Here is a 142,962-nt window from a genome sequence, read left to right as displayed (position 1 = left end):
GGCCTGGTGCATGAATTTGTGCACTGAGCAGGATCCAGCCCGCCTGTCCCCATAGGAGCCCATCAAGCCGGGTAGGCTGGGGGGTTAGGGGCTGCAGGTGGTTAGCTGACCAGCCCTGCCCCTGATCGGGGTGTTGGGAGCCCATCAGGGGCCTGCCGGCGGGGGACAGAGGACAATCTGGGCCGGGATCAGGCTTGTTGGCTGCTGCAGTATGCTTCATAGCGACTGGTCATTCTGGTCATTTAGCCGTTCAGGTCACTGGGCTTTTAGATATATAGAACATACTCTACAGTATATAGGTACCACATCTTCTTTATTGAATTATCTTTTGATGGACACTTATGTTGCTTCCATATCTGTACTATTATATGAAAGGTCGCAAGAAACACAGAGGTACATATATCCTTTTAAATTAGTGTTTTGGATTTCTTCAAGTAATCAGAAGTGAAATTGCAGGGTCATATATTAGTTCTAGTTTTAATTTTTTTGAGGGACTTCCATACTATTTTCCATAGTAGGTGCACCAATTTACAATCCTACCAACAGTGCACAAGGGTTCCTTTTTTTCCCACATCCTCACCAATACTTGTTACTTCTTGTCTTTTTGATAACAGCCATTTTGGCAGTGGGAAGCGATATATTCTGGTTCTGAATTGTACTATTTCCCCCTTGATTAGTGACGTAGAGCATCATCCAAAATTTAATTTGAAATGCTACTGAATAAGCAGCACTATATGTAAAATGGAAATACTACCATTCTTATTCCTCAAGAAATAAACTTATATTACACAAAAATATCAATTATTTTACTTGTAAATACAAGCTTTAAAAAAAAAAAAAAAAGATCCAGAGTCACTGAGAACACTTTGGAACCAGAGCCCAAAATGAGGGCTCAGCTGGGATGTTTATATTTTGCTAGTTATCTATGCATATTCCCAAAGCAGCCTCAACCCACCTTGATCCCACAAACCTTCATATCATCCTACACAACATCACCTCCTCACCATTTGTCTTTTTCTCTGTTTTACCTTTAGTTCAGAGCACGCAGCACATCCTGATTTCGCATTATGCATGTGCTGGCTGGCTTGACTCTTTCATGCAAACATGCCACCATGACAAGCTCTTTGGGTTGAGCACTGCGTTTCTAGTGCCTGGCCCATAGGAGGCGCTCGATACATGTGTGATAAAGGAGCCAGGGAATGAGTCTACAAATCTCATGAGATCCCAATCGAAACTCCAAGGAAATTCAATCAAATGATTCAAAATTCATACATACTAAAATTTAGAATATGGCCGAAACCGGTTTGGCTCAGTGGATAGAGCGTCGGCCTGCGGACTGAAAGGTCCCAGGTTCGATTCCGGTCAAGGGCATGTACCTAGGTTGTGGGCACATCCCCAATGGGAGATGTGCAGGAGGCAGCTGGTCGATGTTTCTCTCTCATCGATGTTTCTAACTCTCTATCTCTCTCCCTTCCTCTCTGTAAAAAATCAATAAAATATATTTTAAAAAAAAAAAATTTAGAATATGTGTAACTTTTGAAACTAATTTTATTTGCAGGAATTGATTCAAAACGAATTGAATAAATGTTTAGAGGTACCTATACAATGGTGATCATCATAGAATTGTTCATAAAGCAGAAAACAAAATAATTTCACATCCATTAACTACAGCCAAATGATATGATTTATGATGGAGCAGGACAAAAGATACTAGAAGGTATAATATTCCAGAAATATTTTTATTTTAATAGAATACATTATCAAAGAGTGATATAACATAAAATGGTTTATAAATATAGGTAAGTATATATTTATATATACAGTGAGCATATCTGAAAGGATACATATAAAGATATGTATAATGATTTCCAACATAGTGTGTGAATGATCACTTATTTTAAACTTTTCTCTTTTCCACCTATACCCATGAAATATTTGTGCAATAAGAAAAATCTACTTTTTTGAAAAAGAAAAAATTGTACCTAGTCCAATTGCTTTATTGTAAAGGTGAAGAAATTGGTCTCAAGATATAAATTATGGATGTATTTGAGTATTGAAGGTGGGGATAAATATGTGTATCCAGTATAATCCTCTGGAAAGGAGCACCGGGGTTGGTTTTGCCTAAAAGTGGGCAGTTGTTTTAATTTTTTTCTGAACCAAATTGTATTTATAAAAATAAATCCATGCCTACAATCAAATTGCATTGTGGCAAGACACTGGGTCAGAAGCATACACTCAACTAATTGTATCACAGAACATTAATGCAACAAAATTCAGACACACAAATATGTCAGATCTGTTCCCTTCTTCGCCCTCACACATGTTTTCTCGAGTATTCCGCTTTATTCCTTTCTCAGCATATTCTTAGGACACTCAGTTGCCTGGCGCTCTGCTGACGATTTATATTTATTTCTATTTCCACTCCATTCCATGTCATCTTGTCCATTCTTTAAGCTTCTTGCTGTGCTGTTTTCTTTATGTTTTTCTCCTCTTTTAAATCACATACTAACAGCTGAAGAAAAAGATTTATATTAATGTCATGAAAAAAGTCACAACTTCCTAATTGTTTTGGTTCTTATAGTTTTTTCTGGTTTTCATGTAGAATTTCATTGCTGGCCATTACACATATCCAGGAAAATATAAGGTATTTGTTGTGTTACCCTTAAAAAGAATATTTTGTATTTCCTGACATCATTAAACTTTTAGCTAAAACTTAAGAGTTTCCAAAATGAGAGATTTTGTACCCAAACATGTTTTCCATGAGGTCAAAGGCCATAAAAATGAGCTCATGTTAAAAATCATTTCCACTTCTGCTGTCAATCATTCAATGACTTCCGTTTGTCTCAGAATAAAAGTCTGAGTGTTCCACTGGCAAGACTGTATGTAACTGCAGGACAGAGTGGCACCTGTGAGTTCCCAGGAGCCACAACTCAGGTGTCCCTCCCAGTGTCAGGAGCCCTAGGAATTGCTACACAAGAAGGTCTGGGGAGGACCAGGGAGCCATGGACACAGGTTCTGACCAGCATGGAGAGTCCACCCTTGCCCTTGCTCAACACCTGCTTGGCCTCACCTCTCATTCTCACTGAGCTGCTCTAGGGCCCAGAACTAGGCCCTGAATTGCTCCTCAGGGTCTATTTGATATTTCTGGGCAGCCTCCTGTGGAAACACTATCTCCTCCATTAAGTTCTGCTCCTGGGGCCAGAGGGAAGGAGAGGATGCAGACACTGCCCGAGTGGGGGTGAGAGTGGGTCAGGTGACCTGTCCTGAGTCTGCACATATGGGCACTGTCTTTCCCCCTAATTCCATCCAGGCCCTTCCTGTGCTCAGAGACCGGCATTCACCTTCCTCCAGGAAGGTATCCTTGATGCCACACCCTACCCCCAGCCACCAAGTGGAGGGGTCTCCCACTTCTGTTATCAAACTCTCCCAATAAATGGAAGATGCAGGGATGGAGCCCAGGAGTGTGCTGGCCAAGGCATCTATGATTGTCACTCCTTTCTGCTGCCCCGAAGGAGGGCCCACCACTGCTCACCTTCTTCTTTTTACTAAGTGGATCTGATTCCCCTGGAAGGCAGACAGCCAAAGTCTATCAGAAAGAGACTCCTGGTGCTCACTTCGGCAGCACATAAACTAAAATTGAAACGATACAGAGAAGATTAGCATGGCACCTGCACATGGATGACACACAAATTCAAGAAACGTTCCACATTTTTATGAGAAGAAGAAATAGGGAGAGAAACCTAGCCATACAGAATTAGAATGGCAATAAATAAGTACCTATCAATAATAACCCCACATGAAAATGGATTAAATGTTCCCATCAAAAGACTCAGGGTAGCTGAATGGATACAAAAACATGACCCAACTATATGCTGTCCACAAGAGACCCACCTCAAAACAAAAGACGCACAGTGGATGAGAGTAAAGGGATAGAAATAATTTTTTCATGTAAATGGGAAAAAAATTCAGCTGAAGTAGCATTACCCATATCCAACAAAAGAGACTTTATAGAAAGCCATCACAAGAGACAAAAAAGGTCACTACATAAGAGTAAAGGTATCAATCCAATACGAGGATATAACCCTGGTAAACATATAAGCACCCAATATAGGAGCACCTACGTATATAAAAAAAATACTTCTAGAGAACTTTAACCGAGAGATCGACAACAATACAGTCATAGTAGGGGACTTTAACACATCTCTCACTTCACTGGAAAGTTGTTCCAGACAAAAACTTCATAACGAAACAGAGACTCTAAAGGACACATTGAATCAGGGGGATTTAATTGACATTTATAGAACATTTTACCCCAACGCAGGAGACTATACATTCTTCTCAGGTGCACATGAATCATTCGCAAAAATAGGCCACAAAACAATTCTCTACAAGTTCAAGGACAGTGAAATCATATCCGGCATCTTCTCAGATCACAGTGGAATGAAATTAGAAATCAACTACAGTAAAAACATCCAAAAACATTCAAACACATGAAAGCTAAATAGCATTTTATTAAACAATGAATGGGTTACCAATGAGATGAAGAAAGGAATCAAAAACTTCCTGGAAACAAATGAAAATGAACACACAACAATCCAAAATCTCTGGGACATAGTAAAAGCAGCCCTGAGAGGGAAGTTCATAGCACTACAGGCATACCTCAAAAAAAAAAAAAAAAAAGGCAAACAAGAAATATCTGCAACAAACTATTTAACCTTACAACTTAAAGAATTAGAAAGAGAACAACAAGAAAGTCCTTAAAAGTAAGTAGACGGAAGAAATAATAAAGATTAGAGCAGTAACAAATAACATAGAGACTGAAAAATAAAAAACAATGAAACCAAGAGCTGGTTTTTTGAAAAGATAAACAAAATTGAAAAACCATTAGCCAGACTCATCAAGAAAAAAAGAGAGAGGACCCAAATAAACAAATTCAGAAACAAGAGTGGAGAAGTAACCACTGACACCCACAGAAATACAACAGATTTCAAGAAAATACTATGAACAACTAAACTATATGCCAACAGCTGGGCAATGTGGGTGAAATAGACACATCCCTAGAAAAATGCAATCTCCCAAAACTGAATCAGGAAGAATCAAAAACCTGAAGAGGCCAATAACAACTGATGAAATGGAAGCAGTATTCAAAAATCTCCCACCAATCAAAAGCCCAGGTCCGGACAGCTACACAGGGGAGTTTTTCCAAACATTCAAAGAAAAACTAACACCTATACTCCTCAAAGTATTTCAGAAAATTCAAGAGGAAGGAACTCTTTTTATGAGGCCAGCATTATTCTAATTCCAAAAGCAGATAGAGACACTACAAAGAAAGAGAATTACAAGCCAATATTCCTGATGAACACAGATGCTAAAATCCTCAACAAAAAATATTAGCAAATCTCATATCTAGCAATATATTACAAAGATCATACATCATGATTAAGTGGGATTTATTGCAGGGATGCAAGGCTGGTACAATATTCACAAATTAATAAACATGATACATCACATAAACAAATTGAAAGACAAAAATCACATGATCACATCAATAGACACAGAAAAAGCATTCGACAAAATCCAACATTTTTGATAAAAACTCGCAACAAAGTGGGAATAGAGGGAGCATATCTCAACATGATAAAGGCTATATATGGCAAACCTACAGCCAACATCATACTCAATGGGCAAAAACAAAAACCATTTCCCCTAAGAACAGGAACAAGACAGGGATGCCCACTTCACCACTTCTGTTTGACATAGTACTGTGAGTGCTAGCCATAGAGATGAGACAAGAAGAAGAAATAAAAGGCATCAAAATTGGAAAAGCAGAAGTAAAACTATCATTATTTACAGATGGCATGATATTGTACATAGAAAACCCCATAGACTCCATTAAAAACATTCTAGACTTAATAAATGAATTTGGCAATGTAGCAGGATACAAAATTAACACCCAGAAATCTGGGCTTTTTTATACATCGGTAATGAACTCTCAGAAAGAGAAACTTAAAAAACAATGCCATCTACCATTGCAACAAAAAATATTAAGATACCTGGGAATAGATTTAACTAAGGAGGTAAAAGACCTGTACTCAGAGATCTACAGGACATTGAAAAAAGAGATAAAGGAAGACATAAACAAATGAAAGAACATACTGTGTTCATGGATTAGTAGAATCAACATTAAAATGTCCATACAAAGCAATCTATAGATTCAATGCAATGCCCATTAAGATATCAACGGCATATTTTACAGACCTAGAACAAACTCTCAAAATTTCATATGGAACAAAAAAAGACCCTGAATAGCCACAGCAATCCTGAGAGCGAAGAACAAAGTTGGAGGGATCACAATAGCAGATGTCAAGTGATATTACAAAGCCACTGTGCTCCAAACTGTCTGGTACCTACACAAGAACAGACATATGGACCAATGGAAATGAACAGAGAACCCAGAAATTGAACCAAGCCATTATGCTTAATTAATATTTGATAAAGGAGGCGTGAGCATACGACAGAGTCAAGATAGTCTCTCCAATAAATGGTGTTGGGAAAACTGCCCAAAAATGCCAAAAAAAAATGAAACTAGACCATCAACATACACCATACACAAAAATAAAGTCAAATGGATAAAGGACTTAAATGTAAGACAGGAAACCATAAAAATCTAAGAGGAATCCACAGGGAGCAAAATATCAGACCTACGTCAAACAATACCTTTACCAATACAGCTCCATTGGAAATGCAAACTAAGGAGAAAATAAACAAATGGGACTACATCCAAATAAAAAGCTTCTGCACAGCAAAAGAAACCATCAATAAAACAACAAGAAAGCCCACTGCATGGGAGGACATATTTGCCAATGTTATCTTCGATAAGGTTTGTTTTGTTTTGTTGTTTTGTTTTTGCAACAGAGGTCAGCTTTTATTGAATGTGTTACAAAAGCTAGTTTAGTGAAAAAGACCAAAGCCCATGTCATCATCAGACTCCTCAGATTCTTCTTTCTTTGCTTCCACTGTCTTCTCCTCAGCTTTGCAAACAAGCCTGACCAGAAAGCTTCAACATTTACACCAGCTGCTGTAATGAGGGCATTGATCTTATCCTCAGTCACCGACACTTCATCCGTGTGCAGGATCAGGGCTGAGCAGAGGCAGGCGAGCTCTGAGACTGTGGCCATCGTGAGGGTGAGTGCTTGGCCAGCGCTGCCTGGAGCGGGGTGGTCTCTGGATAAAGTGAGGGCCTCACCCCAAAGCGGCCTTAGCTTCCTCAGTAGAACCAAGCACCCTACTGGCAGCTGGGGAAAGGGGCTTTGGTAAGGGTTTAATCTCCAAAATTTACAGGGAACTCATACAACTTAAGGAAAAGAAGGTAAACAATCCAATCTAGAAACAGGCAAAGGACCTACATAGACACTTTTCCAAAGAGAAAATACAGAAGGCCAGGAGACAAAGGAAAAATGCTCAAAGTCACTAATCATCCAAGAAATTCAAATCAAAACAACAATGAGGTATCCTCTCACACCTGTCAGAATGGCTATCATCAACAAATCAATAAACGACAAGTGCTGGAGAGGATGCTGAGAAAAAGGACCCCTCTTGCACTGCTGGTGGGAGTGCAGACAGTTGCAGTCACTATGGAAACAGTATGGAATTTCCTCAAAAAATTAAAAATGGAACTCTCATTTGACCCAGTAATCCCACTTCTAGGAATATATCCCAAGACATCACAAACACCAATCCGAAGACATATATGCACCCCTATGTTCATAACAGCACCATTTACAATAGCTAACATTTGGAAACAGCCTAAGTGCCCATCAGCAGATGCGTGGATTAAAAAAACTGTGGTACATCTACACAATTCAATACAACGCTGCTGTAAAAAAGAAGGAAATCTTACCATTTGCAACAGCATGGATGGACCTGTAAAGCATTATGCTAATCGAAATAGGCCAGTCGGAGAAAGATAAATATCACATGATCTCACTCATTTGTGGAATATAATGAACAACATAAACTGATGAACAACCATAGATACAGAGATAAAAAGTATTTTAGAATATAATAGAAGTAATCCTGTTATTTGCAGCTTTTTAATATTCCCTACAACTTTTGTGATATTACACTCTGTTAATACGGCTAATATTATTATATTTAAATTGTTATTCTTGAAATATTAATGTTTATTTCATGTAACATTTTTTAAAAAGAAAAAAAAAGAGCCCCCTGGTGAGAACCAGCTCCCTATGCCCACCCTTCTCATGTTGCAGTACAACCAGGTCCCAAGAGGGGGCAGGAAACAGGGAAAGACAGGGCTCTGACCCAGGCCAGGCTCTGGGCTCCAGACAAGGGGCATATGCACCACTATGACGGGCACGTCTCCCCAGCTCCCAGGAGTAGTTGTGCTGAGATTTAGGGCTCAGTTCGGGGGCTCTCTGTTCCAAAAGGCCAATCCTGGTCACCCCAACTCAGGCCCCAGGTCACCCACTTCCAGATCATCCTCCATCCTAGTGTCCAGCATCTTCAGATCAGTCAGAAATTTTCTGAGGAAGAGAACATACTGGGCAAACAGGGTGAGGGTGGGATGAGCCCCTGTTCTCGGGTGCTCCACAGATCCTCCCCCAAAAGCCTCCCACCCTCAGCCTCCTGGCCACCCCAGGGTTCCCACGTGGAGCAGCCCAGGACTCTTAGGGCCTCCCCTCAATTGCCCCTTCCCTCACTCTCCAGGAACTCCTCCTGATCAGCTCCCAGGACCTCCTTTTGGTAAATCACAGGGTCAGTGGTCCTGGGCCAGCCCCACCCCATATCCATCCTGCACTCAGCTCCCCCAGGCCCTCCTCTTGGTCACTTCTAAGGGAGGGTTTCAGGTTCTGTGGGCACAGGAGGTGGGGCTGGAGGAGGAAGACCTCCCTCTCTTGACTTGGAGGCCTCCAGCTGGGAGGACAGAGCCCCCTCCTCTGACCCTGGAGGGCCCCCCAGGCAGGCTCACTCACCTTCTTCTGCAGCCTCTTCTTGGATCCTCGGATGTTCAACATCAGAGTGGCAAACCTGGAGGACCCCTTCATGCAAGGTAGAAGTCAGGTCATTAAGGTCATGCTCACCTCACCCCATTCCCCCCACCACCCCTGACCTCACACCCTGGCCATCTGACCCAAGTCAGCTGGTACCAGTGCCACCCGGTCTCCAACATGCTCCAATTCTGGATGCCTCCCAGCTACAAGGCTCACTTGGTGTGTGTGACCTTGGGCCTAGACCTGGCCTCCCTAAACTGTTCCCTGCTCTGGAAAGTGGGAGACCTCTACCTAGCTCACGGGTTCTCCTGAGGACTCAGTGTCATTCCTGTCATCATTGTTCTCACCCTCAGCCCTCCAGGAGGGACAGGGCAGGGAGCTCTGCACTGTCCTGTTCTGTCCCGAACTCATGACCACCCTGTGAGGCCTGTAGCACAGGATGGTCACCCCTCCATGTCACTCATGAGGAGACTGACTGGCAGCGAGTACTCTAGGGGCGCAGTGGGAAGTCTCAGGAAGCACACTCCTCTGTCTGGTCCAACCAGTAGGAACTAAAGCCAAAGGCCCTATTGTTCCCCTGTCCCATGGGAATCCCCTGAAGGGCCCATCCCTGGTGCAGGCAGGGGGAGCTCTCCTTGGAGGTGTGGAGAAGACAGAGGTGGCAGCAGGGCCTTGGCATCCTGAGAACAGGCTGAGCTGTTTTGGGAAAGAAACCACCCATTAACCTTACAGCCTGGAATAAGCTCAGGGCCAGCACAGGGAGGAGCATGGAAGCCAGAGACCCGCTCAATGTGCCAGCTCCTCACCCTCTCTTGGAACAGCCCAGCCACCACCCTGTGTGCCATGACCGGGGCCTCCTGTCCCTGAAACTGCCCACCCACCTGCCCATGCACCAAACAGATCCCTCTTCCTAGTAATCAGGACCGAGAGGGTGAACATTTTCAGAGAATCTTTAAGTGACAAAATACCAAAGCCACATCCTGTGCAGTCCCCCTTCCCTCACACCCTCCTCTCTGCAGACCTCCAAGCTCACTCTACCTTGATGAGTTGTTCCCTGCTCAGTGAGTTGTCTTCCTTACACAGTTTTTTCAATGTAACTGCGCGCCTCCTGAGAGGAGGGAAGGAGGGAAGACATGTTTAGGAAAAATAGAGGAGAGGGATGTGGGGACCACACCAGAGACGCCTGGATACCTGATAGTCAAGGCCAATGAAGCACAGAGGCCTTGTTGTTAATACTCCAGGCATCCAAGGCCACCCTCAACATGGGAATCTTAATCAGGCTGAGATGCCATAAGCAGGTGCCATCCTACATTATACTGTGCATGTGTGCCCTTCTGTAGCCAAAATGATTGATGTAATAATTGTCATGAAGCCTTCTTTGTCAATGAAGCAATAGACGGGTTACTGACCAGCTAGTCTGCTAGAGAGAGCAGCTAGGAAGGGAAAAGCCTAGAGAACTCAGACGGAGCTGAGAGGAACCCAGTGAAGAAGACATAATGCTCAGAGCTCAGGTGTGTTAACCAGCTAGAGTGTGCTGGGCAGGGGAGACAGGAGAAGCTGCTGAGCCAGAGCTCAGATATCGCTATGATGTAAAGCAGTGATTTGAGAGGCAGCATGAAGCTGCTCAGATAATGTCTGTTGGTGCAGAGACTGAGGTGGGAAAGAAATGTATGTACCAGCCGGTGTACAGCTGCCTGATTGGGGCACTGTTATGAAGGACTGTCTTGTCTGATGACTTATGGCCACTGGCTTCTGCAATAAAGACTCATTCTTATGCACCCACAACTTCTCAGGGCTTCTCCTTCTAAGGTCCAGTGTCCTAGGAGGTCCAACCCCAAGCAGAGGGGCTGAGACCCAACACCTGTAACTAGTGAGCAGAGAATAAAGGAAGAACTTGGACTAAGTTCCCAACAGTTTGTGCAGTGGACGGGATTCAAGAAAGACCTGCCCTGGGGTGGTTGTGAAGAATGTAGAATATAGGGGCTCAGAACCACTCAGAGCAGCTGTGCTCTTGCTGCTCTGACACTTGGCTTTGCTGGCAGGATCTGGGAGATGTGCGGGTTCCAGCAGGAGCCAGTGCTCCCAACACTAGGTGTCAGGACAGGACTTTGGGGGTAAGTGCCCTGTCTGGAGATCATGTTGACTCCCCACCCTTTGAGGATATGGAACCAGATCCCCAAAGAGCAGAGGGGAGCAGGAGGCTTAGGAGAAACTGAGTTTCCGAAATCCGGGCTGAGGAAAGGCGGAGATGAGCTGGCAGCCGCCCTGGTGATGGAGAGCTGCCATCTGCCTGCAGCAGGTTGCACGGAGCTTCTGGGAGCTGGTGGAGGCTTGGGAGAGACCTTCCTCAGAGAAGCAGGAGCAGGCAAAGAAGGTGGAGGGGCCAAATGCCCAAGCTGCCACCAGGCAATCCACAGAGTCCTCAGCCCCAGCAGAAGCTTTTGCCTGGAGTGAGAGCAGTTGGAGTGGGGAGCGGGAGGGGGTTAGGGTCAGACACCCAGAGCCAAGCAGCAGCAAGAGATGGGAGATAGAGCAGCGACAGTGACAAGCAGGGACAGCAGATATTTACCTGACACTGGAGCTGCCCAGCTGCTGCCCAGTTATGAGCGTTTTACAACAAGCAATACAAGACTTAGGCCTTGGGTTTGCTGGCTACAGCACTTAAACCAGCAGCCAGTGACTGCTGCTAGCCTTCCTGCAGCCCCAGGAATGGAGCAGCGAGTTCTGGATGTGTGAAAGCAGCAGATGGAGCTAGTGAAAGCTCCCTGTTTGCAGATGAGCTGAAAGGGTTCAGGACTACAGCAGCAGCTGCCGGTACCTGCTGCTGGGAGAGGAGGGGCAGATGTCCCTTCCAGTGCACCCCCGGGAGAGGCCTGGTCGCTGCTCTGCCACAAAGGGGACAGGTAGGAAGGCGGGGGCCTGATGCCCAGGTTGCAGCCTCCAGAGTGCTTTGCAATATGCAAAGATGTTTCTAGCTGCAGCCCTGGCTGTTTGGGGCTGGCAGCTTAGAGCTAAAGGGCAGCAAGAGACAAGGATGGCAAGGCCCTGTGACTGATACACAGGGGTCACAGAGGAGCGGGGAGGGAAGACACTCTCCCTGGACAGGATTTTTAGACTTGCCCAGAGGGAGGAGTCTGACTGAGGCACTGGCTGAAACCCAGTTGGGAGGACTGGAGGCTGCAGGATGAACTTGCTAATGTGGACTGCAGTTTGCTGGGCAGATGTGCGAGCCCAGTTGTGTGGGGGTTAAGCTGCCTGTGGCAGCAAACAACTCTCTCCTGTGCCAGAGTGCATTTTAGGGAGATGGGACAGACTGTTGCGGATAGAGAGGAGAAGGCCCGGGCACCGCGCACAAGCCCTGACTGTGGCTTGCCGAGAACTGTGTAATGGACTTGGCTGATGCCTGCGTCTTCATGGACAAGGCTCCAGAGAGACAAGGACATTTTTTCTTTGTGTGGGAAGGTCGACAGTGGATCTCAGTGACTTCCCTGAGATGTTTGTATAGCCCTACCATGTGTCCTGGTTGATAGCATGAGTTTTGGCCACCTGGGGCAGCCACGGTGCCAATGTTATGTTCCATTGTGTTGATGATGTTGTCCTAACCTTTGATCCTCTTGTGGACTTGAACCAAGCTGCCCGCAGTTGTTCAGACCTATGTTGGTCTTATAGAGAGTAACTGGCGAGTGTCCAGTTCCCCACTGAGTGCTTTGTTATGGCCGGTGAGTTAGCTATCCTGGAAGGGGGCCACTTGGGGTTGAGCCCCAAAAGAAGAAAAGGGTGCCTGGCTGCCAAGAAGGCAGCCAACAGGTGGGCAGAGAAGGATACCCATCAGGTCTTGGTCCCAGTTATGAAAGGAAACTGGGAGTCAATGCTCTTATTGAGGGACAGTTGGCAGCTGAGTGTGCTGCCTTGCAGGCCTGTGTGACCAAGCCCATGTCAGGGGTGGCACAAACCCCACTTTGGGAAAGTGAGGGAGGCCTATTTGGAACAGAGGGAAGCTGTGAGTACCAGCCCTCTGTCACACGGGTGACAGACCCCGTGCGGCCCTATGAGACCCTGTGACAGGATAGAGCTCATATGAAGGAGCTATTCCCCTAGTCCATCCCGAGAGGGCGTGCCAGTCCTCCCAGAGTCCCTGTGCGCTTTAGGGACAGGTCAGGTAGGGGGTCCCTATTACAGGGACAGCTGTAACTGTCCATTTGAGTACAGACGCACTGTGGTTCGATTCAGATACTGGGCAGAATAGCCCTTGGCCTTGGAATAGACAGCTGGTCCGTCTTTACAGGATGAACCGTGCGGTTACCACAATGCACAGGCACAAGCCATCACCCATGTGGGGCAGGAAATGTGAGCTCCACCGAGGGGTGGACCCCCCAGCCTAAAGGATTAGGCTGGACATGTGTATACGGAAATATCCTCAGCCTCTGTATGTGCAGGTAAAGCAACAGAGGAACTGTGCGACCCTAGCCTTCCCCCTAGGCAGTGAGGGAACAGGCAGTATAGACCTATCCATGGGCTATGACTAGGGAAGGGCCCTGAACAACCTTCTATTCCCTTAGGGAAGCAGCTAAGACTATAAGGAAGAGTCTCACCCCTTGAGCCTGACCTGACGATGCAACAGTACCTACCAGAGACAGGGAGGTAAGGCCAGGTGGGATGAAACCCGCAGTTTTGCTCTTAAGGCCAGAGTTCTAGTCATGGCATGTTACAATCTGTATTGAACTCTGTGTTCAGGTAGCTGGCAAATAGGCCCCCAGAAGGCCACCTGGTGTAAGGGGTGGAGTGTAGGGACCACACCAGAGATGTCTGGACACCTGATAGTCAAGGCCAGTGAAGCACAGTGGCCTTGTTGTTAGTACACCAGACATCCAAGGCCACCTGAACATGGGAATCTTAATCAGGCTGAGATGCCACGAGGAGGTACAATCCTACCGTATACTGCGCATATGTGCCCTTCTGAAGCCAAAAGACTGATGTAACTATTGTCATGAAGCCTTCTTTGTCTGTGAAGTAATAGACAGCTAGTCTGCTAGAGAGAGCAGCTAGGAAGGGAAAAGGCTAGAGAGCTCAGACAGAGCTGAGAGGAACCCAATAAGAAGACATAAGGCTCAGAGCCCATAGAGAGCTCAGATATAGCTGCCATGTTAACCAGCCAGAATGTGCTGGGCAGGAAGACACGAGAAGCTGCTGAGCCAGAGCTCAGATACCACTATGATGTAAGGTGGTGATTTCAAAGGCGGCTGCTCAGATAATGACTGTGGGTACAGAGACAGATGCTGCTGTGTGGGAATGAAATGTATGTACCAGGCAGTGCGTGGCTGCCTGATTGGGACAATGTTATGAAGGACTGTCTTGTCTGATGACTTATGGCCACTGGCTTCTGCAATAAAGACTCATTCTTATGCACCCACAGCTTCTCATGGCTTCTCCATCTGCACGCCATTGAGAATTAAAACGTACTCAGAGCAGCTGTGCTCTAACATCATTACATAAAAGGGTATGGTCTTTTTTTTTTTTTTAGTTTTATTCATTTCAAACGGGCCGGATTCGGCCCACGAGCCGTAGTTTGCCCACGGCTGGGCTAAGGGCAAATCCCTTTTGACAATCTCATGTTCAAACTGCCTTGGTGAGGGTTGTCACAGGGTTCCTCTGAGCAGGAAGGTCTCCCTGGGACTGGGGCAGGGCTCTCATGTTGGTCACCTGGGGCCCCTCTCCATATCTATGGAGCAGCTCTCTTTTGACCAGTTTGGTTTTCAACTGGGCATAGGGTTCTGGTGCCGGAAACACATGAAAATCTCCTATTTGGCTCAATGTCCTCTCTGACATTTGAGGAAAATGACTCCTGAAGCAGAGCTAATGGCCTGAGGTCCCAGAGAGCACTAGACACCCCGCCCACCAGCCCAGTCCCTGTCCCCAGGGTTGGTTGCCTCCCAGGAGATGAGGGGACATTGGAAGACATATGGGAGACACCTCCCCACGCCTCCTCTGATGGGAGCGGCCTACGCACCTGGAAACTTTCCCCCATGTTTTCTTCAGACGATGGACAGCCACGCTCTGCAGAGCGGCCAGGATGGCGTGCAGGGAGGAGGTGTTCTGCACTCCTGGGGAAGGGGAGACATGGGCTGTCAGGTGGAAGCTGCAGTTTAGCTTCAGTCCCCCTCGATTGACAACCCCTCCTGGTGGGACAGATGCTCAGGGTGGGCACGATTAGCAGCCAAAGACCAACTCTCAAAGCGAGGAGGATCCCAGCTCAACTCAAGGAGGGAGCCATGTAGGAAGTGAGCCTCCCACCACCGGGACCTGGGAGTCAAAGTCTGTGAGCCCCTGGCAGAGAGGACCTAGAGGCTGTGCTGGGACTCCAACCTCAGGCCTCAGTCCTCAGAGCTGACCAAGCAGCAGAGGCATTTTTCAAGGCTCTGCATAAGGAGGCTGCTGGGCCTCCCCTCACAGACCTTGGCCACCTTCATCCAGTGTTCCACCACGTTGGCCCTGTCCCGGGCCATCATGCATGGGTCCCCAAGGCAGGTGGTGATTACACAGGTGGCCACATGATTGAACTGTCTTACGGTGGCACTGACAGTGGAGGCCATGTGCTCCTTGCCGGGCTTGGCCCGCTGGGGCCAGACGGAGCCCAGGCACTGGTGGGGCAGCACCTTCTTGAACAGCTCCTGAGGAGAAAGGGGAGTGTCACCAGCCCTGCCACACCCCAGCTCAGGGTCCCCAGTCCCCTGAAGGGGTCACTGGTCAAGACTGAAGCTCAGGAAGCTGAGGATGTGCCTGAGCCTTGGAGTCCATGGGAGTCACTCTCTGTCCACCGAGGGCACCCAGCACTGGATGACCCAGGGCCCAAGACTGGAGGGGAAGGGCCAGGAGCATCTGCCTCCAGCCCATCCTCACTAACTCCAAGCTCCAGGAAGTGGCTCAAGTCTGCTCACCCCAAGGGGGCATCCTCCAGCATCTGACACCCCTCTGGTCTGAATCCCAACAAGCAATTTCAACAGTTCAACGGTCTTGCCTGCTTAGAACCTTGTCCAACTGTCAACTGTCAGATGCCACTGGGGCCCCCTTGGGGGACCTGCTCCTCTCCTGTCCTGACCACACTACACAGATGGATGAAATTGCCTTTGGGGTGAATTTCTTTTACAAAACTGGAAAGACAGTATACAAACATCGATGTAAGAACTGTTGGCTCTCTGGGTTACCATGAGGCCCACAATATGTAATTCTAGACCGTTCAAGCAATTAGACTATGGACAGGTTTAACTACTGTCACAGACTCACACCCACTGTCTCAATACTTCACATGATGTTCAGCTAATCCAAGTTTCTGGTGTTCCCTTTAAAAAGTCACCACTTGACCAGGTCCCTTAATTAGAACCCACAATCACAAGGTTAAGTGACCTCTGCCTCTAGGACAAAGGGAAACCTCTATGTATAAATTTTCCATCACCTGGCCCATAACCTTTAGAACCTGAGTGTGGCTTTGTTGCCACCGTTAGTTTCAGAATACATGTAGCTGACACCTGATTTAAGCTTGTTTCTCTTCTTTAAAAATGGTGTATTTTGTTGTTGTTTTGTTTGCTTGTTGTCACCAATCACCAGCCAGTAGTAAAGTATTTTCGTGCTGCTCAGTAATGCACCATTTTGTTTTCCTTTTTTAACTTTTAACCCCTCTTTATCCATTTTGATAAATGGAGTGGGGTGACCCCATGACTCTGCCTGCCTGCCTCATTGATGCCTAACTGCTCCGCTGCTGGCATGATCATCCCCAACTGCCCTCCCCTGCAGGGCTGAGGGGACTGGGTGACTCCAGCTGGATGAGGTGGGGCTGAGGGGAGTGGGTGCCACCATCTTGTGGCTGTGGGCGCTGCCATCCTTGTGAGGGTGTGATGGTCATTAACATATTCCCTCTTTATTAGATAGGATAGTACTCTACTATATATGCACCAGATCTTGTTTGTTAAATTGTCTACCAATGGACATTAGGTTGCTTCCACATCTGTGGTATTGTAACTAATGTTGCAATAAACACAGAGGTACACATATCCTTTTGATTAGTGTTTTGGATTTCTACAAATAACCAGAAGTGAAATTACTGGATCATATGCTAGTTCTATTTTAATTTTTGAGGAACTTCCTTACTTTTTTCCATAGTGGCTGCACCAATTTACAATCCTATCAACAGTGCACAAGGGTTCCTGTTTCTCCGCTTCCTCAAAACACTTGTCATTTCTTGTCTTTTTGATAACAGCCATTCCCTAAATCTCAAGGAAAGCACAAGCAATTGTTTCCTGGGCAACACATATGATGCTTGGGAAAGACCCATTCAGTGTGTGGGACCACGAACTGGGCAGACAGGGGGATGGCTCCGTTGCAGGTCAGGCGGCCCATTTAGAATTTGGAATTAAACACAGTGTGCACTGCCCTTGTATGACTCAGGGCCAGGTAAACAGGAATGCCTGCTGCCTACAGTTTGTTACAGGAAGAGGACACACTGCAGCCACAGCAGTGAAGTAAGAATAGGCCCCACAATGAAAGGTTAATTCATGGTAAGGGGTCCAGAGAGGCCAGGGGCTGGGTGCTTTGTCTACCTTCTGTGAAGAATGAGGCTGGATATACTTTCTCCCTCAGATCAGGAGCCACCAAGAGCACTTTGGAACCAGAGCCCAAACTAGGGCCTCAGCTGGGATGTTTACATTTTGCTGGTCATCTATGCATATCCCAAAGCAGTCTCAACTATCACCTCGATCTAACAAACCCTCACATCATCCTACACAACATCACCTCCTCACCATTTCTCTCTTTCTCCGCTTTACCTTTTGTTCAGAGCATCCAGCACATCCTGACTTCACGGTATGCATGTGCTGGCTGGTCTGACTCTTTCATGCAAACATGCCATCATGACAAGCTCTTTGGGTTGAGCACTGCACTTCTAGTGCCTGGCCCATAGGAGGTGCTCAATACATACCTGGTAAAGGAGCCCCAATGAATTCCTCTTAACCCAACCTACAAATCTGATGAGATCCCAGTCAAAATTCCAAAGGAATTTGATCATATGATTCAAAATGCATACATACAAACATTTAAAATGTATATTTTTTGAAACAAATTTTATTTGCCAGAATTGATTCAAAATGAATAAATGTTCAGAGGTGTCTATACAACAATGATCATCAAAGACTTATTTATAAAGTTGAAAACAAAATCATTTTAAGTCCATTAACTACAGCCAAATTATACAATTTATGATGAAGCAGGAGAAAAGATACTAGAAGATATTATTTTTCAGAAATAACTTTAATATTATTAAAACTTACAAAACATAAACATAACAAAAATTACTTATAACTATGGGTAAGGGTATATTTACATGTATTATGAGGATATCTGAAAGGATAAATACAAATATTTGTACAGTTATTTCTTAGTCTAAAAAATAGAGATTATGATGAGACTAATTTCCACATCTGCAATCATTCATTGACTTCCTTCCTTGAGTATTACCCTGGCCGCCTAGGACTGTGGCTCCAGCTGGCAGGACCAGATGTAACTGCAGGACAGAGTGGCACCTGTGAGCTCCCAACCTCAGGTGTCCCTCCCAGTGTCAGGAGCCCCAGGAATTGCTACACAGCAAGGTCTGGGGGGAGGCGGGATCAGGGAACCATGGACACAGGTTCTCTGGACCGACCAGCAGAAAGAGTCCAGCCCAGCCCTTGCCCAGCTCCTGCCTGGCCTCACCTCTCATTTTCACTGAGCCATTTCAGGGCCGAGAACCAGGCTCAGAATTGCTCCTCCGGCTCTATTTTGTATTTCTGGGCAGCCTCCTGCAGAACGACTATCTCCTCCAAAACTCTCTGTACCTGAAGCAAGAGAGAAGGAGAGGATGCAGACACGGCCCAAATGGGGGTCAAGAGTAGAGCAGGGGCTTGGTCCTGGGTCTTTGCACACAGGGGCACCCTCCTTCCCCCTAATTCCATCCAGGCCCTTCCTGTGCTCAGAGATGGGCATTAACAGCCCTTCCTCCAAGAGATTATCCTTGATTCCATGCCCCTACCCCTAACCACCAACTGGAGGGGTCTCCCACTTGTGTTATCAAACTCTCCCAATAAATGGAAGATGCAGGGGATGGAGCCCAGGAGTGTGCTGGCCAGGGCGTCTATGATTCTCACTCCCTCCCCTGCCCCCCAGGCTGTGCCACAACTGCTAACCTTTTCCTTTTTTGCTAATTGATCTGATTCTTCTAAAAGGCAGATATCCAAGGTCCATGAGAAAGAACACCCTAGCTAGGACTGGCCCCCTATGCCCACCCTTCTCATGTTGCACTACCACCAGGTCCCAGGAGGGAATGCGAAACAGGAAAAGGCAGGACTTGGATCCAGGCCAGGCTCTGGGCTCCAAAGGAGGGGGATCACGGATGGCTATGATGGGCCTGTCGCCCAAGCTCCAAAGGAAGGCTGTTCTGAGAACTCAGAGCTCAGTATGGGGGCTCTCTGTACCCAAGTCAATCCTGGTCACCCCACGTCAGGCCCCAGGTCACCCACCTCCAGATCATCCTCCATTAAGGTGTCCATCGCCTTGAGTTCTTTGAGGTATTTTCCCAGGAAGGGAACCCACTGGACAAACAGGGTGAGGGTGGGATGAGCCCCTGCTCTCAGGTGCCCCACACGCCCTCTCCTGAAAGCCTCCCACCCTCAGCCTCCTGGCCACCCCAGGATCCCATGTGGAGCGGCCCAGGTCCCTTAGGGCCTCCGCACAATTGTCCCTTCCCTCACTCTCCAGGAACTCCTCCTGATCAGCTCCCAGGACCTCCTTTGGGCAAATCACTGGGTCAGCGGTTCTGGGCCAGACACACCCCCATGTCCAGCCTGCAGGCACCTCCCCCAGGCCCTCCTCTTGGTCATTTCTAAAGGAGGGTTTCAGGGTCTGTGGGCACAGGAGTTGGGGCTAGAGGAGGAAGGCCTCCCTCTCTTGACTTGGAGGCCTCCAGCTGGGTGCACAGAGCCCCCCTCCTCTGACCCTAAGCACCCCCAGACAGGCTCACTCACCTTCTTGGGCAGCTTGGGCTTGGATCCAGGGACATAGACCATCAGAGAGGCATACCTGGAAGGCTGCGTCCGCCAGGGTGGAGGACAGGGTCACCTCACCCCATTTCCCCCACCAGCCCTGACCTCACACCCTGGCCCTCTGACCCAAGTCAGCTGGTATCAGTACCACCCGGACTCCAGCATGCTCTGATTCTGGATGCCTCCCAGCTACAACGCTCACTCACTGTGTGTGACCTTAGGCCTGGGCCTGGCTCCCTGACCCATTCCCTCCTCTGGAAAGTGGGAGACCTCCACCTGGCTCACAGGTTCTCCTGAGGACTCAGTGTCATTGCTGTCATCCTTGTTCTCACCCTCAGCCCTCCAGGTGGCACAGGCCAGGGAGCCCTGCACTGTCCTGTTCTGTCCTGAACTCCTGTCCACCCTGGGAAGCTGGCAACATGGGATGGACACCCCTCCATGTCAATCACAAGGAGACTGATTGGCAGGGAGTGCTCTAGGGGCCCAGTGGGAAGTCTCAGAGAGACCACCCCTCTGTCTCTGGTCCAGACAGTAGGACCCGAGGCCAAGCAGCCCTTTTGTTCCCCTTTCCCGTGGGAATCCCCTGCGGGGCCCATCCTGGGCAGGAAGGGTGCTCCCCTTGCAGGTGTGAAGACAGAAGTGGCAGCAGGGCCCTGGCATCCTGAGGACAGGCTGGGCTGGTTTGGGGAAGAAACCTCCCCCACCCACCCATTCACCCTACAGCCTGGAAGAAGCGAAGTGCAATTGGAAGGGACCAGCATGGAAGCCAGAAACCCGCTCAATGTGCCAGCTCTGCACCCCGTCCTGGAACAGCCTGTGTACCACCCTGTGTGCCATGACCAGGGCCTGCTGCCCTTGAAAGTGCCCCCCGAACCCCACCTGCCCAAGGACCAAACACATCCCTCTTCCGGGTAATTGGGACCAAGAAAGTGAACATTTTCAGAGAATCTTCAAGTGACAAAATAGCACAGCTGCATCCTGTGCAGTCCCCCCTTCCCTCATGCCCTCCTCTCTGCAGACCTCTTGGCTCCCTCTACCTTGATGAACTGTTCCCTGCTCAGTGAGTTGTTTTTCTTGCACAGTTTATTCATTGTAAGTGCCAGCTTCCTGAGTGGAGGGAAAGAGGAAAGACATGTTTAGGAAAGATGGGAGAGACGGGTTAAGGGCAAATTCTTGTTGACAATGTCATATTTCAAACTGCCTCAGGGTTCCTCTGAGCAGGAAGGTCTCCATGGGACTGGGCCAGGGCTCTCATGCTGGTAATTGGCCCCTCTCCATATCTATGGAGCAGCTGTTCTAACCAGTTTGGGTTTCAACTGGGCATACGGTTCAGGTGCTGAAAACACTTGAAAATCTCCCATTTGGCTCAATGCCGTCTCTGACAATGAAGGAAACTGACTCCTGAAGCAGAGCTAGTGGCCTGAGGTCCCAGGGAGCCTTAGACACCCCGCACACCAGCCCAGTGCCTGTCCCCAGGGTTGGCTGTCTCCCAGGAGGTGAGGGGACATTGGGAGACATATGGGTGACACCTCCCCACGCCTCCTCTGATGGGAGAGGCCTACGCACCTGGAAACTTTCCCCCATGTTTTTTTCAGACGATGGACAGACATGCTCTGCAGAGCAGCCAGGACGACGTGCAGGGAGGAGAAGGTTCTGAGGATTCTGCACTCCTGGGGAAGGGGAGACGTGGGCTGTGAGGTGGGAGCTGCAGCTGTAGCTTCAATCCCCCTTGAATGACACCCCTTCCTGGTGGGACAGATGCTCAGGGTGGGTACGTTTAGCACCCAAAGACCAACTCTCAGAGCGAGGAGGATCCCAGCTCAACCCAAGGAAGGAACCAGGTAGGAAGTGAGCCTCCCACCATGAAGACCTGCGCATCAAGGTCCACGAGCCCCTGGCAGAGAGGACCTGGAGGCTGTGCTGGGGCTCCGACCTCAGGCCTCAGTCCTGAGAGCTGACCAAGCAGGAGAGGCATTTTTCAAGGCTCCGCATAGGGACGCTGCTGGGCCTCCCCTCACAGACCTTGGCCACCTTAATCCAGTGCTCCACCACTTTGGCCCTGTCCCACGCCATCATGCTTGGGTCCCCAAGGCAGGTGGTGATCACACAGGTGGCCACATAATTAAACTGTCTGACGGTGGCACGGACAGTGGAGGCCACGTGCTCCTTGCCAGGCTTCCTCCTCTGGGACCAGACGGAGCCCAGGCACTGGTGGGGCAGCACCTTCTTGAACAGCTCCTGAGGAGAAAGGGGAGTGTCACCAGCCCTGCCACACCCCAGCTCAGGGTCCCCAGTCCCCTGAAGGGGTCACTGGTCAAGACTGAAGCTCAGGAAGCTGAGGATGTGCCTGAGCCTTGGAGTCCATGGGAGTCACTCTCTGTCCACCGAGGGCACCCAGCACTGGATGACCCAGGGCCCAACACTGGAGGGGAAGGGCCAGGAGCATCTGCCTCCAGCCCATCCTCACTAACTCCAAGCTCCAGGAAGTGGCTCAAGTCTGCTCATCCCAAGGGGGCATCTTCCAGCATCTGACACCCCTCTGGTCTGAATCCCCATTCAGTGCACATTCCCCTGTGGCAGCCACCACCACAGCTGTTTGTCTCCCTTATGGTTAAACACACATCAGGGGCCTAATAAGTGTTGAGGCCACTGAGCCTCATGAGAACATGGATGGGCGACCCATGGATCAGGCTGCATGCAGTGAGCTCCCCTCCCCACAAACCAGGGAAGGCCCCACACAGCTTTCTGTCTGTCTCCCTCATTGAATCTGCACAGCCCCTCTGTGCAGCAGGGCCTGGGGTGCCCACCTCTGTACGTAGAGCTCGGGAAGTATGTCTCAGCGCTGCGGCTGATGCAATGGTATGAGCACACTCCACCATGACATGCTTCCTCGGCACACCAGGAAGTAGCAACGCCCGCCTAAAGGAACCTAGAGCCACGTGCACAGTACCCCAGCCTTTCACCATTGGTTGCCTGTAGCAACGTGTCTCCCTCTGATTGGTCCCTTCATGCTATATATTCCCCTGTAGTTCCACAATAAAATGGATCTGCATCACTGAACCTGGTCTCCGGAGTCGTGCATGCAGACGCCCTAGGGAAGAGGTAGGCAAACTTTTTGACTCGAGGGCCACAATGGGTTCTTAAACTGGACCGGAGGGCCGGAACAAAAGCATGGATGGGGTGTTTGTGTGAACTAATATAAATTCAAAGTAAACATCATTACATAAAAGGGTATGGTCTTTTTTTTTTTTTTTAGTTTTATTCATTTCAAACGGGCCGGATCCGGCCCGCGGGCCATAGTTTGCCCACGGCTGCCCTAGCGAGTTGGGGCTCCGTCGTCCTCACCCCCGAGGGACCCCCTGCTTCATCTGGTGCCCAACGTGGGGCCTCCGGAATAGCTGGACGGGTGAGCGACGCTCTACAGTAAAATGGGAAACCTACCCCCTTCGGTGAGAGCACCACAAGCGCGCTCGCTCCACGCCTTACTGCAGAGCAGGCGAGTAAAGGTCTCTGAAAAGGAACTCCAAACTCATTGGGAATATCTATTACAGTCCAATCTGTGGTTAATCGAGGCCCCTATTTGGGACCCTTCCAATTGGTAGAAGGTCTTGAAAAGGATTTGATCCGCTGAGGTCCACAAGGAAAAATCGTTACCCCCTTCTCTGACACCGGCCATCTTAGCTATCCTGGCTTGCCTGTCCGGCGCTCCGCCCGAACCGCCACTCCCAGTACCCACAGCCTTTTCAGCCACAGTGAAGGACGAGCCTCCCTCTAAGCTTACCTTGCCACCTTACAATCCCCCGGTCACTACCACCACTCCCTCTGCACCTTAGGGTCCCCCAGAGGCCGACCCTTGGGAAGTATCTACCACCAACAGAGCTCAGAAGGAAGCGGAACAAAATGAAACTAAAACAGGGGAAGCCGCTACCTCGGCCGAAACAGCGCAGGGCAGGAAGCCAAGGGCAGGTCCCCCGCAGCAGACTGCTCTGGCCCCCCTTGTTGGGGACACGAACGATAATCCCTGGACAGGGCTATACCAATCCCAATGCCGGCAGAGGGACATGGCACGGTTCTCTTTGGGCTTAGAAACTCAGGCTTTCCCCGTCAACACTAATCCTACCGCCCCACAACCTCAGGCGTGGATACCGCCTAACCAAAAGGAGCTACTAGCCATTAGAAAGGCAGTACAGGAGGATGGGTTATCAGCCCCGTACACCCAACAGCTACTTGAAAATTTTAGTATAAATCTTAACTGCCCTCATAATTGGAAATGCCTCTCTCGCACCATACTAGCCCCAGGGGACATGATTCAGTGGAAGGCTTTGTTTTATGAACAGTGCAAGCAACAGGCAGAACGCAATGGAACCGCGGTAGCAGGAAAAGCCCATAATCCGCACGATGAGGCAGATGCACTACAGGGAGAAGGAGTTTTCTCTTCCCCTGCCGTCCAGGCCCAGGGGCACGCTAGATATTTTGATCAAGTCCGCCTCTGTGCTATGCGCGCTTTCGTCCAAATAAATCCGAGGGGTAAGCCTACTCGACTGTCCAAGCTCGTACAGGGTTCCAGTGAAGGGTTTTCAGAATTTTTACATAGAGTCAGGGAAGCTGTGGACCGTAAGGTTACTCACGCCCAGGCAGCGGAAGCCCTTACCAGGGAGCTCGTCTGGGAGGGGGCTAATACTGAGTGCCGCCAGGCAATCGCTCCGCTTAAAGCAGGCAGTATAGATGACTGGGTGCTTACCTGCCGAGATGTAGGCAGTAAGTCGGCCGCCACCCTTGCGGCAGCGCTGGCCGCTCATATCAATCTAGGAGGACAATCGGGAGGACAGAAAGGAGCATGCTATGAGTGTAAAGGGATCGGCCATTTTGCAAAGGATTGCCCTAACAGGAAGAGAAAACAGGGAGGGGAAGAGAAAAAAACCCCCTCCGTTTGTCCCCGCTGTAGAAAGGGACTACACTGGCGCAGGGACTGCAGATCCAATAAGGATAAAGATGGTAATCCACTGCCCCCTTTAAACGAGAAGAGGGGCAGCTCTCAGCCCCGCCAGTAAGAGAGCAGCCGACCCAAGGGGTATATTGGACGCTACCTCTTACACAGAGCAAGGTGTTCCTTACCTTAATGGTCGAGGGAGAGAGAATAGAAGGGCTAGCAGATACTGGGGCAGACGTGTCGGTTATTCAAGAGGAGAAGCGGAGTTCCAAATGGCCGACCACTTCCGGTCCGCTAGTTCAGGGAGTCAGCGGCTACAAGAGGGCTGCCCAAGCTGCCAGGGGACTCTCCTGGGCGGACTCAGACGGGAATACCGGGACTTTCCGCCCACTCTTCATGACTGACATCCCCCACACTTTGTGGGGCCGAGACATCCTTGAGGCGGTCAATGCAATCATATACACTGCACCTCCCCCCCAATCCTAGGGGCCACTGTTCACCCACTGGCGCCACAGCCGATAAAGTTATCATGGGACACCACCGACCCCATATGGGTAGAACAGTGGCCTTTACCGCAAGAGAAATTACTTGCCCTTAAGCAATTAGTACAGGAACAACTAGATGCTGGACATGTTGAACCTTCTCTCAGCCCTCACAATACACCAGTCTTTGTCATACAAAAGAAGGATAAAGTAAAATGGAGATTTCTACAGGACCTCAGAGCTGTAATAGACACATGAAAAAACTAGGCCCTCTACAACCGGGACTGCCTCACCCCTCGGCTATCACAAGGGGAGCACATATAAAAATCATAGATATTAAAGACTGCTTTTTCTCTATCCCGTTGCACCCGGAGGACAGGCCCAACTTTGCCTTTTCAGTGCCCTCTACCAACCATCAACTACCGGCAGATAGATACCAATGGAAGGTACTCCCCCAGGGCATGAACAGCCCTACCATGTGCCAGGCTTACGTTGGAGTGACAACCAAACCTCTAGCCAAACAATGCTTTATCACTCATTACATGGATGATATCCTTATTGCCCATAGGGACCCTATATGGCTAGAGGCATGCTACCAAACACTTATTAGCAACCTACGAGCTCTTAACCTCCATATAGCTCCCGAAAAGGTCCAGACCATTCCTCCACACTCCTTTTTAGGATATAAAATACATGAACAAATAGTACCCATAGCTCCTCAGCTTGCAATTCCTGATACCATCTCCCTACATGCGCTACAGGAACTATGTGGCCAGATTAATTGGGTTAGGAACAGCTTATCAATCTCCACCGGGGCCCTAGGACTCCTCTTCCAATTGCTTGAAGAAGACACAGACCCCCTTAGTACCCGCTCTCTAACCCTCAAGGCCAAAGAGGTCTTAAAAGCTGTCAACCAGGCTCTAAGGGAGCTAGAGCTACACAGAATAGACTTGACCCAGCCAATCCAAGCAATAGTACTGGCCACTATTGGGACTCCTACAGGAGTACTATTTCAGGAGGGTCCTCTTTATTGGGTACACTTGGCCTACAGCCAGCTTGCTAAAGTAACACCCCCAACAGCGGCCTACACCCTCATAGGATGGAAGCTCAGGCAGGCTTCGCTTACCCTGTATGGAAAAGAACCTGACACTCTCATACTTCCTTACGCACAGGAACAAATCTCTCATCTATTAACCACAGATCTAGAAACACAGTTACTTCTCCTAAACTACCCAGGGCAGGTAGATAATCACCTACCCAATCATAGGCTCCTCCAAACCCTCCAAAAGGTACCGTTAGAGACACTAGGTCTGGTACGCCCCTCTAGTAAACCTATCCCTGGGGCACCCTGCACCTTCACTGACGCGGGGAAGCATTACTGTGCAGCAATAATAAAGTCCCCTAAAACTTCCACCAACCCCACTTATCTTAGATATATTTATCACAGCTCAGCACAAGTAGGAGAACTCAGAGCTATAATATTCGCCCTTCTCTACTGTCAAAATAGTCCAGTCAATTTATTCTCAGATAGTGCTTACGCGGTGCATACAGTAAAAAATATAGGGTATTCCACCTTAAGAGTTAAAGATACCCCGCTAGATCAGAGCCTCCAACTCCTAAAGGACATCCTAGAGAACTGTAAACAGCCCTGGTATATCCAACACTTACAGTCTCATACTGGCCTACCAGGCCCACTTTCCCTAGGCAACGCAGAAGTGGACAAGCTAGTTCTTACCCTACAACCCGTAGAAGAGGCCAGACTCCTACACACCAAATTTCATATGTCAGCCTCCTCTCTCCATAAGCTCTTCCCCCATCTGCCCCTAGCTCAGTGCAAGCACCTCATACGTGCTTGCCGATCCTGCGGCCCTCTACTACCCCTCGGGCCTTTACAACCAGAGGGGCCAATCCCCGAAGACTATAGCCCAATGCCATATGGCAAGCGGATGTCACGCATGTCCCAGCATTTGGCAAATTGAAATGTGTCCACACAATCATAGATACTTGCTCAGGAGCCATGTTCTCCCAGGCCCAAACGGGGGGAAAAGCCACCTTCAAGGCTGCCTTTCTCATCCTTGGATTCCCATGGGAGGTAAAAACTGACAATGGACCATGCTACACCAGCACTCTATTTCAAGACTTCTTAAAATCACATGACATCAAGCATACCATGGGCATCCCCTATAACCCCCAGAGACAGGCAATTATTGAAAGACTACACAGGAAACTCAAGGCCCAACTGATTAAAGAAAAAGGGGGAGTGATAGGGAGAAATCCTCATACATACACTGCTAACCCAAGCCTTAACTACCCTTAATTATTTTCATTTTGATGAGCATGGATTAACTCCTATGTATAAACATTGGGCAGGACTCCAGGACATACCAACACCTCTTCCTTTGGTCTGGTGGAGAGACCCACTCACCGGAGCCTGGAAAGGCCCCAACCCGCTCTTAACCCAGGGGAGAGGGTTTGCTTGTATTTTTCCAGAAGGCGACAAAAGTCCCGGGCGGATCCCTGCTGGTGAGGTCAAACCCTACACCACCAGCAATGAGCTGTAGATCGCCACCATCGCCCCCCCCCCCCCCACCCCCCGTGGAGGAAATGGAGGACCTGACCATAGAAGAGAACCAGCCCCGATGGCGGAGACGACCTAGACACCAACGAGCCCATCCCATCACCTGGGGTGACATCAAGGCTCTACAAGACCAAGCCGTGCGCATGGCGCCAGAGGGGAACCCATCAGCAGGAACGTTATTCTTATTAATGTGTGCTATCATCACAGCTAATAGCACGGGGGCGCACAGATAAGAACTGTGGACTGTGATACCTCACCCTGGCGTTCTCATGCCAGTTGGTGTAGACAGTACCCAGTTTCCAGTGGCACGTGCCTCTGCTACTCCTTTTACCCGTCTATAAGGCCACCCTTCTATCTCCTTCTGAGTAGTGACAACTCCTTTGCTTTGGTGCTAATTAGAAAGGAAGGGAGAGATGTACGTAGAGCTCAGGAAGTATGTCTCAGCGCTGCGGCTGAAGCAATGGTGTGAGCACACTCCACCATGACATGCTTCCTCGGCACACCAGGAAGTAGCAACGCCCGCCTGAACGAACTCCTAGAGCCACGTGCACAGTACCCCAGCCTTTCAGCCATTGGTCGCCTGTAGCAACGTGTCTCCCTCTGATTGGTCCCCTCATGCTATATATACCCCTGTAGTTCCACAATAAAACGGATCTGCGTCACTGAACCTTGTGTCAGGAGTCGTGCATGCAGTTGCCCTAGCGCATTGGGGCTCCGTCGTCCTCACCCCCGTGGGACCCCCTACTTCACACCTCCACTGTCCAAGGGTGGACAGCAAAGGCTTATGGATTGAGAAATTTGCCTAGGACCCATGGTTAGTAAAGTAGTGGATCTGAGATTTGCATCAAGATCATAGGAGTTGGGATCAGGGAAAGGCAGGTCGGTGTGGCCAAGGGCAGAGGGAAGGCCTGTCCCACCCACCCTGAGAGCCCCAGACTCACCACATCCATTGTTGTCAGTTGCTCGGCCACCAGCCTTGGAGGGAAGGTCAGGATGTTAAGCTTCTCCTCCCTTATAAGGTGCTTAGGGGTCTCAGCCCTGCGGTAGTCAGTTGTAGGGGATGGAGCTGGCTCTGCTGTTGGGATTCGGATCAGAGCTGGTGGTCCAGATGGCTCCTGCACTACCACAGCTGGACCAGGCTCTAGCCCAGGAGCAGGCCCTTCCTCTGGCTCTGGAGTGTGCTTGAGCTCTGGAGGTGGTTCTGGAGCAGGTTAAAGAGACAGGTTCACCCACATACCTCACTTTCCCATGCATTTCCACCGACAGGAAAGATGCGAATGCCTTTTAGGGAATTCTGGCCCCTGAAACACCCCTGCCCCTGCCCCACTCCCCCAGTCATCTTCCCTGACTGCAGTCCCCTCACCTTCCCACTGTGCCTCAGTGGGCTCTAGGTGCGCCAGCTCCACCCAAAGACTTCTGACGAGGCCCACCGGGTGTGGGGCAGGGCGGCTGTGCAGCACCAAGGCCTCCTTCAGGGTGAACCAGGGAGCAATGAGGGGCTGGCCCAAATATTGTACCCGGTCCGGCCAGGTTCCCATCACAGAAGCGGTGGCCCTGGGGAGAGGCAGGTGGGCAGCAAAGTCAGAGTCCTGGTCTTTCCTTCCACTCTGCCCTCCCATGGCACCTTGTTTGGGACTGAACCTCTATGCAGGCCCCTCCACATCCAAGGGACAATCCCATGCCACCCCCGGCCCCTGTGTGGCTATCCTGGTGGTAGCAGGTGGGGGAATCCAGCAGGTTCAACACGGTGTCTGTGTGAGACTTTTCTTCCCACTGGCAGCTCTCCTGAAGGTCCAGTGCACTGCCCACCCCAGCTCTCCAGGCCCTGGGCATCTGGGATGAGGACTGAGGCAGACTTGTGAGCAGCCTGCTCACCACAATCCTGTTCTGAGCCTGGCCACGGTGGTCAGGGGAGATGGATATGGAGAGGGGCAGGCAGAGCGGGGTAGGTCTGTGGGGGGGAGGGGACTCTGAGGGACAACTCAGCCCAGGGTCCCCTCTGGGTCTACAAGGCCCGGGACCCCACCCACTGTGGTCTTTGACTCATGTCTCCTTGCAGAGGAGCCACCAGAGCTCAGCCCTCCCTTGGGAATCAGAAGATGTGTAAGATCAGGGTTCTGCCAGGCCCTGCCCTACCTAAGCCCCCACTCTGCTAACACAGGAGACCCTCCTTCTGCACCCACAGACCACTCACTTTGCTAATTGCTCCTGCGGTGTGTCGCTCCGATCATTATGAGGAGGTATCCCTCCAGATGTGGAAAACACCTTGATGGCATCAGCTCTGATGGATGGTGGACAGGACCTACGAATGATGGACAGTGTGACTGTCTAACTCGATGACTAGAACTGAGGCCCAGGGATTGTGTCTGCTTCATTCCTGAGTCAGGCTAAGTGTCTCCAAAAGTGCCTGCCTGTGGTAGGAGCTGAATGCACATTGTCGAGTAAATGAGCTCCAACTAGAACCATCCCAGCCACCTGAGTGGCCCGGGGCCCTGCTCTCCCCTGCCATCCCCCATGTGGCTCCACCAAGGACCAGGACAAGGTCAGCGAGGTGACATCTCACACTGCTTGACAGGTTGTTTCCCATGTGCTTTTCCACACTCAGATGCCACAGGCCGCTGATGGGAGAGTCAGGGGACTTTCCATGGGACAGAGAGACATAATTGACACAAACAACCACAGCTGGTCCAGCAGCCCTTTCTGCAGAGCCAGGCAGCAGGTAGGCCGTGCCATGGCTTGTCCCCACAGCAGTGCCAACCAGAGCCCTATGAGGTGGATCCTGTACCACCCACTGTTCAGAGGAGCATTCTCAGGCTCAGACTGATGTGATGACATTGTCAAGACCCACAGCTAGCAGTGGGCAGAGGCCCCACTGTGTCGAAGAGGGAACCCGTGCTCACTTAGTTAACAGCTCATCCAGGAACCATCAGGCTCTGGAGAAGGCCGGGTGGGTGGGCATCAGGGTGCAGATGTGGGGGGTGTTGCCAGCTGGGAAAGCTAGTACCAGGGACCCCGCCACCTTCTCCAACGTGCTTTTCTGCAGGGCTCGCAGCCTGCGGGCCTCACACAGTCTCAGAGTGAACTCAGCTGCACACTGAGGGGGTAAGAAGGGACATCCATTCAGCGGCATCACCGTGAATCCCAGAAGGATGGAGATCTGGAGCTCACACAGGAGTCCCAGCCCCTCAGGGACGTGCACAACAGGAGGGACAGGACGACTCAGGCTGAATGAGGTTCTAGGTTTTTAAAATTCCACCTTAGTTGGGTGGGTGGGGGATGTTCATACAATTGTGACCATCAGGGCATGTTTTTTATTTGTTTTAGCTGAGGAATAACAAACCTCCTTGTATTAATAGGTTGAGTCCTCAAGAAACATCCCCATTATAGAGATGAGAACACAGAGGCTTAGGGATGTCACATGCCTTCTCAAGGTCATGAGGGCAGAACTGTGAACTGTCCTGGATGACGTTCTGTCTCAGCTACCTGAGACTTATCTGTTCCCGAAATGGATGGAAAGGGTGTGGGAACCTTGCCCGTCCCTGTGTGGGGACAGTGCACATGGTAGACATGGCCTTTGAAAACCACTGACCTCAAAAAAGACACTTTTCATCCTTTTATATTAAAGGGCATTTTAGGACCCTCATTATGGAGGTGCCAGATTCTGCAAAGGGGCATATCCTGCAGACTTCACACTGGAGGAGGGTGATCATCAGGCATGAATCTGAGCAGAGGACTCGAGAGGGAGCAAATCCATGTGGTGGGTGAAAAGTGACAGGTGACTCAGTGTCCCTGTGAGGCAATTGCCAATGAAAGAACACTGTGATTGCCTTAGACAGCCTGACCTCAGACAGGTGAAATTTTCAATGAGTGAGAAATCCCCGGGCCCATCATCAGAAACGGCTGTTGGCAACGTAACTGCCACAGCCCTGTGGTTTGGAATCTGCCTGCAGCCGTTACATTTTACATGTGCACGTTCTTCCAGCAGCAGTGGGCGTCCAGTCCATAGGGGGTTGTACATATTGTGATCTGAATTGTGATTCCCTAATTCCATGATTTGGGGACCCCTAGAACTTCACAATGTGTCTGTATTTGAGTTTTAGTATTTAAGCACGTAATTAAGGTGAAGTGAATTCAGAGGTGTGGGTCTTGATCTAATCTGACCAGTGTCCTTAGAAGAGGAGGGGAGGACACATGGCAGTGCAGAGGGGAGTCATGTGACACACAGAGAGAAGCCGTCCATCTACAAGCTGAGGAGAGTCCCCTCAGGAAAAACCAGCCCCGCTGACAGCACCATCTCTCACTCTTAGCCTCTGGAATTGTGAGAAAATGAATGTCTGCTGCTGATACCACCCAGTGTGGTCCTATGTTATGGCAGCCTGAGCAACCTAACACAGTCTATTCCCACACACTTCAGTGTTCCGGGCAGCACTGCTGACATGGCAGCTGAACTGCATTAGGCCCATGTCCATCAGCACTGAAAGGCTGCATCACTGGCCAAACAACCTCCACTATTAGACCAGGTCTGCAAGGACAGTGGAGCTGACTGCTCCACAGGATACTGGCAAGGGTGGTTTAAACAACAAAAACCGATAGGCAAATGTGCTTCTGGTCTACCATGAAGTGAAATAATATTATTTCACTCTAATATTTCCACAAATATGTGAGGAGCGTCTTTCTACTCTTCCATGTAACTGGAGGGAGGAGTGGAGGCCCGGATTCCTTTATCATGGGGCTGAGGTACACCCTAGGGGCCGTGGGAGGGCCTCTGGGGGTCCCCAGATTTGAGTCTGGGTTCTGGGCACTGCCAGGTTGTCTCGGGTTTATGGGTGTAGAGACCCTCAAGGCCAGTTCTCACCTGAGTCCGACCTTGGATGGTGTCTGTGGCCTGATGCACCTTCCTGACCTATGTTATCTCCATACCTGTATACAAGCATCCAACACAGCCCTCCACCCAAGCTCCCTGGAAAGGTACCAGGTCACCTGCTTGGGGGAGAAAGCTGAGTTCACACCTACTTTTTCTTACGTGTTCTGTGCCCTGGAGAAGGCTTTGTGCCTCTCAGGGCCTCCCACAGGCTCCCAAGCTGCCCAACGAGGATGATACTAGACACCGTTTCCATAGGAAGTCATCAGGTGCAGATGGGACAAGGCCCCGAACAGCTGTGGGCTGGTGTCCCATGAATGGTACACAAACATAGAGGTGGAAGATGACAAGAATGAGTGGGACACAGCATGAAACACTAGACAAAAGCGCCCTGGGCCCAGCCCGTGATCTCAGGGAAGTCACTGCTCATGTGGGCCTCATTTTCAAGTCTTTACCTTTAAGGGTTTGAAATGACAGGAAATTCAGATATGGTCACTCACTGGCCTACAACCTCACCGTGGTCTCTTGTTAAACTGAACCTTGGACAAGTGCCTCATGTGGGCCCAAGAGTTAGGGGCCTTCACAGTGGCTTCGAGGGAGTCCAGCCTCCTGGTGGGAACATCCTTGTGTGTCCTCTGAGTGCTCAGTAACTGGCTTCTAAACAACATAGAGGATGGCCCAGCTGATGTGGTGTCAGGTCCTGTCACTTCTCTTGTACTCTCGTTCTTGAGGTCCCTTCCTTCCTCTCAGGCTCTATCTCAGTTTATCTCTGTGTCTGTGTCTCTGTCTGTCTGTCTGTCTTATCTCTGGAACAAGGAGAACAAGCACCCATGTGTTGAGCTGCCCTATGTAGAGGCCCCACAGGAGAGAACTGAGAAAGTGCCCAGGCCAACAGGCAGGAACTCGGGCTCTCAGTTCAAACTGCATCCTGACAAAAACCAGACGAGTGACCTTGGGAGGCAAATCTATCCCCAGTTGAGCCTTAGTGGAAACACATCTCCTGCTTCACAGACACCTTGAGGCAGAGGCACCCAACCAACGTGCCCAGAGGCCTGCTCCACAGAAGTTTTGAGGTGTTAATATCTGTACTTTATAAGGTTTGAGGGCAGTGTTTTTTGTGTCCCGATTGTACAATAGGAAAAGGGAAAGCATTGCTGGTTACGGTCAGGCAGCAAGAACCTGATACAAACGTATTAATCAAACTCACCTCAGAGTTGCCTCCCTAAGAAGATGGCAGAATCCCATCTTGTATTATTTAGTTTCCACATGCCACCTACTCTCAACCTAATGTCCGATTCCAACTCTCTAAGACTGTTGTTTTTTGTTCTGTTGTGGTATTTTTTGAGGAAAGTTGGTTATTGAGGTTTGAAAATATAACATTTCAATTGTGAAATGACAATGTTACAAATCCTCTCTTTGAGAAGAGAAAATTTTATATCAGAAACATTAACTTTCCTGTGAGATAAAACAAGCCTGGAATAAATGACAAAGCTTCTAAGTTCTTATGTTTTTAGACTTTGCGTGTGTTTGATGATATAAATTGCCCCTAATGTTGGAACTGATTTTTACAAATACCTTGTGAAAGGTGAGCCAGCCAGGCTAGCCAGAAGTTTGAAATGGAGAAAACACGGCATTTTATATGCTGTGGGTCCATTTCCATCAAGTGTACACAAGACCCAAGGTCCCAGAAGGTAAGACTTTGTTCAGATGTGTATAAAGCCCAACTTTTAACACTTGAATTAAGGTAGCCAATCTCAGTCCTAGCCCCTATGCTTGAATTGGCTTCAATTTTTGACCCATGTATTGGAAAATTTAATAATTTAGAGGACATGGCTATGTGATGGTTCATTAATGGTACCAGCTGTCAATCACATTCCATGTAAAAATCAAGTACATCAAACTCAGGGCCCGTGGGCCACATGGCTCATTTATTTGGCCCGTGCTAGCCTTTGAGTTTGACACGCTAGAAATGAACTGATAATGACCGCCATACCTTTTCCCCTTTTTTCTTTCTCCCCTGACCTTTTGGTTCTTTCCCTCCCAACTCTATAAAAATCAGGTGCGATTTTAGCTGTTTGAGAAGCAGGTTGTTTTGCCAGTCTACCCAGCAGTAATTAAAAAATACGAAACTTTTGCTTGTCTTTTGGATATTTTCTAAACATTGAAGAACTAGAGGGTGAGAAGGGTGAGGCCCTCTGCAGGCCTGGCTCAGAGGCAGGTGTAGGCACCAGTGCCGCCCAAGGGAGAGGCAGCCGTGCTCTGTGAGGGTCTGGCAGTGAGCCAGCCTGGGCCCACCAGAAGGCCTGGCAGAGAGGTAAAATGGGGCCCCCTGGAGTCCTGGTGGCAAGGTGGCTGTGCGCCCTGTGCCGTCGCTCAGAAAGGCAGCATGGGGCCCTGTGCACACCTGGCACAGACGACATTGCGGGGCCCTGTGCAGTCAGGTCGAGAGGCAGCAGGGGTTCTGTTCAGTCCTGGCTGAGAGGCAGCACGGGGTCTGCCATAGGCGTGGCAAAAACACAGAACAGCCCCTTATGCAGGCCTCTCCGAAAGGCTGCCTGGGTCCTGTGCTGGCCAGGCAGAAAGTCAGTTTTAGGGTTTTGTGCAGTCAGGTCCAGAGGCAGCAAGAGCTGGTCTTGCCAGATACAAATAGAATATAAATTTCCCCCACCTTGACCAATACATTAGTAGCTAAGCCTCTTGGGAGTGATAAGGGATCAAGAATATCCCAGGCTATAAGAAAGCAAACATTTAGCCCTGGCCGGTGTGGTTAGAGCACCGAAGGGTCACAGATTCCATCCCAGGCTCCAGTTGGGCACACGCAGGAGGCAACCAATAGATGTGTCTCTCTCATGTAGATGTTCTCGCTCTCTCTCTCTCTCTCTCTCTCTCCCCCACCCCCCACCCACCTTTCCACTCTCTCTAAATATCAATGGAAAAATATCCTTGGGTGAGGATTAACGAGAGAGAGAGAGAGAGAGAGAGAGAGAAGAAGAAGAAGAAGAAGAAGAAGAAGAAGAAGAAGAAGAAGAAGAGAAGGAAGGAAGGAAGGAAGGAAGGAAGAAAGGAAGGAAGGAAGGAAGGAAGGAAGGAAGGAAGGAAGGAAGGAAGGAAGGAAGGAAGGGAGGGAGGGAGGAAAGAAGGAAGGAAGGAAGGAAAGAAAGAAGGAAGGAAGGAAGGGAAAATATCTCAAAGAGTTGCATTTATCTATTGTAAAAGATAAACATATCAGCTTGGGGAAGTGGCCCCAACTCTCCTTCTCCTTCAGATCCTAATAAGAATGGCCTTTCTAGATAAGGAATGATTTTGATAATGGCTGTTCCTCATTTCATCCATTGGTTCAGATTTTCTGGAAAGGGGTAGGGCAATCAGTGCAGTTGTGAGGTTCAAAGGTCTTTAGCCATCTTGCCAATCGTGAGAAGACCTTTCATCCAGACAGGAGCCAGGGTGCAGCTCTGCCCATTATCTAGGGCCATCGGAGGCCTCTGGACTGAGTGCTGAGTTCAGAACATTTCAGGCCCCATCAAAGAAGCCATTGGCTCCTGCTGCTTCCTTAATCTCAAGGAGATTAATTTTATCTGCAAGTCAATGGTCATAGGACCAAGTTCTTAGATAGGAAGAGCAGACTCAGGACCACTAACGCTGTGATCCGCCCACGGAGACGTGTGTGCTGACACAGGACTCCAGAGCCCATCATTCTTCCCAGCCTAGAAAGAGAGGCCCCAGGTAGAAGGAGAGTGAGAGCAGGGGAGACACATCAGAGGACTCACCTCCCCAAGATATTTATTTCCCCTATTCGCCTGCTGTCCTCCTCTTCTCATTCCCGGTCTGAAAACCCCACTATCACATCATGACTGGGTTAGATAACATACCAGAATAAGGTTACCAACCGTTCTATCTGAGATGATGCCTTTCTTATTTGTTTGTCTTTTTTGTTGTTGTAGTTATTTGTGATATGACATGATAGTCCATGGTATCTATTATTATTCTATTTTAACATCTTTGTGACAATTCTTTTGAAAATATTACTGGTTTATGAAGTCCAAAAATTGGGGGCACTGGGCTATAAAGTAAGGTTGGTAAAATGCCCCCCTTCACCATTCCCTACCCAAGTCCTCTTATTCCACTAGACCTCTTTTTTCACTTCATCTGGTTGACAATGAAAACCAAAAACTAATAGGAATAGACAACATACTCCCAGAATTTTAAGCCCCACATCTACATAAACATGATTCACAGATTTACCTCTACTCGACTCAGACAATAGGTACCCTCCAGAATGAAAGTTAGTGTATCCAAAGGTCATTAAACCCAACCAAGTCTAGTTTTCCCATCTCACTTCTCACCATGTCCATCCCTCCCTCAAACACTCATCGTTCACAGTCAAATAGACTATTTGCTTTCATAGCTCTGCTTTTTTTTCTGCCTTTAGTCAATCTGTTGAACTCCTACTCATTCTTCAAGATTAGGCCTCAGTATCACTGCCTCTGTGAAGTCCTCCCTGACTTCTCCCCACATTTTTTCTTTCAGGCAAATCAAATGCCCTTTGTCCCTATGTCCGTAGCACCCTAGACATATCTCTTGTTCAGCATGTAACACATTGCATTTGGAACAGGTGACTTGCTCTTCTGCTTTCCCTAATAAGCTACAGCTGTCCCTCAAAGCCTTTACCACCTATGTCTTTCTACATCCAGCACCTAAAATAAACTATTTGGCATATATTTGTGCTAAAGAGATTATTGAATTCAAAAGAAACAGATCAAAGCAAGTAAAGCTTATTGGCTAAAACCAACATCAACCATTATATTTAGTTAAAATATTAAGAAAACTTAATAAAATTAAAAGTAAGGCAAGGTAACTTACTATGACCATTATTGTTATCACAGTTTGGGGGTCCTGGCCAAGACTATAGAACAAGAAAAAGAAACTATAGGCATAAGAATTATAAAGGAAGGGATAAATTATTATTATTTAAGATTATATGATCATCAACAATTGAGAGAGAGAGAGAGAGAGAGAGAGAGAGAGAACTTCTGTTTCTGGCCATGATTAACCTTCCTGCTTGAAACAACCAAAAACCTAACAAAATATATGAAACTTGAAGCTACTGGACAGCAAGCAATGAGGGAAACTGATCTCCAAGAGACTGGAAATCATTGATGTGGACCTTACAATCGTCCCAATCTATGGCCTTGAGAGAGTTTCCAGGCTGTGGCACAGGTAGGGGAATCCCAGGCAGACCATGGTGAATTCCCTGAGCTGAGTTGCGGAAACAGAGCTGAAACTCCAGGAGGACTAAGTCAGCTGGGGTTTGCAGAACAGAGGACTGGGAAAGACAGTGGCTTAGGCAGAGAGCCCAGAGATCTGCAGAGTGTGGCTGTCAAGTATTCCCCCGAGAACTGATCAGCAAGGGAACTACTCAAAGCCAAGCAAAGAATGAAGCACATGGATTAAAGATAAGTGTCTGGTGCTTACATGGGCCCAGAAATAGTGCCTGTTCCTATGACATGGTTTATGGGACATTGAATACATCACACTGAAAGGTCTTGTCTCAATACTGGGGAATCATTATCTCTAGTCAGAACACTGATCAAGTCCTGCCTGTCGAATCTTAAGACCCAAAAGGTTCAAATTATTTTGAAGTAATGAAACTGTATCTCAGAACAAAGGTCAAGAATATTAGTGGGAATGCAAAACTATCCACAACTCAACGGGGTAAAATTTACCAATAAAAAATTTCCAAGCTTGGCCCTGGCAAGTGTTGCTCAGTGGTTGGAGCAGCAGCCCACATGCCAAAGGGTCTTGGGTTCAATTCCTGGTCAAGGGCGCATGCCTGGGTTGCAGTTTTGATCCCTAGCCCCAGTCAGGCATGTGGGGAAGGCAACCAATCAAAGTCTCTCTCTCACGTTGATGTTTCTCTCCCTCTCTCTCCCTCCCTCCATCCCTCCTTCCCTCCTTCCACTTCCTCTAAAAATCAATGGGAAAATATCCTCAGGTGAGGGTTAACAATAAACAAACAAACAAAAAATTACCAACCTTGCAAAAGAGACAGGAGAAAACAACCCATAATAAGGAGAAAAATCAATCAATTGTACCTTCTCAGACTGACATAGATGTTAAAAATGGAAGATAAGGATGTTAAAATGGTCATTGTACTTATATTTCATATGTTCACTATGTTAAGTACAGATACGAAAGACTATTTAAAATCCACATTGAACTTCTAGAGATGAAAACTGCAATGTCTGAGATGAAAAATACAACGGACATAATTATATCAAACACTAAATGAAATGTCAAACAAAAAGAGTGTATAAGATATGATTTCATTTGTCTATAAAATTTTAGAAAATTCAAACTAGTTCATAGTGACAGGAAGCAGACCAGGGGTTGCTTAGGTATGGGGGCAGTTAAGTGGCAAGGAGTGGTAGTGGGAGGGGAAGAGACATGAGGAAACCTTAAGCTTAAATATGTTCATTATATTGATTATGGGGATGGTTTTAAGAGTTCATATATGTCAAACATAAAAGTGTACACTTTAAATATGTACAGTTTATTATATGTCAATTAGTGCTAAATAAAGCTGTTAAATGTTATCTCCTAGTATAATATAGTTCATCAAGGTTTCCAGATTTCTATCAACCAAAAAATAGCATTTTTCTATATCAGGTATAAGGGATTAGAAAATATGATAGCCTGGCCAGTGTGGCTCAGTGGTTGAGTGTCAACCCAAGAACCAGGAGGTCATGGTTCAATTCCCAGTCAGGGCATATGCCCAGGTTGCCGGCTTGATTCCCTCTAGGGAGCGTGCAGGAGGCAGTCAATCAACGATTCTCTCTCATCATTGATGTTTCTATCTCTCTCTCCCTCTCCCTTCCTCTCTCTGAAATCAATAAAAACATATTTGGGGGGAAAAAAGAAAATATGATAGCATTTACAAAATCAGCAAAAGTCATAAAGTATTTAGGAATTAACATAAAACACATGATACCAGGTACTTCAGTGGTTGGAGCATCAACCCATGAACTGAAGGGCCTAGGGTTCAACTCCCAATCAAGGGCACATGCCTGGGTTGCAGGTTCCATCCCTGGCCCCAGTTGGGGTGTGAGACACAAAGATGGTTTCTCAATCACTGCCTACATTTGGAAGATTTATTCAAACTCCATTCTATTCAAAAGGCAGCTTGAACTGCCTTCATGCTCCCTGCTAGACAGCAAGTTCCTTGGTAGAGTCACTGTGTAACCCCCACATGAAGTTACATGGTGGGTCGGAGTATGCTTGTTGAATAAATGATTCAGAAGTGGATGAGTCGTGTGTGGCGTGAATGGAACCTGAGGCTAGGGAAGGCAACCCTGGACAAGGGAAAAGAATAACGAGCACAGGGATGTGCTTACAGAGCGACCCAAACGGGATGGTCCGGTAAATCCAGGGTAAGATAACTGCAGATCCTAGCTTCAAAGACTTAGTATTCAGTGAAAAGGCTTTGCTCTGTACCACTACCGAACACATGGGCCAGGCTGCCACCTCAGATCTTCCATTTCTTTGCGATCTCTCTTCATGTACATGGACTGTCTAATTCTAATTTTGAATTAGAGTAATAAGACATTTCTGAATCAACAGTCATCCAACAACCATTCCTGACTCAAGAGGTCAATAGCACCTAGACTATTGTCCTATCCACATTTTCCAGACACGCATACTCCACGGAAATGCAATGCTAAGCTCTGGTTCAGAAGAATTTTCAGGAGAGTAACCAAAATACACCTTTAAACATTATATTATGGAAATATTAGAAGTCAAAGACGCAAGCTTTGGAGTCCAACAGACTGCGTTCATTGGTCCTATTTGGCAGCTTTCGACTTAAGTAGCTGGAAGCAGTTACTAACCTCTTCGTACCTTGGTATTCTCATCTGGAAAATGGGAATAATATCATGCTAGCCTTACAGTGTTGTTTTGAGATTTCAGTGTGACTGTACAGACAAAACACCTACTTGGCGTCCAATTAATGGAAGCTGCTATTTTATCACTATGAATGGAACTAATGGAATAGAATAGAAATTGCTACTGGGGACATTGATCTAGAGGAGCTGAGAAAGAAGACCTGGGGGCGGGGGCTGTATGGAAAGGACTGTGCAGCGGAGCCTGGAGGGATGTCAGTGGAGTGGCTGTCCTGGCCCTGGAAGGCTGATGGCTCACAGCTCAAAAGCAAAGAGGATGCAGGATTGCAGGGTGTGGATGGCAAGTTAGCCAAGGATCACTTGGAAGAGATTTCTCTTTGATGTACCAGGCTGATCTGATGCCAACTGGACCAGCTTTCAACCCTCAGAGGCCAAAGGAACACGAGAACCCAGTGATACAAGACAAACAAATGCTATTAGCTTTTACAACCAAAATATGAACTAGCCTTACAGGCAAGTTTTGAGTTCTTCCTGGATTGCATCAGCCCTCAAGTGATCTCCACTGCAATCCATGGGTTTTCCTCTACTGTTCACAGCAAAGGAGATCCTGCTGGGGACCTAAACTAAGTCCGAGGAAGGTCTCACTTTACACAATAAGGATATTTCTGGAAGTTATTACGTGAGAGGGAATTTTGCTGAGTACACTTTTCAGTGTAGTCTGTGTAGTCTGATTCCTTTTACAGTGCAAACCACCACCCACAATGTTTGTTTGCCATACGTGTACTTTTGACCCTCAGTGGGTCTATCTCTAAAATGCCCTCCCAGGGCATTACATGGCTTACAGATCCCATTCTAGAAACTGGACCATTGTTACAGGGCACTCTTTAAGGAATTTACAGTGAGAAGAGACAGGATAGGCATATGAAAAAAAAGGCTTAAGAATGTCTTTTAAAGGTTTTTCCTTCCGCCCTAACCGGTTTGGCTCAGTGGATAGAGCGTCAGCCTGTGGACTGAAGGGTCCTGGGTTCGATTCCGGTCAAGGGCATGTACCTTGGTTGCGGGCACATCCCCAGTAGGAGGTGTGTAGGAGGCAGCTGATCAATGTTTCTCTCTCATCGATGTTTCTAACTCTCTATCCCTCTCCCTTCCTCTCTGTAAAAAAATCAATAAAATATATTTTAAAAAAGAAGTTTTTCCTTCCTTGGCCAGTGTGCGAAGTGGTTAGAGCATTAGCCTGTGGACTGAAGGGTCTCGGGTTTGATTCCCGGTCAAGGCCACGTACCTCAAATGAATGTTTCTCTCTCTCTCTCTCTCTCTCTCTCTCTATCCCTTACCCTCTCAATTAAAAATTAATGGGCCCAGTCCCAGGCAGTTTGGCTCAGTGAATAGAGCGTCGGTCTGTGGACTGAAGGGTCTCGGGTTCGATTATCAAGGGCACGTACCTAGGTCGCAGGCTCCTCCCTGGCCCCAGCCCTGGTCAGTACTTGTTCAGGAGGCAACCAATGAATATGTCTCACATCGATATTTCTCTCTGTCTTTCTGTCTCTTTTCTATTCTCTCCAAAAATCAATGGAAAAATATCCTCAGGTGAGGATTAATAATGGGCCCAGCCAGTATGGCTCAGTGGTTGAGTATTGACCCATGAATCAAGAAGTCGCTGGTTCAATTCCTGGTCAGGGCACATGCCCGGGTTGTGGGCTTTATCTCCAGTAGGAGGTGTGCAGGAGGCAGTTGATCAATGATTCTCTCTAATCATTGATGTTTCTATCTCTCCCTCTCCCTTCGTCTCTCTCTCTCTCTCTAAAATCAATAAAAACACTTTTTTTGGTAATTAATGGGGGAAAAATCCTGGGGTGAGGATTAATTTTTTTTAAAGTTTTTCCTGGAGAATATACATATATCCTGAAATCCCACCAAAAGAATTTAGAACAGCACAAAACAGCCCAGCCGGTGTAGCTTAGTGGTTGAGTGTTGACCATAAACCAAGAAGTCACCATTCAATTCCAGGTCAATGCACATGCCCAGGTTGCAGGCTCAATCCCCAGTGGGGGGTGTGCAGTTGATCAATGATTCTCTCTCATCATTGATGTTCCTCTCTCTCTCTCCCTTTCCCTTCCTCTCTGGAATCAATGAAAATATATTTTAAAAAATGAACAGCACAAAATAAAAACACAACAGTTCCAGGACCTACAACATGGCCAACAGAACTGATGCAAACTCTTTACTCAGCACAGCGAGAAGGTACAGAAATATAGCTGAGGTCACAAACAAGGACTAAAATCCCAGGTGCCAGTAGCACAGAGGGCACTGAAGGTCAGAGCAATGAGCAGTGAGATGAGTCTGGGCACCTGGCGTGGTTGCCAGAACTGGAGACAGGCCCGGTGCCAGGAGCCTGGGTTTTCCTACCCCTCAGGAGAGGAGGCCGCAGGTCTGACACAAAGTGGGATGTGAGACACCTGGGAGGGCAGCGGCACCATAGTAAGCCAGGGACTGGAGACGCTGGCAATGGCCCAGGGAAATAGAAGCTTGTCCCCAAGCCCGGAGACAAACATAAAAATTGGTCCTGGGCTGGTGACACCTGATAACCTCTGGACACGTGGCAGAAGCAAATGCAAAGTGCTCTGAGTCTCTGTGATACGAGCTCACGTTCCAGAAGGACTTGACCGTCACACAGGGCTTTCCCAGGCAGAGAGAAGGAGTGGGCGCTCTCAAAGGCTGACTCCTTGTCCAGGCGGAGAAAAGAGCCAGTCCCAAACCCAATACTGCCCATCTGCAGCCCTGCCTCTCACCGATGGGTTCCCAGGGCACACCGGGAAGTGGGCAAGCTGGTACTGTAGACCGCCTGGGATCAGACACAGGTGCAAAGGTGCCTCACTTAGAATGAATGCCAGTCATATCCTGGACATTGCCTCCTCTCCCTCACCTCCATGCTGCTCAGCTGAGAAGGGAGTGTGAGAAGAGGGGACGTCTAGTGGGGACTGGAGGGGCACTGGAGTCTCTGGTTGACAAAAATCAGAAGCTGTTCCCATGAAGTGGGAGTCTCTTTCTTGAAAGCCACTTGAACTTTGTCATCCCAATCAAGCTTATCTCTTCTTGTGTTTGCTTAGCTCGTGGGTGGGAAATGTCATTCCCCTCTCCTCATTTTATGGAACACTGTTCACAAGTGATAAAGTTTGAAACGGCCACTAACCTCCTTGGCCTCAAAACTCACACACAAGAAACCTGACCCAAAGGAGGCTAGTGGGGGTTGCCTGAGGGAGGATTGCATGGTCTAGGACCTGGGGGCAAGGGGCGGCGGGGGGCAGGATTCTTGCCTTGTGACTGCCAGCTTGGTCTACCTGCCTCTCCAACTGTCGGGCTTCCATTTGCAGCGGGAGCTGTCAGCTCTTCACCAGGCCGCGTGCATCTGCCCAGGCATTGCCTGGAGAAGAAGTACAGGCAGTCACAGGCCCCGCTTTTCCTCAGACCCCTGGAAAGGAGTACCCGATGGCTCCAGGCTTCCTAGAGGCCTCTGGGATGGGTGCTGACTTGCCCTAAGGAGAAACTTTCTCAACCCTCCTTCCCAATCTCCACCTTAGAGCCCAGTTAGCAGCCCGGGGAGAAGGGAGGGGGCTCCACGGGGAGGGGAGGGTGTCACCTGACATCTGTGGTCATGGGAGAGGAGGGTCTGATGTGGAGTTTATGCCAGGTGTAAACCAAAATGAATCTTAGGCTGTAATAAAGAGTAAAAAGCATTTCTTTCAGCAAAAAGAGGCAGCAGCCCAGGAAACACAGATTCAAATAGCACCCTAGATTGTGCTCCACCACGACAAAGGGGAAAGTTCCCAGCCAGGTTCTCAATCTCCCGGCCGCCCAGCCCCAGTGATTCCGTGGTTTGAGAGTGTGTGCCCACCGGACTACTCCATATCTCTCTCTGTCTCTTCTCTTCCTTTTACGGGAAGAGCTGTGGCCTCGTTGTGTTTTGACGGCCTTATTTGTTGACCCATCATTAACTGGACATATCTCAAGTGCCAGGTATTGGGAATCCCAAAGAAGAAGTGCTGTGAAAGAGGATACATAGAGAAGTAATCCCAGTAGGAATTAGAATATAGGTGTTTGCCAAGTGCTCTACGGGCCCAGAGGAGTCCCAGAGGAGGTGACCAGGTGAAGGGAAAGATGGGTGCAGAGAACAGAGTGAGAGCGAGCACAGGGCATGGGCAGCCCCGACGGGTCCAGTCGGTTCAGCAGGCACTGCCTTCTTTCTCTCCACTACCCTTTAGCTGCCTAATAAAATGCATCTCAGTTGCCACACCGCTGGTTTAAAGGCTTACACCTTCCCTTTAGTATGTAGTGTTTTAACACTCTAAAAAGGAGACCGAGCATCAGCCTGAGGACCAAAGGGTCCCAGGTTCAAGTCTGGTCAAGGGCACGTACCTCGGTTGCAGGCTCAATCCTCAGCCCTTGTCAGGGCACATGGGAGAGGCAGCCAATCGATGTGTCTCACATCCATGTTTCTCTCTCTATCTCTCTCCCCCCCCCCCCCCCCCCCGCCCACCGCCCTTCCACTCTCTCTAAAAAAAATCAATGGAAAAATATCCTCAGGTGAGGATTTAAAAAAAAAAAGGAGACTGATTTGGACTGTGGAGGAGCCTGTCGAGGAGGCATTCCCTCTAATACAAAATAGCTCTAGGGGCTGATGACATCTTTGTAAAAATTAAGTCTGTGGGAGGAGATCAAAAGGTTATGTAAATAAGGTGAGGTTTGGAGTTTAAAGGGATTATTTAATATTTTCCTGTTTGTCTAGATCTAGATACACACAAGTATATATACACACACACAAACATGTATGTGTAGCTATGTATACACACACACACACACACACACACACATATACACACATTTCATGGGTGAGGAGCACCTTAAAGGCTGCAGGACCATAGGGCTTTGCATTTGATTGACACCCGTTAATGTTTGCTGAATTAGAGCAAATCTCTGCTGTGCCCCTCCTGTGTGTTTTTTATCGTTGACCATTGCTCTCGAGTTAATATTTGAACCTGGCCATAAAGGAGGTGACAGATGCTGACCTATGGCCAACATTCAAAGGGGAAATAGCCTCTTATAAATCAGCCCACACTGGACAGCCCCGCCAGCAGAGCTGCCGATCAACTGTGGAGGGAGCCTCATCGCCACCATGAATTTCTCCGGCAAGTACCAGCTGCAGAGCCAGGAAAACTTTGAGCCCTTCATGAAGGCAATTGGTGAGTGCTGACCTGGGCACCGAGCTGGCAGTCACGGCAATCAGTGTCTGAGCCGGCAGCGGGTGGCCGGTCACAGATGCAGGCTGGATGCTGGGATGGGAGGAGAGGCTCGGGCTTTCTGCAGACCAGGGCCCTGTGGAGCGTGTTCCTTTTGCAGTCACTGGCAGCTTGTGCTGGTCCTCACTGGACGAGGCCACCCACAGGCAAGTGCAAGGAGCACTGAACTAGTGTCTGATTTGGATTGAAGCCACCTCTGCTAGTAACTCACTGTGTGACCTTGTTCATTCATTCATTCATTCATCCAGCCAGCCATTCATTCTCCTAACATTGATTCAAGCCCAACCATATTCTAAGCACCGTGATGGACAGATACAAGGGACACATGACAATGAGCCCCATTTCCAAAGTCACAGTTTAGCGAGGAAAAGGAGACGAAATAAATACAATAAAGAATCTCCTAATGCTTACTGAGTGTTGACTCAGTGCCAGGCACTGTGCCAAGCCCTCGATATGCAATATCCCATTGAATCCTCAGTGAAAGAACTCTGAGTTGGGTACTATTATTTTTCCCATTTTACAGTCAAAGCAACTGAGACCTTGAAAGGTTAAGTAATCCCAACCAAGGTCACTCAGGTAGGGAGTGTTTGCACCAGGAATTGAAGCAGGCACTGGCTCCCAGAGACCCCACTTTCACCTGCTGTGTCCCCCAGAGGGTTGTGCAGGAGGATGTGGTGCTCATGGGAGGGCAAGGAGAGGAGGTTTGATGGTGATGAAGGTGAGCCTTGGCTAACCTTGGAAGATGAGCAGGTGTCCACTAGGGGACTAGAAAAGGGGATGGTACTCCCGGTAGAGGAAGCCTTATGAGCAAAGGGGCCATGTGACAAGGAAGGGCGCCAAGAGGGAGAAGGTGGGAAAGACAGCAAAGACAGAGGGAGGAGGAACTTCAGGGCCAGCAGAGAGCTTGGATCTACTGTAGGGCAAGTCATGCCACCTCTCTGTGGCTCACATCCCTCACCTGTGAGCAACAGGACACCCCCTCCCACCCCACCCACTATCAATGCACATAGGTTTGTAAACCTCAATTCATATGACACCACAGACATGATCTAAAATTTGTAAAGCTCTGTCCCAGGGTAAGGGACTCCTGATACCTCCTCTTCGAGAGCCTTGCCAGCAGAGGTCGAGATAGGATTGGGTGGACAGATGTCGACCAGGACAGGCCCAGTTGGTGAATGTTGCTCTGGCGTAATAGCACTCCCAACCCCACGTCTCACTCTCAGGAGTGACCTGGCTTGGAAGATAAACTGTATCAGCCAACTGGAGTGTGGAGGATGAAATGCTTATACTCAAAGAGCAAATTCTCTGGGTGTTAGAGGAGGAAGAGTGAGGAAGGAGAGTGAGCAAGAACCAGGTGCTCACGACGGGAGAGGTCTTCAGCCCTAGCCGGTTTGGCTCAGTGGATAGAGCATCAGCCTGCAGACCAAAGGGTCCCAGGTTCGATTACAGTCGGGGGTACGTACCTTGGTTGTAGACTCCTCCCCGGTCAGGAAGCATACAGGAGGCAACCAATTGATGTGTTTCCCTCACATTGATGTTTCTCTCTGTCTTTCCCTCTACCTTCCTCTCTCTCTAAAAAAATCAATGGGAAAATATCCTCTGGTGAGGATTAAAAAAAAAAAAAAAAGACAGGAGAGGTCTTCAGGCCAGAAGAGTGTCTTCTTTATAAACCAACTGACAAGATGGTGAGAGGGCCATGGCAGGTCAAGTCGGGCCACTGACCTTTTCTTTCAAAGGTCAAAGCCCATGTTACTCATAGGATTCCATGCCTGTGGCCTCCAGGGAGACACAGCACCTCCCTCTCCCCCTCCGTACTACAAACTTTCTCTATGACCAGCGCCTGGCAACTCCCACCTCTGCCATCTCTAAACCTCAGATGGTTTCCACCAGGTCTGCCTGACGACCTCATCCAGAAGGGGAAGGACATCAAGGGAGTGTCGGAGGTCGTGCAGAATGGGAAGCACTTCAAGCTCACCGTCACCACCGGGTCCAAAGTGATCCAGAACGAGTTCACCCTGGGGGAGGAGTGCGAGCTGGAGACCATGACTGGGGAGAAGGTCAAGGTAGGAAATGCCCCTCCAGCCACACTCTGCTTCTGGAACTTTTCTTGGAGCTTGGTCCCAGGGCTTCCTCCCTCGAGAGTCACACCTCACAATTCCCACCATGGATGCCCTATCTCTGAACTTACTTCTGGGGTGAGAAGCAGAGAGACAAAGTCAGCTCTTGGGGAAGAAGCTCTTAGGGAAAACTTCCCTAAGGACTGATGATGGGGGTGGGCTGGCCCAAGAATCCGAGCTCTCCCAATGCGGAGGAACTGGCGGAACCATGCATATAGCCAGGGACTAAGTCCCAGGTTCTTCCAGGCCCAACAGTGGGCAAGTGGGGGTCAGTGAAAAACCCTTCACAGAGCCCTGGGTCTCCTTGAGTCCAAATTAAACTGGCTTTGCTGGGCTTCGAGCCAGTGGTCCTGGGGAGAAGCTTCCTGGAGGATGTGCTGGCAACCCCAGAATACCAAACCTTCAGGGGTGATCCCAGAGCTCCCGGCCTCAGCTACCTCAGCTGTAAAACAGGCATTGTCACCCTTCCCAGACTGAAGGCAGGGTCACATCCCTCCCGCTGGGCTGTGGCTCAGGTGTGTAATGAGTGCTGGGTTCAGGCTGTGTGAGCATCAGCAGGCGCTGGCATGGAGATCTAGGCACTGGGGTGCCCGCCACCAGGAGCCTCTCTTCCTTCCTTAGAAACTCCACCCACCCCAGCAGGGCCAGCACTGCTGAGCAGCCACCTCCATTCCTTCCCTCCAGACAATTTCGTGCATTGGGCTTATTTTGGTATTTTTACCTCTTCTGATCAGTCTTTATTTCTGCTTCTCCAGATACAACACTACAGGTCAGGAAATCTGTGATAAAATTTAGGAGGAAAAATCCTTTCCATGTGCCCATAGGAAGGGAGCGTGGTCATGTGTTTTACCACAGACCTTTCCTGATTGTCCATTTTTGAGGAAAATTTTTAACCTTGGCCGGTGTCTTCTGCTCCCTATTTCCTCTTCCTGGGCTTCTGTTGCCTCTCCCTGGATGCGTAAAGCTTGAGAAGGAGACCCCAATAAGAACAATAAGCATGCTGGAATGTGCTCTCCCAACTGGCCAGTTCTTAAATCTTGCTACCACCTCCCTCTATTAGCTTGGAGAATTGAGATTTTACTCAAGTTTACCTTAGTGTTTTGAGCCAGTTAAGTGTTGTATTGCTGATTTCTAGATCACCTAGCATAAATTTAAAAGTCTGGCTAAAGATACCCTGACAGTTTCTTCTAGTAATTTTCTTTTAAGTAAATTTTTTAATGTTTTTATTGATTTCAGAGAGAAGAAGGGAGACGGAGAGAGAGATAGAGATAGAAACATTAATGATGAGAGAGAATCATTGATTGGCTGCCTCCTGCACACTCCCCACTAGGGATCGAGCCGGCAACCCAGGCATGTGCCCTGACCAGGAATCAAAAGATGACCTCCTGGTTCATAGGTCGACGCTCAACTGCTGAGCCACATCAGCCAGGGCTTCTTTTAGTTTTTAAATACAATGCCCTTCTATTAGGAGTCAGAGAGCTGGGAGGTTGGCCTTCTGTAAAGATGAGTGGTGGGTTGTTGTAAGCAGAGACCCATGCCAAGGAGCCAACCTCATTAGCAAAGGCCTTGCTCCCTGCCAGACCCTTCCTCACGGGCCATCTCTTCTGTCCCCTGCAGGCAGTGGTGCAGCTGGAAGGTGAGAATAAACTGGTGACATCTTTCAAAGGCATCAAGTCCGTGACAGAACTCAACGGAGACACAGTCACCCACGTAAGTTGCCACTCTGAGCTGTGGCTCCCAGTGCTTGAGGGGAGAAGTGCGGGGCCGAGTGAGGAGCCGCCTTTCCCCCCACCTTTGCTGCTGTTCGTCTCTGCTGCCACCTCCTGAGGACCCACTATGTACCAGGCAGTTGACACACATATCTGCAATCTCCCCAGCATTTTCTAAATGGGGACACTGAGGCAGCAAATAGCGAGGAAAGGCAGAGCTCGGGTTCCTCTCAGTGGGGTCTGCCTCACAGGGCTGCCACCCACAGTTACAGCACAGCACACCTTCGGGGGAACCACTCCCCTTACAGACAGGTTAGATTTACATACTTATTACAATTGTGCAGTGTCTGCCAGTCAGGAGTGTTAGTCTAGGAGTTCAGTGCATTAGGGTAGCTTTCCAACAGATCAGTGACTAGAGGAGAACCCTTTTCTAATTCATCAGACTCCACATGTGCGGGCAGCGGCCCCAGCTGGGGCTTCCCCACTCCCCCTGGGCTCCTTCGGGCTGTCCTTCCACCACCACATTCCTGGTCCGGATTCACCACTCCAGCTTCCCCACTTCCTTCTCTCCTCATCGCCCTACCCTTCCTTCACCAAACCTAAGTAAGATGGGGCAGGAGAGGTGCTCGGTAGGAGGAGACCCGGGGTCATGGAGAGCCACCAGCACAGCCCACCCTCCTCAGTCTCCACTGGGATTTGGCCTCGGGACACGCTCACGGGCCAGAGGGCAGGAATCCATTCATCGCCTCCTGTGAGCCTCTGATTCATAGGACAGCTCTTCCACTGACACAGAACCCACACCCAAGGCAGGCTTTGTTTGGCCAAAAGTTGGGTCCTTTTGTTGCTTTTTCTGTTGTATGACAGTGCCATGATTATTAGCCAGAGCCCTTCTCCTCTGCCTCCACACTAACCAAGAAGCCACAAAGACTTCTACGTGCCCTACAAGCCCAGGGCAGTCAACAAATGCCTTTGCCCATTCGGCATTAATAAGGAGAATCCTATTCATGGCAGTTTTATGGCAGCTTACAAATCTGGCACACTGCCGTGGTGTGTGCCACGTCAGCCTTGGCGCCTGGCCGCCAGCCACGTCTGTCTCCGACCCAGTGCAGTGTCTCTCCATCAGTGATGTCCCCTGACTCTTCCTTGCCCCAGACTGTACTTCAGGGAGTAACAGCCGGCAGGATGCTGCTCAAGGGGTCTGTCACCACTCAGTCCAAGTGGAAAAACCCCTCAACTTGGGAGAGTGTGAGAGTCAACCATGAAACATGCGGTCCCAGCCCGCACCCGGGCACATTCACAGCAGCTCAGGGAGGCACCAGCAGGAGAGCAGGAGAGGATCAGTCCTGGGCTTAGCCTTGGCCAATGTCCTTCAACACTCTCCATCTCTTCTAGTCCTCACATCTCCAGTGAAGAAGGAGGCAGGATGAGGGGTTTAATAGACAGGCTGACCTGTCCAGGGTCATTGACAATGAGTTGTAGAACCAAGGTTCAAACCCAAATCTTTCCATTCCATTCCATTGCTGCAGAAACTAAGAGACTCCTTTTTAATGCTAATGACATTAAAGAAGCACATTTAATGCTAATGACATTGCCACAGTCTTGTTCAAGAGAATCAGTGGGAGGGTGAGGTGGGGGAGAAAGGGGACATGCCTCAAAATCTCAAAAACTGATGAGCCCAAGAAATCCAGGGGTTTTATATGCTTCGAAGCTTTGGAGGAAATTGGGCCCTACCTGCTATGTTCCAGGCTGGGTGCCTCGGTGTTTCCATATACGTGTGTCCTTGCTACTCAACATGTGTTTGGTGCATAGTAGGCACTCAATCAAACTTTGAGAAATGGGATTGGACAAAACTGGTTTTGATGGTCACGCTCTAACAGTCATTAATGTAGAAAAGACTTCAGTAAGAGTCAGGACAACTCTCCACGTGAGGAAGGAAAGTGACAAAAAGTTGGCCTGGGATTTTAGAAAAGATTGTCAACCCTTTCTTTGGTCCTATAAAAAACAGAGGCCTCCTTGGGCTGTTACATATGATAGCATATTTACAGCTGTTTTGATGACTTAGTCATCTTTTACAATTCAACATCAGAGGTTAGAGAGGTTAGGGTGCATACTTATTACAATTTTGCAATCATACTTATTGCATGATTTCTTTTCTGACTTTCAGACCATGACATTGGGTGACATTGTCTTCAAGAGAATCAGCAAGAGAATTTAGACATCTGCACTTCATATTCTCTCACTGTGTAAAATTAATGTAATAAAGTAAACTTTGTTTAAAAAAAATGTCTTTGCTTCTTGGTGGCCTCTCATGGATGCTGTTATTGACATCAGTAAGCACTGACCACCTATATTTTCATAAACTTTGATAACCTGCACATTCCATCCTCATGGGGTCAGGTCTGAAGCAGACCCCAGGCTGCCCACTTAGGCGACCCCACAAGGGACATGAAATGTGGCTGGATTTGTAGAACAGCCCTAAATGACCTTTCCTAGGAGTCGGGGCAAATGGATACACAGTGTGCTGGCCCAAAGGGAAGGGTGGGTCCCTGTGGGGACAGAGAGTGTGGCCACAGTGGCCTCCCCGACCAGTGGACATGAACAAAAAGAGCAGGCACTGGCCCACCAATGAACAATTCCCCTCCTGGGGGAGGGCTGAGTGAGGAGCTTAGCAAGGGGTGCCAGTGTCAACAGAGGAAGCTCAGAAGGAAATTCCCTACATGCAATGAGCAGAGGCAGAATGTGGGAGAAGAATGATTTCTCTGAACAGTACCTGTACCAGGCTCTGGTAGTTGTTAGGGGTTAAGCTGCATCTCCCCCAAATTTGCATATGAAAGTCCTAACCCTCATTACCTCCAGAATGTGACCTTATTTCAAAATAGGGCCATGGCAGATGCAGTGCGTCAGGTTAACGTGAGGTCACACTGGAGTACGGTGGGCCTAACCCAATACGCTGGCATCCTTAGTAAAAGGGGGAATTAGGACAGAGACACCTCACAGGGAGCACGCAGCGTGAAGACAGGAGGTGTGCTGTCCCACACCCAGGACCCACCAGAAGCTGGAGCGGGGCCTGGAGCAGGTCCTTCCCTGGAGCCCTCAGAGGCAGCGCTGCCCGGCCAGCACCTTGCTCTCAGATGTCTGGCCTCCAGACACCCTGCTGTGCTTTAAGGCCCAGTCTGTGGCAGTTTGTTATGGCAGCCCCAGCCCTGGCAGAGTCACAGTGTTCATTCCCCAACTTCAAAGAGCTGCCATCCTCCCACATTTCCATCTTCTTCACACCTCCCAGCTCCCAGAACTTGCCCAGCTCCCAGAAAGCTCAACAAAGAAGCTATTTGGGGAAAATCCAGTTTTCCTCTTCTGTTTTCACAAGAAACACTTCAGTCTTTTTTTTTAATTTCTTTTTTTTACAGTATTGTTGAGTATTTTATTTATTTATTTTTTTAATAATTCTTTATTGTTGAAAGTATTACATATGTCCCCCCTTTCCCCCATTGACCCCCTCCAGCCCGCCCCCCACCTCCCGCCCCAGGCCTTCAGCACCTAATTGGGTTATGCCTATATGCATATAAGGTCTTTGGTTGATTACCTCCCTCCCACCCACCCTCCCCCACCTTCCCTCTGAGATTCCGCACTCTGTTTCATGCTTCCATGTCTCTGGATCCACTCTGTTCATCAGTTTATTTTGTTACTTAGATTCCACATATGAGTCCGATCATGTGATACTTGTCTTTCTCTGACTGACTTATTTCTCTGAGCATGATACTCTCCAGGTCTCTCCATGCTGTTTCAGAGGGTAAGAGATACTTCTTTTTTACTGCTGCATAGTATTCCATGGTATAAATGTACCACAGCTTTTTTATTCACTCATCTACTAATGGGCACGTGGGCTGTTTCCAGATCTTAGCTATTGTAAATTGTGCTGCTATGAACATGGGGGTGCATATATTCTTTCTGATTGGTGCTTTAGTTTTCTTAGGATATATTTCTAGAAGTACGATCACTGGGTCAAATGGCAATTCCATATTTAATTTTTTGAGGAAACTCCATCCTGTTTTCCGTGATGGTTGCACCCGTCTGCATTCCCACCAGCAGCAGAACACTTTATTCTAATATTTCTGATCACCAGGTGTGTGTGTGTGTTGGGGGGTCGGGGGGTGGCGGCAGAAGAGAATGTTACCCACACCAAGCAATTTTAGGACACCAGCTGGGTGTGCTACAATTGAACTCAGTTCTGACACTGTCTACCTGGAGATAGTGTCAGATCCCACAGGTTAAAGGCTCAGTCCCGTGAGAACCCACCCTCCCACACAGGTCAGAGCCAATTGCAAGTAGTAGGCCCCAGGTTGGCTAGAAATGACCTCTTCCACTTGGGATCCGACTATTTGCTAGAATAGCTCACAGAACTCAGGGACACACTCACATTCATCTGTTTATTAAAAGATACGATAATAAAAAAATAAAAATACAGGTGAACAGCTGGATGAAGACACACAGGGGCGGTCTGGGAGGGTCTGAGTGTAGGAGCCTCTGTCCCTGAGGAGTTGAGGCTTGTCACCCCCTCAGTACATAAATGTGCTCACCATCCTGAAAGCGCTGAACCCCATACTGTTGGGGTCCATGGAGGCTGCCCCATGGCATGATCCAGTATTAACTCCATTTCTAGCCCCTTTCCCTCTCTGAAGAAGTGGGAGGTGGAGCTGAAAATGACAACCTTGGTCTTTCTCACTGCTTCCTCTTTCTGGGGACCTGAACCCATCAGGAGCCACCCGGGAGCCTGCCCCCAAGTTCCCTCATGGGAACAAAAGAGGCTCCTCGTGTTCTTATGACTTGAGAATTAGGAGGGTTTCAGGAGTCCTGTTTCAGGGACTGAGGATGGAGACCAAATACGTTTTTCTTATTATAAATCACAATACCTTGCCCTAACAGGTTTGGCTCAGTAGATAGAGCGTCGGCCTGCAGACTGAAGGGTCGCAGGTTTGATTCCGGTCAAGGGCATGTACCTTTGTTTCGGGCACATACCCAGTAGGGGGTGTGCAGGAGGCAGCTTATCAATGTTTCTAACTCTCTATCCCTCTCCCTTCCTCTCTGTAGAAAAAAAAAAATCAATAAAATATATTTTTAGCCAAAACCAGTTTGGCTCAGTGGATAGAGCGTCGGCCTGCGGACTGTAAGGTCCCAGGTTCGATTCCAGTCAAGGGCATGTGGGGGATGTGCAGGAGGCGGCTGATCGATGTTTCTCTCTCATCGATGTTTCTGACTCTCTATCTCTCTCCCTTCCTCTCTGTAAAAAATCAATAAAATATATTTTTTTTTAAAAAATAAAAAAAATAAAAAATAAAAATAAAAAATACATATATTTTTTTAAAAAATAAAAATAAATCACAATACCTTAGTAAATGAATGAATTAACAAATAAATCTGTCACATTTCCCCTTCCTCTTTTCAACTTCTAGATTTGAAACCCAATTACTTGTTACTTAGATTATTTCACAGTCAACCTAGGGCATCTCCCTTCCTCCCTTTCTCTCTTTCTCTCTCTCTCTCTCTCTCTCTCTCTCTCTCTCTCTCCCCCTCCCCCCCCCCCCCCCCTGCAAGCCTCCAACCTGCTCATAGCCATCTTCCTCATAAACAGAGCTGATCCTATTTTCCTGGTTCATTGCCCAGCACATAAGGGTCAAACTCCTAAACCTGCATTCAAGTCTCTGTACCAGGGGTCAGTCAACTCTGTAAAAACCTAGAAAGAGAACAGTGTCTGTCACCACCCTCAGTTATGCTGGCAGCACAGAAACAGCCACAGATAGTACACAAATGGGCGTAGCTATGTTTCATAAGACTTGACTTATGGACGCTGAAATGTGAATCTCATATCATTTTTATGTTATAAATTCAAGTTCTTTTGTGTTTTTTTAATCATTTAAACATCTGAAAACCATTCTTAGCTCATACATTGTACAGATGCAGGCGGCAGCCACCTCTGAGCCATGGACGGGAGCTTGCCGACCCTACTCCATCATAGCTGCCCTGTCTTATCTAGCTTCGCTCCCTTTCCTGTAACATGCACACCAGCCAAGCCACACAACCTCTCGGTCCCCTGGTGATTTAAGTGCCACCTCCTGCAGGAAAGCGTCCTGCCCTGCACATCGGCATTTGATCTGCACCGTTCTTGTGGAATGAAGTTCTTCCTGCCTTCCCCTATAGCAGCGGTTCTCAACCTGTGGGTTGCAACCCCTTTGGGGATCGAACGACCCTTTCACAGGGGTCACCTAAGACCATCGGAAAACACATATATAATTACGTATTGTTTTTGTGATTCATCACTATGCTTTAATTATGTTCAATTTGTAACAATGAAAATACATCCTGCACATCAGATATATACATGACGATTCATAACAGTAGCAAAATTACAGTTATGAAGTAGCAACGAAAGTAATTTTATGGTTGGGGGTCACCACAACATGAGGGACTGTATTAAAGGGTCGCGGCATTAGGAAGGTTGAGAACCACTGCCCTATAGTGTTCTCCACGCCTGTGCCTTCCTTTTCCCACGGGGACCAGGGTCTTGGGAAAAGGGGAAAGCATTCTTTTGGGAGCTAAGGCAGACTTAAGGAAAGAGCTTCAGAGCTTCAGTATGGACTCAGGGTTGGGAGATACAAAAAAAAAAAAAATCCAAAGAACCAACGGCATACTACAACATGCCACTCACAAAAATAAATTCCAGATGAACTAAAGAGCTTAATGAATAAATGTGAAATATTAGAAGTAGACATGATGGTAGGTAAGTAACTTGAATTGTAGAAGACCTTCTTAAGCACAGTGCAAAAATCATGAAGAAAAAGATTAATTCATTTTACCACCTCAAGCATTTTTAATTTTATATGAAAAAGGCACTGTAAACACAATTTAAAACAAAAAAAAAGCAACCATGTGGGAGAAAATATTTGTGGGTTATGTAACCGAGGTTAATAGACGGAATATAAAAACCTCCCCAAATTAATAAGAAGACCAACAAGTCAATGGCAAGGTGGGCTGAGGACATTCATGAGGAATTCACAATATGAGATACGCTTAGTGTCACAGTAACCAGGAAGGGGGAGTGTAAGATGAGATATCATTTTACAAATCAAACTAGCAAAAGGTAAAATGATTGGTAGCATCCGGCGTTTGCAAGGGGGTGGAGCTAGGACACTCGTGCAGCCCATATGGAATACCGTTTAACAGTATTCATTACTTTTTCTCAGCGTGACTTCCCTAGCACCGAGCAATGCCACTGTTGTGTATGTCCCAGAGAAATGTTGAAACACGTGCACAAAGAAGCATATAAGGGTGCAACACCAAAAACGGAAAACAAATTCCCATCAGTAAGAAAAGGTTAAATCAACTGTGGAACAGCCACGCTCTGAAATAACCTCCAGTAGATGAAACTGGACACTGCAGAGCTATATGGACTGATATAGAACTACCTCTAAAACAGTGGTTCTCAACCTTCTAGCCCTTTAAATACAGTTCCTCATGTTGTGACCCAACCATAAAATTATTTTCGTTGCTACTTCATAACTGTAATGTTGCTACTGTTATGAATCGTAATGTAAATATCTGATATGCAGGATGGTCTTAGGCGACCCCTGTGAAAGGGTCGTTCGACCGCCAAAGGGGTCGTGACCCACAGGTTGAGAACCACTGCTCTAGGACAAAGCTTAATCTTTTTTATTTAAAAAAGCAAGTTTTAGAACAATATCAACAGTATAATATCATTCATGTAAATTTTGTTAAAATGTGAAACAAAATTATCTATTTATATAGAGACTAGAGGCCTGTTGCACGAAAAGATTCAGGCAATAGGCCTTCCCTTCCCCTGGCTGCCAGCACCTGTTTTCCTCCAGCACCCGGGACCCAGGCCTTCACTCTGGCCGGAGCCGCCTTCAAGCCTTTGCTGCCCCGCCCAGCCGCCCCGGGTCAGGTTGCACTCAGGACACCCGCCGCCCCAAGTCACAGATAGCAGGCCCGGATAGCGGCAGGGCAGGCGGGATGGCACTGTCCCACCCCACCGCCCCGGGTGGCAAGTAGCAGGCCCGGATGGTGGCGGGGCAGGCAGGATGGTGCTGTCCCACCCTGCCTGCAGTATGCAAATTAGCTTCCATCTTTGTTGGTGGTTAATTTGCATATCATGCTGATTAGCCCATGGGAGGCATAGCTAAGGTACAGTCAATTACCATGTTTGTCTAGTATTAGATAGGATACATATACAGGGTGTGTGTGTGTGTGTGTGTGTGTGTGAGATAATGGGTGGTTATATAATAGCCATTATCCTACAGTGGGAACAGGAATTAGGTGGGAGGTCAAGAGAGCTTTCTGCATTATTTATATTGTTTGAATCTTTTCCAAGGAAGTAATTTTGTGGAACTATTTTTTTTTAATGAGCAATGATTTTTTTTAAAAAGCAGATGATGTAAAGTAAAAATATTGGGCTTCAAGATATTGTTCAACTAATCTATGATTTTCTATCTCAGTTTTCTCATCTGTAAAATGGGCAGTACATTATCTTCTCTCTTTTATAAGGAGCCTATGAAACAATGCAAATGCCATCCAAGTGAAACATGTTATTATTGCCACTTGGATTCCTCAGGGAACTGCAGTGGGTTTGACATTCAGACCATGAGCAGAAGCTCTATTATGCCCAGAGGAACATCGGTGAGTGGATGAAGGGGCACAGAGAGGAAAAGCAGTTTGCCTGGGACTACCCAGCTGATAAAAGGTGAAGCGGAGGTCCTCGGACTCTCAAGACACAGGAGGAGCGAAGTGGTAGAAACTAGGTACCTCAGCCAGGCCTCTAGGGAGCTGAGCAAACCCCCAGTCTCCTCCTAACTGGGAACACGCCGGGCTTAGAAGGGGATTGTTTGTATGTTTTTGCCTGAAAAGGAGAACACATTTTAAATGCTGACCTTAGATCTTGTACAGGTGCCCGACGCCTGCTTTGAGTAAATTGAGTAAACGGCTGTTGGTTGTATCAGCTATTTTTGCCTTGACCCCCTTTTCCCTCCTGACCCTTCTGCCTTCTCTGTCCGGCTGTTCTGTGTACATTCCACCAACAGAGGGCGCTCCTTCTCAAAGCTAATTGATTTGAGAAGAGCCAGTTTGGGTATACATATCCATACAAAAGTAGACATTTCTGTGTGGTTTCTTCTTCTTTTTTAAAAAATATATTTTTATTTCAGAGAGGAAGGGTGAGGGAGGGAAAGATAGAAACATCAATGATGAGAGAGAATCATTGATCGGCTGCCTCCTGCACACTCCACACTAGGGATCAAGCCCACAACCCTGGCATGTGTCCTGACCAGGAATAGAACCGTGACCACCTGGTTCATAGGTCGATGTTCAACCACTGAGTCACTTTGGCCTGGTTTTTCTTCTTCTTCTTCCTGTTTTTAACTGTTTGCCATTAGAGTAAAGAAAGTGATTTTTTCTAGTTCTTCTTACCAGAAAAACGTGGAGACGTGGAATTTATTTATCTGCTTTACAACCTAGCCTCGTTAAGCCAAGTCAGGGCTGGGTGGCACTCAGCTCTGAGGACACAATGATCCCTGGGAGACTTGCCAACTTGCAGTATGATCCGTGCCATGACGCCGGTGTGAGCAAGCTCCAGAGGCTGTCTGCCCAGATCTTGGGGAGCTAGGTAGGTGGTGAGGTGGTGAGTAAAGGTCTGGAGCAGCAGTTCTCAACCTGTGGGTCGCCAACCTGTGGGTCGCAACCCCTTTGAGGGTCGAACGACCCTTTCACAGGGGTCGCCTAAGACCATCGGAAAACACATAAATAATTACATATTGTTTTTGTGATTCATCACTATGCTTTAATTATGTTCAATTTGTAACAATGAAAATACATCCTGCATATCAGATATTTACATGACAATTCATAACAGTAGCAAAATTACAGTTATGAAGTAGCAACGAAAGTAATTTTATGGTTGGGGGTCACCACAACATGAGGAACTGTATTAAAGGGTCGCGGCATTAGGAAGGTCGAGAACCACTGGTCTAGAGGGAAGTGAGGAGTGAGTTCAGATATAAACAAGTTGAGTATGAGTGGCCTGAACACCTAAAACCACGAGGAAAGCAATAGTCTTCCATTCAAGAAACACACACTCTAACAAGACAGACGGTGAGCATAATGCAAAGGACTGTCTTACAAGGCCAAATGCAAGTGCCAGTTAAAGTCACAAACATGTAGCTGGGATTCCAGCTGCTGCTTCAAACTGCAGTTCCCTGTGCTGCCCCAGCTCTTTGCCGTACCCAGGAAGGTGTGGGGCCTACAGGGGGAGTCCACGTGGGCCACACCTGCCCAGGACTGGTGGGCAGGGGAAGCACAGAGACTGGCTGTGGTGTGCTGAGTGAGAACTTAGAAACCCTGACTTGGTGAATGAGGAAGAGAAAAAGGCCGATGGGCCGTGGCTGTCAGTGTGACGGATAAGAAGGAAGAGTCGTTCTCCTGGGGCCTGGGCATCGGGACTCCAGTCCCAAGTCTTCTGCTCAGAGGCTTGCAGCTGTGCCTGCACGACTGGTCTGAGGGCTTGAGGGCAAGCCTGCTTGGTGGCGGAATGATGGTCTCCGTGTGCGAACGCCCGGACCTGCGAATGTGTTACCCTGCACGGCAACAGGGATTTTGCAGATGTGATTAGGTAAGGACCTGAGAGGAGGAGGTTATCCTGGGTGATGCCAGTGGCCCCAATTTAGTCACAAGTGTTTTTTAAGTGAAAGAGGAAAGCAGGAGGGTCAGAGAAGGAGGGATGCAATTGCTGGCTGGGGGGCCACAGCCAAGGAAGGGGGCATTCTAGAAGAAGCTTTTAGGAACTGAAAAAAGCAAGAAACAGATTCCTGCCCTGGCCAGTTTGCTTAGTGGTTAGAGCATCGACCCATGCGTGGAAGGGTTGCAGGTTCAATTCCTGGTCGAGGGCAAGTACCAGGGTTGCAGTTTGCACTCCGCCCCCAGTGGGGGCCTGTGCAGGAGGCAATCAATCAATGTATCTCTCTCACATCAATGTTTCTCTCTCTTTCTCCCTCCTCCCTCCTTTCCACTCTTTCTCTCTCTCTCTCTCTGAAAAGCAATGGAAAAAATATCCTTGGGTGAGAATCAACAAACAAAACAAAAAAATAAATAAATAGATTCCTCCCCTACAGCCTTCACAGCTCTGCTGACACCTAGATTTCAGACCCATTTGGACTTCTGAACTAGAACCATAAACTAATAAATCTGCATTGTTTTAAGTCACTAAGGTCATGGTGATTTGTTATAGTGAAAGGCAACTCCTAAAGACACCTGAGAAACTGTGCCTGGACCAGAATGTTCTGCGACCAAGCCCTGTGAGGTGGAGAGGCCAAGGCTGACAGGGAGGACTAAGCTCATGCCGGAGTTAGTGAGCCCAGGTGTTGGCTGTGGTCATGCTGCACGTGGGTGGTGCCTTTCTGAGCTTGATGAGCGCTCCTGGACAACCTGAGACCCGGTGGTTTGTATGTAATGCTGCTCCAGGAGGGAACCAGGGCTTCAAGAAGTGCTGTTTACCTTCATGCACCGAGTGTCCATCATTCACCAGTGTGCACACCGTGGTCCCGAAGCGTGCACCTCTGACTGCCCTCAGACATGGTGCTACTCTCTCTTCTGTGCCCCAACTACATGGATTCCCTGCACCCCATAGAGAATTCCCCCGATAAGTGGCTATATCTGGACTTCAGTAGTTATGTCTGTCAATGCATTGGTGGCTTAGTCTGAAGGGTATGAATCAGAGGTTTTACACTGGTTTGTTATGACCCGGGGATAGAGGTTTCAGAATGCAGATTTCGCTCCAATTTAAGTGAAGACTTCTTTAATGGTCTCTATCCATTCTTCTACTTCCATGTAGCAAACCCCATTTTTACAGCCTGAAACACTACCAATTAATGTGTTCTTCCGAAGTTAAGCCAATTACCATGGTGTAAATATTCCCGCCACGGCCAATGTCATGGTATCAATGTGACGCTGATGAATGCAGAGTTGGGAAGAGATGTGTACTATCAGCGTTCACAGGCTGGTAAGAGCTGGTTCCAGCATACACTTTTTATCTCTACCCTTTACCTTCACTTTCTCATTAGGAAAAGGAACATCCCAACAATAGCAACATTGGAATGCTCATGGAGCACTTATGATGGGCCAGGCACTCTTCTAAGAACTTCACATTTAAAACATTTAATTCTAACCCAGCCAGTGTGGCTCAGTAATTGAGCTTCAACCTATGAACCAGGAGGTCGTGATTCAATTCCAAGTCAGGGCACATACCTGGGTTGCAGGCTTGATCCCCAGCAGGGAGCATGCAGCAGGCAGCCAATCAATGATTCTCTCTCATCATTGATGTATCTATCTATCTATCTCCCTTCCTCTCTGAAATCAATAAAAAATATTTTTTTAAAAATAAAATATTTAATTCTCACAGCAACTCTGTGTGGTGGGTAGAAATGAGGAAACTGAAGCATGGGTGAAATTACCAGTCCGAGCTAAGAACTTGTGATATAAACTTAATCTGTTTCAGTGTCCATAATCTTAAAAACTACACTAAATTATTCTCTAAAACTGCATGAATACAGTAGCCACTAGCCACATTGGCTATTTTAATTGAAATTAAATAAAATTAAAAATTCAATTCCTCACTCATACCGGACATATTTCAAATGCTGGATAGTCTCATGCCGCTAGTGGCTACTGTATTGGGCAACACAGATATAATACATTTCCATCATCACAGGGAGTTCTATAGACAGTACTGCCCTAAATAGGTCGTCAGAAAGAAAGAAGCCACACATATCTGCTTGGAAACAGTGGATTTAATGGCCTTTATTGACGGCTATAACATAAAAACTCAAAATACACAGTCCCTATCTCTTCTGCTCTGAGAAGTAAATTCATTCATTCATTCATTCATTCAACACGCATTAACTGAGCACCTACTATGTTTCAGGACCTGTGCTAGGTTCTGGGGATAGAAAGATGAATAAAGGGACACAGCTCCTGCCCTCCAGGAGCTCACAATCTGATAGAGGAGGCAGACAACTAAACTGCCATGAGGAGAGAGTTATGATGGGAGATTCAAGGGTAATACCAGAGACTCGGGCAGCCAGCTGAATTGAAGGCATTCAGGGAAGGCTTCACAGATGGGGTGATTTCCAAACCGGATGCTGAAAGATGAATAGGAGTCGGCAGGTTTTAGCTATTTTAGGTAGGAAAGTCAGAGTGGCATGGAGAGCATGGGACACTCAGGGGCCGGGGAGTGAGTGGGTTTGACTGAAGTCTAGGATGGAACAGAAGCAGAAGTCAGGTGTTCTCGGTGGTGTGCTGAGGAGGGACAGATGTTGGGGAGGGGAGATAGGGAGAGAAAGAGAAAGAATTTTATTCTGGATATGCTGAGTTTGATGTGCCTGCAGAACATTCAAGAGGGTGTGTGGGGCTGGAGCTGAAGAGCAGGGTTGGGAAATACGGATTTAAGACCATCAAACCAAAGGCCTGGCGAACTCCTGCAGGGAGTGTGTGCAGACTGCGATGGAAATAAAGTGAGAGTGACCATGATGAACAAAACCAACTACGGGAAATGCCACATATCAGGGAACGTGGAGAAACAGGGACAGAAGGAGACTGAGAAACCACATCAGAGCATCAGCACGGGGAAGCGGTGTTCCAGAAGTCAGCGCTGGGAGTGTCAACTGATGCAAAGATGCCAAGAATCACAACAACCACAAAAGGCCCTCTAGAACTGACCTTGGTAAAATCTCTTCTAGTGGCGTTCAGGAAGCCAGCCTGCAGTGGCTTCAGGAAGAAATTAAAAGTGAGGGAAAGAAGATGAGCCCTGGCCAGTTTGGCTCAGTGGATAGCGTGTCGGCCTTCGGACCAAAGGGTCCTGGTTTGATTCATATCAAGGGCACATACCTGGTTGTCGGCTCCTCTCCGCCCTGGCCCTGTTGGGGGCTCGTGCAGGAGGCAACCAATTGGTGTGCTTCTCTCACATCGATATTTCTCTCTGTCTTTCTTTCCCTCTTCCACTCTCTCTAAAAATCAATGGGAAAATATCCTCTGGTGAGGATTTCTTAAAAAGAAAAAGAAAGAAAAGAAAAGGAAAAGAAAGAGAAAAGGAGATAACTATGGGAGACAAACCCTTTAAAAACTACTCAGCTGTGAACATTATTACTGCCGATCACCCCCAGCATGTTTACTGACTGCACTCAAGAAGCTAGAAACATGTCAAGGATTTATGGAGGAGTAATAGGTGAAGCCGGGCCCAAGACAGAGGGGAGGAAGGAGCCCAGAGCACAGGTCCACTGGTGTGAGAAGGAGGGGTGGGTGCAGGCATGGCATGTGTGACTGTAGGAAGAGGAAATTGAGGGAGTCCAGGTACGTATATGTGTTTCCAAGTGTCTCCCACAGCTTCATCCTGAAAAGATTTTTCCCATCCTCGTCACCCAAACACTGACTATCCCAGACCACGGGTGAGGCCAGCAGCCCCAGAGACACCTGCACAGTTGGGTGAGCAGCCACCTGAGGCTCCAAGCACCTGCCACCCTCAGCTCAGTTGAGATCCCCTCCGAGATAGCCCACACTGCATATACACACACACACACACCGGACAGGCCCGCTACTGCTCCCCTCTCTCCACACGGCTTACATTGTATTATGATTACACGGTGCTTTCATTGTCTGCTTACATTTTGCCTCCCCAGCTACTCTTGGAACTTCTTTATCTCTAGGGCCTACAAATACTTGTAGGATGAGTTGAGCTATAGGATGAATTAAATTGAATTAAACAGAGTTGAGATGAACCAACATGACACTGAGGAACCCAGAGCAGTACATTCCCATAGCAACAGGGTTGAGCAATACTCAACTTCCCCATCAAGGGTCTCCCCAGAAGCCCACTCCCTCCAGAATGTCTCCCCAGTTCCCGAGCCACAGTGCCTCCCCCTCCCCCCCCCCCCCCCCCCCCCCCCCCCGCAACACACACACACACCCCAGGCAGGTCCTCATTGCTTCTTATGGAACAGAGATGGCGCCGGCTCGCTGCTGGGCTCAGCCATGACCTGCATGGGCTGGTTGTTCAGGGCAGCCTCGCGCATCTTGTGGTACATGAACTCGTTCTGGTGGAACAGGCGCAGCTCCATCTCCGTCTGCATCCGCATGGCCTGTGGGACGCAGACACACCAGGAACAGTGATGACAAGCCCCAGGACATGGTGGCTCTGGCCTCCCTGGGCCCTTTTGGAAAAGGCAGGCAATGGGGTAAATGACTCCCAGTCACCAAGATTCGACGGTGCCCCCTCAGAGGATACATCCAGGCCTAGGGTCCTGGCCGTGGGTCAGCTTGTTAGGGAGTCAGACCTCTGAGAGAGTAGCTGAGGGGTTGTTCTCAGGAACCATCAAGTGGGGATCTAGATTTGAACCCTGGCCCCTGCACTTGGGTCCCATCTTATGCAAGTTACTGAATCCCTTCAGCCCTCGGTTTCCTAGTACATGAAGGGGGTAAGATGCCTTCCTACTTCCCAATAGACCAGAAAAATGACAGTATGTGACACACACAACAAAGTTCTCACTTCCCCATACTTTTAAGAAATACTCATCGCCCAGCCAGTGTGGCTCAGTAGTTGAGCGTCCGCCCATGAACCAGGAGGTCATGGTTCGATTCCCAGTCAGGGCACATGCCCAGGTTGCAGGCTTATCCCTGGTAGGGGGTGTGCAGGAGGCAGCCGATCAATGATTTCTCTCTCATCATTGATGTTTCTATCTCTCTCTCTCCCTCCCCCTCTTCCTTCCTCTTTCTGAAATCAACAAAAACATATTTTCTTTAAAAAGCATACTTAACAAGCGCCAGACATCGCTGAGGGGCTAAGGATGCAGCAGTGAATGCGATGGGCAAAATCTCTGCCTTTGACAAGCTTAAATCACTAGACATGAAGTCTGTCTCCTCACACACTTGATGACACTGAGTCTTTTATCCTCCCCACACTGCACTGTCTGAGGACAGCTCCTTGAACTCGGTCACTCTTAAATAAACCAGCCCTTCAAAGCACAGAGGAAACCAGCAGAGGATGAGAGCATGCCATGTGCCAGGCACGGTTCTCAGTGCTGTTCACACATCAAGTCATTGCACCCTCCTTACAGCCCTCTCCTCTTCCTCCGGTTTACCGACGAGGAGACTGAGGCCCACACATGCAATATTTGCGTTCACATGGCTAGAAAGTGGGGAAGCTGGAACTCAGTCCCAGCAGTCTGCTTCTAGAGCCTGTGTTCTCCAGTCCACTTATTCTATAATGCACATTTTGTCACATACATGGCTGCACACACACACACACACACACACACACACACACCATTATCTAGGTTTTCTCAGTCAAGCTTGGAGCATCTCAGGTTTCAAGTCTCAGCTTGTCATCCACCGGCTATTTGACTATGAACAGCTTACTCCCCTTCCCTGGGCCTCAGTTTCCTCATATGTAAACAAGGGGAGTGGGCTAAAGCCTTTGTGAGCTCCCTTCAGGTCTCGCAGGCAATCTAGGGACTTTCCCAGAGCAGAGTTCAGAAGTCAGCTCTCATCCTCAGAGAGCTCAGAGCAGGCAGGGGGGCCCGGCGTCAAGGTGCTACTTGCCTCTAAGTCCTTGGTAATTGGGTGGGTGGGTCCGTGTGTCACCAGGAGAATGGCATAGGCTTTGCAGATCATACCGTGCCCCACCTCAATGTTACCAGCATGCCAGTTGGTCAGCCCCGCCCGCATCACGGCCATGCCCAGCTGGGCATTGTTGGGGTGGTAGAGCTTCCTGTAGAGGCAATAAATAATCATAACACATGATCCCAGCCTCCCTTACATCGGCAGAGTATTTGACATGTTATCAAGTGCTCTCATTGAAGTCCTTCTGCTTTCCCACCAGTGCCACCATCTGCAGCCCGCTGGGAGGGGACTGAGGCGCAGACAGGTGGGAGGTGGCCAGAACCCCACACAGGGAAGCTGTAAGAGCTCAGATTTTCATCTGAGTCTCTGAGCCACATCGTCTTGGGGAAAAGGAATCAGGATTGTACTCTGAACGTTACTACGGGAACCTGGGAGCTCTCTGGTGCACCGAGCCCTCTCCTGGGAAAGCAGTAGAAAGGCCAAAGGGAAAAGATTAACAAAAATGTCCTTCTTGGGGGAGAATTGCATTTTTCCCTCCATGGCACCTTCTTAACAGAGCTTCCTTTTAACATGTTATATAGTTTTCCCACATTTTATTTCTGAGTAACATCCTCCCCCAAAAAATGAACCTTCTTGTGCCAATGTGGTCATGTAGCCAGATACACAAATGCACATGCCACTGTGAACAGGGAGGACATTGGCAGAGGGAAGGCAAGGACATTCTATTTTATACTTTACAATTTTAATGAACGAAAGCTCACAGGATTTTCTGTGTTGGTTGTTAGGGGGGACCCTTTCTAAACACTTAAAATCCAGCTGGACTTGGCCATCAGGAAATCAGAAGCCACCAGCAAACAACAGATGCGCTGCAGGATTCGGGAAAGACCGGGGATGACAAATAGGTTTCACCTTAGGTACCAACTCTGAGTATTTGGTCATTATTACTAGGAGCACCATGATTAAAAGGCTCCTGTAAAGAGTCCCAATTACTGCTGCTTGCTGTGGGTTGAGGAGGGAAAGTAGCAGCATGCGTGCCCTCTATTTGTCCTGCCTGGAGTAGACACATTTCCAGATTATCTGACACCCAGGATTGTCACCTACACATAGCCATCCACCATCCTCCTGGCGTAGTAGGAGGCCTCCTCAAACGCCTGGAGGTAGGAGAGGACCTCGGAAACGATGCTCAGCATCCTCAGCATGTAGATATTGGTGTCAGCAAACACCGAGTCCTGCTTCTCCAGGCACTCCCGGCACAACTTCACAACCTGGAAGAGACACAGGCCTGGTCCGTTACCAATGTACCATGGCACGTGTTTAATTCACATACGGGAGCCGCACAATGACATTGGACACTCCTTTGAAAGTTGAGATTGCTCACAATTTGTGACTTGAATAGCAAAATGGTCTTATTTGGGTAAGATGTAGAGATGGAAAGGGAATGGCAACATGAGAAGTTTCCATATATAAGTCAGTTGGGAGCAGGGAGTTAGGAAAGATATATATATCTCTTACAACAGTGCAATGAGATAAGTACTACGAATATTCCCATTTTACCAGGTTCTCTGCACCTATGACTCTCTACTCTGGCTGTGCTCTAGATTAACCTAGAGACCCTTTTAAAAACATCAATGTCTGGGCCTTACCCTCAGACCCATTGAAACCAAATACACGGGGGAGGGACCCTGGCCTCTGAAGTTTGCATAAGCCCCTGGTGGTCCTTATGCACAGTGGGGGCAAACAATCAGGTTGTCCTGCTTGAAGTGTACAGGATGGGTAGGCAGAGAGGGAGGCTCCTGGGAAGCTGGAAGACCCATCAGGAGATCACTCCATTGGCCCTGGCGAGAAGTAAGATGGGCCTGACCCCAATCAGCTTGGAGTCAGGCATTTCCAACTGATTCAAATGCAGACATAGGCTTGGGTTGCACTCCACAGTCAGATGGTCCTTAGACTGGGGTTGTTCACTGTTCTCTTCTCTTTTCCTTGCCACTCTCATGGGGAAGTGCCATACACTTCTTTCCATTTTAAGTGAATGGAAACTAACTTTGCTCTGAGACTCTCCCAGAAGCCCATGAGGCAACTGGGTGGGGGTGGGGCAACATATGGGCTGGCAATCAATCAGTCCTGCAGGCAACTCCCTTAAACCCATGGGCAGCATCCGGCCCTACACCCGCCCTGGCGATTTTGAATGGAGAAAAGGAGAAAAAGCCAAAGGAATGGAGCGAGTAGAGCCCTCCTGATTGCTCTGGCTCCATTATTGTGTCTCTGACATACATTTTCCATATTGTTCAATAACACTTTGTTCATGTGACTGTCTCCCCTGCCTAACAGAACTCCTGGGAGTCAAGGAGCATGTCTTGTGTGGATCATCCCAGAAAGGCCTCAAAAATGGGCAATGAATGAGTACAGGATGAAAATGAAGACCAGATACACACCTGAGTTGCTTGAAGAGCCTGGAAAAAATATGGGTTTTGGGTCCCTGTGCTCTGTTGCAGATAAATTATATCTTAGGGGATGAGCACAGAAATCTGTTTCCAAGAAGCTGTCTGGGTGAGTTCAATGCAAGTGCTCTGCAGGTCAATATTTGGCAGTGGGTCTCAACTTTAGATGCACTTTGAAACCACGTTCGAGCCTTAAAAATCCCGATGTCTGGGTCCCACCCCAAGAGATTCTGGTAAAATTGTCCTGGGTGAAGATCTGAGCAGCAGGATTTTTCAGTGATTATAGTCTTCAGCCAGCTGAGAACTCCTGGTGCCCTGAGAGCCAGGGCTGAAGGCTCAGTTACTGGAGCCTGGAAACTATCTCCAGGACATGCATTTAATTATGGGAAAGCGAGGAACCCACTGCCACCCCCATTTCTCCATTTCTGGTGCCAACTTGTAATACCACAACCCCCCAGGGACATTTGTCAGGCTGCCAGAGTTCTTCCCAGACCCAGTTTCAGCGGGTTGAACAGTCCCTGAGAACACACCCCTAGGAAATGCTAAAAGCTTGAGGGCAAGAGGAGTCCTGGTCTCAACAAAAGGACATCTTCAGAAAAACAACCTGCTTGGTAGCCTCTCCATCTTCAGCCCACCCCATTTCCCTCCCTTTCTGCTCTCCCCCCACCCCATCCACCATAAAAATGAATTCTTACCTCGTGGTACAAGCCCTCGGAGCGAGCCTTGTCAATCTTTTCTAGTGTATCCTTGGAGAATTGTATAATCTCCTTGACCACATCCTGAGAGGGCTGGGAGAAGGAGGGACACTGAGTTACAGCTTCGCATAGTCGCATCTTTGATATTCAATGTAGTACAAAATTAATGCCTTCCTCTTTCTTTTTTTAAAAATATGTTTTTATTTATTTCAGAGAGAGGAAGGGAGAGAGAAGCATCAATGATGAGAGAGAATCATCCTCAGCTGCCTCCTGTACACCCCCTACAGGGGATCGCGCCTGCAACCTCAGCATGTGCCCTGACTGGGAAATCAAACCGTGACCTCCTGGTCCATGGGTGGATGCTCAACCACTGAGCAACACCAGCCAGGCACCTTCCTCATTCCCGAATGCTTCACTTCTATAAATGCTGTGCAAGATCCCTACAGCTTTTCCAGCTCCCTCATCATGCTTCTGACTCATGCTGTCCTTTCCATTGACCAAGCCCCAGCCAATCATTTCTGCCTTGTGCTCATGCTTGGGCTTTGGACCCAGTGCAGAATCTGATGTTGACCCCTGTTGTATTTTCTCTGGCCTTTTGGATTCTTATTCCATCATCCAAAGTATTTTTCACTTTTCCTTTGTACTTCAAGTCCACCCTATATACTAAAGATATCCCCTTGCTTTTTTATCTTTGCCCAAGTCATTGATTTAAATACTGGCCAGCCCAGGGCTGAAGACAAAGGCTGAGGACTTGACTAAAACTTTGTACTCCTGTTTGCCATGGGAGTTCATGAAAGATAGCCTTCATGGCTATGGGTATCCAAACCCTTCCAGTGTCTTAGCACCCAGTTCCTGTTTCTTTGTTTTCATCAAAAACATATTATGAGAGACTTTGTCAGCTGTTTCCATGAAATCTAGATTCATTAAGCTTACCGCATTTGCCTGAGCAGTCTAGTGATGTTGTAAAAAAAAATTTTTTTAATGAGGTTTTAATACTTGAGGCAAGGAGGTACCATAATCAAGAAGTCCATGAGGGTGCCATAATTTCAAAGAGAAAGTGACAAATTTGTTTAATGTCCAAAGGAAAAGTTTACTGGCTATGCTTATCCATATTAGAAGCTCTTCTCTGATTTTCTTTTCCTTAGGCAAAACTGATAAAGCTTTTTTCCAAAATGAAAATAACTTTATTGTTTATTCTGACTGTAAAATAGGCATGTGGAAGCTGTAAAAAATTAAAACATATGAAAAAAGTAAAAATCCCCAGAACCTACCCAAAGATCAACTCAGCATTTTGAGGAACATTTATATATATATTTTACAAAGTACTCCCACCAATATTTCCAGAACCCCCCCTGGCACCACTATATTTCCTATGCTGTACTTTACATCCCCATGACTATTTTGTAACCATCAATTTGTAGTTCTTAATCCTCTCACCTTTTTCACAAACCCCCTCCCTCTGGCAACAATTAGTCTCTTCTCTGTAGTTATGGGACTGTTCCAATGTTGTTTGTTTATTTACCTTGTTCATTAGATTCCACATATAAGTGACACCATATGGTATTTGTCTTTCTCTGACCTATTTCACTTAGCATAATATCCTCTAGGTCCAGCCATGCTGACTGAAATGATACGATTTCATTCTTTTTCATGGCTGAGTAATATTCCATCGTGTATATGTACCACTGCTGGCAGGCCTCACGGGGCAAGCTGCCCTCCACCCCTGACTTGGTGCACAGCCTCTGAAGGGTGTTGCAGTCAAGCACTCAGGCCCTGCTGGCTGCTCCTGCTGATGGAATATTTGCATTCCCAACCCAGGCTCCTTTATTCCTAGGTCTCTTCTCCTGAGGCCTTGGGCTGAGGTCTTCTTTAGGCACTTCTGCCACCGAGGCCTCCTTACTGGGGAGGGGTGGGGAGACTTGCAGACACTTTCCCCTACTCTGACTCCGTGCCCAGTGCTTTTCCTCTCCCAGTCCTTTCCCCATGCCCTCTCCCCAGGCCCCTCATCTCAGGGTCCACAATCCTTTTGTTCTGGGTCCCTCAGCAGGGAGAGCCCCTACATCTGTGCTGACCCACCTGACCCTCCAACAGTGTACCTTCCCACGGGGGCTAAGGAAGCAGGGGGAGTGGCGCTGCCCCAGCACAGCCTCCAGCTTTCCCGCCGCAGGAAGTGATGGAGGGCATGCTGCTTTCATCGGCCGCTCCAGCACCTGCAGCTCCACCTTCTCCCAGCTCCGCTGAGCTCCTGACATGCCCCTCAGCAAGCCTTCCCGCTGCTCAGTGGTCCCACCATCCATTAGGCAACAGCTCCTTGGGGCTTAGGCAAATTAACCAATCTATACAGTGCCTGATCTCCACACTGCCCATTTCCATGGGACTAGGAAAATCTTTGTGATAACCAGACAATGAATCTCTGCCCATCTGGTCTCAATATGTGCAATTCCCAGCATTATTTAAACGGCAAAGGGGCAAGGAGATGACTAAAACTTACTGAGTGTCTACTCTCCATGCCACACCCTATACATATGTACGTACTTTTGTTTAATGCTCAGAACAACCCCTTATCATGGTTGCCATCATTCCTATCTTATAGATGCGAAAACGGCATAATATCCCCAAACTCAAACACCTAGCACATGGCAGTGCCCGGACACTAGCTGGGACCTACGGGCAGTGCACTATCCCCCACCCATACAGCCTTCCCTGGTCCTCTGGGAACTACCGAGCAGGGTGCATTGATTCGCTGTAGGATCCCCATGCCTGGCTCCTGTGGAGGCGGCACGAGGAGGGCTGTGTGTACCTTTGGGTCGTCTTTCACCCCCAGGAAGAGGTCGTCCTTCAGCCCTTTCTGGCAGTGCTCGCACGTGCAGTCGAAGTAGTACTGCTTCTTCAGCTGCTTCTTGCGTTCTTCGCTGACGTTAAGGAAGTCGATGTAGGACACGGTCAGCTCTTCTCCTTCTGAGATCTTGCCCAGGGCCCGGAGCTCAATCCTGGAGCAGGGCGAAGGAAAAGAGTAAATCAAGTCCCCGGCTTTAGGGTGGCACCTGTGCTCTTCCGGCTTCAAGGAGTTGAGTCTCAAAGACAATGACTCCCACTAGCACGTGAGGAAACTCCCATTCCCTCCAAAATTAGAGATGTGGCCTAACGGACAGTTTTCTGAATAATTCTGCTCTGCTCACTATAACAATCAAATCTGCTTCATTCCGTAAATCGCCCTGAGATCTGCTCAAATAGATTCCCGGGAGAGGACCGCCCTTGGTCTTAAAACCACATATTGCTTCCATGCCCCCAATTGTCCCTGTCCATTCAGCTACTGGTTGTTGACAGAGAAAGGGAGAAACAATATAAGGTGAAAACTCAAACAAGAGAAGACTCAATAGTCATTCCTGCTTAGTTTGGGGACTGCTCGCTCAGAAACGCACACATTCATTCACTGCCCATCTTGGCCTATTCTGTGAGTGACTGTAAGTCCCTTCTTACCTCAACCAGTGGTTCAGGCCTATATTATGTGAGGAGACTTATTCAGCAAACAATGGCTGGCTCTGTTCGTCTGATGCATTGTTCACTTTTGTGTTTATTGGGGGACAGGGCTTTGTGGTCGAAGGTGGTTAGCAAGAGCAGATGGCATTTCAGCCCCCTTCCAGACTAGATCTGACCCTCCAATGACCTACAGCACAGCCCACTCTGCCATGTAATAGATGCAGAATATGCTGAAAACAAAAGCCCCTGGTGAAACTGACACCCAGGTTAGCCAACCACGCAGAGATCAGCCTGTGGGCCTCTCAGCCATGCACCAGGCCAGAAGCTGCAGAAAACAAGTGGTGAGCCCTGAGCTGTGCTCCTGTGTCTCCCCAGGATCCTGGGGCCTCACCACCCAGTAGAAACGATCCCCCAGAGAGTGAGTGGCAGGATGCAGAGGCTGGGCAGAGCATCTGCAGAGAGGTCCATGATCATTTCTTTTACCTCCCAGAGCGGCTGTCAGACACCGTGTGAAAGGCCGGGACACAATTTCAGCACCACAGAAGGGTCCCAGCCAGAGGCATTCTCTTTGTGCTCAAAGTGACAATCAAGCAGCTACTGAGCGGCAGTGACATGCATGTCCAAGTGTCAGAGGTGACATGCCTTCTCTCCAAGTGGAGCCCACTGACATGCCAAATAAAGGTGACGCTATATATAAAAACAACTCAGATGGCACCTGCCAAGATGTCAGCTCCCCTTCACCTCCTGTTCCTTCTTCCCTTTCTTCCCACCCAATTTTTGGCAGCAGCTGCTACTGAAGTGATGAAAGGCAAGAGGGAGGGGAGGGCCCAGGGATTCTACTCCGAGGTCTGCTTGGAATCCTAGTATGTTCAACCTGTAGGGAGTCCATCTTCTCAGTTCACAAATGAGGGCGCTGATACCCAGAGAGGTGAAGTAACATCCCCAAAGGTCCCACACACTTTGGCCACAGAGTCAAGATTAGAACTCAAGTGCCATTCACACCTCACCACATCGTATTGGCCTGATGGTGTTCAGTCGGCCTCCTGAGCCTGCAATGCATGGGAAGTGAGGTGAACCAGAGCCCTCAATTTTAAGCCTCTGATAATGTCCTAAGTAGGTCCATAAGAACAACTTTAGAGCCCAGGTTGAGTGTGGATCTTAGGCATTTGATCCTGGTTGGGTAAGTAAACTGCTAACCCCACCCGCCCCTTTACAAAGGCAGTTCACCATAGTAACATATCCCCATTCAACAGTGACTCAGCGGTCAATAAGTTAGGGTTTCCAACAGCTTTACTTTCCATCATGGTTAAGCCAGTTCACACAAGGTTTCTGAGTGTCTCAAATTATTTCAATGCTATTAACGAATTTTCAAAACCAAATTAATTTAATGTCACTTAAATATGAAAATGCATACCCCATTTACTAATTGGGAATTGGAAATCAGGGAATGAATAGTGATTACCGCTCCATTCTGGACCCCAGACCTCTCCCATCTTAATGCTCTGCAATTTTATAGTTCAGTCAATTGAGCCACAAGTAGCAAGTAATTTAAGTGTTTTTTAGAGATTTGGAAGGTCCCCAGAGATGCCCTCATGTTGACCTTTGCTCTACGGATGTGGAACAAAATGCCCAGCAGGTGATGTGAATCATTCAAAGTCACGTGCAATGCATGCCAACACAGTCTCAGGTGCACAAACCACTCCTCCCCTGCATTCCGAAAGCCCGAACCCCCATGCAGCATTTTGTTCTAAATCCAAAGAGCATTTCAAGTACTTTTAAGCCCCATTTGAGAAAAAGACCCATCTGGGACCTTTTGGTCGTGATTAAGAAAAGTCAAGAGTAAAATCTAATCTAAACCACGAATTCATAGCTGGTCAGAGCAGTAAACGGAATGCTATGAATAAATATTTATCAAAATATCACAGTTATGGGTGCGATTTTCAGAACCCAGTCTGGGTGAGAGGTTGGGGGTTATAAGCAAACACATAGTCCTTTAGTAGGTCAGTAGTACCAGCAGTCCTCACTTCATGGCAAGCAGGGTTTAGAGGGAAAAACCTGGGTTTTTGCCAAGATGTTGTGGACCAGAAGGGACAGTCACGCTTTGAGGTTGGAGGAACGAAAGAAGTAAGGAGTGAAAGAGGAGAAAGGAAGAAAACAAAGTAGCCCTGGCCGGTGGGGCTCAGTTGGCTGAGCGTCGTCCCATACACAAAAAGGTTGACAGTTCGGTTCCCGGTCAGGGCAGTGCCTAGATTGCAGGCTCAATCCCCAGTAGGGGGAGTGCAGGAGGCAGTGTGTCACATTGATGTTCCTCTTTCTCTCTCCCTTCCTCTTTCTCTAAAATCAATAAAAACATTGTTTTAAAAAAGGAAAACAAAGGCATGTCAGGTAGTGGGTGAGAAAAGAACAAAATGATTAAATGCATTAAGAATAGCCCTGGCCGGCATGCTCAGTGGTTAGAGCGTAGGCCCAAGCACCAAAGGGTCTCAGATTTGATTCCCAAACCCAGTTGGGGTGCATGGGGGAGGCAACCAATCTATGTGTCTCTCTCACATTGATGTTTCTCTCTCTCTCTCTTCTCTGTCTCTCCTCCTTCCCTCCCTCCTTTCCACTCTCTCTGAAAAAGCAATGGAAAAAATATCCTCCGGTGAGGATTAAGAAAAAAAAATTTTTTTAAAAAAAGAACAAAAAATACAGCATTCAAAAAAGAAGGACATACAGACAGACAGCAGCCACAGAATCTTGGGAAGGGACATCTTGGGAACCAGGCAAGTGAGGGAGGTGGGTCAGAGGAGCAGGGAAGTTTGCAAGAACTGACCCACCTCATCTGGGTGTGAAACATGGATTTCACTGCCTCATGACTGAAAGACAAAACAGACACCCAAATGGAAATCATTACCATTGACGGACCCCGCACAGCTAGCAAAGGTGCACAGTATTTCAGATGCAGTCAAAGCTTTGGCCATAACAACAACCATAACAATGACATCTAGCCCAGCCCCTGTAGACCAGCCCCTGAAGTCCAGCTCCTGTAGCTGGGCTCACTTGACAAGGTGTGCCTGGTATAGTGGAAATTTCACTGGATTTGGAATGAGAGGTTCTGAGTTCAAAAGTACACAGCCCTGGACAAGTGACTTCCCTTCCCAGGCCTCAGTGTTCTCGTCTATAACCGGGCAATAAGGCTCATGAGACAATGCATTTAAACGTAGAATACTTTAAAAAAAAAAAAAAGTATGAAAAGCGTATTATCCCACTAACAAGAACCTTGGACAAGTAAGTGTTGCCTCTTTTGATGTCTATCTCATGGAGAGTTGGAGCCGTATATGGAGGCTGGGTAAGTCACACAGGTGGTAGATAAAATGATTGGGGTGTGAGTTGGGCTCCTAACATCATGACCAGTGTTCTTTCCACGATGGCAGGCAGCTAGACAGCGACTGAAAAGTCACCTTCTCTTGGACAACAACCAAGAAGCCCGGGTGAAACCTGGCTGCTCCAAATGAGTGGCTGCATAGAAGCCCGAGCAGACACTGGAGCTGATCTGGAAAAGGGGTTCTGGGTTCCTGTGGCAGTTACATGCAGCGAAAAGAAGAACCTGGGTCACCATTGCTTAGTTAAAGGGGTTCAAGAAAGACCAGCCCCGTACATGAGTGAATTTGACCCTCTCTACCAACCAGGCTAACCCTGGACAATAGCTCGTCCAGGGAGGATTCCATGAAGTGACCCCAAGAGGCATAGGAAGGGAAACACAAATGCTGTGAAAAAGATTATCATCTGGATCCAAAATAAACTTCCCTGTCTTGAGTGACTTTCTCAATTGCTTAAGAGCCTGGTGTCATGTGGGCCCTTGCTTCCAGAAATAGGAAGGAAAAGGGAAACTAGAGTCCCCGCTATATTGGAGCTTAAGCTTGAATCTTGGCTAAGAACCAGAAACCACTGTCTTTGTTTTCCAGGAAGTTTTGGGGGGAAACTTGCTCATTGTTGATAACTCAGTCAACTTGTATCTGTCATAAGAGTTTGTCTCTAAGAGCAAAAGCAATATTGCTCAGGCCTCATTCTCAAAATCCCCCCAGCCTGAGCCAGGGACAACCGGGGCTCACCCTCTCTGCTGACTCTTCTCCATTTGTGTCCCACCCCCAAATTCCCTTCTGTTCCCTCTGTGCCTTATTTGGGGGAGGGCGCTAACTGACCTCTGAGGACTTCATCACCTTTGCCCTCTGGCTTCTGGTTGGGGTTTGGCCAATGGGAGGAGATCAGAAGATGGGAGGAGAGCGGTTGGCTGTTACGTCTCCTGGCTCCCTCTCTGCCTTACTGTGGTTCTAGCAGTGGCTGGTTTCTCTACAGGCACAGCCACGCTGTTGGAAGGGCCTCTCCCGTGGCTGTGGCTCTCAGCAAGCACAAAAACGGTACTTCTTCCATTTGCCCTTCCACACTAGAGATGATCATGGTTTCGTGCTGTAGCTAGACCTTGGACACTTCACCATTCTTTATTAGTTGCTTAAATGCTACTCGCACTTCTAAATTCTCTTCAGATTAACTCTGTGCCTTTGGATTTCTGCTGGGACCTTGATGGATATATGCTTCTCAGTTGATGTTTTGTAATGACCTCAAGGCATCAAGTTTTAAAATAGTAGTTAGAGGTTTCTCTGACATATCTAGGCAACCTCAAGAAACATACAGAGACTCAGAAATTACCCATGTGGAGTTCTCTACTATTCTCCCCATTACCTTTCTCCTAAACACAAATATTCTACAATGAAATTTCTACTTCTTTACCATTTAAAAACCATGCTAGTTCATGAACTTTTTTTGGCTTAAGTCAAGTGGTGAGAACACCATGAGGTCTCCCCACCCCCATCACAGCACCCCCAGTGAAAGACATACTCACTTGCCGTTGTTAAAGATGACGGTGCAGTTGGGCCAACAGTCATGGTTCACCAGGCCCAGGTTGGGGAAGATGCCCACGCCCACTGCCTGCAGGCCCCTCTGGTCACTGAGCGTGAAACCATTGCAGTTAATCTACCCAGAGGAAAAGATAACGAGTCAGCTAACACACACAGACTGGGGACACAACACCATCCTCGCTACTGAAAGGTGTTTTTTAAAAAGTAGAAAACCAGTCTTATCCTGGAAATGCTTAGAGTCTGGAAACAAAAGGGTCTCTGCGCTCTGTGTGATTCTAAATGACCCTCTAAATTAGTATCAGGGGAGACTCCCATGTTTGCTAAAATGCAGCACTGCCTTGAACGTTTTGGGTGGCTGTATTCTAAAAAGGCCAAAGATGCCCTGACCGGTTTGGCTCAATGGATAGAGCGTCAGCCTGCGAACTCAAGGGTCCCAGGTTCGATTCCGATCAAGGGCATGTACCTTGGTTTCGGGCACATCCCCGGTAGGGTGTGTGCAGGAGGCAGCTGATCGATGTTTCTCTCTCATCGATGTTTCTAACTCTCTATCCCTCTCCCTTCCTCTCTGTAAAAAAATCAATAAAATATATTAAAAAATAAAAAGGCCAAAGAATGTCGGGCCAGTGTGGCCTAGTGGTTGAGCATTGACCTATGAACCAGGAGGTCACAGTTCAATTCCTGATCAGGGCACATGCCCAGGTTGTGGGCAGGAGGCAGCCTATCAATGGTTCTCTCTTATCATTGATGTTTCTATCTCTCTGTCCCTCTCCCTTCCTCTCTGAAATCAATAAAAAAATGATAAAAAATAAAAAGGCCAAAGATAGAAATGTTGATTCAGAAAGTCTCTCCTTTTCCTGTACCTGGGTCTCACATGAGTCTTCCCCAGTATTTATTTGTTTTCTCTCTCCATGCATTACTCTGCCTTCCAGTGTGTGTGTGTGTGTGTGTGTGTGTGTCCTCTGTTTTCTTTGTCTACCCACCCTCAACTCCTATAGCTGTTCATAAGAGAAAATTGACATTTCTGTTTTATTGTGTCTGCTGGATATCTTATACTCCCTGTTCACAATTTTAAATTCTGATGGGTGCAACATTTATTTATAAATCCAAGACAAATCAAGTTGGTTATTACTTATATGACACTCGATTTATTTCCTTTCCCTTAAAAATAAGTGGTTCTTTATAGAAACAGATTCCAAATATCTGCTAGCAGGGTATGAAAATGCATAAGAATAAATATAACCTAAACTACATTGACAACTGCAGATATTTCTGCTTTATATTTAAATAATAACAGAAATACATACTATGCATAATAAAATATACATTTACATGTGTATGTTGATATGTATGGCACATGGCTATTTGCTATAGAATTGGAGGACTGTCACTTTCTCCATTCAATCTCATCAGTCATTCAGCAAATACATGAAGTTAAGCCTGTCAGGACTAAGAAGCTGTGTTACCTTAGTCACATCTCTTTCTTCTCTGAGCCCCATTTTCCCATCTGCAGGCTGAGAGAGTTGGACCAGATGATCTCTACGGTCCTTTCAGCTCTGCACTTTGGTAATTATGCCATCCTGTAGCTGCAGTCCCCAGGGCCCTTGGGGTTACCCAGGATGGTCTATGACACCCAAGCCTGTGGAGCCCAAGTGCTAAGAGTAGCAACTCTAGCACCAGGCAAATGGCTTCTAGCCCTTCCATGGATACCAGCTCACTGTGTGGCCTGTGGAAGTCATGTAAATCTCTCTGGGCCTAGGCTTTCTGTTCATAAAATAGGAATGTTAAAAGCGTGAATTTCACCTTGGGTTGTAAAACTTGCATAAATAATACATGGGAAGCTATGATAGTTAATTTTATATGTCAACTTGGCTGGGCTGCGGTGCCCACATATTTGGTCAAACATTATTCTGTGTTTCTGTAAAGGTGTTTTTTGGATAGATTAGCATTTAAAACAGTAGATTTGGAATAAAGCAAATTATCCTGCACAACGTAGGTGGCCTCATGTGATCAGTTAACAAACTTAATAGAACAAAGACTGACTTCCCCTGAGCAAGAAGGAATTCTGCCAATAATTGGCCTTTGGACTCAAACCACAATTCTTTTTTGGGGTGTCCTGCCTGCAGGTTTATTGGCAGATTTTGAATTTACACTCTACAATCTCAAGAGTGAATTCATTAAAATAAATCATCTCTGTCAATAGGTAGATAGATGATTGATATAGATAGATAAATAATAGATAGATAGATAGATAGATAGATAGATAGATAGATGATAGTTAGATAGATAGATGACAGATGATAGATAGATAGATAGATAGATAGATAGATAGATAGATAGATAGATAGATGACTGTTTCTCTGAGGAACTCTGACATTACAGAGGCACTGGCACATGGTAAAGACTAGAGATGTTGGTTCTGATCCTGCTGTTGTTATTATGACAATAACCTACCTCTTCAGCCCGTTCACCAACCCCACAGAAGGTGCTGGACCTGCCAGAAAGAAGACATCTATCCCCACAGCCCAAGGCCTGGCGACCCTCCGGACTCCCACCCCCACCTCCTGGACTCTCAGGGCTGCGAGAGAGGGGCCCTTACTCTCCTCTCTCTGGCTTCCACACCCACTACTCCCATCATCCTTCCCCTCAGACCTCAGAAAAGGAAGGGCCTTATTTCCAAGGTGACTAATAGGCAAGAAGGGATGGTAATTGGGTCTTTGTTTTCAAAGTGGAAAGCAGAGAAAACAAGACATGCAGATAAATAAGGAGGTAAAATAACATCCAAATCTACCATTCAGAGATAATGGGAAGTCTTGTTGGGATGCCAATGTCAGATGGGGCAGGAATGACCTCACAGTAAGCAAGACCAGAAGGACAGAGGACAGGGTGGCAATTGTTCATTCGAGGGCTCTGTCTCCCTCCAGTTCTTCTCTTGGCCCTTCCTCCCCACTCTGGCCTGGCAGCATCTGAAAACTTATTCGGTGGACAACCCCAGCTGTCACCCACCCCGACCCCCACTTCATGAGAAACCATACCACGCCGAAGATGTGGGAGATGTACTGCATGCTGAACTGCTGGCTCTGGGGCAGCCAGTACTGCAAGAAAGTATCCACGTCCACCCGCAGCTGCTTCTGCTCCTCCTCCCCAAAGTTCTCCACGTGGTTCTGCAGGTCGTCCACGGACACCAGGCAGCCCTCTGTGAGCCCGGTGCCCTCTCTCTCCACCCGCCACATGATGCGTGCAGCCAGCCTGCGGAGAAGGGCCGGGTTAGGGAGACCCACTGCTTCCATTCATTCAACAAACATGTGCTGAGTGCCTAATGCATGCCAGGCACAGTGCCAGGCCCAAGACAGTTTTGAACTAGACAGAATTTCTTCTATCATGAAGTTTCTTATAGTGAGAGAGACAGAAGTTTAAAAGATCATTAAACTAGTGTTAAATGCTGTGCAGAAAATAGAATCAGGTAACATGATAGAAAGTGGGAGGGGGTGGAGGAGATGACAAGGGCACCCGGGGAGGTGGCAGGGGTGAGGCACATTCGAGCTGAACAGAAGGAGCCAGCTCTGTGTGCAATGGGGAAAGAACAGCCAGTACAAAGGCTCTGAAGGAGAAATGAGCTTGGCATGAAGAAGAAACAGCAAGAAGACCAAGGAGGCTGCAGCACAGGGTGTGAGGAGTGGAAAACAAATAAAGGTGGAGAGGTGGGCAGGGTATGTGGGTCTAGCAGAGCCTGCATGGGGTCTGGGGACACCATGAGGTATGGCAGCCTGGGTCTCTCCTGGTAGTATGGCTACTGAGATGAGCACTGGCAAAGGAGCCTAATGACCTGGGTTCAAGTCTGTTTCTGCTTCTTCCTGTGTGACTCTGGGCAAGTCATTTGACCTCCCTGAACCTTTCCAATGACCAGTAAAATGAGGATAACATTGTTATGCCCAGATTTCAAGATTCCCAAGAAACCACATCAGGGAGCCAGCCAATCCGATGCAAAAGCATAAGAATCTGTATTTCAAGCTAGCTTGAGCTCCCCTCCATCAGACTCACCGACACAATGGCAAACCAAGTGGCCAAGAGACCGAACCCCACCTAGAGACGGGTTTTAAAGGGGGGGTTGGAGTAAGGGGAGGAGAAAGGACTGTGCTCTGCCGATTGGCCAGGTGCAAGTCGATGTCTTGTTCCTGGGTGTGGCTAGCAGAGTCTTAGACTTCTGGGAAGAACCTTCTTGCCAAGCACGTGGCCAAGGTAAGATGGAGGACGTAGCCCTTACCCTGGGGCAAGGTGGAGGGTGTAGCCCTCGCCCTTTCAAACATATATTCCCTGTCATGCTAACCTCCAGAGGCATTTGGGAGATCTTTGTGTGTAAACTTACTTATATTCTTAATGATTGGATAAAGAGAAGGTGAAGAAGACAATCTAGGTGGAGAGACAGTATAAGCAAAGGCCTGGATGCAGCCAAGAGCATGGCATCAGCAGGAAGCAGGAAGGGATGTGGCCTGCCTGGAGCAGAAGGCTCAGGAGACAGAGGGGTGTACAGAAACCCCCTGAAGAGGAACCCCCTTGGAAAAGTATGGTCCTTTTTTCCTCTCATTTGGGTCATGGGGTTATTTCCACAGAGATGCCCTGCCGGGGACCCCAGGCGCCTGAGAACCCAGATGTCCCCACATGGAGCGCAGGATAGAACTGGGGGAAATAAGACTTGGGCTGGGGTGTCTGCTACCTCCAAATATTAGGAAGAATGTCACAAAGCTCAGAGATGAGAGACTAATGGGTGACAGACTTCAGCCCAGTATCAGGGTTTTGTAAAGGGGGTAGATGTATCGAGCTCTACCTCATTTTGCCAAATCTTCAGATTTTTTTCCAAGACAGGTCAAAAAAACTAATTTTTTTAAATGTGAAATTTCCAATTTTTGAACATTGGCAGATCAAGATTTTTAAATTAAATATTAGGGAGCCATACAGAATGTGTCTGCAGCCAGCTCCAGCCGGGGTCTATATTTTGGTGCCATTAACCTGTCCTCCCTCTTAGATGGGCTCCCAGACCTAAAGGGAGCTCATAGACGTGGCCATATCTGGTCTCTTGGGGGCGCTGTCCGGCTTTTGCACTCAGCCCGACTTCCTTGGGCCTGGGAATGCTGTCACTGCCACCACCCCCGCCCCCTGACATCCGGAAATCCCAAACATTTCCGCAGGGCCCAGCTCTGACCTGATGTTCTCATTGGGTACCTTCCCGTATCTCTTGACGGCCAAGCACTCCTTCTTGTGGTTTACCCACGCATCCTTCTGGCAGGTGCGGTCACAGTAACGCGCAAACTTGCACTGCCCACAGTGATGGAGCTTCTCCTGCCTCTTGAAGCAGGTGTGGCACACAAAGTTAACGAGGCTGGAAACAGAGGGGGAAAACGTGACTGAATTCCGGGGGCGCCATGAAAAGGGACCACACTGGCCTTTCAAAGACGGAGCGGGGCGGGGGGGGGGGGGGGGGGGGGGGGCATCCTTGTCTTTCTAAGCTTCAAACTCCCACTTTTCAAAGAGAGGGGCCGGGCTTCCAAAGGCCATTAGCTGTAACTATCTTTCTAGCAGATATTTTAAAGGGAACCAAATGGGAAGAACACTACTGAGCTCTGCATATAAGCCCTTCAAGTCAACTCGGCAAGTATAGGTGTATGACCTACAGGCACTGGGACTCCCACAAGCAGCCAGAGGGACAGGGGAACCTGCAATCGCCGTACAGTGCGGGGAGCGCTGGGATAGGGGAGGCACAAAGTGTTCCTGGCACTGATATGTATTCATATACATATATTCATATACACATACACGTTTCATGTAGAAACTAAAATTTGTACCTACCAAACCTATATATTACACTTCATAGTTCTCACACTGTTGCATTGTTTTACATTTTAAATGCTAATAAGCCCTGGCCTCCGTGGTTCAGTAGGTGGAGCGTCATCCCATGCATCGCAATGTCCCCTGTTCAGTTCCTGGTCAGGGCACAATGCCCAGGTTGCTGGCTCAACCCCCACACCCCCAGGAGGGGGCGTGCAGGAGGCAGCCGATTGATGGTTCTCTCTCCCTCTCCTTTCCTCTCTGAAATCAATAAAAAACATATTCTTTTAGAAGCTAATAAAAACTCCAAGTGGTCACCTAGAACAACAGAAGTTCTGCTTCTTTATCTTTTACTGCTGAATTCTAAGCTGCTTACACTGCAGGGAGAGGTGGTGTCTCGGAGATTGGAGACATCACTGTGGCCAGCGTAAGCTCCAACAACTCTGAACCCTAAAAACTTACCTGACAGCAAACAGTGCAGCCAAGTGCGCATGTGTTAGGGGCTGGCGATCCAACTGAGAGTCCTCCGAATTAACTTCCAGGCAGAATACAATGTTTGTTCAAGGATAAGTAATTTTAAAATGTGCTGATTTGAAATTTACTCAACAGCAATCTTTTTTTTAGAGCAATATAGATTTTTTTTCAAGGAAGAGTATTTCGTCTCTAACATTGTTTAGAATTGCTGGTGCATGGTGACAACGGACTTTTACTAGTTTTGTTATTGTTTCTAACTCCTGTGCAGAGAGCGCCCCCTTATTGCCTGCACTGAGTATGCACCCTGGCACTGCCCTCGCGGCTGACACTGCCTGGGCGTCTCATTAGGGCAGATCTTCCTAACCTGGCACAAAGGGAACGAATACACCTGCCATGGCACTTGCCTCCAGGCTCCCGTGAACTGACTCAAAACACTTCTAACAGAGCCTGCTTAGAGAATAGTCTACCTGCCATGAACTACAGGTATGTCCATAAGAAATTCAGTGGAATGCCCCTCCTGTCTTCAAAGTCACTAATAAGCACTTTGTCCAGGAGAAGGTGAGACACAGAGCCCTGGAGTGATGCAAAATAAACTTCACCCTAGCCCAGCACAAGCTGGGCTTGTGGGCTCAATCCCCAGTAGGGGGCGTGCAGGAGGCAGCTGGTCATAGATTCTCTCTCATCATTGATGTTTCTCTCTCTCCCTCTCCTTTCCTCTCTGAAATCAATAAAAACATATTTAAAAAATAAGAAAAAAATAACTTCATCCCATACTGGGTGGTAGACCTTTACAATCATGTATATAACCACTTATCAGGTCTTGAATCAATTCAATATCAGTTCAATAATATGTCACTTTCATATTAGCTCACGAGATTCTTTACAATCACTCTGCTATAATAAACTTCTCATTACTTTTCAGAAGAAGAATATGTGTCCTGGCTGGGTAGCTCAGTTGGTTAGAGCATTGTCCTGATATGCCAAGGTTGTGGGTTTGGCCTCTGATTAGGGTACATACAAGAATTAACCAATGAATGCATAAACAAGTGGAACAACAAATCTCTCCTTCTCTCTCTCTCTCTCTCTCAGCAATAAATTTTTTAAGAAGAAAATAAAATGTGATGATTTTGAAATGATTCTTTTTCTCATGATGAATTCATAGTGCAGTGGTTCTCAACCTTCTGGCCCTTTAAATACAGTTCCTCATGTTGTGACCCAACCATAAAATTATTTTCATTGCTACTTCATAACTGTAATGTTGCTACTGTTATGAATCGTCATGTAAATATCTGATATGCAGGATGGTCTTAGGCGACCCCTGTGAAAGGGTCATTCGACCGCCAAAGGGGTCGTGACCCACAGGTTGAGAACCGCTGTCATAGTGGGTTCCAAGTATTAACTACCAAACTATTGTCTACAGCAGGGGTGGGCAAACTTTTTGACTCGAAGGCCACAATGGGTTCTTAAACTAGACCGGAGGGCCGGAACAAAAGCATGGATGGAGTGTTTGTGTGAACTAATATAAATTCAAAGTAAACATCATTACATAAAAGGGTACAGTCTTTTTTTTTTTTAGTTTTATTCATTTCAAACGGGCCGGATTCGGCCCGCGGGCCGTAGTTTGTCCACGGTTGGTCTACAGGCTCACAAGCCTGTTTTAGATTCCATCCCACAGTTTTTCTGGGGCCTGGAGTCAAGTTTTAAAGGTTGGAGAAGCCCAGCAAGCATGTGAGTAATCTCCTAATTTAGATCACCTAAGAATGAGGCGCCCTTTCTCCCCATTACCTCACGTGCTATTAAGGCTTAATTGAGAAGGAAGAGAGAAGGTGTGATGCAGAGCAGGGCTTCTCAGACTCTGGTGGGCATCACGTCATCAGAGATCTTTTAAAAACTGGGTTCTAATTCAGTGGGTCTGGGTGGGGCCTGAGACCCTGCATTTCTAACAAGCTCCAGGTGATCCTGATGCTACAAGTCTGAGCAGCAAGACTCTGGAGATGAGAGAAAACTTAAATCCCACTCCTTCCGGTGGGGTGTGCAGGGAAGTATCAGGTAGGCAGGAATGGGAAGTTTTAAAATTGTGTCCTTCTGCTCTCCATCTCCTTACACTGGTGGCAGGATGGGTATTATGGAAAGTGAGACCTGAAGTCAGTCTGAGTTGGATTCAATTCTGGATTCTAGTATCTACTGGCTATGTGACCTCAAGCAAGTACTCTAACCTCTCTGAGCCTTGGTTTCCTTATGTGAAAATGAGAATAGCAATACCTCGATCTTGATAATCTCTTAGACTAATGACTATTACTTTTTTAATGAAACATACTATTTTAAAAATTCAAGCAAGAAGAAAATGACAAAGAAATTCCAAGCCTAGCCTGTGTGGCTCAGTGGTTGAGCATCGACCTATGAACCAGGAGATCAAGGTTCCATTCTTGGTCAGGGCACATGCCCGGGTTGTGGGCTTGATCCCCAGTAGGGGGCATGCTGGAGGCAACCAATCAATAATTCTCTCTCATCATTGATGTTTCTATCTCTCTCTCCCTCTCCCTTCCTCTCTGAAAATCAATAAAAACATTTTTTTTTTCAAAAAGAAATTCTAAAATCTTACCACTCTTGAAGTGATTTGGAGGGTTGAATGAAATAATGAGTAAACTAGCGCAGAGCCTGGCACAGGGTGAGTGCTCAGTACCGCCCGCCCGGTTCCCCATCCATCTGTCACATAGCCACACTGAGCCACATTGAGTATGAGCTTCTGCCCCTCTTCAGCGCCCACTGTTTCTCTGGCAGCCAACGGAGAGGAAGACCTCCGGGCTGGAAGAGGACCCCTGTGGGGTGAAAGGGTACTTCCTCCACAGAAACACATTATCCCCTTCTTCACAGCTCACATAAGAGAAAATCCAAAAGACGTGAAGCCCTCAAACCTGGTGGATTCCAGGAGAAAGTGCGTCATCCAGACGGTGTGGCTGGCTGTTCGCCAGCAAGTCTCTCTTCTCCTAGTCTCAGTTTCCCGATCCCCACAAGAGTCCCATTCACACCACACTTCGAAATATGTTTTCAACCAATTCTCTTTTGTTAAACCTTCACAACAACCCCCTTGATCAACATCCTCACAGGGATGTTATTCTCAGAGGGGTCTCTGAGGCCTGACACTGCTCCCAGCACTCAGGGCAAAGGGAGCCGCCGAGCCCACCTGGTCTGCCTGCAGCCCTGAGTGTGCTTGGCCCAGCCAGCGGGTCCCCACTCACTCTTTGCTCTGCAGGCACTGGGTTATGTCATCTGTCACAGTCAAGGGGCATGGAAGGGCAGCTGCTGCTCAGCTCCTTGTATGGAAATAACCAATTACTGGACAGATAAACACACAGGGAAGGTCTCTGCAAGTGAGGCAAGCCCTCTAGAGTCTAGCCAGAGAGCACGGGACCAACAGTTCTGGCAGGCTGGCTACTTAAACACTCTCAGCCAGCCAGGAGGACTCCCCTCAGAATTCAAGGGGCAGGAGGCATATCTTAAAGAACATCCCATCCCTCAAGTACCCGGAGAACTATACAATATTTTTTATTTTATTTAAATATATATATATTTGTTGTTGTTGACAGTATTACAGATGACCCCAATTCCCCCCACCTTTACCTCTCTCTGCCCAGCCTCCACCCCTCCCCCTAGGCCTTCGCCACACTATTGTCTGTATCCATGGGCGAGGCATATAAGTATATAAGTACTTTGGTTTATCTCTTCTCATTCCCCACCCTCCCACCCCCGGGATATGTCAGTCTGTTCCATGCCTCCATGTCTCAGGTATTATTTTGTTGGTCAATTCACTTTGCTCATTAGATTCCACAAATAAGTGAGAGCATGTGATATTTGTCTAGTGTTGTTATTGTTTTTAAATCCTGTGCAGAGAGCGCCCCCTTATTGCCTGCACTGATTGGCTTATTTCACTTAGTATAATAGTCTCTAGGTCCATCCATGCTGTCCCAAAGGGTAAGAGATCCTTCTTTTTCATAGTTGCATAGTATTCCATTGTGTAAATATACCACAGCTTATTTATCCACTCATCTGCTGATGGGCACTTGGGCTGTTTCCAAATCTTAGCTATTGTAAATAATGTTGCTGTGAACATAGGGCTGCATTTATTCTTTCTGATTGATGCTTCGGGTATTTAAGATATATTACCAGAAGTGGTATTACTGGGTCAAACAGCAGTTCCATTTTCAGTTTTTTGAGGGAACTCCTTCTGTTTTTCCATAATGGCTGCACCAGTCTGCATTCCCACTAACAGTGAACCAATGTTCCCTTTTCTCCACATCCTCGCCAGCACTTGTTTGTTGATTTATTGATGATAACCATTCTAACAGATGTGAGGTGATATCTTGTGGTTTTAATTTGCATTTCTCTGATGATTAGTGACTTTGAGCATTTTTTTCATATTTCTATTGGCCATCTGTATGTCCTCTTTGGAGAAGTGTCTATTCGGGTCCTTTGCCCATTTTACAATATTTTCAATTACTTCTCTCCCACTCTTCCTTCCTTTCACAAGTAGGTATGGGTAACTGTTATGTACTGTGCATCTAGCTAGGTGATGGAGGGCCTTAAAAATAGACAAGACACAACCCGTGCCTTCGAGCAGTCCCCAGGCTGGGCTGGGACATTAACATATGTAAGCAAGGTGCAGCATGCAGCCCAGAGTGCTGTAGGGATGATGGAAGAAGACCTGACTCCCACTGAGGTGAAGGAGGGGAGGAACCTGGGAAGGCAGTCATCCGGGAGGGAAGGAGACATGGTTCTGATCCTCTGAAGCTGGGCCAAGTTTGTACTCAAAGAATGTCAAGTTCTCCTATGGACAGCCCCTGGAATTCGTCAAAGGCATCCATGAAGAGGGAACAGGCATGTATAGGAGACAAAATAGCTATTTGACGAGAGCATAGGTTGCACCACATTGGGAAATAATGTTAGAAAGATGACTAGACTATGGGGAACCTGGAATGAGATTCTCAGAAATATATCCTTATTCTGCAGGCAAACGGGAGCTATGGAAGGCTTTTGCAGAGAGGAGAGAGAAATACAACCAGAGTTGGCTTCTCTTCCCAATGGCATCTACCGAATGTCATTTTTAAATGGCTTGTTTAAACCTTTCAGGAGCATTGCTGAATTCTTGTTTGCACTATTATCATATTTGAGTGTAAGAAGTTTGGTGATACTGCTTCCTCACACCAAGCCTAGGGATCGCCTATTGTTTGTTTTTTTGTTTGTTTGTTTGTTTGTTTGTTTTGCCACTTAAAGAAACACCATGAACCCAGTAAAAAGTATGTCATGGAACAAAGGTTAGCAAATGTTTGCTTTCCTTTTTAAATAATTAGAAAAAATGTATAATTACAATTGATATTCAATATTATAGCTTCAGGTACACAGCATAGTTGTTAGACATTTATATGATTTACACAGTGATCCCCCAGTTAATACCAGTACCCACCCGACACCATATATAGTTATTACAAAATATTAGCTGTATTGCCAATGCTGACTCTGTGATTACTTTGTAACTGCCAGTTTGTACTTCTTAATTCGTTCTGTTTATTTATTTTGTTTTTTTAGACACTACACAAGTGAAATTATATAGTATGAAATCATATGGTCTATCTCTATCTGACTTATTTCACTTAGCATAATACCCTCTAGGTCCATCCATGTTGTCACAAATAGCAAAATTCATTCTTTTTTTATTACTGAGTAATATTCCATTGTATATATGTACCACATCTTCCTTACCTATTTGTCTATCAGTGGAAACTTAGATTGCTTCCATATCTTGGCTATTGTAAATAATGCTGCAATAAATATAGGGGTGTGTATGTCTTTTACAATTAATGTTTTGGATTTCTTTGAGTAAATACCCAAAAATTGGATGGCTGTGTTATATAGTAGTTCTATTTTTAATTTTCTGAGGAGCCTTATACTGTCTTCCACAGTGGCTGCACCAATTTACAATCCCACCAACAGTGCACTAGGGCTCCCTTTTCTCCACATCCTTGACACTTGTTTGTTGATTTATTGATGTTAGCCATTCTGACAGGTGTGAGATAATACCTCATTGTGGTTTTAATTGAGCATCTTTCATATGTCTATTGGCCATCTGAATGTCCTTGGGAGAAATGTCTATTCAGGTCTTTTGCCCATTTTTTAATTGACCTGTTTGGGGTTTTTTGATGTTAAGTTGTATGAATCCTTTACATAACTTGAATATTAACCCCTTATCAGCTGTATCGTTGGCAAGTATCTTCCTCCACTCAGTAGATTGTCTTTTTGTTTTGTTGATGGTTTCCTTCACTGTACATAGCTTTTTATTTCTTTTTTATTTATTATTTTTTTATCTAGTTAATCCTCACCTGAGGATATTTTTTCCATTGTTTTTTTTTAAATATGTATTTTTCTTGATTTCAGAGTGGAAGGGAGAGGGAGAGACAGAAACATCAATGATGAGAGAATCATTGATTGACTATCTCCTGCATGCCCCATACTGGGGTTTGAGCCCCCAACCTGGGCATGTGCCCTGATGGGGAATTGAACCCTGACCTCCTGTTTAATGGGTTGATGCTCAACTGCTGAGCCATGCTGATCAGGCTACATTGATTTTTAGGGAGGCGGGGAGGACAGAGAGAGAGAAGCATCAATTGAGGGAAACACGCACGAGCCCTGACTGGAGCAGGGATCAAATTTGTAACCAAGGTACCTGCCCTTGACTGGAATTGAACCTGAGACCCTTCAGTCTGCAGGCTGACACTCTAACTACTGAGCAAAACTGATGAGGGCTTTCTTTTTAAATGTTTTATTGATTTCAGAGAGAGGAAGGGTGAGGGAGAGAGAGAGAGAGAGAGAAAAACATCAATAATGAGATACAATCATCAATCATCTGCCTCCTGCACACCCCCTACTGGGGATCAAGCCTGAAACCTGGGTATATGCCCTGACCAGGAATCCAACAGTGACTTCCTGGTTCATAGGTCGACGCTCAACCATTGAACCACACCAGCCAATCCAGAAGCTTTTCATTTTGATGTAGTCCCATTTGTTCATTTTTGCTTTTGCTACCCTTGCCCAAGGAGAAATATCCAAAAAAATATATTACTCAGAGCAATGTCAAAGAGTTTTCCTCTAGGAGTTTATGGTTTTGCATCTTACATTTAAGTCTTTAATCCATTTTGAGTTTATTCTTGTATATGATGTAGGAAAGTGATTTAGTTTCATATTTTTTGCATGTATCTGACCAATTTTTTCAACTTATTGAAGACACTATCATTCCTTCATTGTATAGTCTTGTCTTCTATTTTGTAAATTAATTGACCATAGGAGTGAGGGTTTAATTCTCTATTATGTTTCCTGATCAATGTGTCTGTTTTTGTGCCAATACCTTACTGTTTTTTATTATTATAGCCTTGTAGTGTAGTTTGAAATCAGGGAACATAATATTCCCAATTTTGTTTTTCCTCAAGATTGTTTTGATTATTAGAGGTCTTTTGTGGTTCTATATAAATTTAGGGTTATTTGTTTTAGTTCTGAGAAGTTGCCTATTTATTTTTAAAATCTCTTTTATTGAAATAAGAATCCTTAAACTTTTCTATGCCACAAGTCACATGATGAGTTTCACACAATGCACTCAAACCAGTATGCATTTCCCACACTCCAGCTGCAACCAAACCCCACTTATTTATTCATTTATTTACTTACTTACTTACTTACTTACTTACGTATTGTTAATCCTCACTAGAGGATATTCTTTCATTGCTTTTTCAGAAAAAAGTGAATAGAAGGAAGTAAGGAAGGAAAGGAGGGAGGAAGGGAAGGAGGGCAAAAGGAAAAAGGAGGGGGAGAGAGACACGTCTACTAGTTGCCTCCCACACCTGCCACAACCAAGATCAGGGAGCAAATCACAACCCATGTAGTGCCCTTGACTGAGAACCGAAGGCCCTTTGGTGCGCAGGCTTATGCTGTAACCTTTCAGAAACATCAGCCAGAGCCAAACTCCGCTTCTCCTGCTCAGAACACATCTTCAGATGCAACTGAGGGAAGATGACAATGTTATGGGGACAAGCTGGCATTTGATTTCACCTATATTCTAAAGAAAATTATTCCCACACTTCTGCATTTAAGGATTATTTGGTAAAATTCAGCAATACAGTTCATAACAGGTCATGTGACATATCAACATGTCTTACCTTCACAGCTACAAGTGCCAAATTAAGGGCATAGCTCTGAATCTACTGTGGCTATCCTCAACATCAAGCATAAACATTGAATGTTATCATCTGAAAACTTTAACAGTTATTCATTCATTTTCTGAGCTAGCTGTTCAGGGATTTCTCTAACCCCTTTATTAAATTATTTCCATTTATAGCATCATTTCTCCCCTACCACCCATCCACCAGCTGTTACCAGATTAAAGGCCACACGAGTGTTTGTGCATATGCCACGGCTAATCCTAGTGTTCCCACAGCCCCACACAGAACTGCACTGGCTCAAAGCCCAGCTGTCTTCACTGGCCCTGAAGAAGCTCATAACTCGTCTGATTTTCACACAAAAAACCTGCTGATGGTACTTTTCTTTTTGAAGTACTCTACTTTTTTCCATGTTCTCATCTTTGTTGTTCTCTACACACATACACATTTACATACTCTCCTGGGCACTTTCAACTCTTTAAACAGAATCGTTCAGTAGCTAGTACAATTTTTGTCTAAAGAACTTTAGAAAAAAATTCACTGTCCTTGCTCCTTCTTTATTTTTTTTTCTTAATATCTTTGTAATAAATTGGATTAATAAGAAATTAATATTAGTGGCTCCGATAGGCTGGCTAGCCTCCCCAAAATGTCAGTGTCCTAGTCACTGGACACTTTGAATATGCTACCTTATCTGGCAAAAGGGACTTTGAAGATGTGATTAGGAGTAAGGTCCTCGAGCTGGGGAGATAATCTTGAATCATCGGGATGGGCCTTATGTAATCACAAGAGTCCTTATAAGAAGGTGGCAGGTGGTGAGAGGGGGAGAAGCCAGCTGGCTTTGAAAACAGAGCCCAGGAATGCAGATTTGCTTCTGCAACCAATTCCAATGTGTGTGGGAGTGGTTTCTTACACCATCCAAACAATACTCTGACACTAGCTGGGCATCTTACAATTCAACTCAGTTCTTAGAGTATCTACCTAGAGATAGCATCGGGTCCCACGGATTAAGGTCTCAGTCCCACAAGACTCCCCACAACCCCCCAACACCATATCACAGCAGGCACCCTGTGGAAGCTAGAAAACTCAAGGAAACCTAACCTTGTGGACCCATTTTAGAACTCTGACCTCCAGAACCATAAGATAATAAAATTTGTTTTTATGCCACTAAAATTCCAAATTTGTGGAAATTTGTTATAGTAATAGCAGGAAATGAATACACTGGTTTGTTACTATAAACACTTTTCTGTTTTTTCTTTTTTCTTTTTTTTCTTTTTTTTTTTTTTTTTGCTATGTTATCACATGTATATTCTTGTGTTTTTTACCTATGAGTTTCTGGATCTAACCATTTTCAGGCTCCAGAACCAGACTTTGATCCTTCTGAAATTGATGGATGGGTACTCTTTCTTTTATTAAGATTAAAAATTATTAAGTATTAAAAAAAGAAAGAAATACTCTTTCTTTTATTAAGATTAAATTGGACTGACAAGAATAAAAGAAAATTAAGTAGGCAATTCTGGGTCCACTTGTGGAGAATGAGTAGTGAGAAATGATGCCTGGACAAGCCCCTGAAGACTTAGTCCTGCCGTATGACTCACCCCTGTGTGACCTGGGGAAGGCCCCTCACCTCCTAAGCCAGTGATGGCGAACCTATGACACACATGTCAGAGGTGACACGCGAACTCATTTTTTTGGTTGATTTTTCTTTGTTAAATGGCATTTAAATATATAAAATAATTATCAAAAATATAAGTCTTTGTTTTACTATGGTTGCAAATATCAAAAAATTTCTATATGTGACATGGCACCAGAGTTAAGTTAGGGCTTTTCAAAATGCTGACACGCCGAGCTCAAAAGGTTCGCCCTCACTGTCCTAAGCCTTAGTTTTCCCATATGTAAGAGATGATCGAATAAATTCAATGGTTCTCAACCTTCTTTTGCGTTGAACGTGATGAAAGCTATGGACTTTCTCCACAAAAATCAAAGACATGCATGCATATCCACACAAAACTCTGATCTTCCAATCATAGGTGTTTCCCTAGCTAAGGATCCATGGACCCAGGTTGGGAATCTGTAGGCTGGATACCCTCTAAATTCAAGACACCTGGGACTGCCTAAAAACATAATCAAATAGTATTTGGGGCTCCTAGAACGCTCATCAGCACCATTCCTGTGCCATCTCTTGTATTTGGTGCTAAAATAAAATAATAATCAGAACAAGCTCCATTCCTATTTTAGCCTAGCATTCCCCTGCTGCACTGGAATTCTTTGCACATAGAAGATATGCAACCTATAGAATCCCAGGCTGGAAGAGATCTTAAGAGTCACATGACCCAATTCTGTTCTATTGTCCAACTGTGCATATATCATCCCTGCCAGTTGTCACGAGGAAATGCACAACCTTGTAAATAGCCCTTTCCATCTCCAGACAGCACTAACGTGTTCATTCTACTCATTAGGCAAATAGAGGCTCAATGTTAAGGCGCTAAAAGCTTGTAGGTAGTTCAGGAAAAGTTTAGGACTGATACTTTTTAATGGTTCCAAAAAAAGGTAAGGCAAAAACAAAAAATACAAAATGGCAATTAATAAGAATTTTAAAAGCAAAGTTATAAAAACCCATTCAGAAGTTATACGCAAAAACTACATTTTGACATATTGTGAGGTGGTGTGTCTAAAGGTCAGGATGTCCAGAGTCTATTTAATTCTTACTAGTAAATGGCTTGAGGTCTAACTAGCTTTCCAATCACCCTATCTCCCCACCCTATTTTCACCTGAAATATGACTCTAACTTCTGCTTAAGATGCCTGGTTCTCACCCTTCCATCAATTAAAAGAAAATTCAGAACCCTTTTTCTTCCAAGTGACAGTCATTATTTGTAGATAGCTATTAGGGGTAGTTCTCTGACGTTACTTTAAAACCTGCTTCAAATTCCTTCACCTGCTCAATTCTGAATCTATTCCAGTTTGGCCATGTATCTGTTGGTTGTGGGTATTGTTTGAAGATAATGACAACTATGGTGACAGTGATGATTCAATTTTATTAATATTGCGAAAAGTTGTGCCCAATCTTAGTCTGTTGGTCAACTGGGCTAACCAACTAATTGATTTTACAGTTTGGAAAAGATGGAGGTTCTACTTCAGAAGGCTATAAGAGTCCTTCCAAGACCAAGCAGAGGAAAGATAAGGATCTAATCTTGCTGAACTCCCTGCATTCTTAAGACTAAAACTGATTATCTTCTCATTCCATTTGACATAAAATGAACTAAATAATCCTGGCTTGCAAGAACATGTGTAATAAATCATATAAATGGACCCGGCCGGTGTGGTTCAGTAGTTTGGTGTCAACCTATGAACCAGGAGGTCACAATTCCGTTTCTGGTCAGGGCACATGCCCAGATTGCAGCCTCGATCCCCAGTAGCGGGTGTGCAGGAGGCAGCCGATCAATGATCTTCTCTCATCATTGATGTTTCTATCTCTCTCTCCCTCTCCCTTCCTCTCTGAAATCAATGAAAATATATATATATATTTTTAAAGAAATTGTTTTTTAAAAAAACTTTTGAAACAGGGCAAAATAGCCTTCGCATTGGGCCTATAGCAACATTAGATCCCAAAGAAAAGTTTGCAGAGATAACAAGAAAGCAGATATTATGACTATCAGACTGAAAATTACAAACATTCTTTAGAATTAGTGTCACTATGTTAGCTTATCTGCACCAATAGAAATGCCTTCCTTCCCTTAATGTAATTGTTCCCCTTCCATTTCCCATCCATGCCCATTGCTTTTGTCTCCTGATCAGAAACACTATTTGGGTTTCTGCCTGAACCAGTGTGTCCTGAATAGCTATTCTTTTTTCTTTTCTTTTTTTTTAATCTCAAATAGATGCATGTTGCCTCTCACTTTTGGCCTTTTATTTTTAGGTTAACACCTGGATTCGAGCCGGCCTCTTTTATAGAATGACTTTTGTGGGTGACTCAGTCCTACCTCCTCAGTCAGGTTTCTCATCTACAGTAGCGAAGTCTCACAGAGAGGGAGGACCACATGTACACGGATACCCTCTGGCACCTCTCCAGGCTGGCTCAGGTATACCCAATGAAGGCGTCTACCTTCACCTTTGCACTGATAAATTTGGGCAAATCACCTTTCAAAAGTATCTCTTTTAGGTTTTAAAAAAATTATTTTAAAGATTATTTACCACAATCATCCTAATTTTTATTACTATTGTAATAATAATATTTTATGTAGCAGTTTATCTGTGATGTCCACTAGGTTGGTTTTGTAGTTATTACTTCAAATGAGTGATTAGTTATTTATAGTAACAAAAACATGTAAACAGCCTAATTGTCCAGTCATAAAAAAAGAGAAGGATAGCATCCAGCCATTAAATACTATGCTTGTGAAGAGTGTCTAGTGATACAGAAGATAATTAAATTATTGAGTGAATAAAGAAACATAATATTTTGTAAAATAAGATTCCAGCTGAGTAGTAAAAACAGATGCCTCTTTTTAAACAAGCTGGAAGAAGCCCAGAAGGTGTAGCTCAGTTGGTTGAGCATCGTCCCATGCTCCAGGAGGTTGCCAGTTTGATTCCGGTCAGGTCACATGCCTGGGTTTCGGGCTCAATCCCCAGTGGAGGACATATAGGAGGCAGCCGGTCATCAATGTTTCTGTCTCTCTCTCCCTCTCCCTTCCACTCTCTCTAAAAATCAATATTTTAAAAATAAATAAAAGTAAAACAAGTTGGAAGGAAATAACAATGTTAACAATGTGAAGATATATTTTTTTAAATATATTTTTATTTACTTTAGAAAGGGAGAGATAGAAACATCAATGATGAGAGAGAATCATTGATTGGCTGCCTCCTGCATGCCCCACACTGGGGATTGAGCCAGCAACTTGGGCATGTGCTCTGACCAGGAATTGAACCATGACCTCCTAGTTCCATGGTCAGCAAACTGTGGCTCACAAGCCACATGCGGCTCTTTGGCCCCTTGAGTGTGGCTCTTCCTAAGCCTTAGGAGTACCCTAATTAAGTTAATAACAATGGACCTACCTATATAGTTTAAGTTTAAAAAATTTGGCTCTCAAAAGAAATTTCAATTGTTGTACTGTTGATATTTGGCTCTGTTGACTAATGAGTTTGCCGACCACTGTCCTAGTTCATAGGTCGATGCTCAACCACTGAGCCATGCCGGCTGGGCCTAAGTTTTACTTTTATACTGGAAGGAAAACACACTCATATCCAAACACTCATGAAAGGGAAACTGTTTGTCTATATTTCCTTTGGGGAATTGGAGGCACCAGTGAAGGCGTTCTAAAGAAGGCAAAATGACAGCATCAACATCATTGTTAAGAGTTTTTGTTTCTAGATTTTTATATCTAATTCTGAATACAACTGACTCCTTAACTGTACTCGCCTCCATCCCCAACACACACACACACACACACACACACACACACACACAAATTAATGAAGTAGGACAAGCTTCCTCTGAAGAGCTTTACTGTCACCTAAGCCCCCTTATATTCTTCGAATGGTGGTCGGCCATATGCCCCATATGTTCACTGCCTTGTCCCTGAAAGTCTCGGTAGGCAGAAAGAAAGAATTTCTCCAGAATCAAATGTAATCAAATTATGTCTGAAAAGCAATGTCCGTTCTCAGGATGGTCAGTCCAGTGAGCCAACCCCAAAGCCTAGGTTATCAGAGGCCATCCTGCTTCAGGCCACATCAAAGGCAGGCAGGTCACCCCAACTTGGGGTTCAGAGAAGTTTGTCATGTTTAATCACTGTGTAGGTGGGGTTTATTTTGTTTATTTTTTAAATAAATGTTTAAAAAATATTTTTACAAAGAGAGAAAGGGAGAGGGAGAAAGAGAAAGAAACATCAATGTGAGCTTGAAACATCAATCCTCAGCCTCCTGCACGCCCCCTACTGAGGATCAAGCCCACAACTCAGGCAAGTGCCCTGACAAGGAATCAAACCAGCAACCTTTCGGTGTACAGGCCGAAGCCCAATCAACTGAGCTACACCAGCCAGAGCTAAAATAAAGATTTAGTATAACTTTAAAAGTATGAGGTGTTGCCTCGTTAGTTGTCAATAGGGGATGAGACTCTTAAAAGTGTGTAGTCAAATGTGAACAGGGTGTGGGGAAATAAATGGGAATGTAAATCTAACAGAGCCACTTTGCAGAGCCTGTTAAAACTGATAACAGCACACCTGAGGGCTCAGCAATCCCTCCTCTGGCCATATATCCTGGAGAGTCATCACACATGTACAAGTGGACATAGGCAAGGGTTTTAATCTCAAAAATGTTTTTATGAAAAATTGGAAACCACAAATACCTTTCAATGGGGGAATGGATAAACAAAAGTTTCACATGTTTACAGGGTAGAATATTTACAGCAGTTAATCCAGATAGCATATGGGTCAACATGGAGATATCTACATGTGGGTAAAAGACGTAGATCTTTGTGGATTTAAAAAATGTATCTATAGACTTATAGTTCCCATGAGAATAAGTATCAAAAACATGTTTAGTGAAAAAGAGTACGTTCTCGAATGACATCTGAAGAATACCATTTCTGTAAAAAAAAAAAAATAAACAAACTACAGCTGTACATTTTGATAAGTGCAGATATATGTATGATATAATACAAGAACATTCTAGAAGGAAACACATTAAAACCATTCCAGGGATTATCTCTGGGGAAAGATAGAGAGGACTGGGATTAGGGGTGGGAAAGGTAAAAAGGGATTCCAGCTTTGTTTGTGAGATTCTAATTTTTCAAAGATAAATGCATTCCAGTGTTACTTATGTATCTACAAGTCCTTTTTAAAGTCTCACCAATTAGGAGCCTCCTGTAAGAAAGTGTTTTCCACAACACTACACCCGCTCTTCCCTCCTTTCCCCCCACCCTCACCACACCAGCACACCCACTCAGCCCAGTTCACTGGCGTTGTAAGAAAGTGCCCCAAAGCCCTTGCTCACTTTTACAACCCTCCGAGGGACCAGAGCAAATCACATTGGCAATGAGTCTTTGCAGAAAAAGTTATGTCAGCAAATAGCTGGCAGAAATGCCATTTCGTTCCAAATGATCCCATGGGTTTTATATCTCTTTCCTGATGTTTTTGAGAGCAAAGTATTTTAGAGCTTGGCACTAGCCAAACCAACAGGAGAAAAGAAGGCAAGTCCCCACATTTCATACCTGTCGAAAACCACTGCAGAATAAGCCCGCTCGGCAAAGATGACGTCCGAAGCCCAGAACTCCTTCGTGGCCTTCAGACCCCTGCCTTTGCCTTCAGAAGTGAAGACCTCCACGTTCTCCATTTTCCCTATTGTCATCTCACAGGCTTTCAGGCAGCGGGGCAGATCCCGAACACTGAGCCAAGCCCCTTGTCCTCGCTGCTATTTTAGCACCTTCAGCATCCCAAAGAGCAAGCCTATAAATGGGCAGGCCACCTCCCCTTCCCCACCCCCCTGGCCACTGGGCCCTCACCTCCCCCTCTGCCCCTTTTCCTGGAGGCAGGGAGGGGACAGACAAGAGGACAGTGATGTGGGAAGGGTCTCACTCATCACCCAGCAAAGCTGACAGAGCGGAAGATGACCATGGGCTCCTGCGGCTCGGGGATTGGGTAGGAAAACTTGAAAAGCTCTTTTGCAAGAGGAAGCTCAGTCCTGATGGCTGTGGTGTTGAGCTTCAGTTGGAATAGGGAGTACTTGTTCACTAAGGTATTTTTAGCATCCAGATGCCTCTGTCAATCCGAAGCAGACAGCTGAAAGGGCCCAGGGGAAGAGGCGATGCCTGCTGCCCTGGGACCCCGCATCAGTCAGGCTTCCACTTTCTCAAGGGAGGTGGCCCCCTGTGCCCCTGCCTTTCGGAAAGCTAAAGGTGGGCGGCAGACACTGAGCCACCCCTTTGGCAGACATACTAACAGTACTAGCTAGACTCCAGGGGCATCTCTCTTCCCCAACATTACTTGGGGTTCCCACAGCACCCCTACCAGGGCATAGAGGTCTGGAAATTACCTGATCATGCAGGTGTGCTAGGTGCTGGGTGCTGGGTGCAGGCTATATGAAAGGAGGCAAGCCTTGACAATAAAAACCCTATTTCTATCTTTCTATCAAATCTCCCTTAACATGTGTTTCTTCCAGGAAAATATCAACCTGCCCTGTGCTTCTTACCCAGGAGTGATGACACTGGAGAGACGATTCTAAAATCTCCAATGAACTAAGTACCAACTCTCACTCCGGTTGAAAGGAAGATCCTTGCAGATCTAGGGCTGTGGCTTATCTTCCACGTAGTGTTTTTGGTTTCTGGGATGCATCTATTTCTGGGAGGGCTCCTCTGGATCTCTGTGCATGCAGTCCTTCTCAAGCACCAGCTTCTGAGTCAGATCTGCATTTGAATGCTGAGTCTACCACTAGGACTTTGAGATAGAAGCTGTAAAACAAGAATGATAATTTCTGCCTCTCCTCCACATTGCCAGGACACGATGAGAAGTCTGCACCCCAGAAAAGGGCCTTCACCAGACTATGCTGGCACCCTGATCTAGGACAGCCAGCTTCCAGAACTGTGAGAAATAAATTTCTGTTGTTTATAAGTTACACAGTCTGTGGTATTTTGTTATTGCCACCCAAATGAACTAAGACACGAACCTAACCTAATAAGGGAGAAATATAATGAAAGTTATCCTATAATAAAATATATATTCATTGTAAATTAAATATGTCAGTGTGCTCATTTGCATATGCTTGGGTACAACTACACTAGGAAATATGATAAAGTCAGATGTTTGCTCCTAAGTAGAGTCACTGTGATAGTTGAGAGCTGGTTGAGTCTGGAGACACAAATTCCACACATTGTTGTATGTGACATGGTTTCCTGAAATGGTGAATGGCGTTTAGTCAAGGTCTGAATGAATAAAAGTATAATCTTCCTTCAGTTAACAAGAAGTTGCATTCCTGGGAAATGTTGTGAATTTTAAAATTTTACAAAAGCTACTCTATGATTGAATATAAAACAGAATCCTGAAATGAGCACCTGGATCTCTGAGGTTGTGCAGGAGAGGCAAAGATTCTTCACTGTATCAGGGTGCCCCTTGCTTCCCAAGACATCTAGCATCTTTGTCCAAGGTCAATGAGGCAAGGGGTGTTGGCACTGTTATCAGTCTTTTGGCTGGTAATAAGGAAGGGGACACAGGGCCTGCTACGTTGCATATCAACACAAATCCTATAAGGTTTTTTTCCTCATCTGCCTTAGTTCTCCCTCCCCTCCATTTCAAAATCACTGTGAACGACAAGATCAAGGAAAAAGTGCTTGTGTATATGTAGTAGAAGTTTAAAGAAATGCATGGGAATGAGAAATGCTTCATTCAGGATCATATTTACTTCTGAGGGAAGGAGACGTTCATTAGAAAGTAGGGAGAGAACATTCCAGGAAGAGAGAGGAGCATATACAATGAGTTGAGTTTGTACAATAGCTTGATATTTACAGGAATTAGTAAAGGTTGCTGGATCATAAAATGAAAGCAGGGTGGGGAAGTGGAGGCAACAGGAAGAAAATGAGACCAGGGAAGTGCACAGGAGCCTGGTAAGACTCACTTTTGACTTCCCCTACAGACAATGGGAGCCAGTAATGGCTTCTAGAAAGAACCCTTTGGCAGCAATATGGGCAGTGGATTGGAGTTGGTGAAGTCAGAGGAGGGGTGTCTGTTAGGCAGCTACTGCCCTGGTTCTAACACAAGATGATGAGAAGCTGAAATTAGTGGCTGTGTGACAGGAAAGGATACCCAAGAGTAACCTGCACTGTGCACCAGGAGACATGCCCATCAAGAAATGGGTAGAATAGCCTTAACCAGTTTGGCTCAGTGGATAGAGCGTCAGCCTGCGGACTGAAGGGTCCCAGGTTCCATTCTGGTCAAGGGCATGTACCTTGGTTGCAGGCACATCCCCAGTAGGGGGTGAGCAGGAGGCAGCTGATCAATGTTTCTCTCTCATTGATGTTTCTAACTCTCTATCCCTCTCCCTTCCTCTCTGTAAAAAATCAATAAAATATATTTTTTAAAAAATGGGTAGAATAGTGTACAGCAATGAAACAAATAAATGACACATATACTACAGCTTGACGAACCTCAACATGTTGAGTGAAACAAGTCCCAGAACTGCATAGGGAAAGACATAAATCTTATGAAATTCAAAAATAACCTAAACTTTTTAAAGCTACATGTATTTGTGATAAATATATATATAAATGATGACTACAAACAGGATAGTGATTTCTTTGGGAGTTGGGGAATAAGATGGTGAGATTTACATGTGTTTATGTACATACATGGTTACATACACATATTTGACAGAAGGAAAGGAAAGAGGGAGAGGGAGGGGTGAATGGAGAGAGAGAGAGAGAGAGAGAGAGAGAGAGAGAGAGATCATTTATGGACAATGATGACAGCGTATCAGGACCAAGGATTTTGTTTAATCTACATAGAGTAAACAAACGGCCCTAGCAAAGGAAAAAAAGATTAAGCAGGAGATGCTCTCGTTTTCAGATGCTCTGGAATAGAACCCGTAGACTCCAGACTTTTCTTTTATTGTAGGTGGGTTTAGATTCACTCTCTGAAAGATTGGAGGCCCCGCGTGCTTCTGGGCAACGGGGAGGCGGAGGGTCTGCTAAGGAATAAGGAGGTTGAGCCAAATGAGAGCTGAGCCCCAGACAGGCGGGCGAGGGGGCGGGGCGACCGAAGGGCGGGGCGAAGGGCCGTGTGGGCGGGGCGACCGGCGCAGGCGCAGTAGCGCGCCCCCTCCGTCATGGCGCCGGCGCCGGCCAGTCATCCGCCGCTGGTGGCGGCGACTTCCCCTCCGGAACCCCGGTCTCCGCCTCCTCCTCCTCCTACCCCGCCTGCTCGGCGGCGGAGGCGGCGGTGGCGGCAGCGGCGGTCCCTGCCTCTCCGCCACCTCCACCTCGGCCGGTCTCCCGGCCGGCGGCGTTGGCGGGGAGGGGGACGGTAGTAGTAGACGCCCGCCCCTGCCTCACAAGAAGGTGAGTGCCCGCCCCGGCGGCGGGGGCGGCCCCGCCTTCAGCCCCGCGACTCCGCGGCCCCGAGGAGGCCCGGCGCGCGCCGAGGGGGCAAAATGGCCGACCCGGCGGCCCGAGTCCTCCCGCTCTCCACGCCCGCCGCCCGGAGAGGGCGCCGGGGCCCCCAGTGGCGAGTGGAGGGGAAGGGGCGCCTCGCCAGCCGAGGACGCCGAGGTGGGCGTGAGAGAGGCGGCCCGGGAGAGGCCGGTGGGTCCGAGTGTCAGGGCGGAAGGCGCACCGAGGAGGCAGCCCGAGGTGGAGGGGACGGACAAACGGATAGAAGGCCTGAGACGAGGGGAGCCCGCCTCCTGGGAGAGGGACACCCCCGGGAGGGCCCTCGGGAGCAGCGGGTAGAGGTGGGGGGTAGGGAGTCACAGGGGAGCGCGAAGCTGTGAGGACCTGGGAGACGGAGGCGGGAGGGTGTTTTAGTTTGTGAATCCTCAGCCGAGGCCATTCTTGCCGAGGATTTTGGAGAGAGAGGAAGGGAGAGAGAGACAGCCATGTGTCGGTGAGTTGCCTCCGCGGCCCCGACCGGCCGCCTGAGGGCCGGAGCCTGCAGCCCAGATCCGAGCCCTGGACCGGACTCCCACCCGCGTCCCTTCGGTCCGCGAGGGAGGCTCCACCCACTGAGCCACACCGGCCGAGGCGGCGCCGAGGTTTCTGCGGGATCACGTTGGGGTTTCCCTTGGCTTTTTTTAGGGTAACCCCCCCCTGTTAAAAGAAGCTCCTAAGACTCACAGGCCTAGGGATCTGAGCTAGACCACGTACCTACCAATGTCAGATAAGACCAAGGAGGACATGAGTGGGAAACAGCAGTAACCGCCTGCAGCTGGGAAAGCGCTGAGCTCCATCGGTTTGCGCAGGCGCGACGGGGGAGGTGGGGTCAGGTGGACGCGGGGAAGTGACAGGTGACGGTGACGGACACCGGTGGTGAGTGAGCGCAGCGGCCCCGGCTGCTGGCGTTAGGGAGGGAGGGGTCTTCCTCCCACGTCACGGGGACTCAGGCCCCTGTTTCCCGACCATTGCATTTCAAGGGAGTGGCTTTGAGTCCTTGAGCAGGACAAGCCTGGAGTGTAGGAGACACACACATGCGTCTGCGAGGGCCCGAGGAGGGGTTCGCAGTTGAAAGCCCGTTTTAGTAAGTACTCTAGAGAGAGACCAGGAGCACGTTGAATTCATCCGTAATAGTGTCAACAATAAAAATAAAGTTCATAAATAAAAAATGTAAAAGAGAGATCAGGAGCCTGTCATCAGGTGCTGGCTGGAACGGACAGTAAATTTCTTAGGACAATCCTGAGCTTTCCCTGCCAAACTCAAAAGGGACGAGGTCATCCCAGGAATTCACCGCAGGCTGCTGAGACCCTGGTTAAAATTGGGGCAAGTTTCTTGGTGCAGGGGTTTGGGAGGAGTGACCCTGCCAAAAGTTTTGACAGTTCTCACCAACACATTTCCTACAACATGAAAGGCTATTTCTTTTCTTTTCTTTTCTTTTCTTTTTATCCTCACCTGAGGATCTTTTTTTTTTTCCATTGCTTTTTCAGAGAAAGTGGAAAGGAGGGAGGGAGGGAATGGCAGAGAAAGGGGGAAAAAACATGGATATGAGAGACACATCCAATGTTTGCTTCCCTCATCCCTTGCGGGGGCGGGGGGGGGGGGGGGGGGGTGTGAAGGGAGAGGAAGCAACCCAGGTACCAGTCCTGGACCAGGAATTGAACCTGAGACCCTTCAGAGCCCAGGCAGATGTTCTAACCACTGAGCACACTGGCCAGAGTGAAAGGCTATTTTTTTCTTGTTTCCATCTAAGACAGTGGTTCTCAACCTTCCTAATGCCGCGACCCTTTAATACAGTTCCTCATGTTGTGGTGACCCCCCAACCATAAAACTATTTTCGTTGATACTTCATAACTAATTTTGCTACTGTTATGAATCGTCATGTAAATATCTGACATGCAGGATGTATTTTCATTGTTACAAACTGAACATAATTAAAGCATAGTGATTAATCACAAAAAATAATATGTAATTATATATGTGTTTTCCGATGGTCTTAGGCGACCCCTTTGAAATGGTCGTTCGACCCCCAAAGGGGTGGCGACCCACAGGTTGAGAACCGCTGACCTAAGAGATGTTTAAATTCTTACAAGACTATACCTGCCAACAGCTTATTCCAAACTGAGATAAGGCTGTAAAGGTGGAGTTTGATCCTACTGCAGAAAATCTCAGTAAAACATTTAGTCATCTTCATTTTAATAATTAACTTTTAGTATTTACTGTATTGCCTTAGGTTGCTTTTTTGTCTACACAGTGAAAGATGGTGGGAGCCAGAATACCTTAGAATAATTCCCTTCTTCTGGAGGGACAACAGTAAATATAATAGCCTCATAAAAATAGTTTTGTTTTTACCCTCTTCCGTGATATATTCCATTTTTGTGTGCTTTTCCATAATCTTTTAACACATTTCACTAGTGAACTAAAGTAGTAAAATATACATTTATTTTTTTATTCCTCACCCAAAGACATTTTCGTTAATTTTTAGACAAGGAAATGGGGGAGAGAGAGAGAGAGAAACATCAATCTGAGAGAAATAGCGATGGCTTCCCTCCCACACCTACCAGGGCCTGGGGTCAAACCTGAAACCCAGGCATGTGCCCTAACTGGGAATTGAACCTGTGACCTTTCAGTGTATGGGAGGATACTCCTACCAACTGAGCCACACTGGGCAGGGCTAAAATATTAATTTTTAAAGCCATTTGTAAGCACTTTATATAAATTTCATTCACTAAAAATGAAAATTAGAATTAACCAGATTGTGTTCCATTAAATATCTTAGGGAGGGCAATTTGGAAGACTAGATTTAGTATCTAGTGAGATAAAAAATAAAATCTGGATTCTTTGTTTTCATATCACCAACAAGTAAGCGTGAGCAGTTTATAGGTGTCAAGACTATAGTTCAATTTGGCTGTCCTATCCAGATCACAGGAAGACTTGGAAACAGTTTCTTATTGAAAAATTTTTTGCCTGACTTCAATTTCTATTGTTTTGATTGGGTTTTTTTTTGTGTGTGTGATGACTAAGTATATGCAAAATTACTAAAGATTTAATTATGTCAGTTCACACAATGCTAGCAATAACCTTTTAGACTTCTGGATGTTATAAGGAGTCTTTGCTAGTAATAGGTCCTAGTGCTAGTTTCTCCACTAGCTATATGACCCTGAGTAAGAATCAAACTTTTAAACTTTCACGGTCCTAAACTTCTTTTCTTTGGAGTTTTGTCATCTGTGGAAAGGGGTAATTGGATTAGCCCAATTGGGTGGTTTTCAACCGGGGGCAAACTTGTCCCCAAACCCCACCGCAGAGGACATTGGGCAATGTCAGGAGGCGTTTTGGTTTTTACCGCTGGGCAAGGAAGTGTAGTGAGAGCAGGTGCTACAGGTGTCTGGTATAGGCCAGGGATGCTGTAAGCATCCTAAAATGCAGGGGGTAACCATACACACAGAGACACACAGCAAAGGATTCTTCTACCCAAATGTCAGTAATGTTGAGGTTGAGGAACTCCACTAACCAAATTCTGGGGTCCTTGACAGTTTGAAAATTGTGAGCTGATTTATAGTTTTGTATTGATAATCATTCCACATCTCGGTTGTGTACTAGACTGGCTGTTCATAAAACTATGAACTTTGACCAAAAAATGGCCATCAGATGGCATTCAGAGAGTAATGAAATCTGTTGATTTAGGATTGAGACTATTCACTAGGATTTAAAAAACAATATGATTTATTTCAGTAACTGTTCAGTTAACTGATACTTAACAAATGGTAAATATTTGATATGTTATACTCTAAAACAGTAGTAACAGGCCCTGGCTGGTTAGAGCATGGGCCCTGGCACAGAAGGGTCTCAGGTTCCATCCCAGTCAAGAGCATGTGCCTGGTTTGCAGGTTCGATCTGGACCCCAACCTGTTGGATGCAGGAGGCAACCAATCAAAGTGTGTGTCTCTCTCCCTCCCCCCCCCCCTTCTCCCCAAGGGGAAAATATCCTGGGTTGAGGATTAACAAAAACACTAAGATTCAATATATTTTTAGTTTAGATATTTATAAAAGCCTTAAATAATTGACAATTAAGATTACATGGACAAGAAGAGAAAACAGTGTTGCTTGTTACTTAACCAGTATCTTATTTTTCTTTAAAAACTTTGTTAGGAGATCGTTCTAGGATTTTAGCAATTACAAAGATCAGGGGTCCTCAAACTACGGCCCGCGGGCCACATGCAAATACAAATATTGTATTTGTTCCCGTTTTGTTTTTTTACTTCAAAATAAGATATGTGCAGTGTGCATAGGAATTTGTTCATAGTTTTTTTTAAACTATAGTCCGGTCCTCCAACGGTCTGAGGGACAGTGAACTGGCCCCCTGTTTAAAAAGTTTGAGGATCCCTGACAAAGATCAACAGAAATCTGTAATATGAGATCTAAAAAAAAAAAAAGCTAAGCTAAATGCAATGGTAATGAAAATAGTGTCAAGTTTAGGGGAAGTGATCATTTCACTGTACACAATAATCACAGTCTGTTCTTCAAACTGTAGAGTGCTACAACCTTTGTAATGAGTAAATAGTATTCACCATGCAAAATAATACAAAATTTAAAAAGGTAGCATCAAAATTTTCTGAGGGAAGATTTTTCAACACCTAGAATTTACTACTATGCCATCTTCCTCAAATGGTCCTGTTGCCCACCATGTTCACAGAAGTTTGGTACATATGTAATTAGTTCAAGAGCCTGACTATGTTAATTTGTAATTTTGTAAGGAATTTCATGGTACATTAAATACCTGTAAGTTATTTGAATCCAGTTTCACATAGAGGAATTGAGCACATGAAGGAATGGGACATAAAGGAAAAGGAAGGAGAGATGTGAAAGATATTGATAGAATCTTAGTTCATTCCAAAATCACATTCATCTTTTTTAATACTATGCTTCTCCACTCCACTTCCCACTTCCCTCCTGGGGAATAATTACAACAGCAATGGTAACTTATCTTCCTCTTCGTTATTCTCTGACTTCAATGGGATGAAAGCCTTAGAATTATCCGTGCTTCCCCACTCTTCTACCTGCTCTCCCCCCAGCTATCAAAAATTCCTTTGATTCAACTTGCAGAATGTCTCTTATATTCTTCCCTTCTTTTCTGTTCTCACTACCACAATTCGGGTTCAGCCCAATAAACTCTTGCCTGCAGCACCCTCATTACCATTATTCCTATTTTGAGTCTCTTCTTTCCCTATTGACTGCAGAATTAAATTTAAAACCCAAATAAGGCCTATTATGATCTGGCCCATTCCACTGTTATAGCACTGTCCTTCTCTGCCTTGTGCATATCTTGTTTTATCTAAAGTGGATATGCCTTTTCTAATGCCTTCCTTCCTCCAGAATACCTTTTCTTTACTCATTTTTTTCTTTAAATTTTGCCTACCTCCTAAGGATCAATTCAAATCCATTCTCCACAAATCCTTTCCCAAACTCCTAAGCAAGAAGACATTATACCTTCCTATGTCTTATAGCACTTAACAGGTTTTTATCCTGCATTGTAGTTCTTTGCATATAATTTTACAAAATCGTAAATTCCTTGATATTAGGAATTGTCGTTTTCCCTAATTTATAATTCTCAATGAATGGGACAGCCATGTATATATAATAGAAAGAGTCGCGATAAACCAAAGTTTAAGATCCAGCTCTCATTTAACACATGTGACAAGCTATTTTAATCTCTTTGTATCCTGATGTCTTAATCTTCAAAATGTGGGAAATTCCAGTTATCTTGCAGAGGTAAAAGATGGAAAGAATAATCTATTACCTTGTTTGACATACAGTAATCAATAAATACCTCTTTTTTCCTATCCTGTCCCACAGTACCCACCATGCTACCTTGAAGACAAAATTAAATTAATAGTGATAAAGTTTAATAAAGCCCAAAGGCATGGAAAGCTTGAACTAAGTTGTGTTATGGGAATTGAAAAAATGAAGAGAGCCCAGCTGGTAAATGGCTCAATTAGTTGGGCATCGACCAGTGCACAGAAAGTTTGCTGGTTTCATTCCCGGTAGGGGGCATACAGGAGGCAGCCGATTCAGGTTTTTCTCTCCAATAGATGTTTCTCTCTAAAAAACAATAAACCCTAGCAAGTTTGGCTCACTGGTTAGAGCATTGGCCCTTGGACTGAATGGTCCTGGGTTCGATTGGTCAAGTGCACATGTCTCCATTGCAGGCTCGATCCCTGCATGTGGGCGGCAACCAGTTGATGTCTCTCACATCAATGTCCGCCCCCCCCCCTAAAAAAATTTTTAATAGAAATCAATTAAAAAATTTTAAAGAAAATTAAGAGGTAGATTTGATAAAAACTTTATAAAGCAAGAATTGACATGAATCAGGACTTGATAGAAATATGGCTGAGATTTTGAGCTTGGGAATATGATACGTTTAATGGAGATAATGACAAAGTAAGAGCTTGGTGAGTGAAGGAGTTAAAGGTGACTCAAGGTTTCTTACTTTAGTGTCAGCTGTCGACATAAGAAAACGTCCAAACCTATAGGAAATTTTTTATGAGTTTATTTGAGCCAAACTGGTAACACATGCCAGGAAGCAAGATCTCAAATGCTACAAAGAATAAGTTTTGCAGTTTCTTTTATGCATTTGAAGTAAGGAAGGAACTAAGGAAAATTACATGGGGGTGGGTGTGAGAAGCAAAGCAGGGATTGAATTACAAGATAGTTAAGGTGATATGCTTTCTTGAGGTGTGGTTATTGCAAAGATATATTGACCTAGGTCAGCAGTTTTCAACCTTTTTTCATCTCATGGCACACGTAAACTAATTATTAAAATTCTGTGGCACGCAAAAAAAAAAAAATACTTTTTGCTGATGTGACAAAAAATAGATATAATTTTGATTGATTTACAACCCTTTTTGCTCCAAGTGACTTTTCTTTTAATAAGTTTTTTTTTAATTTCAGAGAGGAAGGGAGAGGGAGAAAGAGAAACATCAGTGATGAGAGAGAATCATTGATCGGCTCCCTCCTGCATGCCCCCCAGTGGGGATCGAGCCTGCAACCCAGGCATGTGCCCTGACTGGTCCATAGGTTGATGCTCAGCCACTGAGCCGCACTGGCGAGGCCAAGTGATTTTTAAAAAATCAGGTGTCTAGTCCTGGCCAGTTTTTTCAGTGGTTAGCGTGTCAGCCCTCAGACTGAAGTGTCACAGGTTCAATTCCAGTTAAGGGCATGTACCCCAGTGGCAGCCTCGAGTCCTGAGCCCCAGTCTCTCTCACATCAATATTTCTCTCTCTGTCTCTCCACCTCCCTTCCACTCTAAAAATCAATGGAGAAAATATCCTCAGGTGAGGATTAACAAAAAATAAATAAATAATCAGGTGCCTATATTTGTATGTAAGGATTTCTGGTACCAAAAATTAGCCAATCAGAAGCAACCGTATTATGCAATATAACCAATAAGTTGCAACTCTATTAAATGACCTAAATATTTATGGTTCAAGACAGGTCAGCGTGGCTCAATGGTTGAGCATGGATCTGTGGACCAAGAGGTTACGGTTCAGTTCCCAATATGGGGTGTGCAAGAGGCAGCCAATCAGTGATCTGTCCCATCATTGATGTTGCTATCCCTCTCCCTCTCTGAAATCAATAAAGTGGTCCCCTAAGGGGGAATCCGCCTTTAAAAAAATAAAAAGAGAGAGACAGGGTATTCACACCCTAAGGCTGTTATTGTGTTGGCTGTTGGCTTTTTTTTTTTCTTCACATTTTAAGGCAGTGGTTCTCAACCTGGGGGTCACCAAGACCATCGGAAAACACATATATAATTACATATTGTTTTTGTGATTAATCACTATGCTTTAATTATGTTCAGTTTGTAACAATGAAATTGGGGATCACCACAACATGAGGAACTGTATTAAAGGGTCGCGGCATTAGGAAGGTTGAGAACCACTGGGAAAAGAGGTCAGTGCCCGTCTGAATAGTGAAGTATTGCATGTTTAAAAAATTCTTGAGGCACACAGGTTGAAAATCTCTGACTTAGAAACAATGCATTGTTTCATGCACAGAAAGAGTGGTCAGGACTTGTTTAAAGCAAAGATAAACCTTTTACTAAAAAGTATGCCTGGGGCATGACTACCCACCATGACCTGCCCTGATAGGAATTCATGGTCAATCACCCTGTGAGATTACTTTCCGTAGAACCTCTTTTTTTCCGTCCACACAGCTTAAAACATTCACTTTCAGGAATTAGGCAATCTGGTATTAAGGGTTGAATAGAGAGGGAAATTGTTATAATTTAGGGTATCCTGAGCTTCCAAATGACTAGTCTTCAGAAAACTTTCCATCTGTGCTAGTTTTAGTTGTTAGAATATTTATGTGGTGTTATTGAATATTTTTAATGTCACATCATGTTCAAGTTGATTATATTAATTCTGATTCAAGGAAAGTTCTGAAAGTTCTTTTAGTTAAACTTTTTACCTTGCCTGACTTAAGAGTCAAATATAATTTACATTATATACTTTTAAACAACTAAAAAATAATTTAAAGGGATACTATATATTATAAAGAAATATTTTTAAATATTCATTAAATCCTTTATGATATTTTTCTGATTTATAATTCTTGAACATAATATTTTTTAAATAACTTGCTATATTTTTTTATATATATATTTTATTGATTTTTACAGAGTGGAAGGGAGAGGGACAGAGAGTTAGAAACATCGATGAGAGAGGAACATCGATCAGCTGCCTCCTGCACACTCCCCACTGGGGGTGTGCCCGCAACCAAGGTACATGCCCTTGACGGGAATCGAACCTGGGACCCTTGAATCCGCAGGCTGACGCTCTATCCGCCGAGCCAAACCGGTCAGGGCTGAACATAATATTTTTAAGCAAATCTTTTCATCTATACACTGGTATTGAAAAGTAGGCTTAGTTTGAAGATTTCGTGTAGAACCTTTAAATAAAATTATTATAGCATTTTTAATTACAAAGTAATATATGTTCTTTGCAAAAATTTAAACAACCCTGGCCAGTGTGGCTCAGTTGCTTGGAGCATCATCCAGTAAACTGAAAGGTTGTGGGTTCAGTCCCTTCTTTGGGTGAGTACAGGAGGCAACAAATCTCCTTCTCTCTCCTTTCCTTCCCCTCTCAAAAAAAATAAATAAATCAATAAACATATCCTTAGGTGGGATTAAAACAAATTTTAAACAATACAGACATGTGCAGAGAGCACAATGTTGAGTGTTCTCCCATACTCTTTTTCTAACCCTATTTCCCAAACTCCGTTAAGTTTAGTGTATATCTTTTTGGATTTTTCCTATGGGTGTTGAGCTAACACACAAGATGAGACCATCAAATCAGACTCAAATGAATCTGTAATATTACCTAGTATCAAGGTTTACTAATTCAAGGGTACAGGCAATCAAGAGGCTTTAATAAAACAGCAATGTCTAACACATGACCATTATTTTCCCACATTGATCATGCATCTCTGACCCTGAATAATAGATGAGGTGTGTAAGTGAGAGTCACCTCACACAGTGGAAATGTTAAATTTATGAATCTGCATTTTAGCTTATATGACAGTCTTCAGGAAGTTATGCCTCAGCGATCCTGGATTTATCTATTATAGATCATCTTTAGCGAGGGACATCTTGCTGAGAGCATTTCAGATAAAGGTACCCTCCTCCCAGCAGGTATCATTTGACTCTTTACCTGAGGTCCAGAGATCACCTGCCTTCTTCCCTCTTCCTCCTCCCAGGAAAGGGAGTGACTGGATTACAGTCCAGCTCTAACTCCTCCGTACAGTCAATACATGTGTATATATTTAAATTTTTCTATATGTTGAATTTTTATATTAAAATTGAATTTTAGCCGAAAACCGGTTTGGCTCAGTGGATAGAGTGTCGGCCTGCGGACTGAGAGGTCCCAGGTTTGATTCTGGTCAGGGGCATGTACATGGGTTGCAGGCACATCCCCAGTAGGAGATGTGCAGGAGGCAGCTGATCGATGTTTCTCTCTCATCGATGTTTCTAACTCTCTATCTCTCTCCCTTCCTCTCTGTAAAAAATCAATAAAATATATTTTTTTTTTAAAAATTGAATTTTAGATCAATAGGTAAGTATGTAGGTAGATGTAGTTCTACATCTATACACAGTTAATATATCGGGCATTTCTCTATGTGGTTCCAACACATTTATTTAAATGGTCATATGGGAAGTATTTTGGTGTTCCATGATTTGCATTGTATTTATAAACGAGTAAAGTTCCATAAATAAATTTCAACCATTAGGAACTCTAGGTAGTAGTATAGACTTCAAGTGTAATAGGTAGTAATTTTGACATAGATTATTTACTGTGGTAAACACTTTTAGAAAATATTCTAGAAGTTAATATGTGAATATGACTGTAGCTATGAGTGCTTGTCTAATCCTTGTTTAGTGAGCCTTGCTTATGGTCATGTTTGTGCCAAATGTGGAGGACAGTTGGCTACCATGGGTAATGATGGTTTGTGGTTCCTTCATGGGATTCTCAGATGACATTAGTGGTATAACTCTAATTAGTGACTATCTTAAAATAGACTGTATTTCTTTTTTTTTTTTTTAATATATTTTATTGATTTTTTACAGAGAGGAAGGGAGAGAGATAGAGAGTCAGAAACATCAATGAGAGAGAAACATCGATCAGCTGCCTCCTGCACATCTCCCACTGGAGATGTGCCCGCAACCCAGGTACACGCCCTTGACCGGAATCGAACCTGGGACCCTTCAGTCCGCAAGCCGACGCTCTATCCACTGAGCCAAACCGGTTTCGGCTAGACTGTATTTCTTGAGATGGTCTTCTATAAGAAAACAAAATTCAGGGCCGGATTTCTTAGACCAGTCTCTCAAAACTAGTACCCCAGATAATTTCCATAAAGTCCAGATTCCTACTGGTGACCCAATAACTTCTCCTTCAGAATAGTTTTTTCTGGACTAAGTAAATATATATAAAGGCTAATATGCAAAGTGTCCCCTCGGGAGTTCGATCATTCACTATGACATGCTCTGACCACCTGAGGGTGGCACGGAATGAAGGAAGGCCCCAGCTGAAAGCCGGAAGGAAGGCCCTGATCTCAGGCCAGGCCTAGGGACCCTGCCCATGCATGAATTTCATGCACCAGGCCTATAGTATTATATTTATTATCATAGGCTTACTAAATGTTTTTTTTTGTTGTTTTTTTTTTAATTAAATCTTTATTCTTCAGATTATTACAGTTGTTCCTCTTTTTTCCCCCCAAAGCTCCCCTCCACCCGATACCCACCCCACCCTCTGCCCTTACCCCTGCTACCCACTGTTCTCATCCATAGATGTACAATTTTTGTCCAGTCTCTTCCCACACCCCTTTCTCCCCCGAGAATAGTTAGTCCACTCCCTTTCTATGCCCCTGATTCTATTATATTCACTGGTTTATTCTGTTCATCAGATTATTTATTCACTTGATTTTTAGATTCACTTGTTGATAGATGTGTATTTGTTGTTTATAATTTGTATCTTTACCTTTTTCTTCTTCTTCCTCTTCTTAAAGGATACCTTTCAGAATTTCATATAATACTGGTTTGGTGGTGAGAGGAGACCAAGATGGCGGCGTAGGTAAACACCGGAGACCGCTGCCGCAAACAACCATTTCAAAAATACAACTAAAAGACTGAATGGACATCACCCAGAACCACAGGAAGGCTGGCTGAAGAGAGACTCTACAACTAGAAGGAAAGAGAACAGCAAATCGAGGCTCAGAGGCGGCGCAGTGTGGAAAATACAAAGGTACCGAGGTGCGCGCGCAAAGCGGGCTGGTGGCTGAGGGCGCGGTTGTCGTTTTCTGTCGGGAGTGAGTCTCAGACTCTGGGCTCCAGATCCGGGCGAGTCTCCAGGGACCCAGACTCAAACGGGAGAAGCGGGATTATCCGGCATCAGTTGGAACCTGAGGGCAGCTTTCTCTCCAAGGTTTGCAGCGGCTGCCGGGGTTCTGAGAAGCAGAGCCTCTGGGAACGGGACTGAGCGTGGCCATAACTGCTCCCTCCGCCCGCCCTGTTGATCCCGCCCCGCCCAGGCCCTGCGCACAGCCATTTGCCGATCGCCTCAGGCAAAGGCTGGATTAGCGCCTCCCCAGAAGGCAGACGCTTTCCATACAGCTGATTCCTATAGCCAGTCGGCCTGGGGGTCAAATCCCTCTAGTGTTAACTACAACAATTAAGGCTTGGCTAGAACAAGACTGCGCACAGAGACCACAAGGGGGTGCACCAAGAAAGCATAAAAGATGCGGAGACAAAAAAACATGACAGAAATGGAGGATATGGAGCTAAGAATCGCAATTTTGAGGGCTTGCCATAAATTTGTGCAGAGCCTCACGAAAACTAATGAGACCCTCGATGCTACGATAAAGAAATTAGAAAGTAAGCATACACGGACTGAAATAAAGAATATTATACCCAATAGCAGACCAGAGGAGCACAAGAATCAAACCAAAGATTCGACAAAAAACACCCAATTGGAAAAGCAAAATGAAAAAAGAATCCGAAAATGTGAAGATAGTGTAAGGAGCCTCTGGGACAGCTTTAAGCGGTCTAATATCAGAGTCATTGGAGTGCCAGAAGATGAGAGACAGCAAGATATTGAAAACCTATTTCAAGAAATAATGGCAGAAAACTTCCCCCACCTGGTGAAAGAAATGGACTTACAGGTCCAAGAAGCGCAGAGAACCCCAAACAAAAGGAATCCAAAGAGGACCACACCAAGACACATCATCATTAAAATGCCAAGAGCAAAAGACAAAGAGAAAATCTTAAAAGCAGCAAGAGAAAGAGGCTCAATTACCTACAAGGGAATACCCATACGACTGTCAGCTGATTTCTCAACAGAAACTTTGCAGGCCAGAAGGGAATGGCAAGAAATATTCAAAGTGCTGAATACCAAGAACCTACAACCAAGATTACTTTATCCAGCAAAGCTATCATTCAGAATTGAAGGTCAGATAAAGAGCTTCACAGATAAGGAAAAGCTAAAGGAGTTCATCACCGCCAAACCAGTATTATATGAAATGCTGAAAGGTATCCTTTAAGAAGAGGAAGAAGAAGAAAAAGGTAAAGATACAAATTATGAACAACAAACATGCATCTATCAACAAATGAATCTAAGAATCAAGTGAATAAATAACCTGATGTACAGAATGAACTGGTGATTATAATAGAATCAGGGACATAGAAAGGGAATAGACTGACTATTCTTGGGGGAAAAAGAGGTGTGGGAGATGCGGGAAGTGACTGGACAAAAATCATGCACCTATGGATGAACACAGTGGGTGGGGAGTGAGGGTGGAGGGTGGGGTGGGAGCTGGAAGGAGGGGAGTTATGGGGGGAAAAAAGAGGAACAAATGTAATAATCTGAACAATAAAGATTTAATTTAAAAAAAAAAAAAAAAAAAAAAATACTGGTTTGGTGGTGATGAACTCCTTTAGCTTTTTCTTATCTGTGAAGCTCTTTATCTGACCTTCAATTCTGAATGATAGCTTTGCTGGATAAAGTAATCTTGGTTGTAGGTTCTTGGTATTCATCACTTTGAATATTTCTTGCCACTGCCTTCTGGCCTGCATAGTTTCTGTTGAGAAATAAGCTGACAGCCCTATGGGTACTCCCTTGTAGATAACTATTGTTTTTCTGTTGCTGCTTTTAAGATTCTCTCTTTGTCTTTTGCCCTTGGCATTTTAATTATGATGTGTCTTGGTGTGGTCCTCTTTGGATTCCTTTTGTTTGGGGTTCTCTGTGCTTCCTGGACTTGTAAGTCTATTTCTTTCACCAGGTAGGGGACGTTTTCTGTCATTATTTCTTCAAATAGGTTTTCAATATCTTGCTGTCTCTCTTCTTCTGGCACCCCCATAATTCGTATGTTGGTACGCTCGAAGCTGTCCCAGAGGCTCCTTACACTATCTTCATAATTTTGGATTCTTTTTTCTTTTTGTTTTTCTGGTTGGGTGATTTTTGCTTCTTCGTATTTCAAATCTTTGACTTGATTCTTGCAATCCTCTAGTCTGCTGTTGGAACTCTGCATAATATCCTTTATTTCAATCAGTGTATGCTTAATTTCTAGTTGGTCCTTTTTCATAACCTCAAGGGTCTCACTAGATTTCTTGAGGGTCTCACTAAATTTATCGGCGGTTTCTAGAAAATTCTTGAAAAACCTTAAAAGTGTGGTTTTGAACTCTATATCCAGTAGTTTGCTTTCCTCCATTTCTGTCATTTGTGACTTGTTTCTTTGTCTCCGCATTTTTTATGCTTCCCTGTGTTGATAGAGTGGCTTTCTGTGTTAGGTGTCCTATAGGGCCCAGTGGCTCAGCCTCCCCAGTTACCTGAGGTGGACACTCTTGGTGCACCCCTTTGTGGGCTGTGTGCACAGTCTTCTTGTAGTTAAGTCTTGATTGTTGTTGGTATCACTGGGAGGAATTGACCTCCAGGCCAATTGGCTGTGAGAATAAGCTGTGTCTGCAGTGGGAGAACTTCTGTGCTGGAGACACCCTTCTGGGGCAAGACTTGCTTCAGTGGGGCTTTGGTGCTCACTGAGTCTGCCCCCTGAGTGTGACCCTTATGGATCTGAGGAGTTGGAATCTGGATGGTCCCACTCTGACCACTGAGTACACTGGCTCTTGGATCTCTAAGGAGGTGCTAATTTAGCCTCTGCCTGAGGCTACCCAGCAGGAGCTATGGAGAGATTCCTCTTCTTTGTTTGGAGGTGCCCAGATGAGGCCCAGCTGTGAAGCAGTGCAAGCTGCTGTGGGGCCTTGGACCTTCTTTTGGAAGTTCTGGGTCTCTCTGATTCAGCTGCAGTTCGTTAGGTAATTTTCAGGTTGCAAAGGGTCTTTCATATGCAAAAGCCTCTGTATACAGCTTGGGTGGGGCGGGGTCTCTGGGGATCAACAGGGAGGAGCAAGCAACTATGGCTGCTCCCCAGTCCTACCTTAAGAGGCCCCGAGTCTCAGTGTCCAAATAATCGCTCCAAGTACCTCTGAGAGAAAGCCGCCCTTGAGTTCTGACCGATGCCAGACAGTCCAGTTTCTCCCCGTATTAGTCTGGGTCCCTAGAGACTCACCCGGAACTGGAGTTCAGAGCCTGAGACTCCCTCCCTATTGGAAAAGACAATCGTGTCCTCAGCCGCCAGCCCTCTCCACATGTGCGGCGTCCTCGGTTGCCCGCCCTTTCCACGTGTGCCTCCGTACCTCTGCACTTTACTTCCGCACCTCCTCTGAGTCTCAGTGCTTTTCTCTTTCCTTCTAGTTGTAGAATTTCCACTCAGCCAGCCTTCCTGTGGTTCTGGATGATGTCCGTTTTGTCTTTTAGTTGTATTTTTGAAGTGGTTGTGCAAGGCAGCAATTTCAGGTGTTTACCTATGCCGCCATCTTGGTTTCTCCTTACTAAATGTTTCTATACCAAAGTTCTAATGAGCAAAAAGCTAATAGTATGGTCTTCCCAGCACTCAGGAAATTAAGATTGGAGATGGTATATGAAAGGATATCTAGTTGAAAATTAAAAGTACTATCTTAGGGACTCTTCCCCCTCCCCACATGGGAGTCTGTGCTGTGAGATTCTTCCCCCCTCCCCACATGGGAGTCCGCACTTGTTCTTCAATAAATTTCCACCTTTGTTATACCATCTTCAAAAAAAGTTCTACCTTAAATTTTATTATGATCTATCTTACCTTCCTTTATTTTAGCCACAAATACCACTTGACTGAACAAAGACAACTTTTTACAGATACCTTTTGTAAAAGGCATATCTGGAGTAGTAATATAGTTTGAATCAGAAAGGATTTCACATTATGTAGTAGGTTGAAAATAAAGGGCTTCTAAATCATAGGATTATTTCTACTGAAGCTGATACTTTGATTTGAAAACAAGCAAAACTATTTTTAAACAAGCAAAACTATTTTTAAACTCTTACTTCAGGCTAAATATATTAAAAATTATGAGGTGTAAATTTGGGGTCAACTTTGTTCTAAAATAAACTAAATATTAATTTTTCCAGGGTAAAATATACGCTCAAAAAGAGCTTTACTTTCAGATTTACAGGAAGCAAAATAAGCAATTGAAAATGGAGTTTGTGAATTTTCAGATGATCTTTATTGATGATATAATTCTAAACTTTGAATGCTTTGATCTTTAAAACAATATTTTGGTTGTTTCCAGGTGACTAGGAGTGAAGTTATGGACAAAAATTATTTTTCTAATCTTTGTATCATGTTTTCTAGCTCCCCAGTTGTTGCACAGTCTCACTGTTTGGGGGAAGTTTATGCTAGAAAACTGAAGGCAATTAATGGATGAATATGATCAGATTTCTCCACCAAGTTCTCAGCCTGATAAGGGTAAGGTTCCATTTACCTCTTTATTGATTTCTGCACCATCTATGGTCTTTCATGACTCCTTTCTTTTATTTAGCACAGTGGTTCCCAAACTTATTTGGCCTACCGCCCCCTTTCCAGAAAAAATATTACTCAGCCCCTGGAAATTAATTTTTTTAAAATTTTAATAGCAGTTACTCATCGCCCCCAAATGCACCTGTGGCCATCACCACCCCCCTGGATCGCTGCAGCGCCCACCGGGGGGCAGTAGCGCCCACTTTGGGAATCACTGATTAGCATGTCTTCAGGGTTCATACATGTTGTACCATATATCAGTACTTTATTCTTTTTTATTGCTAAATAATATTCCATTGTATGAATGTACACATTTTATTCATCAGTTACTGGACATTGAGTTGTTTCTACTTTTTAGCTGTTATGAATAATGCTGCTATGAACATTTGTGTACAAGTTTTTGTGTGGATATAGGTTTTCATTTCTCTTGGGTATACACCTAAGAGTGAAATTGCTGGATCATATGGTAACTGTATGTTTAACATTTTGAGATATCCTAAACTGTTTTCCAGAGCAGCTACAACATTTTACATCCCCACCAACATTGAATGAAGTTTCCATCCATACACTTAATATCATTTGTCATTTAGATGATTTGTCATTTTGATTAATCATTCTAGTGAGTGTGAAGTAAAATCTTTTTTTTCCTGTTCTTTTTTCTTTTTTATTGATTTATTAGAGTGACATTGGTCAATGAAATGATAGGTTTCAGGTGTACAATTCTATAACCCATGATCTGTACATTGTATTGTGTATAAAATCTTTTTATTATTAAAATTTTCGAAACAGAAAGTAGAGAAAAGTAGTATGAGCACTCATGCACCCATAATTCAGTTTCAATAATTATCAACACCTCTTCAATCTTATTAGTGGCTTTTTAAATACAGTTTTATTAAAGTATAGTTGATATACAATAAACTGTACACATTTAAAGTTACACAATTTGATGGTTTTTGACAGATGTATATGCCCATAAAATTACCAACACAATCAAGGTGGTAAACATAGCCATACCAAAAAAAAAATGCCCTTTATAATCATTCCCTCCCACCTCTTCATGCTTTATCTCAAAAAGAGATGCTAATTAGCATTTCTTTACTGTTAAAAAAAACAACAACAGTCACTGTTGCTACAGGTTAATTTGCCTTTTCTAAAGTTATATGTAAATGGTATCATCTAAGTCAGCCGTGGGCAAACTACGGCCCGCGACAAAAAAAAAGAGACCGTACCCTTTTATGTAATTATGTTTACTTTGAATTTATATTAGTTCACACAAACACTCCATCCATGCTTTTGTTCCGGCCCTCAGGTCCAGTTTAAGAACCCATTGTGGCCCTCGAGTCAAAAAGTTTGCCCACCCCTGATCTAAGTACTCTTTTGTTAGACTTCTTTCACTCAGCATAATTATTTTGAGATTCTTCCATGCTGTTGAGTGTATCAATAGTTTCTTTCTTTTTACCACTGATAAATATTCATTATATGAATACTAGAGGCCCGGTGCACGAAATTGTGCATGGAGGGGGGATCTCTTAGCCCGGCCTGTACCCTCTCGCAATCCGGGACTGCTGGCTCCTAACCACTCACCCGCCTGCCTGCCTGATTGCCCCTAACCACTCTGCCTGCCTGCTGATTGCCCTTAACCACTCTGCCTGCCTGATCACCCCTAACCACTCTGCCTGCCTGCCTAATTGTCTCTAACCACTCTGCCTGCCTGATCGCCCCTAACTGTTCACCTGCCTGCCTGATCGCCCCTAACCGCTCGCCTGCCTACCTGATTGCCCCTAACCACTCTACCTGCCTGCCTGATCGCCCCTAACTGCTCACCTGCCTGCCTGATCGCCCTTAACCACTCTGCCTGCCTGCCTGCTCTCCCCTAACCACTCTGCCTGCCTGCCTGATCGCCCCTAACCGCTCACCTGCCTGCCTGATCACCCCTAACTGTTCACCTGTCTGCCTGATTGCCCCTAACTGCTTGCCTGCCTGCCTGATCGCTCCTAACCACCTCTGCCTCAGGCCCCGCTGCCGCAGCTTCGTCCAGAAGGTCATTCTGCTGTCTGGTCTAATTAGCATATTATGCTTTTATCATTATAAGTACCAGTATTTATTTGATTTATCCATTTGCCTGTTGATCAACATTTGGTTGTTTTCCTTTCTGGGGCTATTACAACTAAAGCTGCTTTAAATATACATGTTATATATAGGTCTTTGTATAGACATATATTTCCTTTTCTTTGGGGTAAATATCTAGGAGTAGAATAACCAACCCCTATGGTAGGTATCTGTTTAACTTCTTCAGAAACTGCCAAACTGTTTTGCCGGAAGCTGATCCACCCTTGCTGTTTGACACAGTCGCTGCAGGGAAGAACAATCACGGTTAAGCTACATAATCTTTACTTAGGATAATCTCCTTCAGTTACTTCCTCGTAGCTTAATAGAACAATAGAGTAACCTTGGAATGGAGATAAGAAACGCCCTAACCTTTGGAGTAGAATGGATGGGATTAAGATCAACTGGTATAAATACAGATGTAACAAGACAATAAACACAGAACTTGGCTGGAGATCCTGGCTAGAGAACCTGGCTAGGCTGCTGATCAACTGAATGCTGTCTCTGTGTCATTCCTTCTTCTCTGACTCTGTCCACACCTTTGGGAACCCCTGGACCTGCTGGGGTTGGACCCCAACACTGTTTGTGAAAGTGCTTATACCATTTTACATCCCCACCAATAATGTAAGAGAATTTCAGTTGTTGTGCATCCTCACCAACACTGGTATTGTCAGTCTTTTTCATCTCAGTCATTCTAATATGTGCATGGTGGTATCTCATTATGGTTTTATTTGACATTGACTTGACAGCTAATGATACCTTTTCATGTTTTTTTTGGCCATTGCATATATTCTTTTCTGAAGTGTCAAATTTTTTTAGATATTTAATCAAATATTTGTTATATTATTTTATTCTATTCAGAATTGTTATACTATTTAAGTTGAGTAGTAGCTAAATTTTCTAACTCACCAAATTAGGCTTCATGTAGACTTCCTTTTTAATCTCAAAAGTCCAGATAAGATAGCTGATCATTAGTGACTCTGGGGTGCTATGTTAGGCTTATTTTTCTTTTAAAGGGAGGACTGTTCAATTCTGCACAGGTTATGCTAATTTTTGGAGATAAAATGTATCACCAGAAATATCTAGGAATTATCATCTCATAATCAGTACATTTTCTGCTGTATTTGTACTTAGACAGGATTTTAGGCAGTGTAAAAAAAGAGAAGCGGGAATAGTACTGTCCCCTCCCCCCCCCCAAAAAAAAAGTCAAACAAGCAAACAAAAACTAGTATATGTACTTTTCTTTCTGAAACTTTTCTGTGCATCCATTTAATTCCCTCTCAGCTTTCACCTCCATTTCCTCCCTTAGCCCTCCCACCAGTAGTTTGATAGAGAACAAACCAGAAGGCATCCTAGAATGCTTTCCCACCAATCAGAAGTAGCGGAATGAAATCCAAGTCCTACATAGAAGAGACAGAACTCTGTTCTCTCATTTTCCCTCATGCCCTGTATCTAAGAGTTTTATCTCATAGCCTAATTTCCAATTTCTAGTATTCCCAAACCATTTTATAAATATCCTTTTATTTTTTTTAAGTCCTATAGTACTCTAGTCAGGTGAGTATGTGTGTTTATTTAATTTTGTTTGGAAGAAAACAATATACAGAAACTAATCAGAACTATAGAAAATATATGAACATTTAGATCAGTCTACCCACCATGTATTCCTATTATACATCTCTACATACCTTACATTTTTAGCCCAACAACAAAATCTTATATGTCAGCTCCTTTCTGCCCCCTCATTCCTCTTCTGAGAAAGATCAAGGTCCTTGTGAGTAGCCTAGGAGATATTTGATTATCCGGATGTTCCTTTTTGGCATAGAATGTCATGATATTTAACTTTTACACTGAATTAGGTTTTAATTTGTTTGGACTTCTATGTTTTGTATTGTTTTGTTTTGAAGCTCTCTTCAAGAACAAAGATATATTCAGAATAAAATAATAAAAATAAATTTCTTTTATCTTCTTTACAGAAAATCCCTTGTTGTCAACCTAATGAAGCATTCAAAGAAGACATATGACTCTTTTCAAGATGAACTTGAAGATTATATCCAAGGGCAGAGAGCCAGAGGCTTAGAACCAAAGACTTGTTTCAGACAGATGAGAGGGGACTATTTGGAAACCTGTAGGGACAAAGAAGAGGTTGATTTCAGACCCAGGTACAGAAGGTTTGATCAAAGACTCCCAACTGAAACCATCCAGACCCACCCAAGGTCATGCAGTGTTTCACAAACAGTGGAAAACCAGTTACCTCAGTGGCTACCAGCTCATGACAGCATGAGATACTGTCAATTCACCAGGGACTGTTTCTCAGAAAAACCAGCACCCCTAAACCTTAGTCATCAAGAGTATAATTATAGCTCATACAGTGTAGAATCTAGAGTTTACAGGCACCTCTCAGAAAACAGTACCAGTGCCCATAAAGCCGGCCATGAACGGACACACCCGAAGAGAAAACGGCACCCAGAGGGAGGCAGAGAAAAATCAGAGGAGCAGCAGCCCGAGCATAAGAGGAAAAAAGGTTGTGAGGAAACAGATTTAGACAAACACAAGAGCATCCAGAAAAGCAACACAGAGGTAGAAACAGTCAGGATCAGCACAGAAAAGCTTAAGAATCAAAGGGAGAGAAAAAGACGAGATGTAGCCTCTAAGAAAGAGGATCGTAAGCGTAGAAAAGAGAAAAAGGAACAAGGCACAGAAAGGACGGAGGAGGAAATGCTTTGGGACCAATCTATCCTTGGATTTTGAAGCTCTTGAGTTGATTCTCCTCCAGTTAAACTGAAAAATCATTGAGGAGCTTGGTTTTATGATGTTCATGTTCATAGCACTTTTCTCATGGAAACAGGTACTTTCACTTCTAACAAAGGCCAAGTGAACAGGAAGTATTTAGGCCTCGCCGGGTAGCTCAGTTGGTTGGAGTGTGGTCCCAATAAGCCAAGCTTTCAGCTTCAATCCCTGGTCAGGGCACATACAAGAAGCAACCAATGAATGCACAAATAAGTGAAACAACTAACTGATGTTTCTCTCATTCTCTCTCTCAAATAAATAAATCTTTAAAGTATTTAGTACGCCTGATAACTCCAACATGGAAATTACTTTTCATTGTCTAGAAACTTCATTACATTTTTCTTACATCTAATGTAATTTCCCTTAATGAGAGCAGCTTTGCTTTTATTCATCAAACTGCTATGATGATGGAAATATTTTTCTCTTGGGAAGTTATTTATTTTAAATTGGAGGATTAATAGGCTTTGTAGAATCTATTTCTTAATTGGGTCTGTTTTAGTTTGGGGTGTGGTATTTTTATATTCACTAGTTTTCTCAAATTTACATTTTTTTCCTCTGCTAGATATATATTTTGTTTGGTTTTTTTTGAAGCTCTTTGTATTTTATAGATTGAATAATGAAATACATTAAAATAATCTTAGGTTACATATAGTTTTAAAAGTTTCAAAGAGTATACAAAATCCATTTATAATAAGTGTTTATAATAAAGTTCTAATTTCTACATTTGTTGTTCTGTATCAATGATCTGTTCCCGTTCAGTGATGATTTCCTTCTGGAAGAGTAATAACAGAGCAGTTTGTAAGAGGCAAGGTCTTTTGGGTAGGTCACACGACAGTTATAAAAATTCCTTGTCTGCTATACCTTGCTCATTCATATTTAAAACCACTTTATCCCTCTCCCTCAGTCCTCTTTCATGTAACCAGTCTCCCTACCTTTGCTGAGCTGCTGCCTTACTCAGCCTTACTCTCTGGGTCACCACCTTACCTAGCCTTCTAAATCACACAGACACGCACGTACACGTCTGTGCCCACCATTCTGTGAATATTCTCTCCTATACTCTGAGGCCAGTGACTTCTTCCCTTGGAGGCCAATGGTAAACCTGTTTCTTCCCCTGTGGTCCCTCCTGGAATCCAGTCCCTAGCCCCCCTGGAATCCGGCCAGCACCTATCTGCGGGGTGCCTCCATACACCACACCTCTTGGATTCTATCCCCACTCCTTAAAGGGGCAGGTTCAAACTTCAGACTTAGAAGGAGACTGGACTAGGCTCCAGTGTAATCTCTGAGCTTCAGCATCCCTCCGTGTAAAATGGCCAGAGCAATGCGGTTTCCTTTATGGTGGCTGTGGAGATGAAATATACAACAATGTCCAGTGCCTGCCAAACCAGGGCCACCTGTTACTATGAATTCTGGTCTCCAGGCAATCCGGGATACAGCTGGGTATCCATCCTGCCTGTGAGGGCCGTCCTTTTATTTACCTACGCTCCTGGAGGAGCCAGCTCAGTATTGACTGCCCCTGCCTCAACCATATCCAGGGGAGATAGCACGGTGGGGAGTTCTCCGCCCCTCCCTCCCTCCTAAGTCGGTGGTTCTCAACCTTGGCTGTACATTAGAATCACCTGGGAGCCAAAACCGGTTTGGCTCAGTGGATAGAGCGTCGGCCTGCGGACTGAAAGGTCCCAGGTTCGATTCCGGTCAAGGGCATGTACCTGGGTTGCGGGCACATCCTAGTAGGAGATGTGCAGGAGGCAGCTGATCGCTGTTTCTCTCTCATTGATATTTCTAACTCTATCTCTCTCCCTTCCTCTCTGTAAAAAATCAATAAAATATATTTAAAAAAAAAAAAAAAAAGAATCACCTGGGAATCTTTTTAAAATCCTGATTTCTGGGCCTCATCCTCCGGAAATTCTGTTTCTTTGTTACTAATGTTGTGGCCCTACCCCATACAAAGAAACAGAATTTCCGGAGGATGAGGCCCAGAAATCAGGATTTAAAAAAGATTCCCAGGTGATTCTAATGTGCAGCCAAGATTGAGAACCACTGTCCTAAGTGATTAGTGCTATCACCTTGAGCGAAAAAACTTCCTGCCTTGGCCACTGCTCCCCCATCCTTCCAGTTCTTTCGCATGCTTTCTTAGCATCTAGATTGCTCACAAAATACTAAGCAGTGTGCCCAGCCTGAGGGCAGAACCATTCCAGCCTGCAGAGCTTATCTATTATGTTGAGTATTTATGCTGTGCCAGCACCACTGTAACTATATATATTTTTTTACAGATATTACATAATATCTCCATATTACAGATGAGAAAGACTGAGCGACTAAGAAACGCACCTAAAATCATGTACAATGGGGCCTTGACTTACGAGTGTCCCGACTAACGAGTTTTTTGAGATACCAGCTGCCTCTAGGCCCATTTTTTGCATTGAGTTGACAGAGTAATTTGAGTTAACGAGCTCCTTAACGAGCTCGGTCTCGGAACGAATTAAACTCGTAAGTCAAGGCCCTACTGTAGTGTATAAGTACACTTTGGCTGCCTCATAAACCATCTAACAACTTACGATTTAAAACAGCAGACATTGCCCTAGCCAGTTTGGCTCAGTGGATAGAGCACAGGCCTGAGGACTGAAGAGTCCCAGGTTTGATTCCGGTCAAGTGCACATGCCTGTTTGTGGTCTCATCCCCAGTAGGGGGCGTGCAGGAGGCAGCCAATCAATAATTCTCTCTCATCATTGATGTTTCTATCTCATTCTCCCTTCCTATCTGAAATCAATAAAAATCTATTTACAAATAAATACAAATAAAATGTTTATTTTTCACGATTTTGTGAGTTTTCTGGGTTGACTCAGTGGATATGGATGTCCAAGGGGCCAAGTATCTGGGGGTGGGGGTGGAAGGAGGAGTTCAGCATCAGCTGGGTGATGGGAACATGCCACAAATCTCTCATTATTCCGAGGGGCTTGTACGAGGTGGCTGAGTTCCTGTGCTGCATGAGGGCAAGCACAGGCACTTTCCACATCTAGCTTGTACCACATTTGCTGTTGTCCCTTTGGCCAAAGCGGGCATAAGGCCAAGCCCCACAGTGTGTGAGAGGGCTGCCCAAGGCGTGAACACAGGGAGGGAGAATTACTGCTGCCATCTTCTCTGACAAACCTACCATATATAATTTATAAATGTGCAACTGGAATTCAAAACCAAGTTGTCAGATTACAAAGTTCAAAACTGCCCGGCTGGTGTGGCTCAGTGGTTGAGCATCAACCCATGCACCAAGCGGTCACCGGTTTCAATTCCTGATCAGGGCACATGCCTGGGTTTAGGGCTCAATTCCTGGGCGGAGGGTTGGGGGGGTACGCAGGGGGGGCGGTGCCGGAGGCAGCCCATCCATGTTAATGTTTCTTTCTGATGGATGTTTTTGTCTGTCTTTCTTCCTTCTCTCTAAAAAATCAATACAAAAATATTTTTTTTAAAGTTCAAAGCTGTCTTGGAGTTAACTGCCCAGGTCTGATAATCCAGAACACTCAATGTATTGCCAAACTAAGCCAACAGCCTTTTGTACACACACCCACAACTGTTTTTGCGTATTGTCATTAACAATGTACAAAGTAAGTGAGAAAGGTGTATCTTTGGCTTATAAATGCTCCATTGATTGGTTGTCTTCCGAAAGCACCCTGCCTGGGGCCAGGGATAGAGCCTGCAACCGAAGTATGTGCCCTTGACCGGAATTGAACCCAAGACCCTTCAGTCCATGGGCCCGGCCGACACTCTATCCACTGAGCCAAACCAGCTCAGGCTCCTGAGTTATAATAAACTGGCAATCTAGTAAGTAAAACTATTCCTGGGGACACACAAAGACCTTGATTCTTGAGGGAAAGATTTCAATCAAGAGACAAAGCATAGAAAAGCAAGCAAGAATGTATTGAACACAGCGAAAGCATACTTAGGACTGTGGAACAAGGAAGGGCATAGAAAAAGCAACAGGAGAGCCCAGGCTGGGCTGCTCTGGGTGACTGGGAAATCAGAGAAAGGGGGCCTGGGAGACAGGTCCAGGGAGTGAGCCTGGGATGAGCCGCCACTGCCCGTTGCTCCCCTGGTTTTGAGTCTCATGGGTTCCCTTAAAGCAGCAGTTCTCAACCTGTGGGTCGCGACCCCTTTGGGGGTCGAACGACCCTTTCACAGGGATCGCCTAAAACCACCGGAAAACACATATATAATTACATATTGTTTTGTGATTAATCACTATGCTTTAATTATGTTCAATTTGTAACAATGAAAATACATCCTGCGTATCAGATATTTACATTACGATTCATAACAGTAGCAAAATTACAGTTATAAAGTAGCAACGAAAATAATTTTATGGCTGGGGGTCACCACAACATGAGGAACTGTATTAAAGGGTCGTGACATTAGGAAGGTTGAGAACCACTGCCTTAGAGGTTAGGGGCAGTGGTCGGCAAACTGCGGCTCCTGAGCCACATGCAGCTTTTTGGCCCCTTGAGTGTGGCCATGAAGTTTCAATCGCACTGTACATGCGCGCCCGCATGTGGTACTTTGTGGAAGAGCCACACTCAAGGGGCCGCAGTTTGCCAACCACTGGGTTAGGGGACAGGTGCCTGTGGGGGAAGGAGAGTGGAAGGGAATGGCACAGGAGTGCTTGCTCCCTGGAGGGAGAGAGCACCTGGGACTGGTTTTCAGGTGTTTTAAAGGTTAGGTGTTTAGGGACAAATCCATAGCATATTCATCAGCTTCATGCTGATGTACCAAAATGAGATTTATTTTCTTAATTTGTCTGTCCTTGGGCGTGGTTAGCAATGGCACTTAATTGGATTTCTGTTATCTGCCTCCTTGAGTAGGGTGATTTAAGCTATTTACCTTTCGGTTGGGGAGGACAACTACCCTTAAGTGTCCCTGGTTTAGGAGAGATAGGATTTACTAGGTTACTGCAAACTGCTAGTTTCCCTGTTACACTTGTCCTGGAATTTTCCTAGCTTCTTACTGTTAGGTCGGAGAGAACCCAGGTTTGGATACATGCAGACGTGTGATGAGATAATGGACCCTCCCTGAATTTCTAACAGATCAGCGTGCCAGACGCAGATACTGGCCCCTCCCTGGAATCCACACGGCCCCCACACAGATACTGACTCCTTCCTGAATACCCTGCTGACCCCCTGAGGCGGAAACTTCCTCAGTTCATGTCCCCGACCCTCACCCAACCACAGTATAAAAAAGCGCCGCCCTCCCTTTTGGCGGGAATCCACGGGCCCTGTCTTTGGGGTTCGTGGGTCGCCCCGGGACGCAGAATAAAACCTTTTCTTTCCTTTCTGATTGACTCGACTCTCTTTATTTTCTACGCCGCCTCCTGAGCCACCTAACCTAACACTTACTATTTTATAAAGACCTATTATTAGCCCTATCCAGTTGGCTCAGTGGTCACAGTGTTGGTGTACAGACTGAAGGGTCCCAGGTTCGATTCCAGTCAAGGGCACATGTCCAGGTTGCAGGCTCCATCCCTTGTAGGGGGCAATGGTTTTTCTCATCATTGATGTTTCTATCTCTCTCTCTTCCTCTCTTCCTCTCTGAAACCAATAATAAATAAATAAATGATAAAGACCTATTATTAAATCCTAGTAATTAAGACAGAGGGATATTGGGTGTGATGCAAAGATACAACAGAACCCAGTGTGCTAGGGTGAGGGACTGCGCCATGGAAGGGTTACAGAATGTGCTGGGAGGGGGGACTGACATATGAAGGATTGTGTTGCCAGGATATGAGGATTGTGTATGTGCTGGGAGGAGGGACTGACGTATGGAGGGGAGTTGCAGGGTTAGGAACCATGGAAGAAAAATTGCTAGATTGTCTTAGACTAGTCAGGTGTGACTCTGTTTACCCCCCCTTTGTGCTTATGAACTTTCTGTGAGCTTCTAAGGTAACACTGTTTTGTTATAAAAATCATAATGCACACTTGCTCTTTGCCACATGCCGCGAGGCTTCCCAGAGGGGGAAGGTACGGGCTGTGGTCAGCTGGCCAGCTTAATAAACGGCTTTCAAATTTAAATTCTGAGTCGGTGGTCTATCTCGTTGAGCCAACCCATAACACCAGAAGCAGGACCATGAACAGGTGGGCATTTGATTAATAACAAAGGCAGCACTTCAGAGCACTCAGGAAGACAGACTTTTCAATAAATATGGGAAAACAAAATTAAAATAAAATAAAATAAATATGGGAAAACAAATGAAGTGGAATGTCTATGTGGAGGAGGAAATTTTCTCCTTCTACCCTTCTAGGTTCTTCAGCTGATCTAATAATCAAATTAACATAAAACACATTAACAGTAGTTAATCTAAATTTAGAAAAGAACTCTCACCCCTCTCACTTCCACCAGACTGCACCACCAACGGGTCCAGGAGACTGGCATGGTAAGAATTCTTTCTGCTGGTGCTCGTCAGCCCCGGAGCAGCAGGACTCAGCCAGTGAAGCTTCCCAGCTGCCTCACCAAATTCCTAGGGGGAGAAACTTTTCCCTTCCCTTCTGGGTTCTCTGGCTGGCCTAATAATTAAATTTGTCGTGGGCGGTGGGAACAGAACCAGGTGTTTGACAGGAGGGGTCAGGCCAAACCTGGGTTCAGCAACCTCGGTACTTGGGTTCTCGCTAGGAAAGAATTCAGAGACAAGACCCAAACTGTAAGAGAACATTTATTGGGTAAATCACAGAGGTAGAAGAAGTAATTCCTAGAAGAAATGGGCTTAGGAGACAAGTTATGGAGGCAAATGAAGGGCCATAGGAGCTTAGGAGTGAGGAAACTAATGTGCCCTACAGAGGGGGAGGGGGATGGTGAGGGGAGGAGGAGGGAAAGGCTCCAGTGTGCTCCCTGGAGGGAGACAGTGCACTGGGTCCTCGGTCCTAAGGGTTATAAAGGTGATGAGCTTAACTGTCCCAAAATCACCTTAAAACTCATTGGATTTGTTTCTCCCTAGAGCCTGGAACTGTGCTGAAATCCAAGATCCAGAGACAAAGAAAAGGGCGTACCCTCCTGCCTCCCTGCTCCCAGGGCAGGGTGGAGAAGTCTGAGCAGGAAGGAAGTTGGAATTCTTCTCCTGGAGCCCAGAGTGTAGCTTCCACGTGAAATGGGGCACCTCACTTCCTTCTGAGGTTCTAGCCAGTGAACATCTGCTCTCTGTGAGCCCACAGGACTTCCACTTATACAAACCCAAAGGCCTGTGGGCTTGAAGAGGTGAGGGCTCCATCTGTTTGGGGAAATTCTTTCATAAACTAGGGCATAGTGGTGATTCCAAGTAAGAGGTCAACCAAGCATGTTTCTCTTTTGCTCTAAGGTTTGGCGGCATTCCGAGGGCTATTCGGGAGGGAGGATGGCTGTATGTGAACAGGAAGAGGTTGGGTAGGATTATGGCTGTGGCAGGTAGAACCCCTTGGGTCTGAGGTTCCTAGTGGACCTGCACAGGTACAGGGGAGGTCAGGGCCTCTCTTTACCTGTTTGTTCATTCAGCGAGTACTTATTAAGCTTCTACTTGGTGTTAAGCAAAATTTGATGTGTTGAGGACACAGCAGTGAATAAGGAATCTCTGCTTGGTGAGGAAGTTATATTCTACTGGGATAAAATAGAAAGTACAGTGGGGCCTTGACTTACGAGTGTCCCAACTAATGAGTTTTTCGAGATACGAGCCGTCTCTCAGCCGATTTTTTTGCTTTGAGTTGCGAGCTAAAATTCGGGTTACGAGCCAGCTTCAGATACTCCACCTCCAGTTGGCGCAGCGAACCTCACAGTGAACGCCACAACATCAGCCCAGCATCACGTGTCTCACTCGTTCACTTTAAGATTTGACATACGAGTAATTTGAGTTACGAGCTCCGTCAAGGAACGAATTAAACTCGTAAGTCAAGGCCCCACTGTAGACCAATTTTTTTAAAATTTATTTTTAGGAAGAGAGGGGGAGGAAAGGAGGGAGAGATAGAGAGAGACATCAATTTGTTACTCTGTTATATTGTAAATCAGTGAGCCAACATGCGACACCTTAAAAAGCCAAATTTTGGAGTCCTTTAATACACCAGTGGGCTTAGAGGAATATTGTCTCCAAAGTCTAAGCAAAAAACATGGAGGAAACTCTCTCTGTTTATACTTTTTTCAGTCCTTTGTCTTCCAAATTTGGAATGAGACTTCCGGACCTTCTGAGAAAGAAGGCCTGCGTGCTGGGACAGGGCGGTGAGACCATATCTCAAGGCCTGGCCTGGCGCCAGCACTGACAACTCTGTCTGGGGCATAGTTTATGGCCTCTCTGGAGTGGGGAGTAGTCTTATTTTCCTTATTATTTAACCAAGCAAGTGTTTACAGAAGCCAGAATAGCAGGGTTAAAATTTCAAACAGCAGTTTTTACACAAGATGGAGGTTACTATGCTTCAATCCCACTCACTCGTGCACTCATTATTTGATGTGCCCTGACTGGAGATCAAACCGGCAATCATGGCATATTGAGGTGATGGTCTAATCAACTGAGCTACCCAGCCAGGGTGAAATAGACCCGATTTTGAAATTAGATTATATCTTCGATCCTTGCTACTCACATCCCTTGGGAGTTTGGTAAAAGGCAGAATCTCAGGCCCTGCCCCAGACTCACTGAATCAGAATCAGCATTTTAACATCTCAACACACTGTTGGGTGGTGGTAAGCGCCTTGGAGAAAAACTACAGCAGGGAATGGGCATAGGGTGTCCCAGGGGTGGGGAGAGGAGGTGTAGGGAGGCGAGTAGTCTCCAGTGGGGATGAATAGGTAAACAGCTTTGCAGGCTCAAGGGTGGAGAAGTACAAAGGCCGTGAGGCCGGGATGTGCCTGCATGTTCCCATCCAGCTGGGAGGCCTGTGTGTCTGGAAGGGAGAAGCAAGAGGAAGGTTGTCAGAAAAGAACCAAAGACCTTAGGACAGTGTCTGGGCCTTGTAGGCACTTTGCAGATTTGAGCGTCCTTCTGACTGAGGGAGGAAACCCGGTAAGTTTTGAGCAGACATTAGCCAGGATTATATCACATGACAAGGATGACTGGGCTGCTGAACTGGGACTGACTCAGTGCGCAGGGACTGGAGACCATTAAGAGGCGATGGCCCTGATGCAGCAGAGACGTGGTCTGGCCCGTGCAGGAGCAGTTTGGTGGAGAGAAGTGACCCCATTCTGGATGCATTTGAGAGTAAAGTAGGCGTGACCTGCTGATGGCATTGCCTGTGAGGTGTGGGGAAAGAAAGGGTACAGGGGGGACCTCCTGTGGTCTGGTCTGAATGGAGATGGGGAGCCTGCAGGAAGAGCAAGCTCCTCAAACTTCCCACAAGTTCCCTCAGAGAAAGATGGACAGGAACCTCCTGGTTCTGGGAGGAGAGCCCTAAGCAGAAGGAAGTGCCCTAGAGAACTTGATTTCAACTGGATGGATTTTTTGCAAAGTTTGCGTCCTACTCTCTAGTGGGCCGTGTTCTTAACACAGAGCATCCCAACCAGGAAAACAAAGCTGAGAGGGGCATGGGACAGGCTGAGGGAGCAGGCCGGGAAGTGACAACCTGGAAGACATGAAGGGTAGAAGTTGAGGAGGAAGGGCTTGCGGGTAGAGACACCAGGAAGAACCTGAGCTGAGGTTCCAGGGCTGGGGGGAACGTGGATTTAATAGGCTAGAAAAACCGCAGGGGTGGCAGTTGTGGCTGATCTAAGAGACTGAGGACCTAGGTAGAGGCCAAATGCGGGTGGCCTGGGAGCTGAGTAAGAACTATCCTAGAACAATAAGAAACATAAGTGGCTTGGCTGGAGCAGACATAATCAGATTGACTTTTAAAAGATTCCTCGGCTATTGCCTGGAGCATGGCTCGAAGGGTGGGTCAAAGTGGATGAAGGCAGACTTGTGCCGCAGGTGAGAGAAGATGGGGCTTGGACTGGGGAAGCCGAGAGGATGGACAACAGGAAGTAAATTCCAGGGTGTTTAGTAGGCAAAATGGGCCAGACTTGACGGTATGTAGATTTTCTGCCAATGTGAGTCCTATTTAAGCAGGGCCTGCATGGGTGGGCTGGACAGGAACACTGCCCAACATCCCTTCCCTTTGCCCCTCCCTCTTCACTCCCGCATCCTCCTCCCTGTGAAACAGCCTGGACCTCTCCTCTCTTTACCAGCACTTGCCACGGTGGTTTTACATATTTGAGCGGGGTGTACGTTGTCTGGCCATCACACTAGACCAGTTATTCCCAACTTGTGTGCCTCAAGAATTTTTAAAACATGCAATACCTGATTATTTAGCCAGGGGCACTGACCGCTTTTCCCTTAGATTGTCAAAGTTAAAAAAGGACAACAGCCCCGGTGGTGTGGCTCAGTTGGTTGAGTGTCGGTCCCATGCACCACCAAGAGGTCGCAGGTTTGATTCCCAGTGAGGGCACATGCCCAGGTTTTCGAGGCTCAATCCCCAGTAGGGGGGCATGCAAGAGGCTACTGATGGATGTTTCTTTCTCTCCCCCCTTCTCTCTAAAAACAATAAAAAACGTATTTTAAAGCAACAACAACAACCAACACACAATGGCCATCCAATGTGAATAAGTCAAAATTATACCTTTTTTTGGTGTGCCACAAAATGTCAATAGTCAGTTTATGTGTGCCGTAGGATGAAAAGTTGAAAATCACTGCACTAGACTATAAGCTTCTCCAGAGCAGAGAATACCTCTGTTTAGTTCTCATATGTGCCCTGTACCAAGCATAGCACCTGGCTCAGGGTATATGCTCACTGAACGTGTGTCACGGGCGGGTGGGCAGAGAACATGACATATCACACCAGTTTGCAACTCACACCACAGGTACACCGCACATGAGGAAACTGAGACGACCCTGAGAGAATAAGACAGTTATGCAAGCTGACACATGAGTAAGCAACTCGCCTGGCTTCAATCAGCATCAGCCCAAAGGCACTCGGACCAGGAGCAGGGTTGCTGAAACCCAGCCCCAGCCGGTACCTGTGGGTGAGCCCTGTCTTAGCATTCCGGCACCTTCCTCTCTGGCCGGCACTCTGGACACTTGGCCACCATTTAGCACTAACAAATCTTTCAGTGTCTGCTTTTTCACTCTTCCTCAGCCTTCCACATTCAGGAAGTGACCCGAGTCCTCTCTAAAATTCCATTTCACCTCCCCAGAACCCAGAATCAAAACACCCTCTACACTGCCCAGCCAGTGTGACTCAGTGGTTAGGTGTTGAACTCTGAACCAGGAGGTCATGGTTTAATTCCCCGTCAGAGCACATGCCCGTGTTGTGGGCTCCATCCCCAGTAGGGGACATACAGGAGGCAGCAGATCAATGATTCTCTATCATCATTGATGTTTCCAACTCTCCCTCTCTCTTCCTCTCTAAAGTCAATATAAAAATATATTTAAAACACAAAACTAAGCCACTCTCCTGGCAAATTCAGTCTAACTTCAGGTTCTTTCTTTTTTTTTTAATTAAATCTTTATTGTTCAGATTATTACAGTTGTTCCTCTCTTTCCCCCTAGAGCTCCCCTCCACCCATTTCCCACCCCACCCTCCGCCCTCACCTCTCCCCCTCACTGTCCTCGTCCATAGGTGCACAATTTTTGTCCAGTCTCTTCCTGCATCCCCCACACCCCTTTTCCCCCAAAAAATAGTCAAGTCTACTCTCTTTCTATGCCCCTGATTCTATTATAATCACCAGTTTATTCTATTCATCAGATTATTTATTCACTTGATTTTTAGATTTACTTGTTGATAGATGTGTATTTGTTGTTCATAGTTTGTATCTTTACCATGTTCTTCTTCTTCCTCTTCTTAAAGGATACCTTTCAGCATTTCGTATAATACTGGTTTAGTGGTGATGAACTCCTTTAGCTTTTTCTTATCTGTAAAGCTCTTTATCTGACCTTCAATTCTGAATGATAGCTTTGCTGGATAAAGTAATCTTGGTTGTAAGTTCTTGGTATTCATCACTTTGAATATTTCTTGCCACTCCCTTCTGGCCTGCAAAGTTTCTGTTGAGAAATCAGCTGACAGTCTTATGGGTACTCCCTTGTAGGTAACTGAGTTTCTTTCTCTTGCTGCTTTTAGGATTCTCTCTTTGTCTTTTGCTCTTGGCATTTTAATTATGATGTGTCTTGGTGTGGTCCTCTTTGGATTCCTTTTGTTTGGGGTTCTCTGCGCTTCCAGGACTTGTAAGTCTATTTCTTTCACCAGGTAGGTTTTCTGTCATTATTTCTTCAAATAGGTTTTCAATATCTTGCTCTCTCTCTTCTTCTGCCACCCCTATAATTCGGATGTTGGTACGCTTGAAGTTGTCCCAGAGACTCCTTACACTATCTTCATATTTTTGGATTCTTTTTTCATTTTGCTTTTCCGGTTGGGTGTTTTTTGCTTCTTCATATTTCAAATCTTTGACTTGATTCTTGCGATCCTCTAGTCTGCTGTTGGGAGTCTGTATAATATTCTTTATTTCAGTCAGTGTATGCTTAATTTCTAGTTGGTCCTTTATCACAACCTCAAGGGTCTCACTAGATTTCTTGAGGGTCTCATTAAGTTTATCGGCGGTTTCTAGAAAATTCTTGAAAAACCTTGAAAGTGTGGTTTTGAACTCTATATCCAGTAGTTTGCTTTCCTCCATTTCTGTCATTTGTGTCCTGTTTCTTTGTCTCCGCATTTTTTTATGCTTCACTGTGTTGATAGAGTGGCTTTGTGTGCTAGGTGTCCTGTAGGGCCCAGTGGCTCAGCCTCCCCAATTACCTGAGGTGGATACTCTGGGTGCACCCCTTTGGGGGCTTTGTGCACAGTCTTGTTGTAGTTAAGCCTTGATTGTTGTAGGTAACACTGGGAGGGATTGACCTCCAGGCCAATTGGCTGTGAGAATCAGCTGTGTCTGCAGTGGGAGAACTTCTGTGCTGGAGACACCCCTCAGGGGCAAGACTTGCTTCAATGGGGCTTTGGTGCTCACTGAGTCTGCGCCCTGAGTGTGTCCTTTATGAGTCCGAGGAGCTGCAATCTGGATGGTCCCACTCTGACCACCTGGCACACTGGCTCCTGGATCTCTAAGGAGGTGCTAATCTAGCCTCTGCCTGAGGCTATCCAGCAGGAGCCAGCTGTGATGCAATGCAAGTTGCCCCTGGGGCCTTGGGCCAGCTGCAGTTTGTTAGGTAATTATCAGATTGCAAAGGACCAGGCCTTTCATATGCAAAAGCATTCATGGCTTGGGCAGGGTGGGGTCCCAGGAGATAAACAGGGCAGATCGAGCAGTTATGGCTGCTCTCAGTCCTGCCCTCAGAGGCCCTGCTTCTCAGTGTCCTGGCAATCACTGCAAGCATCCCCGAGAGAAAGCTGCCCTCGAGTTCCGACTGATGCCAGACAGTCCAGTTTCTCCTGTATGAATCTGGGTCCCCAGAGACTCTCCCGGAACTGGAGCTCAGAGCTTGAGACTCCCTCCCGATTGAAAAAGACAACCATGTCCTCAGCCGCCAACCCTCTCCGAATGCACCTCTGTGCCTCTGTATTTTACTTCCGCACCACACCTCCTCTGAGTCTCGGTATGCTTTTCTCTTTCCTTCTAGTTGTAGAATTTCCACTCAGCCAGCCTTCCTGTGGTTCTGGATGATGTCCGTTCCATCTTTTAGTTGTATTTTTGAAATGGTTGTGCGAGGCAGCAATCTCCGGTGTTTACCTATGCCGCCATCTTGGTTTCTCCCTTCAGGTTCTCTTTAGGGAAGGATGTTTTAGGATCAGACAGGCCAGACCCTGGCTCCAAAGCCTCACCTCTCAGCTGGCACCCTATGTAGCCACATGGGCCTCGGATACTCAGTGTATGCAAAACACTGCTAGGAGCAACTTAAATATGCAGGGGGGTTGTTTATTTATTTCTTTATTCATTTTAATGATTTTGGAGGGGAAGGGGAATGGAGAGAGAGATAGAAACATCATTGATGAGAGAGAACCACTGATCGGCTGCCTCCTACACGCCCCCTACTGGGGATCGAGCCAGAAACCTGGGCATGTGCCCTTGACTGGAATCCAACCTAGGGCCCTTCAGTCCACAGGCTGACGCTCTATCCACTGAGCCAAACCAGCTAGGGCAGGATTTTATTTTATTTTAAATCATGGTCCTTACCTGCCTGGATACTCTAAGCAACCCTCTTAAAAATGAGGTAGATCCTTTATGCACTGAAACAGAAAATGGGTCTAAATATATTATTTGGAAAGAAAAACTGACTTGCAAACTAGAATGTACAATCTGACCTCACACCTGTTGGCTGCTGGGTCAGAGTTCAGATAAAAGTGTGCAGTAGCATGATATGTATACCCAGTAGTTAGCTCTAGAGGGTGGAATCAGAGAAATGGATTTTGCAATTGCTGTTGTAATTTTTTTAAAAATTAGCACAAACGCGTATTTGTTTTGATTAAATGGGAAGACTAATAAAAACAATGAAGGAAAATGGAGACAATTTCTCAGAATAGACCACCAGTTACACATTAAATGCTTCCGGCCCTCATTCTAGCGTCCTTGTGAGAATATTCATAGCTAATAGACACTGACTGGTTGCTTGGTGCCCAGCACTGTTCCAAGCCCTGCATTTGTAATCACTCTTTTAGTCCTCACACCTGTAAGGTTGGTATCACTATCGGAGTTGGTTACACGAAGTTCTGAAGCTCCTTTGCCTGGGTTCAAAGCTTCACTCTTCAATATTGTGACCTTAAATGTATTATTTAAACTCTGTAACTCAGTTTCCTCATTTGTAAAACAAATAATAATAGGTCCATATTTTAACACAGTAAATGGCATCTTCCTCTGTTCTTTCACCCCAGTTATGATATATATATGTATATATATACACACACACACACATAGTGACATATAAATAGTATGAATACATATACACATCATGTGTGTGGAAGTGGGAGCATGTCGGTGACCCCTATTTCTTGGCACATAAGCACAGGGACCAGCCAGTTCTGTTTTTATAGAATTTATGAGTGATTCTTAGTTTAATTTAGTTGCTTGACATTGTATTTTTGTTTTCTTAAAATGACTTGAGTTTCTTATCTTTATTTATTTATTTTGTTAAAAATATGCTTTTACTGATTTTTTAGAGGGAGAGGAAGGGAGAGGGATAGAGAGATAGAAACGTTGATGAGAGAGAGGCATGGATCAGCTGCCTCCTGCACACTTCTCACTGGGGATCAAGCCCACAACCTGGGCATGTGCCCTGACCAGGGATCAAACCAGGGATTTCTTGGTTCATGGGTTGATGCTCAACCACTGAGTCACACAAGCCTGGCTCTCATCTTTATTACACAAGTAATAGTATTTATGGCAACAACAACAACAAAAAATCACAAAGTGTAATTAAGAAAAACTAAAATTATCCATAATCCCGAAACCCTAGAGGTAACTACTGATTAATCTTATACACTTATTATATATGTCTAGGTCCTAAATTTACAGTGTCTTAAGACTCATTTTCTTAGTCCATTTCTTTTATTATTTTCAGTCTGTGTCAAAAAATATACATTTTCAGCATCAATGTCTACATGGTGTTTACCTATATGAACATAGTATAATCTCCACTAGGGATTTGAGAACCTGACCTTTTCATGGCAAATACATTCATAGCAAAATAATGCATTTAACCAAAAGATTTTTCCTTCATCTTCCCCAACAGAGATTCGTCCATAGTCCACAGAATGGAAAACTCTGCGACTTACGACGCTTTCCAGCATGAACTCGAAGACTATATTAGGAAGCAGAAAGCCAGAGGGTTACGACCAGAGACCTGCTTTAGGAAGGTGACAGAGGGCTGTGCGTGGAGAGAGAGGGACCGCACTGCGCCCGAACCCCCAATGCTGGAGCCGGGACTCCCCTGCAGGAGCGCCCACGGGTTCCCGGGTTCCCACAAAAGGCTGAGAACAGTGGGCAGCACGGTACCCCCATGGCCCAAAATCCATCGCCCGGCACCACGCCTGGAATCTCTAATCCACGGTCAGAAAAACCACTATTTCTTCAAAAATGCGTGGCTTCCAAGCCCACCTACGCGAGGCGGGACCACTGGCCTCCACGCAGCACTAGGCGGAGATGCTGCCAGCCGCCGCCTCCGGGAGGGCCGCCCGAGCGCGCGCATCAGGCCAGCGATCCGGACCATCAGGACCAAGGCCGGAGGAGAAGGTCCAGGGAGGAGGGCGGGGACCTCGGCCAGGAGCGCGGAGCAAAGCGGTGGCAGAAGCGTGGTTCGGAGGGAGAGGCCTGCAGAGAGGAGGGGAGAAGGGCGGAGGGGGAGCCAGGGAGCGAGGAAAAGCAAGAAGGTGGGAAGAGCGCCGGAGAGCAGGGCGCCCCCAACAGGAGAAGCCGGTCCCGCAGAGAGAAGCCGCCCCTGGGCAAGGGAAGCGCGCAGGAGAGGGGCCTCTGGGACCTATGGGATGAAGCGATCCTGGGCAGCTGCTGCTGATGGGACATCAGTGACATTATTCTGATAGTAAATGATCGGACCCGCTGGGAAGGCTGGATTAAGCGACAGTGAAGCACCAAGAAAACAAATTTGGGTTCCCAACTCAGACTCTGTGTAAATACCAAACCCAGGTGGTTTAAAGACATAAATGTAGAACTAGTAGAGGAAAATAGGGTGGTTTTTTTTTTTTTCTTAAAGTATTACAAAGAGTATTACACATGTCTCCTTTTTCCCCCCCTTGACATTCCCCCTGCTTCCCCCACCCCCCAGTGTCTTGTGTCCATTGGTTATTCTCATATGCATGCATATAAGTCCTTCAGTTGATCTCCTACCGCCCCCCCCCCAACCCTCCCCAGGGTTCCCACTGTAGTTTGACAGTCTGCTCAATGCTGCTCTGCCTCTGTATCCATTTTTGTTCATCAGTCTATAATGGTCCTTATTATCCATAAATGAGTGAGTTCATGTGGTATTTTTCTCAGCTTCCCAAGGGCCATTTCAGTCTCACAGGGGCCATCTCAGCCTCACAGGGGCCGCCTCAACCTCACAGGGGCCGATTCAACCTCACCAGGGCCATCTCGACCTCACCGGTGCCGTGTTGACCTCACCGGGGCCGATTCAACCTCACCGAGGCCGTCCCAGCCTCACCGGGGCCGTCCCAGCCTCACCGGGGCTGTTTCAACCTCACCAGGGCCATCTCGACCTCACCAGTGCCGAAAAATAGGGTTTTTGATTGTTGTTTTCTTGTTTGTTTTTCTTGTTGTTGTTATTTTGTGTTGTTGATCCTCACCCGGGGATATTTTTCCATTGATTTTTTAGGGAGAGAGGAAGGGAGGGAGAGAGACATAGAGAGAGAAACATCCATGTGAGAGAGACACATGGATTGGCTGACTCCCGCACACACCCCTACTGGGCCAGGTATGGAACCTGAAACCCAGGTACTTGCCCTTGACTGGGAATGGGACCCAAGACCCTTGGGGTGCACAGGCCTATGTTCTAACCACTGAGTCACCCACCAGCCAGGACTAGACTAACTTTTCAAAGTGTACATTTAGCCCCAGCCCATTTGGCTTAGTGGACAGAGTGTGGGCCTGTGGACCAAAGGGTCCGACAGGTTCGTTTCCAGTCAAGGGCACATACCTTGGTTTCAGGCTCCTCCCTGGCTGGGCCCTGGTCTGGGCTCCTTCAGGAGGCAACCAATTGGTATGTTTCTCTTACATGGATGTTTCTCTCTGTCTTTCCCTCTCTCTTCCACTCTCTCTGAAAATCAATGGGAAAATATCCTCGGGTGAGGAGTAACAACAACAAAAAAGGTGTACATTTATTTATTTTTTTAAATATGACTTTTTGGGAGGAGGGAGGGAGAGGAAGGGAAAGGGGTCGAGAGAGAGAAATATCACTGCCTCCTGCGTGCCCCCTACTAGGGATCGAGGCCGAAACCTGGGCATGTCCCTGACCT

The 142,962-nt window shown here is 46.0% G+C and overlaps 4 protein-coding genes, 1 long non-coding RNA gene and 1 other non-coding gene across 9 annotated transcripts; 4 read left to right on the top strand and 2 right to left on the bottom strand.

Moving 5' to 3' along the window:
* Nucleotides 1-3,606: 3,606 nt before the first annotated feature.
* LOC139020292 (U6 spliceosomal RNA) lies at nucleotides 3,607-3,713 on the top strand. The gene has a single exon (XR_011473284.1). It is a non-coding gene; the product is annotated as a U6 spliceosomal RNA (small nuclear RNA).
* A 14,680-nt stretch (nucleotides 3,714-18,393) lies between these two features.
* LOC139019253 (ral guanine nucleotide dissociation stimulator-like) lies at nucleotides 18,394-22,953 on the bottom strand. The gene is made up of 8 exons (XM_070428320.1): nucleotides 22,882-22,953; nucleotides 22,097-22,312; nucleotides 21,641-21,744; nucleotides 21,112-21,181; nucleotides 20,057-20,119; nucleotides 19,553-19,624; nucleotides 18,750-18,871; nucleotides 18,394-18,561 (listed from the first exon to the last, which is right to left on the bottom strand). Exons 1-7 carry the CDS (start codon nucleotides 22,951-22,953, stop codon nucleotides 18,791-18,793), a joined length of 678 nt encoding a protein of 225 aa, XP_070284421.1. The 3' UTR covers nucleotides 18,394-18,561; nucleotides 18,750-18,790.
* Nucleotides 22,954-45,933: 22,980 nt separating this feature from the next.
* FABP1 (fatty acid binding protein 1) lies at nucleotides 45,934-52,223 on the top strand. The gene is made up of 4 exons (XM_070429662.1): nucleotides 45,934-46,057; nucleotides 48,005-48,177; nucleotides 49,849-49,941; nucleotides 52,105-52,223. Exons 1-4 carry the CDS (start codon nucleotides 45,991-45,993, stop codon nucleotides 52,153-52,155), a joined length of 384 nt encoding a protein of 127 aa, XP_070285763.1. The 5' UTR covers nucleotides 45,934-45,990; the 3' UTR covers nucleotides 52,156-52,223.
* Nucleotides 52,224-64,942: 12,719 nt separating this feature from the next.
* On the bottom strand, nucleotides 64,943-100,072 carry SMYD1 (SET and MYND domain containing 1). 2 transcript variants are annotated; one of them, XM_070429660.1, is made up of 10 exons: nucleotides 99,815-100,072; nucleotides 83,317-83,493; nucleotides 81,152-81,365; nucleotides 78,104-78,234; nucleotides 76,041-76,079; nucleotides 72,542-72,731; nucleotides 69,742-69,834; nucleotides 67,710-67,873; nucleotides 66,588-66,756; nucleotides 64,943-65,128 (listed from the first exon to the last, which is right to left on the bottom strand). In XM_070429660.1, the coding sequence occupies exons 1-10, from the start codon at nucleotides 99,949-99,951 to the stop codon at nucleotides 64,970-64,972; spliced, it is 1,473 nt and encodes a 490-aa protein (XP_070285761.1). In that variant the 5' UTR covers nucleotides 99,952-100,072; the 3' UTR covers nucleotides 64,943-64,969. The 2 variants fall into 2 exon arrangements, with proteins under 2 accessions (XP_070285761.1, XP_070285762.1); XM_070429661.1 differs by lacking the exon at nucleotides 76,041-76,079.
* A 52-nt stretch (nucleotides 100,073-100,124) lies between these two features.
* On the top strand, nucleotides 100,125-101,214 carry LOC139019496 (uncharacterized). Its single transcript, XR_011473114.1, has 2 exons — nucleotides 100,125-100,241; nucleotides 100,762-101,214. It is a non-coding gene; the product is annotated as an uncharacterized lncRNA (long non-coding RNA).
* Nucleotides 101,215-103,510: 2,296 nt separating this feature from the next.
* On the top strand, nucleotides 103,511-125,779 carry KRCC1 (lysine rich coiled-coil 1). 3 transcript variants are annotated; one of them, XM_070429657.1, is made up of 4 exons: nucleotides 103,511-103,648; nucleotides 115,292-115,527; nucleotides 119,999-120,112; nucleotides 124,243-125,779. In XM_070429657.1, the coding sequence occupies exon 4, from the start codon at nucleotides 124,265-124,267 to the stop codon at nucleotides 125,015-125,017; it is 753 nt and encodes a 250-aa protein (XP_070285758.1). In that variant the 5' UTR covers nucleotides 103,511-103,648; nucleotides 115,292-115,527; nucleotides 119,999-120,112; nucleotides 124,243-124,264; the 3' UTR covers nucleotides 125,018-125,779. The 3 variants fall into 3 exon arrangements, with proteins under 3 accessions (XP_070285758.1, XP_070285760.1, XP_070285759.1); XM_070429659.1 differs by having other exon boundaries at nucleotides 115,292-115,535; XM_070429658.1 differs by lacking the exon at nucleotides 115,292-115,527.
* Nucleotides 125,780-142,962: the final 17,183 nt, after the last annotated feature.

This window comes from Myotis yumanensis, unplaced genomic scaffold (assembly GCF_028538775.1).
Source record: "Myotis yumanensis isolate MYYU_CA2020_CCGP unplaced genomic scaffold, mMyoYum1.0.hap1 SCAF_11, whole genome shotgun sequence".
Lineage (NCBI taxonomy): Eukaryota > Metazoa > Chordata > Mammalia > Chiroptera > Vespertilionidae > Myotis > Myotis yumanensis.
This window is presented reverse-complemented; position numbering and strand designations above follow the sequence as displayed.

What these genes read in the sequence shown, in the direction of transcription:
- LOC139019253 (XM_070428320.1), bottom strand. Translation starts at nt 22,953, where the DNA reads ATGGTGGAGTGTGCTCATACCATTGCATCAGCCGCAGCGCTGAGACAT. An exon ending in ACTGGATTAAGGTGGCCAAG is followed by an intron (nt 21,745 to 22,096) that starts GTCTGTGAGGGG and finishes CCCCTTCCCCAG; the next exon opens with GAGTGCAGAATCCTCAGAAC. An exon ending in GCAGGGAACAGTTCATCAAG is followed by an intron (nt 20,120 to 21,111) that starts GTAGAGGGAGCC and finishes TGGCGGACGCAG; the next exon opens with CCTTCCAGGTATGCCTCTCT.
- SMYD1 (XM_070429660.1), bottom strand. Translation starts at nt 99,951, where the DNA reads ATGACAATAGGGAAAATGGAGAACGTGGAGGTCTTCACTTCTGAAGGC. An exon ending in GTACCCAATGAGAACATCAG is followed by an intron (nt 81,366 to 83,316) that starts GTCAGAGCTGGG and finishes CCTTCTCCGCAG; the next exon opens with GCTGGCTGCACGCATCATGT. An exon ending in GGGTGAAAGACGACCCAAAG is followed by an intron (nt 69,835 to 72,541) that starts GTACACACAGCC and finishes TCCTTCTCCCAG; the next exon opens with CCCTCTCAGGATGTGGTCAA.
- FABP1 (XM_070429662.1), top strand. Translation starts at nt 45,991, where the DNA reads ATGAATTTCTCCGGCAAGTACCAGCTGCAGAGCCAGGAAAACTTTGAG. An exon ending in GCCCTTCATGAAGGCAATTG is followed by an intron (nt 46,058 to 48,004) that starts GTGAGTGCTGAC and finishes GGTTTCCACCAG; the next exon opens with GTCTGCCTGACGACCTCATC. An exon ending in ACGGAGACACAGTCACCCAC is followed by an intron (nt 49,942 to 52,104) that starts GTAAGTTGCCAC and finishes TCTGACTTTCAG; the next exon opens with ACCATGACATTGGGTGACAT.
- KRCC1 (XM_070429658.1), top strand. Translation starts at nt 124,265, where the DNA reads ATGAAGCATTCAAAGAAGACATATGACTCTTTTCAAGATGAACTTGAA.